The sequence below is a fragment of the Pseudorasbora parva genome, chromosome 1, assembly GCF_024679245.1.
Source record: "Pseudorasbora parva isolate DD20220531a chromosome 1, ASM2467924v1, whole genome shotgun sequence".
NCBI lineage: Eukaryota > Metazoa > Chordata > Actinopteri > Cypriniformes > Gobionidae > Pseudorasbora > Pseudorasbora parva.
This window is the reverse complement of record NC_090172.1, coordinates 67,470,641-67,614,819: the sequence shown is the minus strand read 5'-3', so window position 1 is coordinate 67,614,819 and position 144,179 is coordinate 67,470,641. Positions and strand designations below refer to the sequence as shown.

The following is a 144,179-nucleotide window of genomic DNA, read 5'->3' as shown; positions in this document are numbered from 1 at the left end:
CTGAGGGAGTAGATTGGAAACAGGCCTTACGGAGGGAGCTCCTACAAGACGTCCGCGAGCAAATGACAGCGCTGTCCAAGACGCTCCTGGAGGAGTTGCGGCTAGGCGCATTAAGACAGGAGGTAAAGCCTGCCCCTCGGGAGCGAGCCTATTCAGGTGGAGGCCGAGACCTAGGGAGGCAACTAAGCCGGCCTGCCCACCCTCGATTTGAGTGGGACGAACAAGGACGACCCATTTGCAACCGTTGTGGTGAGCCCGGACACTACAGCCGGCAGTGTGGCTCCCGACGAAGCTCAGAAGGGGGTTTTTAGGTCAACCGGCCACTGTGGGTCGAGTGGTCGGGACCCCTTTAGATGACCCATCTCCAGTAACTGGCTCGAAGGATAGACTGATTGGGCAAAGCCCTGTGGTGGAGGTCCAGGTATGTGGTACTAAGGTACAGTGTCTGGTAGATACTGGATCTCAAGTCACCCTGTTTTCAGAGAGCCTGTCGAAGGAGCTGTTTGGAAGACGAAATATGCAGGAAACCGAGGCCCCTTGGCTGACATTGAAGGGAGCGAACGGGTTAGACATCCCCTACATTGGGTACCTATTGATTGATCTGAAGATCCATGGGATCACCGTGCCCCAGAAGGGGGTAGTCATCGTCCAGGATCATTGTTTGGGGACCCATCGAGCCCTTCTGGGTATGAACGTAATCTCGGAGTGCTGGGAAGAATTATTCCGGGCAAGGCCCGTAAAGTCGATACCACCTGCAGAACAGCGAGAGTGGGAACGCATTGTGGCTGACTGTCGCCGGATACGGGCAGCTAGGGTCCGAAGAGATCGGGAAGATACCGGCCGAGTGGCCTGTCGCTATGCCTTGTCCGTGCCAGCTAGGAGTGAGGCCATTGTGTGGGTAAGAGTCCCCCAACAGAAATATGGGCCAGAAGGTTGGGTATTAGTGGAGCCCCATCTGGATTGTCAACATGTGGAAGTGGCCCGAGGATTGGCAGTAGTCCGTCGAGGACGAGTTCCTGTGAAGGTACGCAACGAGAACCCCTATTCCATACACCTACATAGATATCAACGACTGGCCCGAGTGACGATGGTCGATCCTCATCAAGTAAGGGAAGAAAGAGATGTGAGCTTCCGGCAAGTGTGTCCTACCGTGGTTGAGGTGGCTTTAATTCAAACAGACTCGCCCCGGAAGAAGGCTGGGAAGAGACGCCCGGCCATTTGGTAGGTGAGTCCCTGCGGGGAGAAGAGTTGGAAGAGGCTCAGACACATAAACTGCGAGAACTCCTGGTGAAGTGGCAACATATATTCTCTGCACATGATGAAGATTACGGATGTACCAATGTGGTGAAGCATCGAATTCCCGCTGGGGAAGCCGGGCCTAGTCGCGAGAGATACCGTCCCATACCGCCCACCTTGTATTCTGAGGTACGAACCCCGTTGCAAGGACTGCTTGATCAAGGGATTGTTCGTGAAAGCAGTAGTCCCTGGGCAGCCCCCATAGTCTTGGTGCAGAAGAAGACGGGAGCCTGGAGATTCTGCGTGGACTACCGGAAGTTGAATCAGGTGACTAAGAAGGACGCCTTCCCCTTACCTAGGATCGAGGATTCACTTACCAGTTTAACTCAGTCGGCCTGGTATTCCACGTTAGATCTGGCAAGCGGCTATTGGCAAGTGCAGGTGGAAGAGGCAGACAGAGAGAAGACCGCCTTCACGACCCCCTTCGGGTTATTCGAGTGGGATTGGATGCCCTTCGGCCTTTGCAACGCTCCCGCTACGTTTCAGCGATTGATGCAGCGATGTTTGGGTGGTCAATTGATGGAGTCCACACTGGTATATCTGGATGATGTTATTGTTTATTCCCCAGACTTCGAGTCCCATTTGCACCATCTCGAGAAGGTCTTTCAAGCTATGGAGAAGTATGGGCTGAAGCTCCAACCAGACAAATGTCACCTGTTGCGGAGAGAAGTAAGGTTCCTGGGCCACTGTGTGAGTGCTGCTGGGGTCTCTGTGGACCCGGAGAAGGTTTCAGCGGTACGAGAGTGGAATGTCCCGAAGACCGTGAGGCAAGTCAGATCCTTCTTGGGCTTTGTGGGGTATTATCGACGGTACATTAAAGACTTCTCTAAGATCGCGAAGCCCCTGAACCAACTGTTGTCCGGGACGGGACGCCCTCGAGGCCGCGGATCGTCATCGATTGCTTGGGACTCTGAGTGTGGGAAAGCCTTTCAGTGGCTGGAACAAGAGCTGTTGCAAGCCCCGATCTTGGCCTATGCAGATTTTACCCAACCCTTTGTCCTGTACACAGATGCCAGTAACCTCGGCCTGGGGGCGGTGTTGGCCCAACGACAGGAGGGGGTGGAACGTGTGATCGCCTACGCTAGTCGGAGCCTCCATCCAGCTGAAAGAAACGATGCCAACTATAGTTCCTTTAAGCTGGAGTTGTTGGCCTTGAAATGGGCACTGAGCGAAAAATTTAAGGACTATCTGTGGGGCGCTAAGGTACAGGTAATCACTGACAACAACCCTCTTGTACACTTGCAGACCGCCAAGTTGGGAGCTGTGGAGCAGCGGTGGGTGGCACAGCTGGCCAACTATGAGTACGAGCTCCAGTACCGGCCTGGGAGAGAACATACAAATGCCGATGCTCTGTCCCGACTTCCGGAGGTAGAGAGCCTGAGGCGCCCATCTGAACAGCTACTAGACCAAGAGGAGAGGTATATGGTGGGCATTGTGGAGGCGCCGGGAGGCCAACGAGAGGCGGTGCCGATAAGCTGGGGTTGGGACCCTCGCCGCTGGAGAGAGCGGCAGCAAGAGGACAGCGGGTTGAGAACGCTGAGCCGATGGCTGGAACAGGGCCGAGGACCAACACAGGCGGAAAGACAGGTTCAAGTAGGGATGGGGCGAAAATTACTGGGACAGTGGACTAAGCTCCGATTGAGAGATGGGGTGATGTGTAGGACCATCAGAGACTCGGGACTGGGAGAGGAGATCTGCCAGATTGTGGTACCGGAGGGCCAGGTACAAGCTTTACTGATGGCATATCATGCCCAGTTGGGACATCAAGGGCAAGAGAAGACGGTATCCCTATTGCGCAGGCACTTCTATTGGCCAGGGCTGGAAGCATCCGTAAGTACCTTCATCCAGGCATGTCCTCGTTGTACCTTGTTTAAATCTAGGAAGGAGCTCAGAGCCCCGATGGTCCCGATAAAGGCAAAAGCCCCCCTTCATATTGTGGCCATGGACTTTCTGACGTTGGGTAGACCAACGGATCGTTATCAGAATATCCTCGTAATTACTGATCTATTCACTAAGTACGCCTGGGCCGTTCCAACTCTGGACCAGACTGCCAACACCACTGCCACTGCCTTATGGAGAGCCGTCTTTCAACCGTTTGGGTGCCCTGAGTTTCTGCATTCTGATCAAGGGCCAAATTTCGAGTCCCGAGTGATCAAGGAACTGTGCCAATTATATGGGTGCACGAAAACTCACACCACGTCCTATCACCCCCAGGGGAACGGTGGGTGTGAACGACTCAATCAGACCTTGCTGGGCTTAATGGGCACGCTGGACCAAGAGCATCAGAGTGACTGGGTGAGTGCCTTACCAACCTTAGTCCAGGCGTATAATAATAGTGTACACAGCACTACGGGGTATGCCCCGACTTACCTGATGTTTGGCAGGCATGTGCGGTTACCAACGGACTTGATGTTGGGGACACCCGCGGCTGGGGAGGATGTGAGTCTGACGGAGTGGGTGGGGCGCCACCATCAACGCCTCCACTTCGCCTATGAACAAGTCACCAAGCGAATACAGGGTGCTGCAGAGAAAAATAAGAGGTTGTATGATCGAACGGCCCGAGAGGCCCCCCTGCTCCCAGGAGAACGAGTGTTGGTCCGAGACAACCGGCGGCAAGGGAAAGGAAAGTTGAGCAATCGGTGGGAAGCTATCCCGTATGTGATCCAGGGCCAGCAGCGGCCGGGACAACCGGTATACACGATCCGGCCAGAAGGAAAGGCTGGGCCGGACCGAGTGGTCCATCGAAACATGATTCGTCCCTGTCCAAATTATCCCAGACCCGTGGAAGAGGCCCCAAGGGAGCCTGTGCCTGCAGCCCCGTGGATCGGGGGCTGGGCCGTGGTGCCAAGGGACCCTGAGACTGTGGCCGCGAGGGTGGACCCAGTCTCGCCACCTCGACGGTCCCAACGGGAGAACCGAGGGCGACCCCCTGTACGATATGGCGACTAGGCGGGTGATTCCCGTTCTAGGGACTAGAACGGTTTGGCGGGGGAGGATGTCACGGAGTGACCTTAAAGGGCGGAACTTAAAATGGCGGAAATTGTCCGCCCGGACCATTGCACATGGAACACACGATCAGTTCCGGTAACTCCGGGCAGCGAAAAGAGCGTGTTATTGGGAGCAGGTGTGTGCATGGACGTGGCGATCGATGGATGGGCAAAGTAGAGCAAAGGAGGCATATAAAGAAGGTACTGGGGGAACAGGGGAGGAGAGAGTTGATCCCGGCAAAGGAGAGAGTTGATCCCGGCAAACGAGGGTGGAAGGCGGAAGTTGATTCGGGCCAACGCTGCAGGGTGAGCGCAGTTGATTTGGGCGATCGCGGTGGGTGAGACGGAGCGACCGGTGGATCAGAGGGACGTCCCGAGGCGGATGATACAGACTGGGCGAAGTGAGAACGAAGTATTGGGCTGAAGAAAACATGAGCTAAGTGTTGGAAGCATTCATGATTGAAACCACTGTGTTGATATGTATTGTTACTGCCTTGGAGAAATTGTTTACATTAAGAAGGCATTGGGAATGTATTGAAAAGAGGAAGGAGCATGCTGAAAGATCGTGGTCTTGACGTTTTCATATGGTCATCTTTTGCACTGATCCTTTCTACTACCCAGGACTTGTCTCCCGGCCCAATGTGGTGATCCTGACCCTAATTCACCGTGAGTGTGTGTGGAGTGCAGTGGGTGAGTCTTTCCTTTGATGTGTGTCCACCGAAGAATTATAGTGTTGTGCTGTGCAAACGTTGTCAGCGATCCCTCCCTAGGTCGAAGAGAAAGCCCTGTATCAGAGGAAGCACTAAAACCGACTTCTGCCTGACTACGGATCTGTGAGTTGAAACTAATAACCGCCTGTATACTCACCTGTATGCCCAAAGCTAAGAGCCCAGTGTACCGCCTGTATACTCACCTGTATGCCCAGAGCTAAGAGCCCAGTGTACCGTCTGTATACTAACCTGTATGCCCAAAGCTAAGAGCCCAGTGTACCGCCTGTATACTCACCTGTATGCCCAAAGCTAAGAGCCCAGTGTACCGCCTGTATACTCACCTGTATGCCCAAAGCTAAGAGCCCAGTGTACCGCCTGTATACTCACCTGTATGCCCAAAGCTAAGAGCCCAGTGTACCGCCTGTATACTCACCTGTATGCCCAAAGCTAAGAGCCCAGTGTACCGCCTGTATACTCACCTGTATGCCCAAAGCTAAGAGCCCAGTGTACCGCCTGTATACTCACCTGTATGCCCAAAGCTAAGAGCCCAGTGTACCGCCTGTATACTCACCTGTATGCCCAAAGCTAAGAGCCCAGTGTACCGCCTGTATACTCACCTGTATGCCCAAAGCTAAGAGCCCAGTGTACCGCCTGTATACTCACCTGTATGCCCAGAGCTAAGAGCCCAGTGTACCGCCTGTATACTCACCTGTATGCCCAAAGCTAAGAGCCCAGTGTACCGCCTGTATACTCACCTGTATGCCCAAAGCTAAGAGCCCAGTGTACCGCCTGTATACTCACCTGTATGCCCAGAGCTAAGAGCCCAGTGTACCGCCTGTATACTCACCTGTATGCCCAAAGCTAAGAGCCCAGTGTACCGCCTGTATACTCACCTGTATGCCCAAAGCTAAGAGCCCAGTGTACCGCCTGTACACTCACCTGTAAACCTAGGCGTGAACGACGACAAGAGAGAGAGCTGGGAAGATCTGTCGAAAACCAGGAGCGACTCAAGAAACCAAGGCCCCAGCCCTGGAGGACTGGTGTTCCCCTTTTTTAGTATCCCCCCCCCCTTCCCCTCTTCATAAATCTCTTTTAAAGTTAATAAATATTGGTTTTAAATTAACCGTCCTCATCTGTCTGGTCATTGGGGTGTTTCTGGGACCTCCTCGGGGTGGAAACTAGGGGAGGAGCGGGACTCGCGCCAAGTGGCGGTCCGCTCCGGCCTGTGACAGTAACGCCTCTCACCTCTCTGCTTCGTGGAGGGGGAAAATATTTCAAGTGGACAGCGGATTGCACCGTGGCTTTTGCCCAGCTCAAGGAGAGATTCACTTCTGCTCCTATTCTCCGTCACCCGGACCTGGAGAGGGAGTTCATTGTGGAGGTGTATGCGTCTAACACAGGAGTGGGGGCTGTCCTGTCGCAGCGGTGTGGTAAACCTGCAAAAATGTTTCCATGTGCCTTTTATTCTCGCAAGCTTACCTCCGCAGAACGCAACTATGATGTGGGGGATCGCGAATTGCTGGCAATGAAGACCGCCTTTGAGGAATGGAGGCACTGGCTAGAGGGAGCTCATCAGCCTTTTACGGTACTCACTGATCACAGAAATCTTGAATGTATTAGGTCAGCCAAGTGCCTTAACCCTCGTCAGGCTCGTTGGTCTCTATTTTTTTCCAGATTCGACTTTAAGATCACCTACAGGCCAGGCGCTCAGAATGGCAAAGCGGACGCTCTGTCCTGACAGTTTGACGGTCCTGGTGAGGAATCTAAGCCCGAACCTATTGTTCCCACAACCCTTATCGTGGCCCCTGTGCAATGGGACATCATCACGGAGATTAACGCATCCCTTAATCGTCATCCCGCTCCGCCCGAATGTCCCGCTGATCGGCTTTTTGTTCCACCTGGGCTCCGCCACCGTGTGCTTCAATGGGTTCACTGCACTCCCAGCGCTGGTCACCCAGGTATCGCAGCCACCCTACAATTAGTTTACCAATCACTTTTGGTGGACTTCTATCCAGTCGGACGTCATAAAGTTCATTCATCAATGCTCTGTCTGTAACAGAGAAATCCTCTCATCTCAAACCAGCTGGACTATTACAACCTCTGCCAGTACCACAGCGTCCCTGGTCGCACATCGCAGTGGATTTTGTGACTGATCTCCCTCCGTCCCAGGGGTTCACCACCATCCTCTCCATGGTGGATCGCTTCTCTAAGTCCTGCCGTTTTATACCCCTGACGGGTCTGCCCACGGCCTTACAGACAGCGGAGGCTCTTTTCAACCAGGTGTTCCGGCTCTTTGGTCTGCCCGAGGACATTGTCTCAGACCGTGGGTCTCAGTTTACCTCCCGTGTCTGGAGAGCATTGTGTGGCAAGCTAAATATCAATGTCAGTCTAACGTCTGGTTACCATCCCCAGGCCAACGGGCAGGTCGAACGTCTCAATCAGGACTTGATTCGTTTTCTGAGAACGTACAGCCATCAGAATCAGCCGGACTGGAGTCGCTTTCTGGCCTGGGCGGAGTATGCCCAGAATTCTCTGGTAAAACCTGCCACGGGTCTAAACCCTTTTCAATGTGTCCTAGGGTTCCAGCCTCCCCTCTTCCCGTGGGCTGGTGAGCCATCCGACCTCCCCGCAGTAGATGCATGGCTTCGGCGCAGCGAAGCCACCTGGGATGCTGCGCACGTTCACTTACAGCGGGCCATACGCCGTTTTCAGCACCAGGCAGATCGGAGGAGGCGCGAGGGTCCTCGGTATCGACCCGGTCAGTGGGTGTGGCTCTGGGCATGAGATCTTCGGCTCAAGCTCCCGAGCAAGAAGCTGTCTCCTCGTTTCGTCGGGCCATTCAAGATCCTTCGTCAGATAACACCTGTTTCTTTTCGTTTGGAACTCCCCGCTCATTACAAGATCTCACCCACATTTCATGTGTCCCTTTTCAGACCCGCTGTTGCCCCCAGGAGAGAGAGGAGTCGGGAGGAGGTCGCTCAGGTGCAGACTCCCCCCATTGAGGTGGACGGTTCGGAGGCTTTCCGGGTGCGAGAGATCCTGAACTCCAGGCGTCACGGCGGGGGGTTGCAATACCTCATCGATTGGGAGGGGTACGGCCCAGAGGAACGCTCCTGGGTCAGGTCCCAGGATATCCTGGATCCCACACTAACTGCTGCTTTTCACCGAGATCACCCCGATCGACCAGCGCCAAGACCCCGTGGTAGACCCCGTCGCCGGCCAGGTCCTCTCTTCCGGAGCCGCTCGCAGGGGGGGGGGGGGTTGCTCTGTCACAGAACGCTCAACTGCGCCTCCTCCTGGTTTCACCAGATCCCTCTCTCCTGCGTATTAGGACTGCATGCTCCCATTAAACTCATTATCTCTGTATCATTTTTCAGGCATCATCTATGCCTGTTTGACCTACGTTTCTTGGATTTCCCTTGTCTGCTGTATTAATAAATTACTGCAAATAGATCTGAAAACCTCAGCCTCTTCGTCACACCACCATAAGCTGGTGTGTGGTAAGCGTTCTGGCGCAATATGACTGCCGTCGCATCATCCAGGTGGGTGCTGCACATTGGTGGTGGTTGAGGAGATCCCCCCTTCTATGTAAAGCACTTTGAGTGCCTAGAAAAGCGCTATATAAATGTAACAAATTATTATTATTATTATTTATTATTATTATTATTATTAAATACTAAATACCCATCAATCTTGCTCATTCTGGAGTGCCATGCAGGATCTCACCTCGTGAGGTAAAGATGATCTTGAGAAAGGTGAGGGATCAGCCCAAAACTACACGGGAGGACATTGTTAATGATCTCAAAGCAGTTGGGACCACAGTCAACAAGAAAACCATTGGTAAAACACTATGCCTCCATGGATTGAAATCCTGCAGCACCTGGTCAGATAGGCACATGTACAGGTCCGTGTGAAGTTTCATCCAAATGATTCAGAGAAGGCCTGGGAGAAAGTGCTGTGGTCAGATGAGACCAAAATTGAGGCTTCTCCCACTTGCATTGCGCTCTGAAAACTCTCACTTCCAAATTAATCTCCCAAGATATTTACTTTAAAATCTTTTATATATCATGTATTATATGTAGACTTTGATTTATCTTCTGAATTATTTTTGTATATATTTTTTTCCTTTAAATAAATTGTTTATTGATCTTCAGCAACACATTCTACAATTTTTTTAAATGTTTTATTCCCCAAATGCTGGCACATTCTTAGGGAAGTTTGCAAGTGCGTGTCTAATAATGGAGTGGAACGCAGCACTGACTTCTTCATGTCAGCTCTCACCTTATATGTAAACCAGGTGAGTCTATTAAGTGCCCTCTAGTGCCTCATATTATTACTACACCAAATTTTCCATTCCATTCTTATACATGGATGTGTGTGAGAGAAAAAAACTGTGACCGATATTTCACTGTTACAACTGATTATTTCAAGAATCTCATATGAGAAAATATTCCATGACTCAATATTTATTAGAGCTCGGTGTTCATAACTCAATTGCAAGAAAGACACTAAACTAAAAGCACAGCTCATCAAGAACATCATCAAAGCTCAACTCATGTTTGACTATGATCATATTTCATAATCAGATGGAAACATCAAAAACCAACAAATTAATCGATTAAAGTTTTCACTCCTACCAGGTAGGCCTATTCTTGTGTTCCTTGTGTTGTCTCATGAGGATGAAAGAAAAACATTTCCAGAATGCTTCGCTGCCCTGTGAGGCCATTCCCAAAGCCACCACTACTGGATTACTGTGACTTGGAGTTGGACAAAGACACTACAATTAAAAAGTGAACCTGTCTTTTAAATATAAAGGCTGCAACATACTCCGCAAGAACAGAGAAAAAAGTTCTCGCTCCCAGGGCTGCGAGAAAAAAATGACGTCATGTTGTTCTCGCAGCCCTGGTTTGGGAGTTTCTCACAGCTTGTTCTCGACACATCGCCTGAGCAGAACTTTTTTCTTGCTGGTGTCCGAGAACTATTGTGTGATTGGTCATACATTTAAAGTGGCCATGGTTAATGTGGAGAAACACAGATGATCGGCACCTGGTTTTCTCGTGAAGTATGGAATGTACTGGACAGAACAAACTTTGTTTTTGTTCTTGCCACCTCGAGAAAATGAACAAATTTCTTTGTTCTTGCAGAGTATGTACCAAGCTTAACGATCGAGTTGCCGCTGCAGGAGTCAGATTATATTTAACTTCATGAATGAGCTCTCGGGATTAGAGCTGAGGTAAATGCGACAGCACTAGAAATAGTTTAATTATAATAAATAAGCATTTATTGGGTAGGGTTAGGTGTAAGAAGGGCTTTTAGTAGGTCCTTTAAGGCGGCATATATTTAATAATTTAAATAAAAATAATAATCCGCATTCTGTTAATGTACAGCAATACTGAGGAGCAAATAGTATTTGTCAAAATAAATTATAAATTACATGTAATTACTGTTGCAACTTTACTCATCTCACATGCACAAAAAATAAACACATAAATGCAGTATTACTCTCTCTCTCTCTCTCTCTCTCTCTCTCTCTATATATATATATATATATATATATATATATATATATATAAAAAGCTGTAGTCCATAACCTTTTGTGCTGTAGCAGTTAATAAACAGGACTGCATGCGTCTTGCAGAAGAACATTACAGCCGGAGCGACTTCTCTCTGTTTATGTATCACACAGGGACTGTGCTCCTCCGCAGCAGATCCTACCAGACCGCTCTGAAATAGTCCCAATAAAAACACTTATTATAAGTGTACTGTAACGATTCAGGGTAAGACGAAAACACGTTTTGGAAAATCGATTCATGATGTACAATCTCATAATTTTTGTAAATCTTAAATACAAAATAAGTTTTTACAGCAGCTTTAACATCCATGCAAGAACAGAGACACAAACACAGGCAGATAGTGGATGCAGGCGAGTAGAGACTTAACTGAAGGATAACAGGAATTTCTGTTGCAGGTGAAGGGATCAATGAGGAACAGAGAACTGAGACGGAAGACGGCTGGACGAAGACTTGGATAACTCGCAGGTAAGGAGTCCAGGTATGTATAGACAAGACCAGACACTGGGTGTGTTTACATGCACGTTCTTAAGCCGATTATGCCTATTAGGCCGACAATGAACATGGTCATGTAAACACGGTAACTCGTTTTCTTTTATCGGAGTAAGGTCATAAACGGCATAAGCATAAACCGCTCGGGACAGGGAGTTTTTTGCCTCTTACACCAATTTAGCGCTGCATGTAAACGCATTAACCTGCTTTCTGTCGGCTTATTGAAGTGCGCATGTGTGATAGGTGACAGAGCGAGCTAACATTTTGCATGAAATAAGGACATTATCACAAACGCAGACTCTTAACATGTGTTCTCACCTCATGCAGCAGAAGTAGAAGAGGTTCAGTCAAACGCTGCATCTGGAACTACAAGAGGGATAATATGAGCCGTAAATCTCCCGCTGACATGCTTTATTTAACATCACAACGGACGAAACATTGGAATACTCCAAGTCAGATACAGACATTATTACGCTTGATGTCTGTAGGAAATTGTTCCTGTGTCTTTGTGTGTCTCAGTCTCTGCTCAGCAATCAGTTACAGCTTCAGGATCCTGGGAGAGTGCAAGTCAATGAACCACACGAGTAGAGTCAATATGGTTTATTCAGAATGCAGCTCTCGAAGTACAACAGGAAAACAGTGATATTTATACCATTAATCCACGCCCTAATAGTTGGACGCACCCTACATAGGAAACAGAAAGATAACTCCATATATGTCAATAATATGATAGAAATGAACCAGGAACAGATAGCTCTGCAGTTGATGATAACAGCTGGGTGGGTGTGCGCTCTACATGCACACAGCAAAACAGGAAACAAACATCAGTTCCCCTTTTATGTTATCAGAAGGACAGTTTGCAGAAAACACATACACAGAATATATATGCACATATAATCTTTCAATCCCCTCTTTTAAGCTGAAAGCTTAACGTTTTGAAATTGGTTCATAGTGATGTGGCGGTGTCATGCTAGAGATCGTAGCATATACTCTATTCATCAAACATTGCATTAATGCATGGCCCAAAGATACACACGGCCAATAAAATCAGCAGTATTGGAATCAACATTGTCACAAAGGGTGTTACCCAACCAAACAAAGAATGCATCAGCCCCCAACCCCAATCCTTCTCTTTGGTTTCATCCCCATACATCTTATGTGCCATCTTTCTCAGCTCTTCCACAGCATGGCCCACGGCTCCTTCAGCTTCATCCTCGGCAGGAACAAAGGTGCAGCACTGATCCCCCACCATGGCACAGACGCCCCCCTTATCAGCCAGGAGCATGTCCAATGCCAGGCGGTTTTGCGTGGTCATCAGGCGCAGGGCACCTAATTCTCTTCTTACCCCTGTCATACCATCAGTGGTGTCATTAACAAACTTTGCCAGTCGATAATTTAATATATATTCTAATTTCAATATGTTCAGGTAAAAAAGGGTGTTGGGGCCTGGAGCCATTCTGACGATGGTCAACGCAGCGGGCTGTGGGCAGCCATGCATAGTCTCTTCCTCCAGGCCACTCATACAGAAACGTACAGGAATGATCATAAACAGACTGGTCTAATACGGGCATGGAAATGCTGACAACAGATGACATTATTTGTTGACATACATAACAGGAGTCATTGGTGACATCCCGAGCAGTAGAGTTGGCATATTGCCAAAACAGATTATCAGTCGGCCTTACAGCCAAGGTACAGGTCATTAAGAGAGTAATTACACTCACATAATACAGCTGCATTCTGAAAATATGCATAATATCAATACAACAATAATAACAATGATAGTAATAATGGTTTCAAAGCAAATAAAATCAAAAGGATATTGGTGCTGATGAGTGTTATGTCATGAGCAGCGCTGCGTGTTCAGCTCCTCTGCTATGCAATAACAGACAGTCAGCCAAGCAAAGAATCGTGGTCAGTCCCAGTCAGTCCAGGTCACGCACCGCCCCAGCCTCTCCGTCCCCTGACGCAGTAGTGGTCTTCTTGGAAACCCTACCTAAGTGGCCCCTTGTTCCAGCCTCTCCGCCCCCTGACGCAGTAGTGGTCTTTTTGGAAACCCTACCTAAGTGGCTTGTTAAGGTATCGGACAGCTCCAGTACCTAGACAGACATAGTTACTTCTCTACAATTATTGCCATTGCATTTCCATCAATGCACACGTCCTGGGACACCTGTAACACACAATTATAGTTAGCAGTTTGTCCAGGGATTTTCTTCAGTACTGATAGCGTGGATCCGCTGTGGAAAAGATTCCGTTAGTGCTGCAGTTCGAGTTACCACCACGATTTTTGTTGGGGAGCTATATTTTGTAGCTTCAAAAGAATCCCCCATCTTTAAAAATTGTTTGACCATCACCTCGTCCCCAATTTTGAACGAGTGTGTTGGGTCTAACGGCAGTGGTGCAGAACTCGAATGCAGCTTCCTCCAGTTTTCATGGAGGGCCTCACATAATAACTTATATAGCATATTAGAGCAGGGGCACGTCACATCCAACGCCACATCTTTTAAGACCCTTATGGGGTGCCATTCTCATCTCGGCTAGGACAACGGGCAACAATTTTGGCCAGTCACTGTGGCCTACTGTATGCATTGCTTTTCTTAATTTGTCCTTAATGGTTCTGTTGGCCCTGCCCAAAAGCAGGGCCTTTGACTGAGTCAATGGCGAGTGGTATACCATATCTGGGTATAATTTCCCTCATTAGATGTGTTACAACTGTCTTTGCATCCTCCTTAGCGCACGGGAAAGCCTCAATCCATCTTGAAAACTTATCAATAAATACCAATAAGTATTTATATGGACCTTTTTTAGGTAAATGCGTAAAATCTACTTGCCATTGTTGTAACGGGCTATCCGGTAGCAGTAAAGTCTGATGCTTTGCTACTGGTTTTGTGGTATTACACATCTCCCTAACGTATCTTGTATTCTTGCTTGCTTGCTGCCAAATCTTGTATGCATAAGAATTTAGACATATCCTCATATACCCCTCTTTGGCCGCGGTGTGTGACACCATGAAATTCCCAAATGAGGAACTAAGCGCACGAGGCTGGCACACAAACGCGGCCATTATTATCAATAACAATGCCCATCCCGTTCTTAGCACATCCAATTGTGCAATCAGCAATCCACTGCCGGCAATAATTAATCAAACCAAGGAATGCCATTTACTCATGCTTAGTGGCTGTTCGTTTTGTGTCAACAATTATTTTTATTCGCTCTGGTAAAAAGCAGCTTTTGGCCCTTAGAAAGCACATGGCCTAAATAGTTGACTTCTGATAAGCAGAACTACATCTTTTTTTTTTGACACCTTCAAACCACAGTCAGCTAGTCGCTGCAAAAGGCAGACAGTAGCCTCCCTACAGTCTGCAATGGTTTCACCAGTAACCAGGATCTCATCTTCATACTGCAACATGCATGAATTTTGTGGGCAATTTAAGATCAGACAAGCAGTCCCTGATTACCTGTGTGAAGACTGCTGGTGAATCAACAAACCCTTGTGTCATTCTTATGTGTTGCCCATAAATGATCAGGTAGCCCAAGGTCGTCTGACATTTGATCCCCTGTTTGTGACATGCAAGCAAAATTATGGGGAACTACAGACCCATGAATTGCCATCAAACAACTATTTTTCTGTTGCATAGCTATTGACAGTTATCTTAGAGCCAGAGAAACATAAACTTAAACACAGCTTTGACATTAAATCCCTTCCTAAAAGGTTGAAAGGGGACCCTTCCATAAACACAAAACGATGTCTTAATCGACTGTCAGGGTCATCAGCATTTTATACCACACGTCATATCCCCTTTTCATATAATCATAATCCCAATTTGGATCACCCTGTTTACCATAAATTAGGTCAAATACACTGCGGAGAAACCCAGGTATTTCTGCCATTGTGTACCCTCTGTCCAGCCGGCTAAATTATCCAAATATATACTTTAGGAGTTTCACTTGGTTCTGGCTTTGGATATGTTTGCCCCATTTTCAAAGATTAACTGGCCAGGCACTGACACACACAGTTCAATCAATCTATGTATTTCTTTATACAAAAGTAGTATACATTTTCCCCTAAGTTTCAAGATACAACCAGAACGGGTAGTGAATCAAATTCATCTCTTACCTGTCTGGATGAATCACGTCGGGGTCACCAAAACACTGTAGGAAATTGTTCCTGTGTCTTTGTGTGTCTCAGTCTCTGCTCAGCAATCAGTTACAGCTTCAGGATCCTGGGAGAGTGCAAGTCAATGAACCACACGAGTAGAGTCAATATGGTTTATTCAGAATGCAGCTCTCGAAGTACAACAGGAAAACAGTGATATTTATACCATTAATCCACGCCCTAATAGTTGGACGCACCCTACATAGGAAACAGAAAGATAACTCCATATATGTCAATAATATGATAGAAATGAACCAGGAACAGATAGCTCTGCAGTTGATGATAACAGCTGGGTGGGTGTGCGCTCTACATGCACACAGCAAAACAGGAAACAAACATCAGTTCCCCTTTTATATTATCAGAAGGACAGTTTGCAGAAAACACATACACAGAATATATATGCACATATAATCTTCCAATCCTTCGGCTTATTGAAGTGCGCATGTGTGATAGGTGACAGAGCGAGCTAACATTTTGCATGAAATAAGGACATTATCACAAACGCAGACTCTTAACATGTGTTCTCACCTCATGCAGCAGAAGTAGAAGAGGTTCAGTCAAACGCTGCATCTGGAACTACAAGAGGGATAATATGAGCCGTAAATCTCCCGCTGACATGCTTTATTTAACATAACAACGGACGAAACATTGGAATACTCCAAGTCAGATACAGACATTATTACGCTTGATGTCATTAGAAGGAAATAACCTGGTTTATTAATAAAGTCATGGAAACATGGTTTAATTGTGTTGCCAGTTTACTGGTTTGCATATAAACGGGGAAATATTTGTGCGTAATCAGTTTACTGGTGTGCATGTAAACACACACACTTATGTGAGAGGAGTGAGTGTCTTTATAGTGTCCTTGATGATGAAGTGCAGGTGCAGGTGATTGTGAATTTTACATGCCGCTGAGGGCCAGAGAGGATGATGGGAAATGTAGTGAAGATGTGGTGACTGTGACCTAACAAGGGTAACCATGGGAACTAAGTATTGGCAGGAAAATGGACAAATGGAACACAGGAAGGAAATCAACACCTAAACTAAAAGTCCAACACCTGAAAAGAATCCTGCCGTCTCTTCTCCATAATGCAACCACAAAGGCTATGTTCTCTCTGAAGGTGCCCTCGTGGACGGGATGCAAAGAACACATATTGGCAGGTTCAGGGCAGGGAACTGGGAACTGTCTGAACACCACCATTGCAGAAAGTTTTCTTCACTTCAAGTTCAAGTGGGATCCGCTATCGTCAGGAGGTCGGAGTGGCCGGGCTATTGTCTGACCCCCCACTCGTGTCCAAAGTACACTAGAGTTAGCGAAATCCACTTTGATTCTGAAATTTAACATGTAAACTTTGTTTCTCCCATCACTACTGGAAATAAAGCACTGGCAGATGTGAGCACAAGGAGAAGTTTAATAAAGACACATTAAGGGAACATATGATTGGAGTAACTGGTCCCTTTTCAAGAGCATCATTCAAACGCCAAAGAAAACCACTGACTGCAAAAAGCCTAACTGGTTCAGAAAGCGGTTTGGATCTTGCCCTTTGCCCAGTTAAACCCTGCTAATTTCCAGTTTTATAATAAGGATAATATTGCCCCTCCTGCCTATGTCCAAATAATTGATTCACACACATTTGATAGCCCCATTTGTTTCAAGCCAATGCGTTTATTACACAGTTATGTTATACAATCATTATATACCACCAGAAAATACACTTTATATTCATATTAATAGATTGGTCTATGTGGAAATTTATTTATTTTTTCTTCACCATTTTATCTAAACCTTAACTGATGCAAAATACAGTGTGTTACAGATCCCATCAGGTCATCTGTAATGGATCTGCTTGTTTTACACTCTGTGACCAACAGGCGGTATAGTGAGCAAATTAAGCCTCACGAAATTAACCCTTTTGTGAACAATTTGGCTGAAAAGCTTCATGAGGCTTCATCTCACCACCACTAGTAAATACAGGCAGGTTACACACTCTATACATAACAGACTATACATGACAGAGATCAGACACAGACTGGGGGAAAGGGGGAACTAAATAGCAGACAGAAACAAGATAATTAACAGGACACAGCTGAACAGCACTGAACTAAACCATGGGGACAGAGGAGTGGCGGGAAACTGAACCAAAAAACATGATGAATGAAAACACACTGAAAGTACATGAACAAAACAGCTTCAGACATAATAATTAAGCTACCAACTTATACATTTGAATAAAATCAACATCTTAGGAATATGTGAAAACCGATTATTTATTTAACTGGAAGAACCATCAGTGTATCCCTGAAGCAATTCAACTGAGAAGTGAAAAAAAGAGAAATGATTTTTTTCTGCACCCATTTATGCCATAACCTTATTCGCCTCCTATCGGTTGAAAAAGTTAAGTTTTTGGAAAATCCAATATGAAAATAAACCTGTTAATTCAGTTACAAGACTATTTGAACAAGAAACTTGTTAAAGGTAAAAAGACAAAAAAAAAAGACAAAAAAATATTATTTGATTTGTTTTAGTCTTTAGTCATGTGTTACTATTATTTGTATCAGTCAGATATGTCTAAATTAAATATATTCAGTATATAATGAAATATAATGATCCTCTTGTAAGTGAACTAATCTCCCCTGACTGATCAGTTCTGATTTAACATTTTGTATGTTCATATATTTTATTCTTTGTTAACAGTTACATGTGTGATGACTTGGTTTTAGATGCCAAGTACCCTTTCATTTGCTCTAAAGCCCCCTTGTTTCTCTTCTCTTCTCCAGCTTTCCTCAGATCCTCCAGGTTCTTCACCCATTCATCTTTTCTCTCCTCCTTCAGTCTGGGAATCAGGAACTCCAGATGTTGAAGACTGAAAGCGCTGTCTGCTTTTAATGCGATCTTAGACAGAATCATGGCAGTTTTATAAGCTTCTTGCAGCAGGTTGGACTTTTCATTTTTAATCTTCTCCAGATCACGGATCAGTTTTTCTTCTATTTCTGTTTTGCTCTCAGACACATTCCTGATACGTCCATCCATAACAGTGAGTCCATTCTCCTGTCTCAACTGATCAAGTGACATAATGACATTCTCTGTCTTCGTTACATATTTTTTGTTCTCCCTGATGTGTTCGCTGTAATGACACTTCCCTGTACACACTGTGCAGTGGTTATTTTTCATGACTAAACACCATGAGAGATTAGAAGAGACCCACCAGCAGCCCTCATGACAGTTTTCCTCACAGACAGAGCAAGAGGTTATGTTTCTGTTCCACCACCATTTGTCATCTGTGGGGACTTTTTCTTTGACAACTGTGTTGACTATGAACTTAAATGTTTCACTATTCTCTCTGTTCTGTCTGAGGGCTTCCTGAATCTGATTGAGTACTTTGGTTTTTAGCTCCTTCTCATTGATTTGGTCCCTCAGATTAGAGACACAAGACTCAAGTCGTTTTCGCTCTTTCACAACATCTAATGTCATCTTAACACTTTTCCTGTTGTCTTCATTTAGGAGTGTCAAGAACTCCTTCATGCTTTCCTCTCCTATTTCCCAGACTGATCTGTATGCTTGTTCATACTGCTCTTCTCTTTCCTCTTTCTGTCGGTTGTTGAATAAGAAGCAAACAGGTTTGTTGTTTTCATCTCTTCTACAGGGTATTTCTGCTGTATTAATGGCATTGAGGGCATTTGTTGGAGGTAATCCATCTGAATGTGTAAGTAGAAACACGATGTTGTTCTCTATATCTCTCCCAAACAGAGACAGAACTGAGTGAAAAATGTAAAGCTCTTTTCCAGAGAGACGATTCTGAGTTGCCTTCATCACAAAACACACTGCATCAATATAATGAACCCCATCCTTATGTGAAAATAATCTGCCCAGATACTCAGAAATCTTTCCATCTTTCTCAAATCCTTCAGTGTCTCCGTATCCTGGAGTTTCAATGATGGTCAGAGATGTTGGGTTTTCTTCAACAAACGCCTCATAAACAGTGATCTTTCGTGTCTGGGATTGTGTTTCATCTATAGCTTCTTCATCTTCTTCTGTGATTTGATAAAACTCTTGATCCTCAAACTTCACTCCCAGTAAGTGGTTGATCATGGAGTTTATTAGAGTAGTTTTCCCAGAGCCGGTTTCTCCCACCATCAAAATGACTTTGTTCTGTACATTTCTTTTTTTCTGTCCATATGTCCAACGTCTGACCGTTCTATCATTTCCATCTATATAACTTTTTTCTGTGTTCAGACGGTAAAGCGCTGGTGTACCTGAATTAATGAGCGTGGCATTATGAACTGATCTGAAAAAGAGAGAGCAGATTTAGTAACACTTTGGTTTGATCAGCTATTAACATACAATCCCTGTAGCAGATGGTTTTTAACATAAGACATTTATGAAGGTCAATGTGCTACTCTGCAGTCATTTAGTCGGTCTTCTGCACTTCCATAACTGTCTGGTTTGGCTCAGCTACAAAATCACACATCAGAAGACTACAGAGGACATTATACATCCAGAACTATATACATCCAGAAGTTTAGAAAAAAATCACTTTGTATCCCCATATCCAAGTCAGTTTCTATTTGAACTGCTGCTATCCAGGCGGTACTACAGAGCCTTAAGCACCAAAAAAAAAAATCTTCCTCCATGCTACATCAAGAAGAGTTAGGGCAATCGAACTTGGGTTCGGTCCAGACAATTGAACCAAGTGTGAAAGCACCCTAAAATTCCCCCCTGGTCAATGTGCCATACCAGTAATATTTATTTGACAAAAACTTTCCTTTTATTTAATTCCCAGTATATGCTATTATACTCTGCTGTATATAGCACACCTGTACATTAGTGGTAGTAAGATTCACAGATTTGCATGTTGGTGTTTGTATTGTGATACATCATTTCTGAAGACAGAACCAGACAGACTGACCCAGGTTTGAACCAGTCTAAAACAGGACCTGATAGACTGACTCTAAACTGGTCTAAACTGGTCTAAGGCCTGAGTCAGTTCAAGTGACTTAATTCCGATTTATCCCTCTCATGTGGCACAGATCAGATATTAATGTCTAAGCAGGAAAACAAAGCCCTGCCTCACTCATATGTGGTAATAAATCTGATATAATTTGAATACGTGCATTTGCATCTGCCATGTAAGCAGTCAAATCGGACATTCCCCAGTAAATGCGAGTCGTACTTCATTGAAAAAGGCTGCAACAAGGGCTTTCCTCTTTTTTTTCCGCCTTACAAGAGCAATTTTTTGCTGACCTTTAACTATGATGGTTTTCTTCCTTTTCCAGGTCAGAACATACTGGACTGTTTTGCCAGAGTAAAGTGTAAATGCAAATATCAGATACTGGTCACTTTTAAAAGATGATGTAAGCCGGTCATCAAAAAACGGATATAGTCACCAAATCTGATTTGTGCATCAAGACCTCCATGTAAATATGGCCTATGACAGCACCCATTACTTCCGTCGAGTAAGGTCAAAATCCCAGCGCGGTCATAGAGATCATATTTACATAGATACCGCATTCGACCGATCTTCGCAGGCACAAATTAGGTATCTACAACCCCAAATCAGAAAAAGTTGGGACACTTTGGAAAACGCAAATAAAAAAAGAAAGTAGTGATTTCTAAATTTACTTTGACTTGTATTTCATTGCAGACAATATGAACACAAAATATTTCATGTTTTGTCTGGTCAACTTCATGTCATTTGTAAATATGCATCCTTTCCTGTCATTCAGACCTGCAACACATTTCAAAAAAAGTTGGGACAGGAGCAATTTAGGGTTAGTAATGAGGTAAAAGGGTTAAATAATGATTTGATTTGAAACAGGTGATGTCAACAGGTGATTGAAATTATGATTTGGTACAAAAGCAGCATCCAAGAAAGATCTAATCCTTTAGGAGCAAAGATGGGCCGAGGATCGCCAGTTTGCCAACAAATACGTGAGAAAATTATTGAAATGTTTAAAAACAGTGATCCTCAAAGAAGGATAGGAAGAGATTTGGATATTGCACATTCAACAGTGCCTAACATAATTACAAGATTCAAGGAATCTGGAGGAATTTCAGTGCGTAAAGGACAAGGCCGCAAGCCTAAGCTGAACAACCGTGATCTCCGATCCCTCAGGCGGCACTGCATCAAGAATCGTCATTCATCTATAAGCGATATCACCACATGGGCTCAGGACTACTTTGGCAAACCTTTGTCAAGTACCACAATACGTAGTTACATCCACAAATGCCAGTTAAAACTGTACTGTACCAAAAGGAAGTCTTATGTTAACAGTGTCCAGAAGCGCCGTCGACTTCTCTGGGCTCGGAGGCATCTGGGATGGACCATCACACAGTGGAAATGTGTACTGTGGTCAGAGGAATCAGTATTTCAGGTATTTTTTGGGAGGAATGGACGGCGTGTGCTCCGGACCAAAGAAGAAAAGGATCATCCAGACTGTTACCAGCAACAACTCCAAAAGCCAGGGTCTGTCATGGTATGGGGTTGTGTCAGTGCCCTTGGCAAAGGTAACTTGCACTTCTGTGAAGGCACCATTAATGCTGAAAAGTACATAGAGAGTGATATTGGAGCATAATATGCTGCCTTCAAGAAGATATCTTTTGCAGGGACGTCCAAGCATAATTTAACAAGACAATGCAAAACCACATTCTGCACACATTACAAAGTCCTGGCTGCGGAAGAAGAGGGTGCGGGTACTTGACTGGCCTGCCTGCAGTCCCGACCTGTCAACAAAGACCCCGTACTGTTGCCCACCTTAAGACTTGTTTGCAGGAAGAATAGGACGAAATTACACCTGAAACACTTCATCACTTGGTGTCTTCAGTCCCTAAACGTCTTTTAAGTGTTGTGAAAAGGAATGGCAACATTACAAAGTGGTAAATGCTTTACTGTCCCAACTTTTTTTGAAATGTGTTGCAGGTCTGAATGACAGGAAAGGATGCATATTTACAAATGACATGAAGTTGACCAGACAAAACATGAAATATTTTGTGTTCATATTGTCTGCAATGAAATACAAGTCAAAGTAATTTTAGAAATCACTTCTTTTTTATTTTATTTGCACATTCCATACTGTCCCAACTTTTTCTGATTACATACAAACCCAATTCCAAAAAAGTTGGGACACTGTACAAATTGTAAATAAAAACAAAATGCAATTATGTTGAAGTTTCAAATGTCAATATTTTATTTAGAATACAACATAAAGGACATATCAAATGTTTAAACTGAGAATATGTATCATGTTAAGGGAAAATAAGTTGATTTTAAATTTCATGGCATCAACACATCTTAATAAAGTTGAGAAAAGGCCATGTTTACCCCTGTGTGGCAGCCCCTCTTCTTTTTATATCAGTCTGCAAACGTCTGGGGACTGAGGAGACAAGTTGCTCAAGTTTAGGAATAGGAATGTTGTCCCATTCTTTTCTAATACAGGCTTCTAGTTGCTCAACTGTCTTAGGTCTTCTTTGTCGCATCTTCCTCTTTATGATGCGCCAAATGTTTTCTATGGGTGAAAGATCTGGACTGCAGGCTGGCCATTCAAGTATCTGGATCCTTCTTCTACACAGCCATGATGTTGTAATTGATGCCATATGTGGTCTGGCATTGTCATGTTGGAAAATCCAAGGTCTTCCCTGAAAGAGACAACGTCTGGATGGGAGCAAATGTTGGTGTAGAACTTGAATATACCTTTCAGCATTAATGGTCCCTTTCCAGATGTGTAAGCCACCCATCCCACATGCACTCATGCAACCCCATACCATCAGAGATGCCGCTTCTGAACTGAGCACTGATAATGAAAATCCCTGAAATTCCTCCCATGAAATCCCTCTCCAGAACTTTTTCATTCACTATTCCTGGTTGGTGGAACGATCTTCCATCCTCCATACCCACGACAGAATCGCTCGCTTCATTCAAAAGACAGGAAAAAACTCATCTCTTCCATGAGCACTTAATCATATCATAAAATAAAATCCTCCTCTATTTTTCTCTTTCCCTCCCTATTCTGGTTTTTGCTACTCTGAGTAATTTCCAAATCTTTGTATTTAGGGCAATTTTTGCGTTTCTTCGACTCTTCATGACAGATCGCTTCCTGTACTCCTCAGTTGTAAGTCGCTTTGCATAAAACTGTCTGCCAAATGCATAAATGTAAATGTAAAATGTAAATTATAACAAGCCTATAGAAAACGCATGCGCTTCTGGATCATGGTTAGATATGGCTTCTTTTATGACCTTTTGAGGTTTAGCCGGCAGCGTCGAATGGTACAGTGGATTTTGTTTACCGACAATGTTGTGATCACCATTACAGTATCATTCCTGTATGTGATGCAGAGCCGTCTAAGTGCCCAAAGATCACAGGTATCCATTATGATTTTCCGGCCTTGACCCTTACACACAGAGATTGTTCCAGATTATCTGAATCATTGGATGATATATATATATATAACTTTTTTTTTAATCCTTCTCAAAAAATGTGCATATTGTGATAAAAGTTCATCATTTTCCATAATGTAATGATAAAAATGTAACTTTCATATATTTTAGATTCATTGCACACAAACTGAAATATTTCAGGTCTTTGTTTTAATACTGATGATTTTGGCATATAGCTCATGAAAACCTCATGAAACCGCATAATCTCAAAAAATTAGCATATCATGAAAAGGTTCTCTAAACGAGCTATTCCCCAGGTCAAGCCACTTTTGGGCTACAGAGAAGCAGCACTGGACTGTTTTGCATGTCATTTGAAAATCAAGGTGCCAGAGTCTGGAGGAAGACTGGGGAGAAGGAAATGCCAAAATGCCTGAAGTCCAGTGTCAAGTACCCACAGTCAGTGATGGTCTGGGGTGCCATGTCAGCTGCTGGTGTTGGTCCACTGTGTTTTATCAAGGGCAGGGTCAATGCAGCTTGCTATCAGGAGATTTTGGAGCACTTCATGCTTCCATCTGCTAAAAAGCTTTATGGAGATGAAGATTTGGTTTTTCAGCCCGACCTGGCACCTGCTCACAGTGCCAAAACCACTGGTAAATGGTTTACTGACCATGGTATTTCTGTGCTCAATTGGCCTCCCAACTCTCATGACATGAACCCCATAGAGAATCTGTGGGATATTATGAAGAGAAAGTTGAGAGACGCAAGACCCAACACTCTGGAGGAGCTTAAGGCCGCTTTCGAAGCATCCTGGGCCTCCATAACACCTCAGCAGTACCCAGCCGCATCACATACCTCTGACAATGAAACTCCCGAAATAAGAGCCATAGAGGCCGACTATGGCTCTTATTTAGACTCGGCCGACTCATAAGTGAGCGAAATAGCCTCGACTATCCACTTGCTAAGCGTCTGCTTTGAAGCCGGTTTTCCCTTACTCGGGGACCCAAAGCACACGAACAACTGTTCTGACTTTCGCCACAGGGCAGCTCTGTGGACATATGCATCTAGGACCCTGACCGGACATAGAAGATTTAGCTTCTCTTGGTCTTGACTAGTGAACGGAGGCGGACAGAAAGCCTGCAGCATTACTGGTCCCGGAACATTAGTCGGGACCTTGGGAACATATCCTACCCTCGGGAAGAGAAATGCTTTCACCATTCCTGGTGCAAATTTAAGGCAAAAGGGTGCTACTGACAGAGCCTGTAGGTCTCCTACTCTTTTCAGTGATGAAATCGCTAGAAGAAACACTGTTTTTAGTGTGAGGAACTTTTCTGACACTTCCTCTAATGGCTCGAAGGGAACCAACATAAGGCCTTCTAAAACTATGGCCAGTTCCCAAGTAGGCACCCTCGAGCGTGCCACAGGTCTGAGCCTCAAGGTACAAAGAAGGAAACGCGTGACCCACGGGTGTTTCCCTAATGATGCATTATCTAATGGAATATGATAAGCAGATATCGCTGATACATATACTTTCAGTGTCGACGGGGACAACCCTGCAGAGAATTTTTCTTGTAGGAACTCAAGAACTGAACCAATTGGGCAGTTAACAGGGTCCAAAGCCTGGCCCGTACACCAGGCGACAAAAACTCTCCATTTGAGTGCGTAAAGTCTCCTTGTGGATGGTGCTCTGGAGTGCAACATGGTCTCTATCACCTCAGTAGATAGACCCGTGTTCATGAGCTGGGCCCCCTCAGGGGCCAAGCCCACAGTTTCCACAGTTCCGGACGCGGGTGCAGTACTGACCCCCGGCCTGCGAGAGAAGATCTCTCCTGACTGGGATTTCCCAGGGAGGACCTTCTAGGAGAGACATAATGTCGGCGAGCCATACTCAGCCTGGCCAGAGCGGGGCTACCAATAAAAGCTGAACCCCGTCCCGGCGGACTCTCTACAGCACTCCTGGGAGCAACGCCAGAGGGGGAAAGGCGTACAGACGCAGACTCGGCCACGTCTGTACCAGTGGGGCTGGATGCGTGAGGGCGAAATATGCTGGACAGTGTGTCGTCTCTCGAGGCGCAAACAGATCCACCTGGGCTCGCCCAAAGCGGATCCACAGCTCCTCCACTCCCTCGGGGTGGAGTCTCCATTCTCCCGGCATTAGAGGGAGTCTGCCGCTACATTCAGGACCCCCGGGATGTACATCGCCCTGAGCAAGAGCATCTTGCCTTGGGCCCATGTTAGCATATGATGCGTCAGCTTCCACAACCGACGCGATCTCAAACCCCACGGTGATTTATATACGAGACCACCGAAGTGTTGTCTGACAGAACTAACACATGGCGGCCCCGCAGGTCTGGGAGGAAGTGTTTGAGTGATTGAAACACAGCCATCAGCTCCAGCTGGTTTATTTTCCAGGAGAGCTGACGGTCCCTTCAAAGACCTTGGGCCGAGCGGACAACTCATGACCGCTCCCCAGCCAGTTAGGGAGGCATCCGTCGTTAGCGTTACGCGACGACAAGGAGCCCCCAGAACTGGACCTTGGGACAGGAACCAAGGATCTTTCCACTTCAATAAAGCACGTAGGCAGCGCCGCGTGACCTTGATCAAGCGAAAAGGGTTTCCCCTCGGGGAGAACCCCTTGGTCCTGAGCCACCACTGTAAGGGTCTCATGTACAGCAGGCCAAAAGGTATCACGTTGGACGCTGCTGCCATCAGACCCAACACTCTTTGAAAGTGTTTGACAGTGAGTGACTGTCAAATGTAATTTTGTCTATATGTTCACCGGGGACCGCCGCGCCCTGAAGCACCAATGGTGGCCGGATTGGCAGACCGGCCCCCCCCAATGGCACCGGGAAAGAGCGGGCGCCTCGGCGAGCCGCACTTTCCCGGAGGGGACTGCCATCGGAAGTCCTGAGCTTCTGGCCTTCCTAGACATAATGACAGTCCTCAGGTCTGCCCTACTTCAGGAAGGTCTCGGCTGAGTGCGTTGCCCGGACCCCCGATCTCTCTGTGGGGGGGCCCCGCTCTCTTTTTGTTCTTTTTCATATATATATATATATATATATATATATATATATATATATATATATATATATATATATATATATATATATATATATACAGTCTTGTTCAAAATAATAGCAGTACAATGTGACTAACCAGAATAATCAAGGTTTTTCGTATATTTTTTTATTGCTACGTGGCAAACAAGTTACCAGCAGGTTCAGTAGATTGTCAGAAAACAAACGAGACCCAGCATTCATGATATGCACGCTCTTAAGGCTGTGCAATTGGGCAATTAGTTGAATTAGTTGAAAGGGGTGTGTTCAAAAAAATAGCAGTGTGGCATTCAATCACTGAGGTCATCAATTTTGTGAAGAAACAGGTGTGAATCAGGTGGCCCCTATTTAAGGATGAAGCCAACACTTGTTGAACATGCATTTGAAAGCTGAGGAAAATGGGTCGTTCAAGACATTGTTCAGAAGAACAGCGTACTTTGATTAAAAAGTTGATTAGAGAGGGGAAAACCTATAAAGAGGTGCAAAAAATGATAGGCTGTTCAGCTAAAATGATCTCCAATGCCTTAAAATGGAGAGAAAAACCAGAGAGACGTGGAAGAAAACGGAAGACAACCATCAAAATGGATAGAAGAATAACCAGAATGGCAAAGGCTCAGCCAATGATCACCTCCAGGATGATCAAAGACAGTCTGGAGTTACCTGTAAGTACTGTGACAGTTAGACGACGTCTGTGTGAAGCTAATCTATTTTCAAGAATCCCCCGCAAAGTCCCCCTGTTAAAGAAAGGCATGTGCAGAAGAGGTTACAATTTGCCAAAGAACACATCAACTGGCTTAAAGAGAAATGGAGGAACATTTTGTGGACTGATGAGAGTAAAATTGTTCTTTTTGGGTCCAAGGGCCACAGGCAGTTTGTGAGATGACCCCCAAACTCTGAATTCAAGCCACAGTACACAGTGAAGACAGTGAAGCATGGAGCTGCAAGCATCATGATATGGGCATGTTTCTCCTAGTATGGTGTTGGGCCTATTTATCGCATACCAGGGATCATGGATCAGTTTGCATATGTTAAAATACTTGAAGAGGTCATGTTGCCCTATGCTGAAGAGGACATGCCCTTGAAACAGTTGTTTAAACAAGACAATGACCCAAAACACACTAGTAAACGGGCAAAGTCTTGGTTCCAAACCAACAAAATTAATGTTATGGAGTGGCCAGCCCAATCTCCAGACCTTAATCCAATTGAGAACTTGTGGGGTGATATCAAAAATGCTGTTTCTGAAGCAAAACCAAGAAATGTGAATGAATTGTGGAATGTTGTTAAAGAATCATGGAGTGGAATAACAGCTGAGAGGTGCCACAAGTTGGTTGACTCCATGCCACACAGATGTCAAGCAGTTTTAAAAAACTGTGGTCATACAACTAAATATTAGTTTAGTGATTCACAGGATTGCTAAATCCCAGAAAAAAAAATGTTTGTACAAAATAGTTTTGAGATTGTACAGTCAAAGGTAGACACTGCTATTTTTTGAACACACCCCTTTCAACTAATTGCCCAACTGCACAGCCTTAAGAGCGTGCATATCATGAATGCTGGGTCTCATTTGTTTTCTGACAATCTACTGAACCTACTGGTAACTTGTTTGCCACGTAGCAATAAAAAATATACTAAAAACCTTGATTATTCTGGTTAGTCACATTGTACTGCTATTATTTTGAACAAGACTGTATATATTTTTTTTTTGTTGTTGTTGTTGCTTGGTGTAGGTTTGAGAAGGATGTATTTGGCTGAGGCTGCCCCGCCCGACAGCCCCAGAGGGATATTTTGATTTATTTATTTATTTATTATTATTTTTAATTTTCCACACTCATCATCAATATCCCCCAACAGGTCTGCTTGTTTTATACGCTTGCAGGACAACCACCGTATACAAACAGGCGGCTGCCTGACCTGCTGCCGAATATGCCCCACCCACAAAAGCCGAAGTTGTTGTGACCGGCTTGCTGTGGGCAGCTGTGGGGCTCTCCGCGACGATGCTGACTCGGGGGAGAGATAGCTCGCAAGCGTCTCTTCCCCCCAAGACATCGCCGTTTTCCTCTGAATGATAGATGCAGACCCATAATATACGTGATGCCTCGGCAAATGCGCGATCTGAGCCACAAGACTCAACCCCGTAATCTACACGCTGCCTCGGCAAACGCGTGATCTGAGCCACTAGACTCAACCCCGTAATCTACACGCTGCCTCGGCAAACGCGAGATCCGCGATTGAGTCATAGAATCTATATTGCAGACCCGTGATCTACACGCTGCCTCGGCAAACGCGAGATCCGAGCCACTAGATTCAACCCCGTAATTTCAAACATGCTGTCTGCTCGCCATTATATTGTTCTTTCTCTTTCTTATTTTATTTAATTATTTTTTTATTTTTTGGCGAACTTCTTGACACTTGGCCGGCCAGTCTAAACTTAACCTGGACACAGCGCGAGTTACACCAATAGCTCCTCTTTTTATGAGCGTGTGTGTGTCGTTTTCTGTTGGGATGGGGAGATCATCATCAGCGCTAACAACATCCAGTTCCAAGGAACTGGAGTGCTGCTGCGTTTGTGCCTCAGCGGGAAAGGAAGAAAACCGCAGAGCGTGCTTCCAACTCATGAGCTGAGGCTTGAGATCCAGCGAGTAAGGGCAGAGATGGGGGATCACCCGTCTCTAACCCCCCAACTAGATCCAACTGCGATCCCCAGGACGCGAGCCTTCACTTCGCCTCGGCAACAGCGGGACCCGAGCCCTGAGGACCACTAGCCAAAGCACTCTCCTCGAAGAGTGCCCGGCGTGATCTTAATATGCGCATTGGGAGTCTCTCGCAATGCTCGCAGCCAACCCCCTCGAGAGCTGACTGGGCATGCTCGAGCCCCAAACACATCCCACATAGGTCGTGTGTATCCCCACCCGTGATGTAACGTGGGTAGGGAGAAACACAACGCCTATACTGAATTGCCATATTTCTTTTTTCTTTTGTGAACACACACACAATAAATGGACATACAATTCACACAGAGCGCTTGTGAAGGCACAGAAGCTAATGACTGTTTGGTCCAGGTGTGCTTTATAGCTTCCTGGTCGATGACGTCACCCGCCCATGACGTATCTCCCCGCTATTGGACTGATTGCACGAGTGCTTCATGACGCATCACGCAGAGGCGTTCCCCTAGCGTTTCGACGCAGCTCGAAGTTCCCTCGAGATAGGGAACAGTGATATGCTTCATGCTGATTCTTGAAGTCTTGAGAAAGTCTCATAGCTGCTGGAGTCCAAAATGTTTAGTGAACAATGTAGAATTACAGGATTGCTATGATTAATAATACAAAATGATAGCGTATCAAAAGAATAGATGCTGGCTGACAGCAGTGAAGTAGACGACTATATAATGATTATACTTTTATCATCAAGTAGAAAATACCATCTGATCACATTATATTTGGCTTGTCTTGCCTTAATAAACACAGCTACAACAGCCAGATAAAAACTAATGATAAAAAGTCAAGTCAAGTAAAGCAAATACTGATCACCATAATGGTGACCTCAAACCAAACTATTTGCATTAACATATCAACAACAAACATTCTCAACTTCTGTAGACGTCTGACAGAAATAAAGTCAGTCTGGACCGTAGTGTGAAGCTGGTAATGCTGTTTGTGGAGTTTAATCCTCCTCGGCTGAGACCTTCAGAGATTTAATGTGCTACCATACTTTTCACACTTTTACAGCTTTTTTTCTTTTCTTTTTTCGGCTGTCTGAATTTGGAGCTTGACGTCAAACGAACGTTGGATTCAGACGTCAACCCAACTTTCATTTTTAAGCATATGACATCTGAGTGATGGATTAGTTGGAGTCCAACGTCTTCCTGATGTCGCAATAGCAGATTTGTCTTTTTTTAAATTAACACTAAACACTGAAATTAAAAATGTACTTCAGCCAGAAATGTACTTTTGCTGTTTTCAAAAAAAAAGAAAAGAAAAAAAAGTTCCCCTCCGTCATAGATAATGTTGATTGTGACACTAACCTTTTGGACCATGCATGTTGTTCTTCAGTCTGGTTAGACTCTGAGATGCTCTTTACTCTTTTATAGTTTAACATGGTGCCTGAGTCTCTGTAAGATATAATGTTTCAAAGGGTATAAAAAAATAAATTAATCATGATTATTAAAAAAATGGAGAAAACGTCTCAGGTTACGTATGTAACCCTAGTTCCCTGAGGGAACGAGACGCTGCGTCGAAACGCTGTGAGAACGCCTCTGCGTTAATGCGTCGTGAAGCGCCTGTAGAACCATTCCATCGGGAGATCGATCGTCGCCGACGTGATGACGTCGCCGACGTGATGACGTCATCAACCGGAGACTATAAAAGGTCCGCGAACACAAACAGGAACTAGCTTCTGATAAAGCCTGAAGTAAGTGATCACGGGCACGCCGGGAGTATGGCAGGGCGACGCAGCGTCTCGTTCCCTCAGGGAACTAGGGTTACATACGTAACCTGAGACGTTCCCTTTCGGGGAACTCGAGCTGCGTCGAAACGCTGTGAGAACGCTTATACCCACATCGCCATAGGACCAAGTGTCTCGTATGTGTGAAGCCGAAGCGCACACGGTTACGAGAGTACCTGTGCCCCAACTGTAGATGCCAGGTCTACTTCATAGAACCTGACGAAGGTTAAAGGAGACGACCATCCGGCCGCGTTACAAATATCGTGGAGGGAAGCCCCCGACAAAAGTGCTTTTGAAGCAGCCATACCCCTTGACGTCGTGAAAGGAGGAGGACAGAATGCCTGAAGAGTGATGGGGCCCCGTGGGCTCGTAGGAACCTTGGGGACATAACCCGGCCTGGGATGCAGAAATGCTTTCACCATCCCAGGCGCAAACTCTAAACATGAGGGCCCTACAGACAGGGACTGAATATCTCCTATTCTCTTTAGAGATGAAATAGCCAACAAAAATACCGTCTTGAGGGTAAGGAACTTATCCGAAACCTCCTCCAAGGGTTCGAATGGAGGCTCGGACAAGCCCCGTAAAACAATGGCTAAGTCCCATGCTGGGACCCTCGAGTGCATCACAGGCCTCAACCTTAAAGTGCCACGGAGGAAACGTGTAATCAGAGGGTGTCTTCCCAAAGACACTCCACCGAAAGGGACGTGGAAGGCACCCAAGGCCGCCACGTACACCTTTATTGTGGAGGGGGTCAACCCTGCCGAGAACCTTGCCTGCAGAAACTCCAGCACTGTACCAACCGGGCAGTTAACTGGGTCCCACTGGCGTTCTCTGCACCATGCTGAGAAAAGTTTCCATTTCAGAGCGTACAGTTTCCTCGTGGACGGAGCTCTGGAGTGAAGGATGGTCTCTACGACCTCGGCCGAGAGACCTTCCTCTATGAGCCTAGCCCCCTCAGAGGCCAGGCCCACAGTTTCCACATCTCCGGGCGTGGGTGCAGGAATCTCCCGCCCGCCTGAGAGAGTAGATCCCTCCTGGTCAGAATCTCCATCGGAGAGCCTTCCAGGAGAGATATCAGGTCCGAAAACCATACTCGGGTCGGCCAGTACGGAACCACTAGAAGTACCTGGGCCCCGTCCCGGCGTACCCTCTCCAGAACTCCTGGAAGCAGGACAATCGGGGGGAAGGCGTACAGAGGTAGCCTCGGCCACTCCTGTACCATGGCATCCAGCCCTAGCGGGGCTGGATGGGTCAGAGAAAACCACTGCGGGCAGTGGGAATTCTCCGCCGAAGCAAATAGGTCTCTAGACCCCGGGGATATATACTGCCCTGATTGACAGCAATTTCCCCTGGGCCCACAGGAGGATCCGATGTGCCAATTTGTCCAAAGGACGGGACCTCAGACCCCCCTGGTGATTTATGTAGGTGACCACCGACGTGTTGTCTGTCCTGACTAACACATGGTGGCCCCTGAGGTCGGGCAGGAACTGTTTCAATGCAAGAAACACTGTGAGCATCTCTAGCCGATTTATGTGCCAGTGCCGCTGATGTTCCTGCCATAGACCCTGGGACGAGCGACCACTCATGGTCGCCCCCCAGCCCGTGAGAGAGGCGTCTGTCGTTAGCGTTACGCGACAAACATGAGCCCCCAACACGGGACCCTGAGATAAAAACCCCGGGTTTTTCCACATGACCAGAGCACGTAGGCATCGCCGCGTGACTTTGATCGTGCGGAGCGGATTTCCCCTCGGGGAGAACCCCTTCGTTTTGAGCCACCACTGCAGTGGCCTCATGTACAGTAGGCCAAAAGGTATCACGTTGGACGCTGCTGCCATGAGACCTAACAGTTTCTGGAACTGTTTCACAGTGACGGCCCGGCCTAGCTTCTGTTCTCTGACGGCTGCCAGGACCGATGCTATGCGTGTTGGCGACAATTGCGCCCGCATAATTACCGAATCCCAGTTCACACCTAGAAAAGTGGTTCTCTGAGCCGGAGAAAGCACACTCTTCTTGGCGTTCAGCCTCAACCCCAGCTTCGACATGTGGGCGAGAACAGCATCTCGATGCTGAACCGCCATCTGCTCTGTATTCGCTAGAATCAGCCAGTCGTCGATATAGTTCAGTATGCGGATGCCCTGTAGACGCAGCGGCGCCAGAGCTGCATCCACACACTTGGTGAACGTGCGGGGTGACAGTGCTAGACCGAAGGGAAGTACACGATATTGGTATGCCTCTCCCCCGAAGGCAAACCTCAGGAACTTCCTGTGATGTGGAAGGATGGAGACATGAAAATACGCATCTTTGAGGTCTATGGTGAAGAACCAATCCTCCGATTTGACCTGCGCTACAATCTGTCTGAGTGTAAGCATCTTGAATTTGAGCTTGGCCACCGAGCGATTCAATAGCCGCAGATCTAATATCGGGCGTAAGCCCCCATCCTTCTTCGGCACGATGAAGTAACGGCTGTAAAAGCCAGACTCCCTGCTGGGAGGGGGAACCCTCTCTATAGCCCCTTTTTGCAGGAGTGTCTCTACTTCCTGTGCCATTACCAGAGCCTGCTCCGGGCAGGTGTGCAGGTGAGGGAAGAATGGCAGGACGTTGATGCTTTGCACGAGAGGGCAGGAATCGCTCATCTAATTTCGTTTTCTCTGATTTCGATGGGATTCAGATATTTCAGCCAGCCAGTCATTCCTTATTTTTATATTTAACCTGGCCACAGCTCTCGTGAGAACCTCAACTCACTACGGGTGACTGAAGTGGCGAGTCTTCAGTCGCGATGCTCTCAACGTCCACCTCCTCAGAGCTGGATAGTTGGAGCACCGGTGCCCCGCCCAGGGAGGAAGAGACCGCAGAGCGGGCTTCCAAACCCCGAGACGAGACACTGGACGATACAGGTGAGGGCTGAGATAAGGCTGGGCCCGTCTCAAACCCCTCTGTAAAGTCCATGTGTGAACCCCACGACTGAAGCCACCGCTCTGCCTCGGCAGCAGCGGGACCAGAGCCGCGGGGAACACGAGCCGAGGCACCCTCCTCGAAGAGTGCCCGGCGGGAGCGCAGCGTTCTCAGTGGCATACGCTCACAGTGCTCGCAAGCAGCCCCCTCGAGGGCTGCCTGGGCATGCTGCGCTCCCAAGCAGGCTATACAAAGAGAGTGTGTATCCCCGCTCGTGATGTAGCGTGGGCAGGGATGAACACACCTCTTAAAGCTGCTTTCACTCGCCATTTTACTCTATCTATTTTATTTTCTCTTTGTTTGTTAATATATACTGCAATATTTAACAAAAGGGTGGAAAATCTCTGGATATAGACAGACAAAAACACCAAATAGACAGACAGGTTCACACAGATCGCTTGCTGAAGGCTCAGAAGCTAGTTCCTGTTTGTGTTCGCGGACCTTTTATAGTCTCCGGTTGATGACGTCATCACGTCGGCGACGTCATCACGTCGGCGACGATCGATCTCCCGATGGAATGGTTCTACAGGCGCTTCACGACGCATTAACGCAGAGGCGTTCTCACAGCGTTTCGACGCAGCTCGAGTTTCCCGAAAGGGAACTCCTTTCCCGCGCTCCTCTCTATCCTCTCATAGCAGCCCAATTGGTGCCAGCTTTTACTCCTTTAAGCAGGAACTGGCTGAGGATATGTTAAGACAAGAATGCACTTAAAATAAAATAAAATTAAAAAAAGTCGACAACAGTCAAAATGATCCCCATTCACATAGGACGCTCTATTATTTATGCCTGGCCAGTAGATGGCGATGTCACTTTTTAAAGATGCACTACACACCTATAAACTGAACACATAATACACAGACGTATGGCATCAATATTTTCAAAAAATGTATTAATGTACTGCACTTCGATAGCATTTATTAATTGTTTTTAATGATAATTTCAACATTTACTAATACATTATTAAAATAAAAGTTGTATTTGTCCACTTGTAGTTGTATTTACCCTTTTTTATATTAAATTAAATAAGTATAGGCACATAATGTGTATACGTGGTTATATTTTCACAAAATTCAATTGATTCACTTGCATAAAATAGTCATATATTTTCTTTCATCTTTTCAAACTGTTTTCTTGTAATGAGTGTTTTACTTGACTGCGACTGTATTTGACTAATCAAATGATTTAATACTTAATAGTATATATAATATTATAATTATATATTTTAATGTTAGATATATAAATCAGTGGGGAAAAAACAAATTAATTAAAGTGCCTTTCTCAAAACATTTTGTCTGTTTAACAAATTGTGTTAAACATTAAATAAATATTTGAAGTTAGCAAGTTAACATAAGTTCAACATATAAGAACATATATGACTACAATATAAAAGAGCATGTCATTTTTAAAAATTATACATTAAATTATAAATATTTGAAAGATAAGTGAAAATTGTCCTCACCTGGAGGAGTTTCTCTGTTTGAAGTTGTTGTGTTGATATTCTTTATTGTCTTGTATGGATACACACTGTCAGGTTTATTATATACCCAGCTGGTACTGTTGGGGGCGGAGGCATGCGGAAGTACAGCCACATACTGTCCATACATGCATAACAACATATTTTCCACTTTAAGATGAAAATATTTCAACTCCAATCTAAATTCTAATGATGAAAAAGGCGATTCAAAATCACTGCTTCACAGCTAGTGACACTGAAAATAATGAGTTCACAAATTGTAAAGTGAACACAGCTCACAACATAATTACAAATTTAACACATGTATTAAAATGTCATTTTAGAAAGTAATCAGAATCAGAAAGATGACTTTTTCTTGGTACTGAAGCTCCCAGTGCACATATTCAATACAAATATGACACAAAACATATAGTACAAATGATAAAGAATAAAACATGAAAATAGTATAAGGTCACAGTTAGGTTTAGTCAGAATAAGCATTTACAGATTATGAAAATATTTACAGTATTTTGAACAGTATGAATAAATATAAATATTAGCTGAGTTTAGGAGATATTGGACTAAACAGTGAGTATTACATAAGCCGTGGGGGGTATTTAACTGTTCAAGAGGGAAATGGCCATTGGAAAAAAAATGTTCCTAATATGTAATAAAATGTTATAAGAAATGAGTAAATGTAAAAAGACACACACAGTGTAGGTTGCTATTAAGAAGTGAAAATGTATTCTTTGATTGTCCAAATAGATAATTTATTTACAAGTCATTAACATGTATTAATTGTTAATAGGGTTAAAGTTGATTAGATAACTTTATGTGTTCACTTTGACTTTTGCTCTATAAGGTATGAAAGGGGAATTTGTTGTTCAAATGTTTTCACACAGGCAACTCAACCAGTCTCAGGCTCAATGTCAACACTAAATAACTCCTGCTTAGTGAAGAAAACAAAAGAAAAAACTACAAGTGTGACATTTATTACATTTTTACAAATGTCATATTACATTCTACAGAACAACAGTGGGTGTTTTGTCACCTTTTTTTCTATTGAATCTTTTTTTCTAATGAATCTTTTTTTCTATTCATTATATATTTTCATGTAATTTTGTAAAATGCCAACTCATGTAATTTGTCCAATTTTCTCAAATTTATCTTCTATAAATTGAAAATAAAGTTTGTGAAGTAATAACAAAATTCATGTCAGGCAAAAAGAGTGTTGTTACAACCAACCCCACTGCCGTTCTAACACTACAGAAAACATGGACATAAGTTTAAATTTAGCACACATCTTGATTTAGTTAAAGTGCCCCTATTGTGCTCGGTAAAAAGGCTCCTAATGTTCTGTGGGTCTCCTACAATACGTTTACATGCATTCAAAGTAAAAGAAAAACATTTTAATTTTGATATCCACAGCATCAGCTATTTTCCCTCAGGCTGTCCCAATCAGATGACTGCATCCTTAGAAGGACTTCATTTGATTATTCAAGAACCTGATCCAGCTAATAAAGGTCTTCAGGATTGAGTTGAAGCTGCCGTTTTCATGGAGGTAGAACATGAAATTACTCCTGTCTGTAAATTAATTATCTCATTATAATCTCTCTGTCTACGTTCTGCCAATAATGTGATTAATATGTTTAGTATTTAACTTTGTTAAATACACTAGCGATTTAGTTATTACCACATTGTTGTTTTTACCAATGGAAAATTGACAGAATGGTCATTTGTATCTAGGCAGATGTAAAGTCTCAAGGTTGGGCAAGCCATCCCATTGGTTGGTTAATTGCCATTTTCTCCTTGAGCTTTATGTGGACAAAATGTTTGATGAACAACCTTTAAACTCTAATTTTTCAAACAGACCTTTAGATTAATTCCTGATTATAAAATCTGTTCTGATTAGAGCTTTCTTTGGTGCTAAATGAATAAAAATAAATAGGTTCTATTAAAGGTTATCTTGTTCGAATATATTTTTTTGTTTCGATTTGTTAAAAATATCTTTTTATCACATAATATATTTGTCATAGTATATTCCCTGTGTGTTTGTGGATTTTTATGTAATTTCCTGTCATGTGTTTTGCTTTGTAGTTCTTTGTAGTTTTTCATGTTGATTAAATTCTCAATGTGTTTATCATCTAAGTCCCTCATCAGTGGATGATATCCTAATAATTTAAGATTATATGGGCAAACAAACTTGTTAAGAGCCACAACATCAGGGCTGTGTTTGGACAGCTAGATGCCTTTAAAACACAAAATTGCTTGCTGGGAAATTATTCTAGTCAATATTTATTTTCTTTTAGTTTGTCACACTAATAAAACTGAAGTATAACTGCTTCTATTGAAATGAAAGCTTTAGCATAAGTTCTGCTGGGAAGACTCAATTACTACGTCACTAAATGCCTTCACTCTAATCCAATGATATTCTCATGCTCACGGTATAAAGACTCTGTACTTACACATGTTTGAGTTCGCAGATACTGAAGAGACAATTACCCCCATCCTCCCCACCACCACCAGGATGGCCGTGTCCATACCCTGCCCTCGTCTTCAGGCAGGAATTGCAGATCCGAGACCCTCGGGTTATGCTCTTCGGACGGGGCCTACGCCAAATTACTCTGTACACTATCAGCTTGCTGAGCTGTTAATAAATGCACTATTGTCAATATATTTCGCCCGAGTCTTTCTGGAAGAACTATAAAGAAATCCATTTGCTAAACAACAAAATCCTGTGTTAAATTAACACTCCTCAGAGCCCAACTAAAGCAAATACTGATCACCATAATGGTGACTCTATCCTTCAGTGATTCTGCTTATCAACAACAGGTGTTCATCACTAATGGCTAATCATCGCTCAATTAATCACTTAATTATCTCATTAACTTTAACACATTTAACACTCACATTATTTGTATAAACAGAGCTTTTTCCTCATGAAAACGCAAAACACGCTATGAAGCGCTGTCAAGAGAGTGCCAAACCAACAGGTGGCAGTATAATCCTAACTGTAAAGCCATGTTGGCCAATCAGAAGCCTGGAAAAACATCATTGCTGGTTCCGGTTCTGATGCCAGAATCTCGTTTCACTGTCCACCTGACAACACTGCAACCAGAGTTTGTAAAAATTTTCACCTGACAGGAGTTTTCAAAAAAGATTGGTTTCTGTGTCCGAATACTGCGTTGCGAACGGCCAAACATAGAAAAATCTGTGGTTTTGAAAGTGTGTGTGTTCGTAGGCCTCAGTAAGAACTGCAACACTATTAGAACTCACAACACAAGATCAAATGTTTCACTTGTATAGAAAATTTAGATTTGAGTTAACATTAGTTACTTTAAAAATCTGGAAGAGAAAACATTTTCAGAAATGTAAGTATATAAATAATCTATATAATTTAGTTCACTGTTGTTTGTATGAATTCTTGAAGTCACTGGCATGAAGGTACACTGGCGTGCATAAATCAAACGCAAGAAAAACAACTGACAGCAATGAAAGATCTCCTGTCATACCTGTCATGAAGAAACAGTGTTTACATTATATGTACAGAAACTACCAGGAAAACTGGTTTGTTACGTTTTGCCATTGAACAATACTCTTAACCTTCTCTGTTAAGGTTTACTCAGACTTTTACTCTAGAGCCCTGCGCGGGCCTCAAATCTAGGCCCTAGCCCGGCCCTGGCCCGAGACGCTGAGGCCCTAGCCCGGCCCGTGTCCGACAGCATATCAAAATTCTCGGCCCGAGTCCGACTGGAGCCCGTTTTTTTTTTTTTTTTTTTTTACACATTATTGCAGCCATTAAAATAGTTCTGTTTTGTTTTTAATGTCAAAGTAGTTATATTTCGTTTCGCTTCTTTATTAAGTTAATTTAGAAAAATGTTTAGAGCATTTTTTTGTTTGTTAAACTAAAGTTTTAATTTTTTTAAGTGACGACCAAGCGGCCAGCGGCCGACAGTGAGTTAACCGCATATTTAATCGAATTAGTCTCTCAAATCAACTCTTGACTTGTCTTGCCTATAATAAAATCCATAAAACACTTCAAGCATCACAATGTTAGTTAATTTCGCCAACTATTACCACCAGTAGCCTAAAAGGCATTTTTGACGAGCTGAGGCAGGCTGATTCTGCTCGCGGCTCTCGCAAACGGAGCTAAACAAATAAAATAAAAAAAGAACATGCAGGTTGTCTTATAGCCTACCTTACACCTACGCAAATGAATATAAATCCGATCTTCAATTTCCGTGGTATGCTCATTTAACGGAGTTTACAGCAACGGAAGCGAAAGATTCAGCAGCTCATTTCAAAGATCACATAAGAGAGCGCGACCTAAGCGCACTGGTAAGATCATTTAGTCTCATTAATTTTTATTGAAGATGATTGAGTTTTTGACCATCTTAGACTTATTTTAAGTTTAATTTACGGCCATTTGCGTTGGCTTGCATTAGTCATTTGCGGCGATGTGTGTTGCAGCACCATCATATCTCTGACTCATATATAGCCCATAACACATTGTGACACATAATGACATTTTCATGTTTGAAAGTCTGTAACATAAATGCAGATAGGCCTAATTGTAATAATAAAGAACAACATAATTATCGACTTTGAAATATTAAACCAGTCAATACAGAACTAAATATTCTGTAGCCTTTTGCCGTCAATACCATGGATATGGCATGGGCCGGCTACTGCCGACGTTGTCTTTGCTGTATCAATAGGCAATATATTTATATTTAACATGTAGTATAGGGCTTCCCTGTACATTAATAGCAGCAGACGCCCCGCGGATGACACGCAACAGAAACGCCACGCTCACACCACGCTTGCAGTGTGTCTCCGGCCTTAACTCTAGCAGCTGCGCTGAAGAAACACGCGCTGCTGCTGCTGGCGCGGACTCTGAACCTATGCTCTGAACACTCTGCGAGCCATATCTTGACAGTCGCGTTAGCTATTATGGTCTCGTGTTGTTTCCACCAGTGCAGAACTCATTTTTCCTTTTAATTGATAAAATAAATATAAAACGAAGGAGATGCCTAAAAAAGGCCCGAAGCCCGGCCCGCGTTTTAGGTATGACGTGAAAATTGGCCCGAAGCCCGGCCCTAGGGGCATAAAAAAGTCGGGGCCCGTCGGGCTCGGGCATAAATGCAGGGCTTTATTTTACTCAAACATTTACTCAGATTTTAGTTGGGAATGTTTATTATTATTATTATTATTATTAACTTTCAATGACTTTTCAGATTTATGTATTACATTAATCATATGTCATGTTTCCTCCAAATATTTTTCTTGAGTATCAAGATACATAAAAGGTCAATGAATAACATTCATGAACTGTGTGTGGCACAAACTCTTCTTCTTTCAACAGAATCTCTGCTGGGAGATAATCACTGATTTAATTCTGGCCAAATTAATGATACAGGCAAGGCTTAATTCAGTTCCAGACTAAAATCAAGTTTGAGCTGTTTTAACTGAAAGCATATCTTAAAATATGTCAGTGTCACTGTTGTGTCTCAAGATGCATACCAGTTATGTTTTTTTCTAAGGCATATTTGTAAAAGCTACTAATTAAACCCAGAATCCTGGTTCTTTAATCCAGACCATTCTGTAAGAATCTACATATGTACATGCAGGGGTTATGCATATAACCCTTGTTCCCTTAGAGGGAACGAGCACTGCATCGAAACGACTAATTTGGGGATGCTCCCTAAGCATCAACGCATCTGAAGTATGAATGAAACTAGTCCAATCCTTATTGGTCCTACGTCATGACGTAGATGTGACGGCATACCCGGAAGTTATAAAGGGGAGCCCGGCGCATTGTAGCGTCAATTATCGCAATGAAGCAAAACGCTCTCAGGCGATACGCGGTGTGCCGACGATACGCAGTGCTCATTCCCTCTCAGGGAACAAGGGTTATATACATAACCCGAGACGTTCCCTAAATCAAGGGAACTTCGCACTGCGTCGAAACGATGAATTTGGGGAATGATATTGTGAGCTGGAGACCAGGCAAATTAGGAGTACCCTGCCGCCGGGTGTCGCAGGGAGGTTTAAGCTGTAAAACCTTATGAACGTGTGCTGAGTAGCCCAACCGGCCACTTCACAGATGTCCTGCATAGGGACTCCGGACAGAAGGGCCACCGAGGAGGCCATGCCTCTGATCGAATGGGCTCTCAAGGCAATAGGTGAAGGCAGATTGCGCACCTGGTATGCCAAAGCTATCGCCTGCACAATCCAATTACTAATAGTAGGGGTTGATGCAGGAAACCCTTTCTTGGGTGAGCCAAAACACACTAACAGCTGGTCTGATTTCCTCCACTGAGCTGACCTTTCCAGATAAATCCTTAGGGCCTGAACGGGGCACAAAGGGAACAGTCTCCTTTCTTCCGCCGTCAAATGGGGCGGGGGATGAAACGCCTGAAGAACCAAGGACCTGACCACACTGGACGGGACCTTAGGCACATAGCCTGTTCTAGGGTGCAGTACGGCTTTTACTCCTCCCGGGGCAAACTCCAAGCAGGTTGGCATGATGGCCAAGGCTTGAAGATCTCCCACTCTCCTTAGAGAGGTGATAGCTAGGAGGAACGCCATTTTAAGCATCAGATTCTTAGGTTCTGCTGCATCCAGTGGCTCGAAGGGGGCCTCGGCTAGACCTTCGAGAACCACTGCCAAATCCCATGTAGGAACTCTGGTACGCACTACAGGCCTCATTCTCTGTGCCCCACGGAGGAAACGTGCAACCAAATGGTACCTACCCAAAGGCCCATCACCTAATGGAGCGTGGAAAGCTCCAATAGCTGCCACATACACCTTAAGTGTGGAAGGGGTAAGCCCTGCAGAGAAATGATTTTGGAGGAACTCCAACACTGAAGCCACTGGGCAGTTAATTGGGTCCACCTCACGTTCTCTACACCAAGTGACGAAGACATTCCACTTGATGCTGTACAATCTCCTAGTAGACGGGGCCCTAGAGCTAAGTAGGGTCTCTATAATGTCTGCTGGTAATCCCTCCTCTCGGTACCTGGCCAGACCCAGAGGTTCCATATTTTGGGGCGGGGGTGAAATATTGTGCTCCCTTCCTGCGATAGGAGGTCCCTCCTCAGAGGGACCTGCCACGGGTGATCCACCAGCTGAGCTATTATGTCCGAGAACCATACTCGAGTTGGCCAACGAGGAGCCACCAGAAGGAGACTGACTCCTTGTTGCCGAACTCTCTTCAGGACCCCTGGGAGCAGAGCGATAGGGGGAAATGCGTACAGACGCAGCCTCTGCCATGTCTGTACCATGGCATCCAACCCACCACAGCGGACAGTGGGACGTCTCTCGAGACGCAAACAGATCCACTTCCACTGGGCCTCAGCCTCAGCCCCTGTCTCGACAGTATGTCTGCCCCCTGATTCTGTATCCCTGGGATATACATTGCCCTTAGGGATAACAGTTTCTCTTGCGACCAGCGAATAATGAGATGCGCCAGTTTGCATAGTGGGCGCGATCTCAACCCCCCCTGGCGGTTTATTTATGCCATGACTGCCATATTGTCCGTACGGACCAGAACGTGGTGTCCGCGAAGTTCCGGGAAGAAACTCCTGAGAGCTCTGTTAACCGCCATCATTTCCAGGCAATTTATGTGCCAGGTCGAATGACGTTCCTCAGATCGCCCTTCTACACGGAAGCCTGCTGGTGAGAGCGCCGCCTCTGTTGCCAGGCTCCCGGAGGAGGGGCTCTAGAGACGACGCTCTCTCTTTTTGCACCTGACGGTGCAAGGAGCTGGCTGACGGCTGAGGCTGCCCACTAGTGGCAGCCTTCCCTGATTTTGGATGACGAGGGAGGAACTGTCGAAAGGCTGCCGACTGCTTCCTCGCCTCCTGACGACCGAATTAACGTCGTCGCCGAACAGGCCAGAAGGCGAGATCGGGAGTCTAGGAGAAACGTTTTATCTTTCTCCTTCATCCCCAAAGATTTAACCATAGGTGTCTCTCCACGGTCACCATAGAAGCCATGGAGCGGCCGATGGCACGGGCCGTCTCCTTGGTGACACGGAGAGACAAGTCAGCAGCCTTTCTAAGCTTTACGATGTCCTCCGGAGAGGGACCTTCTCCCTCGTACAGCTCTTTAAGGAGGTCGGCCTGGTATGCCTTCAAGATTGATAACGTGTGCAGGGAGCTACAAACCCCACCCCCCGCCATATAAGCCCTGCCCACCAACGCCGATGTGTCCCTGCACGGCTTGGTGGGAGGTACTGGGGCTTTTAGGGACGATGCCGATTCGGCTGACAGATAGCTCGCGAGAGCATCTTCCACCCCCGGCATCGTCCCGTAGCCGGCCTCGCGCGCACCCACAATATTTGCATAATCTAATACAGGGGGATTGGATATGCACGCGGAGTATGGTCTGTTCCAGGACCTGCACAACTCATTGTGCAGGTCCGGAAAAAACGGCAAGCCCCGGCGAGGTGACTGAGCCCGGCACGAGAGAAACCGTTCGTCCAGCCTGCTTGATGGCTGAACTTCCTGTCTCTCTTGTGGCCAATCGATATTTAATTTGGCCACAGCTCGAGTCAGCACCTCTATTAGTTCCTCTTGGGTGGGTGGATGCGGTGGTGACATATATCCTGCTCTACCCGCCTCAATGTTGATCTCTTCCGGATCCTCGGACCCGGAGAGGATCAACATCGGGTTCTCCACCCCGGGGGAAGAAGCCGCTTCGCGGGCTTCCACACGAGGTGGGAGAACCTCTGAACTGTCAGAGGAAGATTGAGAAAGTGCCTCAGCAGTCTCAATCTCTGCTGACAAGTCCAGCTGTGAGCCCCATGATCTTCGACGAACGGGCCGCCTCGGCGACCGCGGGCCCAGAACCACAGGGCTCACGTGGTTGGCCGGCCTCATCAAAGACCGTCAACCGAGACCTCAGTACCCTGAGCGTCAGCAGCTCGCAATGACTGCAGGCGGCTCCCTCGAGAGCCCCCTGAGCATGCTGAACGCCCAGGCACTGTACAAATAGATAGTTCGTGTCTGCTCCCGAAATGAAGCGGTGACACGGATGCACGCACCTCTTGAACTCAGTACTCGACATAATGTACTACTTCTGAAAATTTTTGATATATATGGGACAGACAACAATAAATAGACAGACAGTCTTTCAAACACACACAGAGCGTTATGCTGAAGAGCGATAACTGATGCTACAATGCACCGGGCTCCCCTTTATAGCTTCCGGGTATGCCGTCACATCTACGTCATGACGCAGGACCAATAAAGATTGGACTAGTTTCATTCATACTTCAGATGCATTGATGCTTAAGGAGCATCCCCAAATTCGTCGTTTCGACGGAGTGTGAAGTTCCCTCGATATAGGGAACTGCTCATAAAGGTGACCACATTTTCTGGGATATTAATGCAGAAGTTTGGGAAAGGGTTCAAAAAACTTTTCTTGCAAATGTATAAAACTCTGTTGATAAACTACACTACTATCAGTCATTTCCCATGATCTCAATTGGTCTTGAACTTTCTATTGCCGAACATCGCCTGAAGCTCACAAAGTATTTATAGTTTTGTGTGACATACTGACAATTTACATTTTTATCAAATGTTCCCAGAAATTGCTGCTCTGCCGGTATCATGCAGATCACGTAACCTTAAAACAACAGCAAAATACTAAGAACAAATAGACTGACAGGAAACACGTGAGAAACAAAGGACAGACATAGAAAGGAGTCTAGCCTTGACAGGAGTATAAATATGAGGAAATACAAAGGCCACATTCCCCTAATCATTCATCACAATGAGTAAAACCAAAGAATATAGTTCTGATGTGTAGAAAATAGCTAAAGCATTGAAAATGTCCATTTCCACCATCAGGGCAATAATTAAAAAGCTCAATCAACAAAAGATGTAATGAATCTGCCCTGAAGATTGTGCATGATCTCAGGCCTCTAGGGTCAAACACCATCTCCTTTGTCTTTTTGACATTCAGAGCTAGGTGATTGTCCTTACACCAATTCTCAAACCTTCAAATCTCTGAATGTCGCGTCTGATGGCAGATAAATAATAACGCAACACAATCCTCCATGGCCTGTTGCAGAAAACTGCTTTCAGTTGTTACCCAGGTAAGCTCAAGATTAGTTTGAGCAAACTGATTTTTTTGGGTTCAAGAAGGTGGACAGGTTTTTATCAGTGTTCATCACCATCGTAAGCCGGTTTTATTTAGAGATCGCAAAAAAGCAGTAAAATGTATTCCCGTTTTTGCCTATTTAAATTCTATTTTCAAACTTATCACATACAGTGAGGGTCAATAACTGTAATTTATTGAAAGCCAGTTATCTTCTGAAAAAAATAACACCTTGCACTTGAGGATAGCACATTCTGTTATAATTCTACAGTCAAAAAAACTAAATATGTGAAAACGCCCCTTTTTAGCTTCAGGTTCTAAAGGGTTAAATAATAATAATAATATAAAAGTTTGTTGGAAAATAATAGTATAATGTTGTGTAAAATGTGCATATAATACTATAGACACTGTCACTTGATTGAGAGATATATTTGTGACGGAATAATTACTTTATATAGTTGTATTTAGCCTGACGTGGCAATACTCAGCTCTAGTCAGAATATGAGTCTGATGCTCCATTGGGCTGTGATTATGGGGCGCGGTTCAACCCAACCAGGAAAAACATCAATTGGACAGACAACCAATCAGAGCAACGAAGTGTACCGAATTAGCTCTTAAGGGAAATATTAATAATTATTCATAACTCATTATGATTAATTATGAATATTTGAATCATTTAAATTGATTAACTTTATGTAGCTACATTAATATTGCAATCAATCAATCAGTTCATTTGTGAACATTTAGTATTGATTATTACTTAATTCTAAGAAAAGGATATTTTTCATGGCTACAAAAAAAATATTCTTCCTTTGTATTTACATAAGCGCTTAGAGCGCATAACCAGATCGATCATTTAAGGGACAATTTGTTTGCAGGCAGGGAGTCAGAACCAAACATATATTGTGCACAAAATTTAATATCTATAAATCACGAACGAGACATGAAGCACATACATACCAAAAACATACATAGCAAGAGTTGAAGTGAAAGTGGTTAGGAGAACCGGGTCAGTACAGATGGATAAAGTCTAAAGAGTCTAAAACCTTGAGAGAAACCATCGGTGACTACAAGCCCCTTTGTCTGAACAAAGGGGTTTACAGCTTTACTCACTACACAGCAATTTGTTTTGCGTACGATACTTGCATATGGCTTGAGCCGTAGAAGACCGTCCAGTTGGAAATCGCAGGAGAAAGTTCGATGGTTTGGTCTGATGGGTTTTACCACGCATGATTCCTTCCGTGGTGAGTGAAGGAACGACGGTGAACTTGCAGAGTTTCTGATGGTCGAAGAAGAAGAAGGTCCACATGAAGTGTTGGGGCCTGCTGGCCCAATAGTCGTGTGTGGGCCTCGGGTTTCTGGTCCCACTTGGAGGGCCTGCATTGGTGGCCTGGCTCAAGGGTCAGCCACGATGACGTGTTGGTTCAGCCAGAGAGAGAAGAGAGAGGGAGGGCATCTGAGCACCTCTCTTTTTAAGGTCTGGGAGTAGTCACACCCTCCTGAGGTAGACTTGACCAATGAGATTGTTGGGATTTCCAAGCGGGAAATTCCTCTGGAGATTTTATGGCTCTTTGTTTCAAGCTTGAATCAATGGGTCTCTGACCATTCACACTCTAATTAATGCAACAAACACACACTGCATTCTCTGAATAAGTGACATACATGGAAGTGTAAGTCGTGAAGTGAGCATTAATTTGATAGGAGACATGACATATATGAGGTTACCTGAACTAGTAAGTTGTTAAGACAAAGACAAAAAGATGCAAAATACCAAATGTAGCAGGGGTATGTTGTTACACCAGATTATAAATCATTTTCATTATTTTCCGTTTTATTTGTTATTAATTTAATATTTGTTTTGGGGGAGGGATTTTATTTTGAAAACTGTGTGCTACTGAGATGTATGTACGTCGGCTGACGTCATGCGTGAGTGCGGGGTTCAAAACGCTGTACAATCGGAAGTTCGTCCTCTTTTCTGCGATGACACTTGAGAGGAGAGGTGCGATTTCATGAGCTCCGCTCATTAAATGTTATATTGCATTATAAGTGTTCATGTCATGTTCATATGATCAAATGTTAGAGAGATTCCTATGTGATGTTATATTTGATAGAGTTTTACGAGTTATCAACTGAGAAAGGTTTATTTGAGTGCTTCTAGCGAGTGGATAGTGCATTGCGTGAAATGACGTCGAAGTGTGTGCGTCACGTGTGAGATGCGTTAGCGGCCAAGTGGCTAACGCATTGATCTTTATTGTTCTATATGTAACCCCTACTGTTCGGACCGGGACTCGAACCCGGGTCCGCCGGCATGAGAGTCGGACGCTCTAACAAGGAGGCTAAAGGCTGCAACCTCTAGCGTCAGTCGCTAGAGCGTCTCTTGAGGTCAGAGGAGTGAGGTTTACTCGCACAGCAACTTCTACTAGCTGGCCTCCGTTACACTCACCCCCCTAAACCTCACTCCCATCCGGGTCACGGCACCAATGTAACCCCTACTGTTCGGACCGGGACTCGAACCCGGGTCCGCCGGCATGAGAGTCGGACGCTCTAACAAGGAGGCTAAAGGCTGCAACCTCTAGCGTCAGTCGCTAGAGCGTCTCTTGAGGTCAGAGGAGTGAGGTTTACTCGCACAGCAACTTCTACTAGCTGGCCTCCGTTACATATATTCATATATGGGTAAATACAAATTGATAAATAATAGAATTATATGTAGAAACAGAGAAATGTATGCATGAGTAAGTCTATTTCAGACTATTCATCTATGTTATACATTATATTCAGTGTTTTGAGGTTAACTATCTGATGTACTTAACATGCATTTTGTGGTTAACAGGCACAGCTAAGAGAAGTTGCCAGATAACAGTGCCTGTCTGTTTGTGTGTTTTATCACACAGGTATGTTAATATGAATTACAGAAACACAGTAATACTGTTTTGTATTATTATATAAGAATGAGAGGGTTGTACATTTATTTTCATGATTATGAATGTGTATTACTCATACTATCGCATATAATGTGTATGTTTGTTGTAAATTGTGTGTTGCTCTTTTCTGCGATGACACTTGAGAGGAGAGGCACAGCTAAGAGAAGTTGCCAGATAACAGTGCCTGTCTGTTTGTGTGTTTTATCACACAGGTGCTGAAAATAAATCGCCTTTTGAGAAACCAGATTTGTGTGGAACAATATTCTTCCTTATATTACATCAAAAATTAAACACAACGCAGAGGAACAACCGCTACACAAACAGAAGAAACATTTTACAAGACAGTTATGTGTTTACATACAATGTCCTGGGGTGCATGTTCATTTATAGATGGTTTTTCTATAATTTGAGGCAAAAGCGTGTGTTTTACAAGCTTTGTGTCTTAAACTCTTTGGGTCTGGAACTTTTCATGTGGCCAAATTCTTTTGGGCCGTAAAACGTCTTATCAGATGGTTTCCAGGGTAATGGAGAATCTTTCTCTGTTGTGTTGGGGGAAGGTAAGTCACTACAGAAGCGACGCATAGCGTTAGTTGTCAGATGTCAACAGAGCACAACTGCACTGTGTTGCCATGTCCAAGTTTTTAGTCCGTGGGTTGTTTTCTATGTCCGCGGATTAAAGAGTCTAAGCGACTATTATGTGGTATATAGACCTATGAGTGCGAATTTTAGCAGCAACCTTACCAAAATAACACATTTACCCTCCAAATGCCATTTTTTTTCCGGAGAACCCCCTGAGAAGCTATTGTTTTGGGCTAGTAATTGGCGGGTTTTGTTGTAAAAACTTTGCAACCCTGCCTGCACGCACGCTGGAATAAACAATCTTTTTGTTGTAAAAAAAAAAAAAGATTTTAATGATACACAGAGTACTTACCCAACACGATCATCATTTTTGAGAGAGATTGTGAAGGTGATGCAGATACAAACAAGCTCTCCATTTAAGATTTGAACAAATATAATCCAAGCTGATGACGTGGATCATAAACGTTACTGTTTATCATCTGTCCATCATCGTCTAAAGCCCGCCCTGATAATTTCATTGGTCAGTTTCTGTTCAGGCATAATCACTCCTCTATGGATCAAGTCCAGACCAAACGGCCCGAGCTCAGATGTTGTGGGCGGGGCTGAGTTTGGCTGGCATCCAGGCTAATTGCATCCTGTTAATGTACAACAATACTGAGGTGAAAATAGTATGTATCTATCAAAAAGTATAAATCACATCTAATTACTATTAACACATATTGAAAAGAACTCCTATTTTTACATGGTGTAAATAGAATATATCACTATTTTCACTTTTATGTTGGTTTGGTTGTTTTTCCTTATAAAGGTCCAGCAATTTTATTTTTTTATTTTTTTTGTCAAGTTTTTTTTGCCAGGTTTTTTTTTTATTTTATGATACGATGTCATTACATTGTCTTGACGCCATGATCGTGGTTTCGAGAAACGATGCATCTGCCCTGTTCGGGGAACACAAGAACACGCAGTAATCTTACATATTTTTTAATCCAATCTGCAAATTAGTTTGAAGAACCAAGTTAGCCAGAGATTGTCACAATCCTCTGTCCTGGACTCCATTCCCCAGAATCTTCTCTGCCTCACACCTGTGTGCACTCTGTCATCAGCTTTCCCGCTCTCCCTGGATTCCCTAGCCCTTTTCGTTTGCAGTCCCTTTATATTGTTCACACTTCTCTGCACTCCTTGCTCATTCTCATTTGTTACCAGTGTTGCTGTTTGCTTTTTTTCCTACGTTTATATCAAAACCCATCTTTATTAGAAGTCTGCCTCCTGTTTCCTTCCCGCACAGCCTGAATTGTAACAGAGATTAGTGATAGGCAGACTGAGTAATGAAACAGTTGAAGCAAATGTGCCGAAGCTTCTGTGTCACTATATCTATTCTAACTATCTGTCACTGACTTTGTGATTGGTCGATAGGTGGAGGGCGGAGCTTCAGGCCAAAACATCAACATCAGTTGAGGGCTGCAACAACAACTTTTAAATGACAATATATTGGCTGGACTACTGTTGTCAGGGATATACAGGTCCTTCTCAAAAAAATAGCATATTGTGATAAAGTTCATTATTTTCCATAATGTAATGATAAAAATTAAACTTTCATATATTTTAGATTCATTCACCAACTGATATATTTCAGGTCTTTTATTGTTTTAATACTGATGATTTTGGCATACAGCTCATGAAAACCCAAAATTCCAATCTCAAAAAATTAGCATATCATGAAAACGTTCTCTAAACGAGCTATTAACCTAATCATCTGAATCAACTAATTAACTCTAAACACCTGCAAAAGATTCCTGAGAAAAACTCCCAGCCTGGTTCATTACTCAAAACCGCAATCATGGGTCAGACTGCCGACCTGACTGCTGTCCAGAAGGCCATCATTGACACCCTCAAGCGAGAGGGGAAGACACAGAAAGACATTTCTGAACGAATAGGCTGAGTGCTGTATCAAGGCACCTCAGTGGGAAGTCTGTGGGAAGGAAAAAGTGTGGCAAAAAACGCTGCACAACGAGAAGAGGTGACCGGACCCTGAGGAAGATTGTGGAGAAGGACCGATTCCAGACCTTGGGGGACCTGCGGAAGCAGTGGACTGATGTAAACTTTGTTTCTCCCATCACTACTGGAAATAAAGCACTGGCAGATGTGAGCACAAGGAGTAGTTCCTCTCCAATATGATTGCCGTCGCATCATCCAGTTAGATGCTGCACACTGGTGGTGGTTGAGGAGATTCCCCATTCCATGTAAAGCGCTTTGAGTGCCTAGAATAGCGCTATATAAATGTAATGAATTATTATTATTATTATTATTATTAGTTTAATAAAGACACATTAAGGGAACATATGATTGGAGTAACTGGTCCCTTTTCAAGAGCATCATTCAAACACCAAAGAAAACCACTGACTGCAATGAAAGATCTCTACCTATCATAAGGGACACTTTTTTTTTTATGTTTTATTTGTATAGAAACTACTGCAAAATACTGGTTTCTATTTCAGTGCTAAGAACAATATTTCACAGGTTTTTTTTTCTTTTTCTTTACAGTTTAGTAAAACACTTTTTTCTTTTACCTTTTTTCTTTTATAGTGTGGACATACTCAAAATGACACCATTAAAGCAACAAGCTGGGTTATTTTGTCAACCCAAATGCTGTGCTTACTGTGAGTGCAGTTCTTTACTCATGGTAAAATGTTTTAGGTAGCTACTGTCACGGGTGTGTGTAACAGGGCTCTCAAGTTTTGAGTTCAGAGAGAGATTTCGGCCGTGGCGGCAGCAACGGGGTTTGGCTGGGTACGGGGGTCTGATATGAAAAATGACACAAATTCGTACAAATAAAAAAATATGCATTTAATTAGTGTGTGTGAGTGTGTGTGAGAGAGAGACAGAGAGAGAGAGAGGGAGAGACAGAGGGAGAGGGAGAGAGAGGGAGAGAGAGAGAGAGAGAGAGAGAGAGAGAGAGAGAGAGAGAGAGAGAGAGAGAGAATGGTTAGTGTTGTTTATTGGTGTTGGTAGCAGGTTTTTGAGGCCTTCAGCTCAGGGTTTGGTGGCACCTTAACATGAGCACGGTCACGCTGACGTCAGCTGTGGTTTACAACCGAGATTATTTTACTCTGAAATAATCTTAGACAAACTGCCTATGATTATTGTTTGCTATATCAGTATGGTTGTATTTTTTCCTCTCTTTATGACAGATTTTATGCAGACTTTATGCATTTTTGGATTGCATTTTCAATTCCACATTGAATTTTGCTACATTCATTGCGGGATATATAATTTTAAATGGGAGTTTAAATGCAATTTAGAAAAATAACATTTAAATGATCATTTTGCTACAATTTTTGCTTGAACATGTTAAACACATCTAATTATTTCTGTAATACATTTTAATTTTAATTTTGCAACTTATATAAAGTATTACAATATACAATATATGTTTAAATTATATGTTAAAACTAGTGTAGAAAATAGCAAATGTAAATTATATTATTCAATTTGAATTATTATTTTGTTCCAAATGTTGCACACATGGTATGGAAAATGTAAATTTAAATACCTGAAATGCATTGCCATTTTACATATTGCATTGCAAATTTTATATCGCTACACTTCAGCTTCCATAAATAGGGGTGAGCACGAATATATTCGATCTGTAATTAATATTTGACAAATAAAAATAATATTGAAATTTTACTATCTTGCTTCGCTGGCCGTAAATGCAGTGAATCCATTATTAATCCCTCTAAATCTCGCAGTTATAACTAAATCCACTGGGTGGTGCTGTGGAGCGGGTTAATAACTCGACTGTATTTGATCATAATGTCGTCTGCCTCGTGATGTTTGGAATTACTTAAATGAAAATAATCTTATAAAATGGAGTTACTTTTAATAAATTAGTTAATGAAAGTGAGTAAAAAAAAAATCACATCCAAACACCAGTCGATGAGGACTTTGTGTCTCTGCATCTGTCATCGTTGCTTCTAGTTGCCAACTAACGGTACTTCAGCGAGAATTTGATTCAATGAGCGAGGCTGTGGCGTGAATCACAGAATGTGACGTTGGAATCAGAACGTAAACGTTCTTGGGTGGAGGGAATATCTATATCTTACCCAGATAAAGCAAATCTATTTTATGATTGGCTGTTCGGTCTCTATTTTTATTAGATGAACTGGTGCGTGGCAGGGCCGTCAGAACTCTATGGGGAACTCGCTTGATTCCTCTAATAGCGCGCAACTTAGTGTGTGTTACCCTGGCGATTTCTCTGCGTGAGAAATACAAGGTGTGGCGTGTGAGCGTGTTGAAATGCGTGTGTCCCACGCCCAAAGTGAGAGAGCTCTGGTGTAAGCAGGAAGACAAGCTTATGAACTGTCTTTATAAACGATTATAAACAAAGTTTAATGATCAAGGAATCTCAGGTGAGTAAATACTAGTGATGTTATGTTCTGTGCCAAGGCTTCGGAGCGTGTTGAGAAATCCCGAAAGCTTTCAGTGAAGCGTCATTGATGATGTCCGAAGACTCGCTTAAAGCCTAAAGGCGGGCATACACGGTGCGATTTTTGCTGTCGTACGAACTCGCAGACGATTTTTTTTTCTCGGGAGAAATCGCGTGGACATCGTGGATGCTCGTATGGTCGCGGCTCGCACCGTGTGAGAGGAAATACGAGACGAGCCGAGCACGTTAAGAGCACCTCCCGACCTTACGATAATTTTTAAACATGTTTAAAAAGTTCGGGGAGTCGGCCCGATTTTTACCAGCTGTCCCCTATTGCCAAATCATGCACAAGCACGTCACATACGCTCAATCTATAGCCTATGACTAGCTCAGTGGCTGCCACATACTGCGTTCACACACACACACACACACACACACACACACACACACACACACACACACACACACACACACACACACACACTTTCTCTCTCTCCCGTGCACTCTTCTCTCTCCCTCTGGTTGTTTGGGTTAAAAGGAATGGCTACTGTTCTCTGCTTTTCAACAAATCATTTTCACACCTTTTTTCTTTATTTTTTGTATCTAAAGCCATAGCAGCAACATTGAAAGCTCCGGTGTCTGAAAACTCGTGTGATCGCGGTCGGCTCGCGGTGCAAACAGTCGTGCCGTGTACCAGCTGATTTGATGCGATGGTCAAATTAAATGACTCGTAGCGTCTGCAATATCTCACGACCTTCCGAGTGTCCGAATTCGCACAGTGTACGCCCGCCTTAACTGGTTCAGAAAGCGGTTTGGATCTGGCCCTTTGCCCAGTTAAACCCTGCTAATTTCCAGTTTTATAATAAGGATAATATTGCCCCTCCTGCCTATGTCCAAATAATTGATGTACACACATTTGATAGCCCCATTTGTTTCCAGCCAATGCGTTTATTACACAGTTATGTTATACAATCATTATATACCACCAGAAAATACACTTTATATTCATATTAATAGATTGGTTTATGTGGAAATTTATTTATTTATTCTTCACCATTTAATCTAAACCTTAACTGATGCAAAATACAGTGTGTTACAGATCCCATCAGGTCATCTGTAATGGATCTGCTTGTTTTACACTCTGACCAACAAAATCTGACCACGAAATTAACCCTTTTGTGAACAATTTGGCTGAAAAGCTTCATGAGGCTTCATTTCACCACCACTAGTAAATACAGGCAGGTTACACACTCTATACATAACAGACTATACATGACAGAGATCAGACACAGACTGGGGGAAAGGGGGAACTAAATAGCAGACAGAAACAAGATAATTAACAGGACACAGCTGAACAGCACTGAACTAAACCATGGGGACAGAGGAGTGGCGGGAAACTGAACCAAAAAACATGATGAATGAAAACACACTGAAAGTACATGAACAAAACAGCTTCAGACATAATAATTAAGCTACCAACTTATACATTTGAATAAAATCAACATCTTAGGAATATGTGAACAAAACCGATTATTTATTTAACTGGAAGAACCATCAGTGTATCCCTGAAGCAATTCAACTGAGAAGTGAAAAAAAGAGAAAGGATTTTTTTCTGCACCCATTTATGCCATAAACTTATTTGCCTCCTATAGGTTGAAATTGTTACGTTTTTGGAAAATCCAATCTGAAAATAAACCTGTTAATTCAGTTACAAGACTATTTGAACAAGAAAATTGTTAAAGGTAAAAAATAAAAATAAATTAAAAAAATCGCACAATTATTTGAATTGTTTTAGTCTTTAGTCATTTGTGTTACTATTATTTATATCAGTCCAATATGTGACCAGTCACAGAAAGTAGGGACACAAGTCGGTTCTGGGGCATTTTGAGTTATTCACAGATTCTGAAAGTGTAGTCTCCAAGCTTTCCAATGATGTGTAACACATGGAAATCTGATAATATTTGGAGAAGTTGTGTCCATCTGAATATAGGCCTTTAGAAAAGTGTAAACGAGAGAAAACTGCCTCTGAAGTTTAGTTCTCACCTGTTCTCACCTGCTGGGAGTGACAATAGGGCTCATTTACATCTCATTTAGATAAGCCACACACCCTGTAAAGCTGCATGGTTGCTAGTAACGACAGACGCAACGGGAAAAATCGGACACATTCACACCAGTCAATTCAAGCAATTGAAGCATTATTCAGATTAATAGCAGATGTTAAAGGGATCCCATGGTGTTGAGACTTGTATGGCTTAATATAACATAAATGATGTCTCTTACTGAATTATGTAGTAGAAAACCCATGAAAGATCTACGTTATTTAAAAAATCGATTTTATATTTGGACCATGGGCGGCGCCATTTTGTTTGCGTTCTAGGTTGATGACGTAGAATGGTTGAACTCCTCAATCAGCTGGCATTACCCGTAGCTATTTTTACCACAACGCAACTCGAAAATTGTTTCAGAGTTAAACAAAACCAATGAATTGCTTTGTAATTGTACTTAAAACACACTCAAACATACATGTGCACACAAACTCACCTACACAAGTGACAAACAGATCGGCGGGCGGGCACACACACCTGACAGACTGCGTGGTCTCAATCGAGATGTTGGGCTGCTCAGTCTCCACGACAGGGGCTGAATCTGAAATCGACCCCCTATACCCTGAAATAGGGCATTATTTGAAGGGACGGCCATTTGTAGTGTTGTCCGACATCATGGACATGTTCGAGTGCAGTCATTCAGTCTCACGTTCATCGCAATAACGAGTGTACAGCCGATTTACAAACAGCTGTCCGACTTCACGCACTCGTCTTCATTCACTCCTTCAAGTTGTATTAGTGAACAACAGTAATCAATGTTATTGTGTCTTAAAGGTGAAAGTTTAAAGATTGAGGTTAATTCACTGAGCTTGTGCTCAAACTTTAATGCACAAACCAATCCCATTTATCATCACCAAAACATCCTGCCTCTCTTCCTTACGTTACCCTATCCCATCGTCCTACCTAGATATAGTTCCCTCTGCTGGTCACATTAGGCATTACAGTTAATCTACTGCATATCAACAGTCTATCTATGATATCAACACAGGGATTGAGGGTTATGTATGCGCGCACGCAACGCGCGTGTGTGTGTGTGTGTTTGCGCCGATCTGTTGGGGTGTGTGTGTGTGTGTTCGCGCCGATCTGTTGGGGTGTGTGTGTGTGTGTGTGTGTTCGCGCCGATCTGTTGGGGAGTGTGTGTGTGTGTTCGCGCCGATCTGTTGGGGTGTGTGTGTGTGTGTGTGTTCGCGCCGATCTGTTGGGGTGTGTGTGAGTCTGTGTGAGAGAGAGAGTTTGTGTGCACATGTATGTTTGAGTGCGTGAAGTCGGACAGCTGTGTGTAAATCGGCTGTACACTCGTTATTGCGGTGAACGTGAGTCTGAATGACTGCACTCAAACATGTCCACTATGATGTCGGACAACACTACAAATGGCCGTCCCTTCAAATAATGCCCTATTTCAGGGTATAGGGGGTCGATTTCAGATTCAGCCCCTGTCGTGGAGACTGAGCAGCCCAACATCTCGATTGAGACAGAGCAGTCAGGTGTGTGTGTGCGCGCCCGCCGATCTGTTTGTGACTTGTGTAGGTGAGTTTGTGTGCACATGTATGCTTGAGTGTGTTTCAAGTACAATTACAAAGCAATTCATTGGTTTTGTTTAACTCTGAAACAATTTTCGAGTTGCGTTGTGGTAAAATAGCTACGGGTAATGCCAGCTGATTGAGGAGTTCAACCAATCTACGTCATCAACCTAGAACGCAAACAAAATGGCGCCGCCCATGGTCCAAATATAAAATCGATTTTTTAAATAATGTAGATCTTTCATGGGTTTTCTACTACATAATTAAGTAAGAGACATCATTTATGTTATATTAAGCCATACAAGTCTCAACACCATGGGATCCCTTTAACATTACCATCTAAAAGGCCATTATAGTGATGGCGGTTTTTGGCAAGTGATACGATGCTAACGATTACAATTAAAACTGAGCTAGCTAATAACAATAGGTAGATATGGGAAGGTCTAAACATGGACTAAACATGAGATAACGTGTAGGCTACGTGTTCTTAGAATGAAACTCACCCCATAAGAAACAGTATTCTTGCAGATCTCGATGCCTCCAATGAAATAAGTCGCTCGGGCACACTTTCTCTTTGTCGGGGTCTTCTTTGTGGATGTAACCATCTCTGAAGTTTGCGCTGTGCGTCTGTTTGCCTCTAAATGTCCAATAATTTGCATGTCCTGCCACTCTTTTTCCGCAGCTAAAGAATCCAGCCGTATGTTGTACATAATGTCTGGAGAAAGCTTATGTCTACAGGACTGTCTCCCATGCAGAGAGTTCTCTTTTCTCCTCGTGTAGCATTTACAGTCAAAGTTACGGATTTTCCCCATTTCTCTGTCTTTATGACCATCAAGTGAGAGCTTGTTCATAAGCATCCGGCTTGTCGAAGAAGTACTTCGAAACATTTTCGGTGTAACGGCCACGGTTCAGCTCGTCTGCGATCATCTTTGCGGCGTCCATCTTCATTGAATGTTGATATCAGCTAGAGCCGGCCAGAGCGCTGCATAATAAGTAGCCACGCTTCCCTCGGAGGGCGGGGACAATAACAAAAGAAACAAAAGCCGGCTTATCCCGTATGGAAATACACACAGACAATGACACGCCCCTACTGCGTGCTAGAATCTCTGAAAACAAGCCGATTTCAACCTCAAAATGTACGCTTTTAAATACACCAATACTGCTTTCTCAAAAACGGAGAGGCTTCTTCGTGATCTCAACTAACAGATTCTGCAAAAAACGAAAATCACAAAATGTGAAAAAAAATATGCTTCTTCCGCATTTTGCGCAGAAGTTGTGCTGCCGACTTGTGTCCCTGGTTTCCGTAACGGTAGTGTTGTAGTACTCGAGATCGGTCTTGGTCTCGAGACCACTTTTTAAAGGTCTTGGTCTCGTCTCGGTATCGACCGCATTTTTACTCGGTCTCGTCTCGGTCTCGGGCGAAGATGACTCGGGATTTTGTCTCAAGACCGGTCAAGACCACAGCTGAAGGCATATAAAGAGCAGAGAACTCCACCCTGCGCGCACTCTCTCTGTCTTCAAAATAAGCAGATAAGCTCTCTCTGATACTTCACATATTAATCTAAATCAAAAGTTCAGAAAACCGAATCCATGTTGAACGTTGCGCGTTCGGACAACTGTTTTGAAGTACCGCTCGGTGTGAATTGCGCTCAAAAAACGTTTGACCAGCTAAACAGCTGACATAAATCATACATTAAATAAACAGGAAACAATTTCTATCCAGTTATGAAGTGTTTTCTGTGTGACAAACCTTCCGCGATGTTCTAACAGCCGTGATTCACACACAACGGGTCTGCTAATGTCCGATTCACGACCAAATGACTCATTTGAACCGAATCATTTTAATGACGGTAATAAGAACTGATCTGTTCAACAATGAACTGAACGAATCAGTTTAATCATTTACTCAAAACACCTCAGAAATGAGAACACAAGTGTGCTTACCCAATTTAGCAAGAGTGGAGAGTAAGATTTATTAGTTTTAACTATCCACAGTATTTCAGCTTATGTATGTTGAATGTGTAGTAAAATAAATAGTCTAAAATCATTTAGTTTAGACTGGAGTGAGGTGAAAACAGAACAAAGTTGTTTGTTAGCTAGCTGATCATTTTATTAAATTGTATATGGCAGAAAATGTGGCTATTTGTTAACTGTTAATGCTATTTCTAATATTTATAGCTATTTCTAATATATATTGTTTGGTATATGATTATATACCAAAACAATTCAATCTGTTGGAACAAAAGAAACATCAAGATAAGAGATCATACATAATAGGAGATATAAACATAAGATAATAAAAAATGATTGTTTCGTTGAATTTTTAAAAAAAAATGGTGTGTGTGTGTGTGTGTGTGTGTGTGTGTGTGTGTGTGTGTGTGTGTGTGTGGCCACCACCAAAGACCATTTTTGACCCAGGAAAAACCCTGCACATGTGAGATATATGTTAAATCAAACTGTAGTTAATCAAAAAATGCAAGTACAGGGTTTCTTTTCCTTGTTGTTGCACAATAAAGCTGCACAATAACATTTTCAATTTGTAAATGAAAAATATGTACATATATAAAATAATTTGCTTAAGCAGCATACTAATGCATATCTGTATGATACATATTCCACCTCCTGTTATTCACATTCATTTAAGACATAATGGACTGTGTCTGAGATTAATACCTCATCCAGATTAGCATTCTTAGGGAATTTGAGTTTTAAAATGGGCACGAGCGCTTTTCACAAAACAAAACACAAAACTCTGTTAGTGTCAGTTTGGTGTTTGTGTCCACCATAGACTGTAAACAATATGGACACGTCGTCTTCAGTGCCTTCCATTGACGAAAAGTTAAGTGTTATTTGCTTATATATAGGAAAAAGATTAATTCCCACAAAGCTGCAATGCCTGATTATTTGATCAAAACTTCTCTCATGGTACACTTACACACCCACACATACGAGAGAAGTGCCAATCATATGCATATTCCACATTTTATCATAAGTGTGGGGTCATGCATTGGTCTCGGTCTTGACTCGGTCTCGGCCTGTCTTGGTCTTGGTCTTGACTCGGTCTCGGCCCTTCAAAGTCTTGGTCTTGTCTTGGTCTCGGCCCTTCAAAGTCTTGGTCTTGTCTTGGTCTCGGCCCTTCAAAGTCTTGGTCTCGGTTTAGGTGGTCTTGACTACAACACTACGTAACGGGTCACATATGTCTAGATTAAATATATTCAGTATATAATGAAATATAATGATCCTCTTGTAAGTGAACTAATCTCCCCTGACAGAACAATATCAGTTCTGATTTAACATTTTGTATGTTCATATCTTTTATTCTTTGTTAACAGTTACATGTGTGATGACATGGTTTTCGGTGCCAAGTACCCTTTCATATGCTCTACAGCCCCCTTGTTTCTCTTCTCTTCTCCAGCTTTCCTCAGATCCTCCAGGTTCTTCACCCATTCATCTTTTCCCTCCTCCTTCAGTCTGGGAATCAGGAACTCCAGATGTTGAAGAGTGAAAGCGCTGTCGGCTTTTAATGCGATCTTAGACAGAATCATGGCAGTCTCATAAGCTTCTTGCAGCAGGTTGGACTTTTCATTTTTAATCTTCTGCAGATCACTGATCAGTTTTTCTTCTATTTCTGTTTTGCTCTCAGACACATTCCTGATCCTTCCATCCATACCAGTGAGTCCATTCTCCTGTCTCAACTGATCAAATGACATAATGACATTCTCTGTCTTCGTTACATATTTTTTGTTCTCCCTGATGTGTTCGCTGTAATGACACTTCCCTGTACACACTGTGCAGTGGTTATTTTTCATGACTAAACACCATGAGAGATTAGAAGAGACCCACCAGCAGCCCTCATGACAGTTTTCCTCACAGACAGAGCAAGAGGTTATGTTTCTGTTCCACCACCATTTGTCATCTGTGGGGACTTTTTCTTTGACAACTTTGTTGACTCTGAACTTAAATGTTTCACTATTCTCTCTGTTCTGTCTGAGGGCTTCCTGAATCTGATTGAGTTCTTTGGTTTTTAGCTCCTTCTCATTGATTTGGTCCCTCAGGTTAGAGACACAGGACTCAAGTCGTTTTCGCTCTTTCAGAACATCTAATGTCATCTTAACACTTTTTCTGTTGTCTTCTTTTTGGAGTGTCAAGAACTCCTTCATGCTTTCCTCTCCCATTTCCCAGACTGATCTGTATGCTTGCTCATACTGCTCTTCTCTTTCCTCTTTCTGTCGGTTGTTGAATAAGAAGTAAACAGGTTTGTTGTTTTCATCTCTTCTACAGGGTATTTCTGCTGTATTAATGGCATTGAGGGCATTTGTTGGAGGTAATCCATCTGAATGTGTAAGTAGAAACACGATGTTGTTCTCTATATCTCTTCCAAACAGAGACAGAACTGAGTGAAATATGTAAAGCTCTTTTCCAGAGAGACGATTCTGAGTTGCCTTCATCACAAAACACACTGCATCAATATAATGAACCCCATCCTTATGTGAAAATAATCTGCCCAGATACTCAGAAATCTTTCCATCTTTCTCAAATCCTTCAGTGTCTCCGTATCCTGGAGTGTCAATGATGGTCAGAGATGTTGGGTTTTCTTCAACAAACGCCTCATAAACAGTGATCTTACGTGTCTGGGATTGGGATTGATCTTCATTTTGTTCTTCATCTTCTGTGATTTGATAAAAATCTTGATCCTCATATGTCAATCCCAGTAAGTGGTTGATCATGGAGTTTATTAGAGTAGTTTTCCCGGAGCCGGTTTCTCCCACCATCAGTATGACTTTGTTCTGTACATTTCTTTTTTTCTGTCCATATGTCCATCGTCTGACCTTTCTATCATTTCCATCTATATAACTTTTTTCTGTGTTCAGACGGTAAAGCGCTGGTGTACCTGAATTAATGAGCGTGGCATTATGAACTGATCTGAAAAAGAGAGAACAGATTTATAACACTTTGGTTTGATCAGCTATTAACATACAATCCCTGTGGCAGATGGTTTTTAACATAAGACATTTATGAAGGTCAGTGTGCTACTCTGCAGTCATTTAGTCGGTCTTCTGCACTTCCATAACTGTCTGATTTGGCTCAGCTACAAAATCACACATCAGAAGACTAAAGTGGACGTTATACATCCAGAAGTTTAGAAAATCACTCTGGATCTCTCATATCCAAGTCAGTTTCTATTTGAACTGTTGCTATCCAGCTCGTACTACAGAGCCTTAAGCACCAAACAAATGTTCTTCCTTAAGGCTACATCAAGAAGAGTTAGGGTGCTTTCACACCAGCACTTTTGGTGTGCACCCGGATTCGATTAACGTCAGAGTTTGGTTGGTTTGGATGATGTAAACGCGGTCTTCAAAACTCGAGTGCGCACCCATGAACCGTACCCGGTTGTCTGGGGTACGGTTCGCTGCTGATGTGAATGCAATCATACTAAATCACGGAAGTGAATCACTATTAATTATGTATGATTTGATAAAAAACATTGTTTTATGTGTGTTTCACTCATTTACCTGATGAGCGTCATTGACATACTGCTAGTAGAGAGCTGTAGATCTCATTTCTGCTCTTCTTCAGCGTTCTTTAGAGCATTTGCAGTACATTCGCGGCAGAGTGCTATTATGTACGGAAGCTTTAGTAACAAAACCAACGGTTCAAAAACACAACTATAAAAATGATGGGAGCAATGCTATGCATTCTGCCACCTTCATGCTTATTACTAAGCAACCGGTTAAACAGCTGATGCTTTGATGACGCAAATGAACCCCGGTTCGGACCCAAATAATATATTATGAACACAGTCTAGCGGAGACAGGGGTAGGGGGGAGCATTCAAACTCAGGTTTGGTCCAGTCAATTGAACCAAGTGTGAAAGATTCCCAGATTCCCCTAAAATTTCCCACTGGGCAATGACAAATATGTATGTGCAATACTAATAATATTTATTTGACAAAAACCTTCCTCTTTTCTTCCATTCCCAGTATATGGTTTAATGCTCTGCTGTATATATCACACCTATACATTAGTGGTAGTAAGATTCACAGATTTGCATGTTGGTGTTTGTATTGTGATACATCATTTCTGAAGACAGAACCTGACAGACTGACCCAGGTTTGAACCAGTCTAAAACTGGACCTGATAGACTGACTCAGGTCTTAACCTAGTCAGTTCAAGTGACTTAATTCCGATTTATCCCTCTCATGTGGCACAGATCAGATATTAATGTTTAAGCAGGAAAAAAAACCTGCCTCACTCATGTGTGGTAATAAATCTGATATGAATCAGATATGTGCATTTGCATCTGCCTTGTAAGCAGTCAAATCGAACATTCCCCAGTAAATGCGAGTCGTACGTACGTCATTGGAAAAGGCTGCAACAAGGGCTCTCCTCGTTTTTCTCCGCCTTACAAGATCATTGTTTTGCTGGGAAGGAAGGAGGCGGGAACTGGCGAACCTTTAACAACTTTTATTAACTAACCAAAAGGAAAGTAAACCGCGGGCAGCCCCTCATGGACGACTGCCTGCACACACGTCTTCCACTGTCTTTGCTCCTCCCTTTATACTCCCGTCACTCCGCCATGGTGAGACAGGCCGGGGGGCACTCCCGAGACTGCGCTCTACTCGGGGGGCCCGATCACGGCGACCGCGGCACCTGGGGTAAGGACAGAGAGGCGAGAGAAACGGAGCCAGGAGCACGAGGAGCAACAGAATGAGAGAGGGGAGAGAGGAAAAAAAGAAAAGGTCGGGTCGGAAAAAATCTGGTCGGTTTCCCTGACACACTGCTTCTCGGTCCTCACCAGCCGAGAGGCACTTCCTCACGGTGCCATGCGATGGTGCTGGACGCCCGGTGGACGGCCCGATCCTCCTACGCCCCCTGGCGGCCGGCGGTGGCTCCTCCAATTGAGGGCAGTCGGCAGCGGCCCCGTTCTCCCTGCTCCTCCCCATCATGGCGGACGGCAGGAGGCTCCGGCCCATGGCGAACACCGGCGACTCCTCTGCTCCCTCCAGGACGGCCGCCACCCCACCTTGACCCAGGGGCACGGCAGCGAGCTCTCCATCCCACCGGTCTTCACTCGCTCCAGCACCACCGCCTCGGGCAGCCCTCGCAGTCCTTCTCCATCCGCGCTGCCCGAACTCCTCAGCACCATGATCCCCCTCAGCAGCGAGGGCTCTTCGACAGCATGTCCCTCCTTCTTCCCGGGCTTCGGCACCAATGTAACGGAATTCCTAGATGGGAAGGAAGGAGGCGGGACCCAGCGAACGTTCAACAACTTTTATTAACTAACCAAAACGAAAGTAAACCGCGGGCAGCCCCTCACGGACGACTGCCCCCACACACATAACAAAACATAAACAAAACTCAACATAAAGTCCAGGCCTGGTCCTCTCTCGTCTTCCACTGTCTTTGCTCATCCCTTTATACTCCCGTCACTCTGCCATGGTGAGACGAGACCGGTGTGTTGCGCAAATGGCGCTCATTAGCACTCACCACCGGCCCGCTCTCACGGCCCCTCGCCTTGCTGCTTGCCACAGCTGACCTTTAAAGACGGTGTTTTCCTTCCTTTTCCATTTTAGAACATCTTAGGCTGTATCACCAGTTTATAGTGTAAATGCAAATATCAGATACTGGTCACTTTTAAAAGATGATGTAAGCGGGTCATCAAAAAATGGATATAGTCACCAAATCGGATTTGTGCATCAAGACTTGCAGTGTAAATGTGGCCTACGACAGAACCTGATAGACCGATCCAGGTCTGAACCAGTCTGCACCCATTACTTACATTTACATTTACATTTAATCATTTAGCAGACGCTTTTATCCAAAGCGACTTACAAAAAAGGGGAGAGTAATAGAAGCAACGGAACAGACAAGGCCAAAAACCTGTAAGAGCTGTAAGAAATCTCAATTAATTAGCACAATACACAATTTTTTTTTTTTTTTTTTTTTTTTTTTTTTTTTTTTTTTTTTAAAGACAGACATCTACAACAAAAACTCACGTCCGCACAGTGCCGAACACTGGATTTTGATAGCTAAGATAGCTACAACCCATTAGGACTAAGGCTGTTGCCCCAGCTGTTGTCGTTAATGCAGATTCAGTGGCCCAATGGGTTGGTTTTGTATTCTAGCTAAACGCGCAGCAATAGCCATCTACAACAAAAACTCACGTACGCAATATACAGAACACTGGATTCTGATAGTTATGATTACTATGTAACATACCCGCCTGAAGGCGCAAATCCGGATGAGAGACGTAGATATGATCCCGGAGTGTACGCTTTTGGTCGTTGCTGTGGTGATCAGTAAGTGCTATTCTGTATTGGTCAAGTGCAAATGGAAAAGATGTGTCTTAAGATGTTTTTTAAGAATGGCTACAGACTCGGCAGCACGAATTGAGATCGGCAGGTCATTCCACCAAGTAGGAACGGTCCAGGAAAATGTCCGTGAGAGCGATTTCATGCCTCTTTGGGATGGAACCACGAGGCGCCGCTCGTTCGCAGAACGCAAGCTTCTGGAGGGTGTGTAAGTCTGAGCAAGTGAATTTAGGTATATTGGTGCCGAGCCAGAGGTTGTTTTGTAGGCGATAACTAGTGCCTTGAATTTGATGCGAGCAGCCATTGGCAACCAGTGCAGTTTGATGAAGAGAGGCGTAACATGCGCTCTCTTCGGCTCATTAAAGACCACTCTCGCCGCTGCATTCTGGATCAGCTGCAAGGGTTTGATAGTGCATGCTGGAAGCCCAGCCAGAAGAGCATTACAATAATCCAGTCTGGAGAGAACAAGAGCTTGAACCAGGAGTTGTGCAGCCTGTTCTGATAGGAAGGGTCTAATCTTTCTAATGTTGTATAAAGCAAATCTGCAGGACCGGGCTGTTGCAGTAATGTGGTCAGTGAAGTTTAACTGGTCATCAATCACAACTCCAAGGTTTCTTGCTGTCCTTGATGGAGTTATGGTCGATGAACCAAGCTGAATGGAGAAATTTTGATGAAGTGCTGGGTTGGTTGAGAAAACAAGTAATTCTGTCTTTGCAAGATTGAGTTTAAGATGATGCTCTTTCATCCAGTCAGAAATGTCTGTCAGACAGGCAGCGATACGAACACTGACTGTAGGATCATCTGGTTGAAATGAGAAGTAGAGTTGAGTGTCATCCGCATAGCAGTGATAGGAGAAGCCGTGTTTCTGAATGACAGAACCTAATGATGACATGTAGATGGAGAAGAGAAGTGGTCCAAGGACTGAGCCCTGGGGAACCCCAGTAGCTAGATTATAAGACTTAGACACTTCACCTCTCCATGACACCCTGTAGGACCTACCAGAGAGGTAAGACCTGAACCACTGGAGAGCAGATCCTGAGATCCCCGTCCTCTTAAGTGTTGACAGGAGGATCTGGTGGTTAACTGTGTCAAAAGCAGCAGACAGATCCAGCAGAATGAGCACTGAGGATTTGGAAGCTGCTTTTGCCAGTCTCAGTGCCTCAGTTACCGAGAGCAAGGCCGTCTCAGTCGAATGGCCGCTTTTGAAGCCGGATTGGTTGTTGTCTAGGAGGTTGTCCTGTTCAAGAAACCTAGAGAGTTGATTGAACACAACTCGCTCAAGGGTCTTTGCAATGAAAGGCAGAAGGGATACCGGTCGGTAGTTTTCTAAAAGTGCTGGATTCAGAGAGGGTTTCTTAAGCAGTGGGGTTACCCGAGCCTGCTTAAATGCTGTGGGAAAGGTTCCCGTGTGAAGAGAAGTGTTGACAATGTGAGTGAGTGCAGGAGTGATTGAAGAAGAAATAGCCTGAAGGAGGTGAGTGGGAATAGGATCAAGTGGACAGGTAGTAGGGTGATTGGAAAGGATGAGTTTAGAAATATCTGCCTTGGAGAGCGGAGAGAAGGATGGAAGCGTGTTCGTGTTAGTTGTTGAGATGTGCGTGTCAGTTAGTGATGAGGAGAACTGTTTGCTAATGAGAGCTGTTTTGTTGGTGAAAAATGATGCAAAGTCATCAGCTGTAAGAGTTGATGAAGGAGGGGGAGGAGGTGGACAAAGGAGAGAGGAGAATGTTTTAAAGAGTTGGCGAGAGTCAGAGCAATTGTTGATTTTGTTGTGGTAGTATGTTGTTTTAGCAGTGGAGACATTTGTAGAGAAAGAAGAGAGAAGAGACTGATAAAAGGCAAGGTCAGTATTGTTTTTAGATTTATGCCATTTCCTCTCTGCCGCCCTGAGTCCAGAGCGATGTTCACGGAGAACTTCAGACAGCCAGGGGGCAGATGGGGTGGGGCGGGCTGGTCTGGATGAAAGGGGGCAAAAACTGTCTAAGGAGGATGTTAGAGTGGAGCAAAGAGTGTCAGTAGCACTGTTAGTGTCCAGTGCTGAGAACTGAGCAGGTGGAGGGAGTGAAGATGAAACCATAGTGGATAGGCGAGAGGGAGAGAGTGAGCGTAGATTACGCCGAAAGGTAATCTGTGTAGGAGTATGTTTTGTATCAGGAGTCAGTATGAGGTTAAGAGTGATGAGAAAGTGGTCTGAGGTGTGTAATGGAGTAACTAAAGTGTTGTCTGTGGAGCAGTTGCGTGTGTAGACCAGGTCTAATTGGTTACCTGATCTGTGAGTAGCCGTAGTAGATACTAACTTAAGGTCAAATGAAGTCAGTAGAGTGCTGAAGTCTGCAGCTAGGTGTTTATCAAGATGGATGTTGAAGTCGCCAAGCAGAATCAGTGGAGTGCCATCCTCAGGGAAGCTAGAAAGTAACACATCCAACTCCTCCACAAAGTTACCGAGGTGACCTGGAGGACGATAGACCACTACCACATGGATTTTAACAGGGTGAGTAATAGTGATTGAGTGCGATTCAAATGAATTGGCCGGTAGAGACGGTAATGGATCAAATTTCCAATCATTTGAGATAAGCAAACCAGTACCCCCACCCCTCCCAATAGGCCGAGGAGTGTGTGAAAAAGTATAATTGCTTGAGAGTGCTGCAGGAGTGGCAGTGTCCTCTGGTTTGATCCAGGTCTCAGTTAGGGCCATGAGGCTAAGCTGAGAATGAGTCCCAATAGATGAAATAAAGTCTGCTTTGTTTACAGCCGACTGGCAATTCCAGAGACCAATTGGAATAAAGAGTAAAGTAGCAGAGGATGTTAGGATATAGGGCAAATTATTAGGATTACGGCGTCTCGTGCGTACGGAGCGTGATTTACGAGTGCTAGTAGTTATAGTTGAGATTTGAAAGCACATGGTGAAAAGGCCAGGTAGGAATTAGAGCCGAACACAAATAATGAAAAGGAAGATGATACTCAAGTGCCTTGCCGGGGTCCTTGCTCGGGAGGAGTTGCACTGGGAAGAGTTGAAGTCTTTACACTCGTCGGTCTTCACACAAGGAGGGCTTCACACTGCCGCTTCCGCTTCCGCGGACTATCACGCTATTTATACTCACTTGAGTATCGTTATTGAAAGCAGCTGGGAACGCCCCCAACAAACTCGCTTCCAACGTGGCAATGACCAAACAAATGCTAACTCAACAAATGCTAACTCCCACACACACCCAGAGAATATACCAAAACTAATAATACACACCTCAGCACTACACAGACACACTTATCCAACAACAAATGAACAAACAATCAAATGAGAAAAGTTACAAACACTTACAGAGTAGTTGTCTATCAGTCAATTGAATTGCTTCTCTCTAGCCAAAATGTTTCAAACACACAAGGCTTTTAATACCTCGCTGGCCACGCCCCCAACAAACTCGCTTCCAACGTGGCAATGACCAAACAAATGCTAACTCAACAAATGCTAACTCCCACACACACCCAGAGAATATACCAAAACTAATAATACACACCTCAGCACTACACAGACACACTTATCCAACAACAAATGAACAAACAATCAAATGAGAAAAGTTACAAACACTTACAGAGTAGTTGTCTATCAGTCAATTGAATTGCTTCTCTCTACTTCTGTCAAAGAAGGTCAAAATACCGGCTTGATCATATATTTACACAGACGCCTCATTCGACCAATCTTCGCAGGCACGAATAAGGGATCTATAAATATATTTCTATGATCATGCTGGGATTTTGACCTTACTCAGCGGAAGTAATGGCACTGGGGAACACTAGATGAGATTCGTCTGATATGAGGTAAAAAAATAACAAATACTGTTGTGTTTCTCACAGAAACCGATTGTTTTGTGTCTTAAGACATTGATGCGTCGCCACGAGCCAAAGGGTTTAATATGGCTACATATGTCTGTTTGTTTTTTTACTCTCATAGAAATACACCCCATTGACATGCGTTATACGAGCAACGGTTGAGTTAAAAATCTACATTTGTGTTCTACTGAAGAAACAAACACACCTACATCTCAGATGCCCTGGGGGTCAGCAGATAAACATCACATTCTCATTTTTGGGTTAACTATCCCTTTAAATCTCAGATCTCAGCAGAGGAGGATTGAACAACTCCACAAACAGCATTACCTTAGCACTAGAAGCTCTTATTGAGAATTAACAGAGATGTTGCTATTTGGTTGAAAATGTTTCGGACTCTTGACTAGTCCAGTAAATGTCCAGCAGTTTCTAATCTGATGGATTGTGCGCCTTTTAAGATGCACACAGACATTGAAGAATCAGCGTCTCAATAACTTATGCTTCATGCTGATTCTTGAAGTCTTGAGAAAGTCTCATAGCTGCTGGAGTTCAAAATGTTTAGTTAACAATGTAGAATTACAGGTTTGCTATAATTAATAATACAAAATGATAGCATATCAAAAGAATAGATGCTGGCTGACAGCAGTGAAACAGTGACTATATGATGATTATACTTTTATCATCAAGTAGACAATACCATCTGATCACATTTTATTTGGCTTGTCTTGCCTTAATAAACACAGCTACAACAGCCAGAGAAAAACTAATGATACAAAGTCAAGTCAATAAAGCAAATTCTGATCACCATAATGGTGACCTCAAACCAAACTATTTGCATTAACATATCGACAACAAAAATTCTCAACTTCTGTAGACGTCTGACAGTAATAAAGTCAGTCTGGACAGTAGTGTGAAGCTGGTAATGCTGTTTGTGGAGTTGTTTAATCTTCCTCTGCTGAGACCTTCAGAGATTTAATGTGCTACCATACTTTTCACACTTTTACAGGTTTTTTTTTCTTTTCTTTTTTTCGTCTGTCTGAATTTGGAGCTTGATGTCAAACGAACGTTGGATTTAGACGTCAACCCAACTTTCATTTTTAAGCATATGACATCTGAGTGATGGATTAGTTGGAGTCCAACGTCTTCCTGATGTCGCAATAGCAGATTTGTCTTGTTTTAAATTAACACTAAACACTGAAATTAAAAATGTACTTCAGCCAGAAATGTACTTTTGCTGTTTTCAAAAATAAAAAAATAAAAAAATAAAAAAGTTCCCCCCCGTCATAGATAATGTTGATTATGACACTAACCTTTTGGACCATGCATGTTGTTCTTCAGTCTGGTTAGACTCTGAGATGCTCTTTACTCTTTTATAGTTTAACATGGTGCCTGTGTCTCTGTAAGATATAATGTTCAAAGGGTATAAAATAATAAAGGAATCATGATTATTAAAATAATGAAAAAAAACTCCTTTCCCGCGCTCCTCTCTATCCTCTCATAGCAGCCCAATTGGTGCCAGCTTTTACTCCTTTAAGCAGGAACTGGCTGAGGATATGTTAAGACAAGAATGCACTAAAAATGAAAAGGGAAAAAAAAAGTCGACAACAGTCAAAATGATCCCCGTTCACATAGGACGCTCTATTATTTATGCCTGGCCAGTAGATGGCGATGTCACATTTTAAAGATGCACTACACACCTATAAACTGAACACATAATACACACACGCATGGCATCAATATTTTCAAAAAATGTATTAATGTACTGCACTTCGATAGCATTTATTAATTGTTTTTAATGATAATTTCAACATGTACTAATACATTATTAAAATAAAAGTTGTATTTGTCCACTTGTAGTTGTATTTACCCTTTTTATATTAAATTAAATATGTATAGGCACATAATGTGTATATGCGGTTATGTTTTCACAAAATTCAATTGATTCACTTGCATAAAGTAGTCATGTATTTTCTGTTTTCTGGCAATGAGTGTTTTACTTGACTGTGACTTCATTTGACTAATCAAATGATTTATTACTTAATAGTATATATAATATTATAATTATATATTTTAAAGTTAGATATATAAATCAGTGGGGAAAAAACTTAAATTAATTAAAGTGCCTTTCACAAAACATGTTGTCTGTTTAACAGATTGTGTTAAACATTAAATAAATATTTGAAGTTAGCAAGTTAACATAAGTTCAACATATAAGAACATATATGACTACAATATAAAAGAGCATGTCATTTTTAAAAAGTATACTTTCAATTATAAATATTTGAAAAATAAGTGAAAATTGTCCTCACCTGGAGGAGTTTCTCTGCTTGAAGTTGTTGTGTTGATATTCTTTAATGTCTTGTATGGAAACACACTGTCAGGTTTATTATATACCCAGCTGGTACTGTTGGGGGCGGAGGCATGCGGAAGTACAGCCACATACTGTCCATACATGCATAACAACATATTTTCCACTTTAAGATGAAAATATTTCAACTCCAATCTAAGTAATAATGATGAAAAAGGCGATTCAAATCCACTGCTTCACAGCCAGTGACACTGAAAATAATGAAGAATAAAACATGAAAATAGTATATGGTCACAGTTAGGTTTAGTCAGAATAAGCATTTACAGATTATGAAAATATTTACAGTATTTTGAACACTATGAATAAATATAAATATTAGCTGAGTTTAGGAGATATTGGACTAAACAGTGAGTATTACATAAGCCGTGGGGGTATTTAACTGTTCAAGAGAGAAATGGCCATTGGAAAAAAACTGTTCCTAATATGTAATAAAATGTTATAAGAAATGAGTAAATGTAAAAAGAGAAATACAGGACACACACAGTGTAGGTTGCTATTAAGAAGTGAAAATGTATTCTTTGATTGTCCAAATAGATAATTTATTTACAAGTCAGTAACATGTATTAATTGTTAATAGGGTTAAAGTTGATTAGATAACTTTGTGTTCACTTTGACTTTTGCTCTATAAGGTATGAGAGGGGAATTTGTTGTTCAAGTGTTTTCACACAGGCAACTCAACCAGTCTCAGGCTCAATGTCAACACTAAATAACTCCTGCTTAGTGAAGAAAACAAAAGAAAAAACTACAAGTGTGACATTTATTACATTTTTACAAATGTCATATTACATTCTACAGAAAGTCAGTGGGTGTTTTGTCACCTTTTTTCAATTGAATCTTTTTTTCTAATGAATCTTTTTTCCTGTTTATTATATATTTTCATGTAATTTTGTAAAATGCCAACTCATGTAATTTGTCTAATTTTCTCAAATTTATCTTCTATAAATTGAAAAAAAAAGTTTGTGAAGTAATAACAAAATTCATGTCAGGCAAAAAGAGTGTTGTTACAACCAACCCCACTGCCGTTCTAACACTACAGAAAACATGGACATAAGTTTAAATTTAGCACACATCTTGATTTAGTTAAAGTGCCGCTATTGTGCTCGGTAAAAAGGCTCCTTATGTTCTGTGGGTCTCCTACAATACGTTTACATGCATTCAAAGTAAAAGAAAAACATTTTAATTTTGATATCCACAGCATCAGCTATTTTCCCTCAGGCTGTCCCAATCAGATGACTGCATCCTTAGAAGGACTTCATTTGATTATTCAAGAACCTGATCCAGCTAATAAAGGTCTTCAGGATTGAGTTGAAGCTGCCGTTTTCATGGAGGTAGAACAATCTCCTGTCTGTAAATGAATTACCTCATTATAATCTCTCTGTCTACGTTCTGCCAATAATGTGATTAATATGTTTAGTATTTAACTTTGTTAAATACACTATCGATTTAGTTATTACCACATTGTTGTTTTTACCAATGGAAAATTGACAGAATGGTCATTTGTATCTAGGCAGATGTAAAGTCTCAAGGTTGGGCAAGCCATCCCATTGGTTAGTTAATTGCCATTTTCTCCTTGAGCTTTATGTGGACAAAATGTTTGATGAACAACGGTTAAACTCACATTTTTCAAACAGACGTTCTTTAGATGAATTCCCGATAGTAAAATCTGTTCTGATTAGAGCTTTCTTTGGTGTTAAATGAATACAAATAAATAGGTTCTATTAAAGGTTATCTTGTTCGAATATCCTTTTTTGTTTCTATTTGTTAAAAATCACTTTTTCATCATACATAATATATTTTTTATAGTATATTCCCTATGTGTTTGTGGATTTTTATGTAATTTCCTGTCATGTGTTTTGCTTTGTAGTTCTTTGTAGTTTTTCATGTTGATTAAGTTCTCAATGTGTTTATCATCTAAGTCCCTCATCAGTGGATGATATCCTAATAATTTAAGATTATATGGGCAAACAAATTTGTTAAGAGCCACAACATCAGGGCTGTGTTTGGACAGCTAGATGACTTTAAAACACAACATTGCTTGCTGGGAAGTTATTAATTATATAAACCTGTGTTAAATTAACACTCCTCAGAGCCCAACTAAAGCAAATACTGATCACCATAATGGTGACTCTGTCCTTCAGCGATTCTGCTTGTCAACAGCAGGTGTTCATCACTAATGGCTAATCATCGCTCAATTAATCACTTAATTATCTCATTAACTTTAACACATTTAACACTCACATTATTTGTATAAACAGAGCTTTTTCCTCATGAAAACGCAAAACACGCTATGAAGCGCTGTCAAGAGAGTGCCAAACCAACAGGTGGCAATATAATCCTAACTGTAAAGCCATGTTGGCCAATCAGAAGCCTGGAAAAACATCATTGCTGGTTCCGGTTCTGATGCCAGAATCTCGTTTCACTGTCCACCTGACAACACTGCAACCAGAGTTTCTAAAAATGTTCACCTGACAGGAGTTTTCAAAAAAAGATTGGTTTCAGTGTCCGAATACTGCGTTGCAAACGGCCAAACATAGAAAAATCAGTGGTTTTAAAAGTGTGTGTGTTCGTAGGCCTCAGTAAGAACTGCAACACTATTAGAACTCACAGCACAAGATCAAATGTTTCACTTTTATAGAAAATGTAGATTTGAGTTAACATTAGTTACTTTAAAAATCTGGAAGAGAAAACATTTTATGAAATGTAAGTATATAAATAATCCATATAATTTAGTTCACTGTTGTTTGTATGAATTCTTGAAGTCACTGGCATGAAGGGCGTGCATAAATCAAATGCAAGAAAAACAACTGACAGCAATGAAAGATCTCCTGTCATACCTGTCATTAAGAAACAGTGTTTACATTATATGTACAGAAACTACCAGGAAAACTGGTTTGTTACTTTTTGCCATTGAAGGAATGTTTTTATTAGGGGTTCGAGTCTGAAAGGCTGAAACCCTATTGTTATTGTTATTGTTAATTTTCCCATGATGCATCATTTTCCATCTAAAACTGATCGGAGAGACCAAACCGTAAGTTGTAGAGACTTGAAACTTTCAGGGCTGGTCGACCTGACGGGGGCACTACAGCGAGCAAAAGTATGAAACGGCTCATAACTCCTTAACCGTTAGGCGTGGGCTCAAGTGTCTTATATCGTTGGAATCCTTGGCTTGGGACGGACAAAATGCATGCTTTGGATTGGCTCGCCCTTCAGGCACCAATTTCGAGATTTTTTTTTTTTTTTTGAAAAACCTACTTTTGTAAACTTCTGCCACATCTTTTCCCTGACTGGAATCAAAACACTGTCCAAATGTTCTTTGGAGCGAGACTATTAATAATTATGAAAAAAAATCTATTTTACGATTCATGGTTGCTAAGGTGAACCAAAATGTTCATAGTGTCGAGGGCCAATTTTACAAAAAATTATTATAACTTGTGAATGGAAAGAGATAAATTTGGGTTACATGTCTAGAAGCTCAAACTTTGGTCACTTTAAAAAAAAAATTGCGATGATTGTCCTCTTGGTGGCGCTGTAAGAGGAAAAAATGTCATAAAAATGGCTATAACCACTCCCAACCATTAATCTGATAATAAGTGGCATGCAGTCCCTTTGTCCAGTGTGCCAAATGTGCCATGAGAACATTGGTGTATCTCAAAAAACATAGTTTGCATCATCAGCACAATGCCTTGAAGTAGACTAAGAAGTTTCAAGCCAGTGTTTTTCACGGAAGTCCCCTCCTTATACTCCTGAATCCTTGCCAAGTCCAACAATCACAAACATAGCAGGTTTTGCCTTATGGTTTGTGTAACAGTGTAATTTAGCACTTACAAAACTTTTGCGATTGTCTTCAAAACTGCTAGTCCAAATGAGAGAAAACCACCACAGGAAATTGGATAACATAGATCAATAGCTAAACAATAATGTCCAAATGTCCATGGGTTATTTTTATTCTCATAAATATACTGTAGCTATCTATAATGGGGTGGCCAATCCTGCTCGTGGAGGGCCACAACTCCGCAGAGTTTAGCTCCAACCCCAATTAAACACACCTCTACCAGCTAATCAAGGTCTTAACACACCTGTCTGGAAGTTTCTAGTATGTCTATTGAGGCAAGCTGTAGCTAAAGTTCAGGACAGTGACACGCCTGGTCTAGAACTTCAAAATTAAATTAGATATTTATAACAGATTTGACACATATGCATGGACACACTCTGAGGAACCAAGACTGCTAAAAAACATTAAAAATTCTACATTTTCTTTTTTCATCTATGATCCAAGTTCATTTCTTTATTTGGATCCCCATCAGCCAGTACCTAGGCAGTGGTTACTCTTCCTGACGTCCCAACAAGTAAAAAATACAAAACTACATTAAATCTACTACAATAAAAAGTCAATGAAACATACAAACCCAAAATTCATTCCAAATATCAAAATCAACAATTTACTAATGTGCCATTAAATGTTCCTTTAAAGATTAAAAAAAAAAACTTTTTTTACTTAAAATTTGTAATAACTGATAGTAAATCATTCCATATTTCCTATCATCTATATGTTGCAGTATGTTATTTTACAGTAGTTTTACTCTAGTAAAGTATTAACAGCACTTTGATGCATGCCTGGTGTTGAAATTCTGACTAGTACTACTATATAAAAGTTGACATTACAGGACATTAGGAACTCTAGACAGAAATATGTTGGTAACACTTTACAATAAGGTTGTCTTAATTAACATTAGTTAATGCATGAGTTAACATGAACTAACCATGAACAACAGCTCTGTTTAGCATTAGTTCATCTTTGTTAAAGTTAGTTAATAAAAATACAGCTGTTCATGGTTTGTTCATGTTAGTTCACAGTGCATTAACTAATGTTAACAAGATTTGAATAATGGATTAGTAAATGTTGAAATTAACATTAACTTAAATAAATGCTTTAAAAGTGCTGTTCATTATGGGTCCATGTTAACTAATGCAGTTAACAAATGTTAACTAATGAACCTTATTGTAAAGTGTTACCAATATTTCTAATAAAACAAAGCAGAGAGACAATCTTTCACCAGTGGCCATCCTGAAGTTATGTGCATTATTATATTAGCCCTTCTATTACAGTTTTAAAGTAAGTCGTGAGGCTATTATAATTGAAGTGGGGAGGTTATTATAATAAAGCCATGTTTTTGCCTTATGGATTACCAATTGTATAATTACACAAATAACAAAGTTATACTATGGATTTGAAGCAAAACAATCATATGGTCCTAGATGTCTAAGAATTTTGAAAGAAATCAACCACTAGTTAGCTCTAACGAGTTTTACAGCTCTATAATCACGTGGTGTTTGACATATCCACACAAAATGCTTATAATTTGATAGATCTCCTCATGTTGAACAACTTTGCCTCAATAACCACTGCTGTTAAATTTTAAGATTGTTAACCTACTTTTGCAAACTAGTCCTAGGTTTTTTGCCCGATCGGAACCAAACCACTGCGGAATGCTTCTCTGGACTCTCCTGATCAATAGTTATCAAAACATTTTTAAACTTTACCCTTTGAGTCGCTATATTAGTGTCATTTATAGAATGGGTCTGATAAATACTGCTTGCAGCTTTAATTATTATTAATATTATTATTATTATTATTATTATTATTATTATTATTATTAACTTTCAATGACTTTTCAGATTTATCTATTACATTAAACATATGTCATGTTTCCTCCAAATATATATGTTTTTCTTGAGTATCAAGATACATAAAGGTCAATGAATAACTCATGAATTGTGTGTGACACAAACTTATCTCAAAGCATATTGTTCCGTGTTCTCCCCACGGAAAGGGTAACCCAGCGTGCAAAGGATACTACTCGGTCTTCCACATTTATTTGTTTATTTTTTCATAAATGGTGACCAGGTAATAAACCTGAAATAATAAGAAATACAATATTTCAATTTCATGTGCATACTACAGACAATGACAACAAACAACAATAAATAACATTAATCAAAATACAAATATATAATATTACTAATATATTATAATGATAATCATCATCTCATAATTTATGTACATGCTTCATACTTAAAACATTTTTCACCATATTCAAGTCCTACCAAACGCCTGTGCAAGATGCATGCAGTCTTTTCTGCAAGCAGGAAACCACAGCTGGAAACTACAGCTCCCAGAATGCCCCGCAGCAAACCAGGAAGTACAGCGTTATGTTAGATACCGGTCCGCGATTCATACTTAATCAAACATTTATAAAGCTAAAGAAAGTACACAAATGGACACATATTTTACAGCAATGGTATAATTCTAAATGTTAGCTTCATATATGTTAACCGAACTGCTCAGATCTACCGGAGCATAGCGTTATATTTATAGTTCTATACTGCTTAGATCTACCAGGAGCACAACATAAACGTGCAGCGGACCTTACCACTGTACAACAACATAACATGGCAACAGCAGACAACATGAAGCTTACATTATAAGCAAACAAGAAACATTTGAAATTAAGAGAGCTTACCAAGTGGCTGCACACCAGGTTGAAAGTCATTCACTAATTAAATGAATCTCACGCTTGCTTTTCACGTAGTAACCACCGGTCACATGCACTCACAGCACACTCCTCTCTTAAAGAGACACTAGACTATTAGACTGCTAAACCACAGACGTTTCTCCATATGTGTCACTTGCAGTATTTGTAGCTCTGGTTTAAAGAAAATGACAACACTTCACAAATGACAAAATTGCACAAAAAACACAACACCTCCCACTTAAGTTCCTGATCATATGATCCAGTGAACTTAAGAAAACCCCTATTAGTGACAGTTTCTGTATTTTTATTTTTTTTTCACATTTAGTTTTGCACGATGTCTATGTGTAAGTGTCTGATGATGGTGCAACTTAGTCCAATGTCCAAGTCAATCACATCCCTTTGGCAGGTGTACTGCCGGGGTATGCGAGGTATGGGATGTGTGTGCTCTTACTTCATGTATGTGCAATTTGATTGGCATGGTGGCAGCGCTAGGCTTGCACCGACCAGCCAACAGGGATACTAATGGTAACAGGGGTTAGGCCAAGGGGATAAGTGTCAAGGTGGGTGGGGTAAATGAGTTTCAACCTCCACCGGGAGAAGGACCACCAATCTTCTCACATCTCTTCTGATAACTGTTTTGGGCAGTGAAGAACTCCTCTTCTTCCGGCCACCCGCAAGGGAAACAGGAAGGCCGGCACATGTTGCGATGTCAGCATCCCTAACAATCCCTTTGCTGTCGGGATAAACTGTCAGAATCCGGCCCAGACGAAACTGACCTCTCAAAACATTTGGGTCAGCAATCCAGACGAGGTCGCCGACTTTGACGTTCCTCTCAGTCCGGTGCCACTTGTGTCGAATGAACAGATTAGGGCCAGCTAGGTCCCTCCACTTTGCCCAAAACCGATCCACTCCGATTTGAACAGCCCTTAGACGACGCCAGGGATGGGTCTCTAGATCAAGCCCACTGGTGTCTCCTCCAAGCGATGTTCGACCCAGTATGAGGGAGTTAGGTGTTAAGTACTCGACTGAGTCCTCCTGTTCTTGAGCCCTAGCATCGATTGGACGTTTGTTTGTCAGGTTGGCTGCCTGATAGAACAGAGTTTGGAGCTCTCCCCAAGTGAGAGACCCTGTATCTCTTCCGAGGCTCATGAGCGCCCGCTTCAAAAGCTTTACAGCAGCCTCCGCAGCTCCATTCCTGTGGGGTGCATCTGCAGGATGAAAATCCCACATCCATTCAGTCCCGTTCTTAGCGGCAACATCTTCTATGGCCATAGCCTGCAGGCAAGCCAGATGTTTATGCAGCTCATGCAGAGCTGGCTCTGTCGGACCATAGTTTCCTTGGATGCCCCCTCAGAGCAACAAAGCGGGAGTATGCTTGAAGGAAGCTTTCTGCAGACTGGTCATCGGTGAGGTCTGCATGGACGGCTCTTGAGGCCATACAACAGAAAACAATACCCCAGACCTTCTTGCTTGTCCTTCTTTTAACAGCATCTTTCACCTCGAAGGGGCCAAAAAGGTCGAGGGTTGTATACTCGAATGGATTTGCTCTTTTGGTGTGCTCTTGAGGGAGATCACTCATTACTTGCTGGCACATCTTGGCTCTATGCTTTCTGCAGGTGACACAGTTGTTCAACTCTTTTTTAACTGTTCTACGTCCCTGCATAATCCATGCTTTCCCTCTTGTCCGCAGGAGGGTGGAAGCGACACCTTCATGGTTTTCTTCATGTGCTTCCCTAACTAGAAGGGTTGCAAGCCATGACTGGCATGGGATTAGTGGTACAGCCACTTTATCCTCATCCCAGCAGTGGATTCTCCCCCCGCAGAGCAAGAGTCCTGTCATGGATAGTTTCTTCCTGCTTCCTGAAATGACTCTCTTATGAGCATCACTCCTCGTTGCTTGGCAGGTGAGGCCAGGCCTATGGGGTCATAGAACCCTGCAATCTGACTCAACAGCATACGTCGGGTGAGAGGGTAGGGGGTGCTGCCTCTGATTTCATGCTCTTGTAGATCTAGGCCAGTCCTCATCTTTCCTCGCCTACTTGAGAAGTTCACCGACGTCAGCACTCGGAGTTTGTCAGATTTGGGTTCATATCCCAATCCTAATGCCTTATTATCCTCATCCCGCATCTGGTTGGGGAGTATCAGGGTCTTAGGCTCTGTTGCAGTGATGTTGCTGGGGTCAGTTAGTTTTTCACTCCTCCCACTTTGGCCTGTCAAGACCCAGGGCTTGATGGAGAAGCCTCCTGCCTTTAAAATCTTTTCCACTCCTTCAGTCAACCTAATCAGAGTTTGGAGGTCATCATGCGACGTCAAGATGTCGTCCACATAGCAGTCTTCTGTCAGGATCCGTTGCTCTTCAACCATCGATGTGAACTGGGGAGGTTTGCTGTCTCTCTCATGGCAACCTGAGCGATGCATCCGGCGGGCTTGTTGACTCTAACAACTGCAAACACACCGATTTCATCTTCAGGGTTATCCCTCCAGAGGAATCGATGGAGGTGGACTCCCTCATCCTTCAGCCACACAGAATTATACATTTTCTTAACATCGCCAAGAGCAGCATGCAATCTGCTCCTGAATCTCAGCAGGACACCCCGGATTGGGTTGAGGACATCAGGGCCTTTATGCAGGAGGTTGTTTAGACTCAACCCTTTAAACTCTTGGCTACTGTTCCAGACTATCCTCACTGGCGTTGAGCTAGAATGAGGATTCGGAGCCACCAGATGGCTGATGTACCAGATTGGGCCATTCCATCTCTTAATCTCTTCCTTTGTGAGTTCAATGGCTGCTCCTCTTGATACCATCTCGTGGATCTGCTCTCCATATGCCGCTTTCCACACAGGTTCTCTTGCCAGCCGAGCCTCTGTGTTCTTGAAAGTTGCTTCCACTGCTCTGTGATTATCTGGCAGAATCGCTGGGCTTATTTTCCATGGGTAGGCCACATCCCAGTGTGGGGAGTCACTGTGCTTGTCCGCTAGCACATAAGAGAGACAGTCCTTTATCTTTTCTAAGTCCCTCTCTTCACCAAGGGTCATCTCTTTGCCTCCTGGAGGGCACTTGCTGCACTTGCAGCTCCCACATTTCAGGTCACACGGTGCTCCAATACTATCCCACTTAAATCATTCAAACACCTCCTTATTTGTAGCAGTGGTGCTGCTGAGGGTCACTCCTTGCATCCTTATTTGGTCCTCACTCAGGTCTTTGGTATCCATAAGGACCTCCTTGTACACCCTTGAGCATGTTCTCATAGACCTCGCAAAGTGAGTTTCAGACTGGTGTAGCATTAGGTCGACCACCTCGAAGAGATCAGGGTGAGTACCACCAACGGTTTTGCCCAATGGGCCATCCCATAGGACTAGATCTCCCTCCGACTTGAACGGCTGTGGAACTAGACGACCTTCCCTGTGGCTGATCAAAAGATCAATTTTCTCAGGGCGAACCAGCTCTTCTGCAGCAACATCAGGAAATATCTTTAGCAGTTGTCGTGGAGTGACAGGCTGATTTATCTCAGCGATACTCTCTAGGCCGTAGCAGAGCAGTTTGTGTTCCACTACCGTCCCCTTGGTGGTCTTCACTCTTAATCGCAGGGAGTACCTCTTGGTTGTGACTGTTGTTGTCATCCCTCCGATCCCATGGACAATTAACTTAATGCTCTCACCAATCAATCCAAGGCGCTGGGCAGCGCTGTTTGTTATATAGTTGGTGTTAGAGGCAAGATCAATAAGAGTTCAAATGAGTTAGTTGTCACTTCCAGTAACATCATTATAACTGGGGACTCTTTCAGTCCACCTCCAACTGTGCAGAACGTGGCTGAGGCTTTGTTGGAGAATGCCTTCCTGAATTCTGCTCTTAGTTCCGGAATGACTTTCACCAGGAGCTCTTCTTGCTTGCCAGTCAGCCCGAGGCCTTTCCTCTCCACTCTTTTGGTACCTTGCATCTCGCTTCCAGCATCTTTCTCTTGAGCAATGGACTTAGGGCAGAGCAAATAGTGGTGAGGCTCTTCTTTGCGGCAGTCCATTTTACTGCAGAGGAACTTCGGGTTGCAACGGCCATTCTTTAAGTGGAAACACACGCACCGATTGCATGTCCCATGGGTCTTTAAATAGACCTTTCTCCTCTGGAGATCCATCTCCCTGAAGGCTTTGCAGGCAAACAGCCTGCCAGCATGTGTCTCATTAGCACAGGCAGTGCACAGGCCTAAGCGAAGGGTCGGCCGAGACTCCCTTTGACCTGAGGTCGCTTTGGAGAATGCTTTCTTGACTCCTCTTTCAGGCTTGTCTGCCGGGCCTTTCTCCAGCTGATCCAGCTCCTCCAGGATTACCTCCTGCTTTTTCAGGAAGCGCAGTAAGCATTCAAAGTGGTTATTTGGAGCGAAACCATTCACAGGCTCAGTCTTGTGTGCAATCCATTTTTCCTTCAGAGAGCTTGGTAGCTTGCTTTCAAGGGACTGTGCTACCCAACGGTTCTTTATAACCTCCTCTTCTCCCAGGATCACAAGGTTACTAACGGCTCGCTCCACTGCTTGGATCAGCTCAATTGCTTTCCTAGGGTTGTCTCCCTTTACGGGGGATAGGCCCTGAACCTCCTCCGATATCTTCAGGACGATTTTTGCCTTGTTCCCGAAGCGGTTGTCGAGACGTCTGAACATTTCATCTGCCGAAGCACAGCTGGATAGAACCAAGTCTTTCTTTACCCTATCACCGAGACTTGCCAGTAGATGGAACCTTGTAACACCAGCTGTCCTCTGTGGGTTTCCCAGCTGTTCCAGCTCTCCCCACTCAGCCTTCCATCGATAGTAGTCGGTCATGTCTCCCGAGAACGTGGGCAGGCGTGTTCTTTCAAGACTGATCTGTGGTCTGAAGCCGTAGGCCCCAGGATGCAAGCCAGAAATGTTTTGTGGGGGTGCATATAAAAACGCAGATGCTCCAGTACTGGGTATAGGTGTTTTACTGAGGATTTGGGGCTGCGTGTCAGCTCTAGTGGGTCCCTCGTGGAATCACTATCTTCATCAGCACTCGCTTCCTCAACCTCTTCTACTCCACCAACCTCTTTGGTCCGCTTCAAGTTTTGCCAGTTCCGCACCCAGTCATGCAGTCTGTTGACCAGCTTGTATAATTGCTGCTTGTATACTGCTGTTTTGGCTTCAGTGACAAGACCTTCCCATTCAAGCACTTTCTGCTCAAACATTTTGATTCTCTCCAAAAGGCCCTCTCTCAGGACTTGAAAGTCTATCTCCAGCAACTCCTTCACATCAGCGTTCTCCACTTCAGCACATTTCTCCTCTGCCCCATCGGCGTACAATTTAAGGTCAACATAGGCAAATTTGGACCATAACGTCTCTTTAGCGAGCCGGAGCGTTTCTGTATAGGTGGCAAGGCACTTCGCCATTTTTTCCTCCACATGAGCCGCTTCTATTCCTGCTTTTTCTTCCTCGCTATCCACTTCTCCTAAAGCATCAATATATTCAAGACCAGTGTCGTGCACCCTTCCAAAGTCCACACCAAGTATTCTGATCTCATCAATAAGCACCCCTTTTTCAAGGAGGTCAACAGTGAGGGACAGCTTTTTGGCTCTCTTGCTGAAGGAGCTCTGTGCTGTTGAGCGCTTTCCTTTTAGGACCACTAACTCTGCCAAATCCATTTTCCTTTTCTTGCACTGACCAAGGCACTATTCCACAGAGGGGTCTATTCGGCCTATTCCTCTTCGCTTGGTGCTCCTTCACTGGTCAATGCTTAAATAGTGGTGGCAGATTTAGCTTGACGTGCTCGTTGGTTTATTACGGTTCCGTGTTCTCCCCACGGAAAGGGTAACCCAGCGTGCAAAGGATACTACTCGGTCTTCCACATTTATATGTTTATTTTTTCATAAATGGTGACCAGGTAATAAACCTGAAATAATAAGAAATACAATATTTCAATTTCATATGCATACTACAGACAATGACAACAAACAACAATAAATAACATTAATCAAAATACAAATATATCATATTACTAATATATTATAATGATAATCATCATCTCATAATTTATGTACATGCTTCATACTTAAAACATTTTTCACCATATTCAAGTCCTACCAAACGCCTGTGCAAGATGCATGCAGTCTTTTCTGCAAGCAGGAAACCACAGCTGGAAACTACAGCTCCCAGAATGCCCCGCAGCAAACCAGGAAGTACAGCGTTATGTTAGATACCGGTCCGCGATTCATACTTAATCAAACATTTATAAAGCTAAAGAAAGTACACAAATGGACACATATTTTACAGCAATGGTATAATTCTAAATGTTAGCTTCATATATGTTAACCGAACTGCTCAGATCTACCAGGAGCACAACATAAACGTGCAGCGGACCTTACCACTGTACAACAACATAACATGGCAACAGCAGACAACATGAAGCTTACATTATAAGCAAACAAGAAACATTTGAAATTAAGAGAGCTTACCAAGTGGCTGCACACCAGGTTGAAAGTCATTCACCAATTAAATGAATCTCACGCTTGCTTTTCACGTAGTAACCACCGGTCACATGCACTCACAGCACACTCCTCTCTTAAAGAGACACTACACTATTAGACTGCTAAACCACAGACATTTCTCCATATGTGTCACTTGCAGTATTTGTAGCTCTGGTTTAAAGAAAATGACAACACTTCACAAATGACAAAATTGCACAAAAAACACAGCACATATCTTAAAATATGTCAGTGCCATTGTTGTGTCTCAACATGCATACCAGTTTTGGTATAACACCTAATTAAACCAAGGCTTAATCCTAGTTGTTTAATCCAGACCATTGTGTAAGAAGCTACATATGTACATGCAGAATTCAACAGGTCACACAAACAGGTTTAAAGGTGAATTCAGTATTAAGGGGAAATTGAATTTGACAAGTTGTTTAATCTAATTTTGCACAGTATCTGCCAATGGGGTAAAACAAAATTAATCTTGTTTCCGTTTGCATTAAGATAATTTTTAACACACTGGCATTTCCCATGATCTCAATCACTTGTTGTTGATCTTTCTATTGCCGAACATCGCCTGAAGCTCACAAAGTATTTATAGTTTTGTGTGACATACTGACAATTTACATTTTTATCAAATGTTCCCAGAGATTGCTGCTCTGCCGGTATCATGCAGATCACGTAACCTTAAAACAACAGCAAAATAACGTAACCTTAAAACAACAGCAAAATACTAAGAACAAATAGACTGACAGGAAACACTTGAGAAACAAAGGACAGACATAGAAAGGAGTCTAGCCTTGACAGGAGTATGAATATGAGGAAACACAAAGGCCACATTCCCCTAATCATTCATCACAATGAGTAAAACCAAAGAATAGAGTTCTGATGTGTAGAAAATAGCTAAAGCATTGAAAATCTCCATTTCCACCATCAGGGCAATAATTAAATAGCTCAATCAACTAAAGATGTAATGAATCTGCCCTGAAGATTGAGCATGATCTCAGGCCTCTAGGGTCAGACGCCATCTCCTTTGTCTTATTGACATTCAGAGCTAGGTGTGTCACAGACACGCCAGGCTCCAACGCCACCCACTCACAACACACCCTCTCCTGAGTTCGGATCACGCACACCTGCTACTCATCATCACCCCAATCACCAACAGCACAAACGACACACACACACTCTCAGTCACTGGGTGCGTTTACATGCGCGTTCTTAAGCCGATTATGCCCAATAAGCTGACAATGTGCATGGTCATGTAAACACGGTAACCCGTTTTCTTTTATCGGAGTAATGTCATAAACGGCGTAAGCATAAACCGGTCGGAACAGGTCTTTTTTTGCCTCTTACCTCGATTTCGCGCTGCATGTAAATGCATTAACCTGCTTTCGGTCGGCCTATTGAAGTGCGCATGTGTGATAGGTGACACAAACGCAAATTTACAGCAGATTTAAACGCATCCAGACAGAGTGAGCTAGTGTTTTACATGAAATAAGGAGATATATCACAAACGCAGACTCGTTTAAGACCCAGAAAACTGTAAAGAGGTGTTCTCTTTTCTCATGCAGCAGAAGTAGCCTAGAAGAGGTTCAATCAAAACTTTTCATAACTGCATAAGGGATAATATAATCTCCTGCTGACACGGTGCACGCTTTATTTAACATCACAACTGACGTAACATTTGAAAAACTCATAGTCAGATATTTTTGACGGCACTACAAGGAAATAACCCGGTTTATAAATAGTCATGTAAACGCGGTTTACATGTGTTGTCCGTTTACTGGTTTGCATGTAAACGGGGAAACCTGGTTATTTCAATAAGCTGATTTTTGGAGTTATCAGCTTACTGTTGTGTATGTAAACGCACCCACTGTCCGGTCTTGTCTAAGAGAAGGTACTAGGGCTAAGATATCAAGTGATCTCCAACGGCTCTCTACACCTACACCCCGTTACACTCTCTGGTGCTCAATAAACTGCTAACTAACATCTTTGTCTCCTGCAGTCTCTGTACCGGTGACAAGGTGATTGTCCTTACACCAATTCTCAAACCTTCCAATCTCTGAATGTCGTGTCTGATGGCAGATAAATAATAACGCAACACAATCCTCCGTGTCCTGTTGCAGAAAACTGCTTTCAGCTGTTACCCAGGTAAGCTCAAGATTAGTTTGAGCAAACTCTGATTTTTTGGGCTCAAGAAGGTGGACTGGTTTTTATCAGTGTTCATCACCATGGTAACTGACACTACAGGCTAACCTGGAGGCGGTTTTATTCTGGGTTAGAGATCGCAAATCCAAACTGAAACCAGCTTTGTGCAACAGGCAACAAGGATCCATTCTTCGTACGTCGCTAACTCATTTAGCTGGATTTGATTGTTGACGATTTGACATGATCTCGGATTGTTTGGTTCTTCGACGCTCATCCTGGACTTGCTGTCATAGCAACAGATCCATAAACTTAAATCTGCTCAAGAGCTTATTTCATATAAACAGGATTAGATCGCATCTTGAGGTGATACTTAAAATATATCCCAGCTACAGGTACTTTATTTACAAGAGTTCTTTACTGAACCAGGGGCAAGAATCATTTTAAATAATAATAATAATAATAGTATAAAAGTTTTTGGAAAATAATAGTATAATGTTGTGTAAAATGTGCATATAATACTATAGACATTGTCACTTGATTGAGATATATTTGTGACGGAATAATTACTTTATATAGTTGTATTTAGCCTGACGTGGTCGTACTCAATTCTAGTCAGAATATGAGTCTGATGCTCCATTGGGCTGTGATTATGGGGCGCGGTTCAACCCAACCAGGAAAAACATCAATTGGACAGACCGACAACCAATCAGAGTAACGAAACGACGCATCGCGTTAGTTGTCAAATGTCAACAGAGCTCAACGTGTTGCCAAGTCCAAGTTTTTTTCCATGGGTTGTTTTCTATGTCCGCGGTTTGAAGCGACTGTTATATGATATATAGACCCGTGAGTGGGAATTTTAGCAGGCAACCTTGCCAAACCCTTTTTACAACTGATCAATCAAGATGGCCAAATGATTTCCTGCTCAAAGGGCCTTGCTATAGATTTTGGAAGAGAGTGAAGCTTTTAATAATGTAGAGATAGGGTGGCGAACGTCAGTCCTGGAGATCCACAGTCCAGCGTAGTTTTTCTTCAACCCAAATCAAACACACCTGATCAAGCTACTCAAGGCCTGAAGGGTTACTAGAAAGCACAGGCAGGTGAGTTTTATCAGGGCTGGAACTAAACTCTTCAGGACCGAGGCTCTCCAGGACCGGAGTTCGCCTCCCCTGCTGTAGAGGAAGAGCTTTCAGAGTGTCAGGATCACATTTCTGAACACTCAGAGTCTGACAGTGAGTTTGAAGAAGAGGAGGAGATTGAGCATTAGCTCGTTCCAAAACGAAGAAGAGCTTTCACCTTTCACTCTGCCTTCACTCTGTCCTCCTCCTGTCTGGGCCTGCTGTTAGTATGTGTGTGTGTGTGTGTGTGTGTGTGTGTGTGTGTGTGTGTGTGTGTGTGTGTGTGTGTGTGTCCTGAATGGGTAAAATTGGTAAAATTTCTAATGAAGATCAAATAACCAAAATCAAAATCAATAGCTTCATTTGTAAAATTGTAAAATTATTTCCACTAATATATTGACTATAATGATTTCCTTTTTTTAAATTACATTTTATTAAAAAACAAAGAAAAAGTGAGTAACACTTTAATACCTAAATGTGATCTAACAAAAGTAAAGGGCAAATGTTAACCATGTGGTCTTTATATAGCTTGTAATTGGGATGAAGTAAACATCTGTTGAGTATTTTAGCATACAATTATTTGATTGTATTGAATTAAATAACAACAAATGCAGCGTGTCCACTTTTTTCTTACTTTCTATTTTGTGCATCGCAACAATATTTTGCTGCACATCAAAACTATATTCTTTGGTTTTATATATTCTCATTGTGATGTGTGATTAAGGGAATTTGAACTTTTTCTTCCCTCATATTAATAGTCTTCTGAAACGGGAAGCCATGGCTGGATGTTTTCATTCTGGTGTGCTTAAAACTGTAAATATGAATGGGAATATACTTCAGACATCTTTAGAGATTTTACTCATAATAATGTCTTGGGGTACCAATATTTGTGGCCAATGCACATTAGAGAGTAACATTTATTCCATAATGATACAGTTCCTCAATCCACCACGTTTATTAAGTGGCTTTGTTATTAATTTGATATTATTGATTATAGCAGCCCTGTGGATCTACAGCAATTTGAGCTCCTGCATAATTTAGACACACAGACATTGAGTATAAGTAACTAAACATTTCATCCTGCAATGCATGATAATGGATTCATTTCTGGATTAGATCAGTGGATCAGATCACTACACAATTATATCATCATCAATACATCATCTCATGATCATCTTTCTCACCGCTTTTTCCTATAATAAAAAGATGCTTTACTGCTAAAAAACGAACAGTTGAATGAAATGTAATGAAATATGACTAGAACAATAACACTCATTCATTTCTCCTGTTTCACGTCAGAGATGTAAATATTGTTCATACTGACCATTTAAATGTGGCGTGACATAAACAAATGATTTATGAGGATGTGCTTACATGGAAATATGTTAATGTTTAATAAGCAAACATCTCTACAATAAGACTAATTCTTAAAAATGAAAACTCTCTCAAACCCCAAAACTTCAACATGGTGTGTGTCCCATTGGGTAATCAGAAGTTCTACACACTCGTTGCCCATTTTAACACAAATACAAGGAAAATGTCACATAAGAAGACAAATTATGAAGAGCAAAGATCGCACGTGTGGATGGACAGGCATACATGTCAAGATGAAGAGATGTAACACGAGTTACAGTCCAGCAATATCAGTAAAGCAGCTGATTAATTATTAAAGTTAAAATATACATTTTGAATGTCCATATTTATTTGATTAAGGTCCATATATAATAATACTGTCTGACACTGATGCAATATGCAAATATAGAGAAAGAAAGAACAAACACAAATAAGGAGGAAGTAAATATGAAAATGAGTTTTCGAGAAATAACCAAATGATGTGATGCGCTGAATGAAGGATGAGAGCAGATATAATAATCACGTAGTTTAAAGCTGCAGACAGAAACATCAGACTCAGGACAGAAACACACAACCTCTAAAGTAAGAACAACTCACATGATCATTCTTCACACACAATTAGACTCTGAGATGATCATATTGTCTGAATGATTGTGAATTGAGTTATATATGCTTATTATGTTTTAATGTAAGATGAATATGAGATTTTTCAATGTGTTTCTTCCTCAGAAATGGAGCAAACTCTATATTTGGTTCTTCTTCTCATTGGTGAGTGTGTCTGTAGTTTTATTTCTGGTTTATAGTTTCATCAGGTTTGACCCTGTTATGAAAAGCATTAAATCAAACCCTCTCTTTCACAGCTCTCTGCTCCGTATCTGAATGTGTTCAGCGTCAGTATCACTTTATAAACGAGAAGAAGACCTGGACTGAAGCTCAGAGATACTGCAGAGAGAATTACACAGATCTGGCCACCGCTGACAACATGAACGACATGATCGAGCTGAAGAAGAGTGTGACTGGAGGTGTTGAGTATGTCTGGATTGGGCTGCAGAGGACGACGAGTGTTAATAAATGGCAGTGGTCTTCAGGTGATCCTGAGCTCTATCTGAACTGGGGATCTGGACAACCTGACGGCAGCGATTGTGGATATATGTCAAATGGATTGTTTTATAATTATCTCTGTAGTACTTCTCTTCCGTTCATCTGCAACAACAGTGAGTGCAACTATTTAAAATTACCTTTTATAGATTCAACATTTACCAAATACAACCGCTCCAGAATGTTTTCTACTAACACTTTATTATTAACTTATATATTACAAGTAGGGAAGGCAATTTCTGAAAGGCCACACTGTAAAATCCAACAGTTGATCCAACAACACAACAGTCAAGTTAAGACAAAAAAACAATCTGTTCACACACACACACACACACACACACACACACACACACACACACACACACACACACACACACACACACACACACACTCACACACACACACACACACACACACACACAGTCACACACACTCACACACACACACACACACACACACTCACACACAGTCACACACACACACACACACACACACACACACACACACACACACACACACACACTCACACACACACACACACACACACTCACACACAGTCACACACACACACACACACACACACACACACACACACACACACACGTCTTGTTTACTCAGAAAATCTGGTAATAATTGGGAAAAATGGTAGTTAATAGTGGTAATGTTGAACTGCACTTATGAAGCATTTATTTATTTTTGTTAATGTTAATTTCAACATTTACTAATACATTATTAAAATCATATTAACATTAGTTAATGCACCGTGAACTAACATGAACAAACCATGAACAGCTGTATTTTTATTAACTAACGTTAACAAAGATAAACAAATACAGAAACAAATGAACTGCTCATTGTTAGTTCATGTTAGTTAATACATTAACTGATGTTAACTAATGATCTTTATTCTAAAGGGTTTCCAAAAACGGTAACACTTTAGAATACTGTTTCTTACTTAATTCATAACTAATAAAGAGTTACTGCAGTACTAATGAATAATTCTTCATTAACACTCAAATCACTAATATTAACTACTAAGGAATGAGTGTTAACTAATCAATATGTAATAGCATTTTTTAATTGTGTTAAGTATCAATTAGTTAATCAGTAACTATTCAATTCAGTTATGCCTCCTTAAGAACTACTATTAAGTAACTACTAATTCAGCTTCACAAGGAATAACTATTAAGTAACTACTAATTAACAGTGATGCACAGTATCAGATCGAGGACCTTTCTTCTTCTTTAGTACTAATGTTGTTCGATAAATGTACTACTGTTATGTGTACTATATGTAAATATTCATTTACATTCACTCGCAAATGTGCCGATTAATGTTTCTGTCTGTGTGTGTCCCCACGCTATAATGTTGCAGTTCTGGCAGCATTAAATCAGAGAAAACTATTCTAGTGAAAGAGTACACAGATTCATGAGTGCACATGCAGAGTGCACAAAATGTGAGCGCACACGCAATTTCTGTGAGTCCAGTTTTGTGTGAGAGATTCCGCTTGTAAGCAGAGATTCGTTGCTTGTGTAAGGGTGGATCGCCTACAGTGGTTCTGACTGCAGGGTTGCCGAACGACTAAAGAAACGTTATCAGCGTGATGGTAGAAAACTGCACATTTCTTGTCTATAACCACCCACTGCAACTTATACCAACGACGGAAATAAGCGCAGTTACAATAGCAAAATATGTGGGAGAGCGTTGCTTTAATGTGACTATATTGTATTGCAATAAGGAGCACTTCAAAGTCAATACCAAATCAAAACTAGTTAGCAAATCATTTCTAATTGAAATAATTTAATGACAAAATCCGGTTATGGTTACACATAAAATAGTTAAAAAATAGATGAATGAGATGATAAAACTTATACCATTAATCGTACCCAGCATGTTTAGAATGTTACCTGAGAGATAGGGAGAGATAGAGAGAGATAGAAAGATAGAAAGAGAGAGAAAAGAGAGAGCAAAGAGAAGAGCCAAACCGAGAACAGGACAGCGTCAGAGGAAAGAGACCCCCAGAGAGAAGAGAAAAGCCCCCGAGCAACAGTTACAATCTTCTTTTATCCATCCCTTGACCATGTGACTGAAACCCTGAGACATTCAAACTGACCAATCAGACCAGACTTCCCCCACTGTACTACAGGTGTGGCACCATTTGGCCTACAGGCCCTCAACATCTCTTTGTCTTTAGGAATCCCAAACAGCCCCACTGATAAGAGAGAGGGGGGTGGAAAACAGTAAAACAAATGTCTTTGTTCAATGAAAAATATCAAATATCTTTGATTATTTTGGATTCTTTCACTTGTAAACTTGATGTGCTCTGGCGGTACAATATTAATACTACATTAATGAGGATGTTGATGATTTCTTTTCTTTTTTTATGTAAGTATTGTCTGCAACGGAACCCCATCCCCAATCTAAGTGCCTTGCCAACATGGCTCAGGCATTTTATGTTTATGTGATACCAAATGATTTCTGTATTTAAGGCAATGACTGAGGGGAAAATGAGAATACAGGGAACCTATGAGAAAAAAGAAAAAAGAATTACCAAATAGTTCTCAAGGAGTTACTTAGAACCTGGAACAGTATTCTAAAGTGAAAACATAAGGAACCCAATCATAATTAATGAATTATTTATGCTCCACCGCTGCTCTTATTCACATCCAAACCATAAATCAGTGTAAGAATAATGAACAAACTGACTCATGAATCTGTTTCTGTTCTTAAAGTGAGCACAGGACTCGTCTTAGTCGATCAGATGAAGAACTGGAGAGACGCTCAGAGTTACTGCAGACAGAATCACACTGATCTGGTCAGTGTGAGGAACCAGAATGAGAGTCAACAGATTCAGATGTTCATCAGTAGTTATCAGTTATCTGGATCATGGGTCTGGATCGGTCTGTTCAGAGACTCATGGCAGTGGTCAGATCAGAGTGACTCCTCATTCAGATACTGGGATTCTCCTGAACCTAATAATTATGGAGGTAATGAAAACTGTGTAGTGATCAAACCGAAGGATCAGGGACACTGGAATGATGGCTCTTGCAGCAAACAATTTCCTTTTGTGTGTTATGAAGGTGAGCAGATCCTCTCAAACACACACAATCCATCCATCACCTCCAGATATCTTAAAGTTCACGCTACATGTCTGACATGACAGATTCCTCCACAGTAGGGTTGGGTATCATTTGGGTTTTTTTAAGATACCGGTGCCTAAATTATGCCTGAACCGATACTTTTAATTTTAAAAAAGAGCCACAAAACGATGGTGGATGACATTAAAGAATGAATTTTTATTGATTTAAAAAAAATCTTTAAATTTAACAATTTATTAAAAGATTAAAGTATACTTATATAAATATAAATAGATACAAAACACAAATTACTTAACAAATTCACAGTTAGCTAAGCCACCTAAACCAACTACAATAGGCCTAATTTAACGCTAAATAAGTTACAGCACTAATAACAGTCAAATAGCAGGTATTCTTGGTCTGCTACAATCCAGTTCAGCATTATTTTGCTTTAATAAGACCATATTCTCTGGCTAAGTATTTTAGAACCCATTGCCTTATTGTTTCCAAGGCGATGTGTCATGCTTCTCACGTGACACACACCAGACACAATAACGCTGTATGACAGCTCAGCTGTGGCGGTTTTATGTTTATGTTTATTTTTTATTCAAAATATTCACAAACTTGTTATCTATGTCATGAACAATCTGGTATTTTGATTTTCAAATATATGTAAGTGAATGTGTTTTGTCATAATGATCATAGTAACGTAATGTGCATCTGATTTGAATAAAACACATATATAACTGTCAGAAAGGATTGTTATTGCAGCTTCCATAGACATCAGCGTGTTTTTTGCTATTACTTATGTAATTTTAATGTCTGAAACCTAAATAAGCATTATGTGGTTAAAAACACTGAATGATATGTGACGAGTGCTGAGCGCGTCTGTTTCTGGCTCAGCGCCAGCCAAAGCACGAGAGCACATTTAAACTTAAGTAGGCGGCACCGAAATACCGAAATGAGGACCCGAAATCTGTGTTCTGATTCGGTCCGGTATACCGGTTATATAGCTACTGATGCCATAAAAGCACCAGGTTTTGGTACCCAACCCTACTGCACAGTCTTTGTTCTGCCTGTTCATTCTCTCTCTAGTTTTAGCTTGTCCAGTTTTTGGCAGGGCTGGACTGGAGCTAATATTCGGCCCTGGCAAACCCAGCCCATCCGGCCCATGAGTTTCCCGTGAATGTATTTGCTGGGTTTAGGGCCTTAAATTCGAGCAAATGAATACAGCTAAGACAGGGACAAATAATGATGGATATTATCGAGTTTACTGCCAATGCAGATAACAAACTTAATATTGCACCTTTGTCACAAAGAAATGCACTTAACAGTAAAGCACTGATTTTGAGCTAGGATGCAGTAAAGTAAATGTACTGCTTTTAAATGATGTCAGCTGCTTGTAAATGGTCACATTTTGGGATTGAACTACACCTTTAAAATCAATCATATTTTTCAAGAGTAAACACCTAATTTATGAAAGACAATGATATGTATCTTTCATGAGGTTCTCATTGATATAACATTTAGTAAAATGTCATTAGATCTTGTCACGTCTAAACACGAAGTAAAACTGGTGCGAGGACTCAGGTGCAGAGAAAGATAATTTATTACAAAATAAACATAAACTCAAAACAAAACCCACAAGGGGGAAAAACACAATCATAAAACATAAACCAAAGACTCAAACCAAAGGAATCACGGGGAACTGGGAGACGTAGACGAGACATACACAAGGATCCAACACAGACTGACAAACACAAGGAGATTATAAAGGGAACAAACAAGGCAGATAATGAGGGAGAACAGGTGGGGCAAATAAACCAATAATCAGATAACAAGAAGGGCGGGGTTGACAGTAGCACATGCAAGACATGACAAAACCCACATGTGCACACAAGACAGGACAGGCATGTGACATTACCCCCTCCTTAAGGAGCGGCTACCAGACGCTCCACTAGGGACGGGCGGGACAGACCAGGGCGGGGCGGGAGGGACAGACCAGGGCGGGGCGGGAGGGACAGACCAGGGCGGGGCGGGAGGGACAGACCAGGGCGTGACGGGAGGGACAGACCAGGGGGGCACGGGAGGGACAGACCAGGGGGGCACCGGAGGGACAGACCAGGGGGGCACCGGAGGGACAGACCAGGGGGGCACGGGAGGGACAGACCAGGGGGGCACGGGAGGGACAGACCAGGGGGGCACGGGAGGGACTGACCAGGGGGGCACGGGAGGGACAGGGGAAACAGACAAGGAAGGAACAGACAAGGGAGGGGTCAACAAGGGACACATGAGGAAAACAAAAAGTTCAGGCACCCAGGGCGGCGCGGGCATGGCAGGGCGCCTCGGCGGCGCGGGGAGAGCAGGACGCCTCGGCGGCGCGGGGAGAGCAGGACGCCTCGGCGGCGCGGGGAGAGCAGGACGCCTCGGCGGCGCGGGGAGAGCAGGACGCCTCGGCGGCGCGGGGAGAGCAGGACGCCTCGGCGGCGCGGGGAGAGCAGGACGCCTCGGCGGCGCGGGGAGAGCTGGACGCCTGGGAGGCGCGGTGAGAGCTGGACGCCTGGGAGGCGCGGTGAGAGCTGGACGCCTGGGAGGCGCGGTGAGAGCTGGACGCCTGGGAGGCGCGGTGAGAGCTGGACGCCTGGGAGGCGCGGTGAGAGCTGGACGCCTGGGAGGCGCGGTGAGAGCAGGACGCCTGGGAGGCGCGGTGAGAGCAGGACGCCTGGGAGGCGCGGTGAGAGCAGGACGCCTGGGAGGCATCTCCGGCCCAGCGGCGTCACCCAGGGACCACCGGAACACAGTCCACCGGCATAGGGACCACCGGAACACGATCCACCGGTACAGGGACCACCGGAACACGATCCACCGGCACTGGGACCACCGGAATACGATCCGCCAGTATAGGGACCACCGGAACACGATCCGCCGGCATCGGGACCACCGGAACACGATCCGCCGGCAGCGGGACCACCGGAACACGATCCGCCGGCAGCGGGACCACCGGAACACGATCCGCCGGCAGCGGGACCACCGGAACACGATCCACCGGCAGCGGGACCACCGGAACACGATCCACCGGCAGCGGGACCACCGAAACACGATCCACCGGCAGCGGGACCACCGGAACACGATCCACCGGCAGCGGGACCACCGGAACACGATCCACCGGCAACGGGACCACCGGAACACGATCCACCGGCAACGGGACCACCGGAACACGATCCACCGGTAACGGGACCACCGGAACACGATCCACCGACACAGGGACCACCGGAACACGATCCACCAGCAACGGGACCACCGGAACAGGGTGCGCTAGAACTGGGGCCACCGGAACTGGGACCACTGGAGTGGGGGCAGAGGAAGCCTTTCTCCTCCTACGCCTCGGGGCCACTGGAGCAGGGACCACCGATCTTGGGACTGCCAGGGCAGGGGCCATCTCCCTGGCAGCTCTCTCCTGCTGGCAGGCGATAGCTTCCACCATTGCCTCAAATGTGCCTCCGTCATATGCCCTTCTGAGCCACCACTCCATGGGCTCATCTAGGGCATGATTAAAAAGGTCCTTGAGTGCAGAGTCACTGAGCCTCAGCCCCTTGGCTGTCTCCAGGAACTTCTTTGCAAAATTCCTAATCTCCATTCCCTCCTGGTGAAGTAGGTGGAGGACTCGAAACCGTAGAATCCGCTCATAGTAAGAACAGGTGGTGAGCGATTCCGGGATCGAGTCCTCTCTCTGCTGAGTCCTCAACATGGTTGGATCCTTCTGTCACGTCTAAACACGAAGTAAAACTGGTGCGAGGACTCAGGTGCAGAGAAAGATAATTTATTACAAAATAAACATAAACTCAAAACAAAACCCACAAGGGGGAAAAACACATAATCATAAAACATAAACCAAAGACTCAAACCAAAGGAATCACGGGGAACTGGGAGACGTAGACGAGACATACACAAGGATCCAACACAGACTGACAAACACAAGGAGATTATAAAGGGAACAAACAAGGCAGATAATGAGGGAGAACAGGTGGGGCAAATAAACCAATAATCAGATAACAAGAAGGGCGGGGTTGACAGTAGCACATGCAAGACATGACAAAACCCACATGTGCACACAAGACAGGACAGGCATGTGACAGATCTATTAAAAATTTCATAAAACAATTAAAGTGAAAAAAACGTTGTCCTTAATTTGTGGGATTCAGGCTTTAAAGCTGTTTTGTTGAATTATAATGACATTTTAACTGAGTTTAACTGTAGGCCAGTTTCATTTTACTGTAAGATCATAGCAGTCACAAGTAAAACCGTGCTCCTCCTCATTGCCATGGGTATATGGGCTCTAAAACATATAAACCATATATAATAAACTATTGAATTTGTAATAAAAAATATGTAAACACATGTAGAAAATACAAAAACAGCCTATAGCTATTAAAGTTATTTATATTCCGCAATATTAATGTAATAATAGCAGCATTTTTAATAAAACGTTTCTTCCAAAACACCTTCACTGTTAGTAGCTGCAAGGTGAATTGTGGTTGTGCTAAAGTGACATGTTTGTAGTGTGTGTATTGCTGTTTTCCACTTTACCTCTTCATGCATTTAAATACTCGCGCCTGTTTACAGCTGATTCGCCACAGAACCTGTAATGTTCGCATTTTACACGAAAAAATGGGAATCACACTTTATAAAACAAAATTCTGAGTCAAAGTGCCGTATATCACTGTATAGAGCAGAAATGCAGCATGCGTATACGTTCGTCAGCGGCTGGGTTGTGCGTATATTCGCCTTTTGCAGTTCCATGCGCCATGTGCTCAAATAAAAATAAAAAATAGAAAAAAGCGCCTAATATGTATCAGCCTCAAAGTGCGTCGGCCCACCGGGAAAATGGCTGGTATGCCAGATTACCAGTCAAGTCCAGCCCTGGTTTTTGGTTTTGGTACACTTTATGGTAAGGGAACATAATGATCATAAATTCTAGCAATAATTCATGAATAAAAGTCTTTCATTCATGACTTCACGGATGAACAACACCTTAATTAAAACATTAACTAAGGTGAGTAAATCATCATACATTATGGTTTATTACACATGATCATGATGCTTTCTATGTTCACAAAAAAAGAATAAAGCTATGGTTATGGTACATGGATCATTATGAATTCAGTCATGAATAAAACATTAATTCATGTCATTTCACAATTATGCCATCATTAATAACACATCATCATTGTTTCAAAGGACCATGTCACTGCTTTAGTTGAGGGGCCACAAACATGATGAAGTCATGAGAAGCTAATGCTTAGTTAATGATGACTGTGTGAGTGTGTGTGTGTGTGTGTGTGTGTGTGTGCGTGTGTGTGCGTGCGTGCGTGTGTGCGTGCGCGTGTGTGTGTGTGTGTGTGTGTGTTGTGATGATGAAGTCATGAGAAGCTAATGCTTAGTTAATGATGACTAACGTTACTGTATTATAATGTCAGCAGAATTCCTGTGCTGTGTGCTGAGCCTGGGGCCAGTTCTGGGCTCTGACCATTGACCTGCAGACTACTATGAAGAAGACATGAACATGCCTAACTCAGAGATCATGATTAATAAAAAACTTTAGTTAATCACATTAACTGATATACTGGTCTGGCCTGTGCTTTCATTAGGTAACGTGGATTTTTGTATATTCCTTTAAAAAATCATGAGTTCACACTTACAATATCCACATTAAACAGAGTAAAGGTTATGCGTGTTTGGCGTGCTGTCTGTGTTACATGTATGCCTGTTTTGTCTTTCTTGATTAAGATTATATCACTCTGTTTCTCCCCAGTTTGATGATCAGTTATGTCTTTCACCTGCACCTCCTTATCTGCCCTGTATATAAGCTTTTAGTTCTTCCCCAGTGATTGTTGGTTATCGTTCATGTGTTACGTGTAAAGGCTTCAATATACTCCGCAAGAACAAAAAAAAAAGTTCTCACTCCCAGGGCTCCAAAATTATGACATTTTGTTCTAGCATTTCTAGTTTGGGAGTTCTCGCAATATCATCCAACTGCGGCCACAAATGGGCGTTATCGTGCTAGTGGGAGTTTCCGTTTTCGCAGACTGGAACGCTCACTTCTTCTTCACCTCTTTTGCTGAACTGCTAGTTAACATGTTCAACATTTGCCGCTAGTTAATTTTTCTCAAACAGAAAATCAGAAATTCAAAATAAGAGATTAAAATAAGATCTAGCATCTTGCAACATGACATCATGACTAGAGGTCGACGGATAGTGGATTTGTGGATTTTACCGATACCATTAGCTAGGGTGGACCACGCTTGCCGATAACCGATTAATCGACCGATAGTTTTTAAAAAGATTCTAGATTAAAATAATAATGAAAACAATAATAATAATAATAATAATAATAAATAACAAATAAAAAAAAACACAAAACAATGCTAAACTTTATTACAAGAAATAAAAAAACAGTACTGAACCATGAAAATGTTCGAAATTGCATATTTAAATATGAATATATTAAAATTACAAGTTCTAACAGAAAAACATCTACAGTAAATAACTAAAACATTAAATATTACAAATAAATGTTTCTTTAGCTATAACCTAGAAACATGTAAGTGAATGTCAGGTAACAGACTGCAAGTCCCATTTGTTAACAAGGATTTATTAGCTTATTTACAGTATTGTTCAAAATAATAGCAGTACAATGTGACTAACCAGAATAATCAAGGTTTTTAGTATATTTTTTATTGCTACGTGGCAAACAAGTTACCAGTAGGTTCAGTAGATTGTCAGAAAACAAACAAGACCCAGCATTCATGATATGCACGCTCTTAAGGCTGTGCAATTGGGCAATTAGTTGAAAGGGGTGTGTTCAAAAAAATAGCAGTGTCTACCTTTGACTGTACAAACTCAAAACTATTTTGTACAAACATTTTTTTTTCTGGGATTTAGCAATCCTGTGAATCACTAAACTAATATTTAGTTGTATGACCACAGTTTTTTAAAACTGCTTGACATCTGTGTGGCATGGAGTCAACCAACTTGTGGCACCTCTCAGCTGTTATTCCACTCCATGATTCTTTAACAACATTCCACAATTCATTCACATTTCTTGGTTTTGCTTCAGAAACAGCATTTTTGATATCACCCCACAAGTTCTCAATTGGATTAAGGTCTGGAGATTGGGCTGGCCACTCCATAACATTAATTTTGTTGGTTTGGAACCAAGACTTTGCCCGTTTACTAGTGTGTTTTGGGTCATTGTCTTGTTGAAACAACCGTTTCAAGGGCATGTCCTCTTCAGCATAGGGCAACATGACCTCTTCAAGTATTTTAACATATGTAAACTGATCCATGATCCCTGGTATGCGATAAATAGGCCCAACACCATAGTAGGAGAAACATGCCCATATCATGATGCTTGCACCTCCATGCTTCACTGTCTTCACTGTGTACTGTGGCTTGAATTCAGAGTTTGGGGGTCGTCTCACAAACTGCCTGTGGCCCTTGGACCCAAAAAGAACAATTTTACTCTCATCAGTCCACAAAATGTTCCTCCATTTCTCTTTAGGCCAGTTGATGTGTTCTTTGGCAAATTGTAACCTCTTCTGCACATGCCTTTTTTTTAACAGAGGGACTTTGCGGGGGATTCTTGAAAATAGATTAGCTTCACACAGACGTCTTCTAACTGTCACAGTACTTACAGGTAACTCCAGACTGTCTTTGATCATCCTGGAGGTGATCATTGGCTGAGCCTTTGCCATTCTGGTTATTCTTCTATCCATTTTGATGGTTGTCTTCCGTTTTCTTCCACGTCTCTCTGGTTTTGCTCTCCATTTTAAGGCATTGGAGATCATTTTAGCTGAACAGCCTATCATTTTTTGCACCTCTTTATAGGTTTTCCCCTCTCTAATCAACTTTTTAATCAAAGTACGCTGTTCTTCTGAACAATGTCTTGAACGACCCATTTTCCTCAGCTTTCAGATGCATGTTCAACAAGTGTTGGCTTCATCCTTAAATAGGGGCCACCTGATTCACACCTGTTTCTTCACAAAATTGATGACCTCAGTGATTGAATGCCACACTGCTATTTTTTTGAACACACCCCTTTCAACTAATTGCCCAATTGCACAGACTTAAGAGCGTGCATATCATGAATGCTGGGTCTCATTTGTTTTCTGAGAATCTACTGAACCTACTGGTAACTTGTTTGCCACGTAGCAATAAAAAAAATACGAAAAACCTTGATTATTCTGGTTAGTCAGCTAGCTTACATGAATGATATGCAATATACATTTGCACCGTGTAATAATTGTTGAGCAATACAATTGTATCTTAATCATTCATGTTAGCTCATAGTGCATAAGAAAGGTTAACAGATACAAATAACAATGAATAATACTTCTACAGCATTTATTAACGTTACTTAATGATACAAATGGAATATTGGATATAATGTATTATAATGGATTATTGTATTGTATTAAGTGTTATTTCATATAAATCCATACAGTTTGCTTTTTTTAGAACATTTGACGGTTTTCTTATCAAAATAACAAAATATGTTTTGAAATCGAATGTGTTTCTGATGTGTTTATATTTCTGTCGGATGCCTGACCATCAGTCTGGTTTCTTACATCACTAGTTGTTACATCGCTTAAACTGCTTGAGGTAAATGTTACTGCTAATGTTAGCGTCCTCTCAGCCTTGACGACAAAGCAAAGTACATCCATACTGCTGTTCTTTCGCTGCTAAAGCATCTAGTCACCAAACAATTACTTTATAATGATTTGGCAACATGTACTGAAGTGTTCTGTATTCATACCGTTTCCCTTTCCGTGTTTTAAACGCGCGTCAGATGTGTCAGCGCTCTGTGTAGGGTGTGCTGTGAAGCGCGCGGCCTCACGTGTCCTCACGTGTTAATGTAAACAGTGATAGTTTTTTATTTGGCCTCTAGAGGCCGCTCTCGCGCTATATAATGCCAGCAGACCCTTCTCAGAGCTCTCGTAGGCTACTGTGTAAAGACAGCAGCCTTCTCAGCCGCTCCCGCAATAGACGCAAACCGGAAAAACTATCGGTATTGATTTTTGACGATAACCGATTGTTCCACCAATCAGCTATCAAATCCGATGAATCGGTTGACCTCTAATCATGATTTTGCGTAAACATACACATACAAGTGGCGTGTTATCTGTACCCATTTTGAGCTATCCGCATGTATGTCTATGCTTAAACAAACCATTGTGTGCGTGTGTGTTTCCGCGTGTATGTCTATGCCGAAAGAACCATTATGTGTGTGTGTCCACAATGTAAATGGATTCATAAACGTACTAAATGATGTTCCCTTTCAGTCGGTCACGTTCGACGTACGTCAGAACTGAACCGACGAATGGGATCTTACTTTAGAGACCAATCCTACTTCGAGCATCTAACAACGAGCCAATGAAATTTGGCATGCGTTCACGCATTCCACGCTCCGCCCCGCAGCGCGGGTATAAATAGGAAGTGGAATGGTAGATCAGCGCTTTCTACTTCGGAGCCGAGCAGTGCTTACTGTTTCCTACGAAGAGTGTCTGACTACGAGTCAAAGAGTGTTGAGTGAGAGAGTCTGCCAGTGCGGGTGATACGGCGCGTCAGTGAGAGACCGTCTGATCAGTGATCAAGCGATCTAAAGGAGCTTGTTGGTTCGCTGAGCGTTTCCCATACAAACTGTTGGTTCGCTGAGCGTTTCCCATACAAACTGTTGGTTCGCTGGGCGTTACACACACACAAATACACATCACTGAGAGCTCACACAGGCTTGCAGAACGAACTGTGTGGAGCCGCGGTCATCTCCCTGAGTGCTTCAGCACACTAAAAGAGCAGCTTTCCATTCACAAAAGAGCAACACGGTTTGACCCTGCGTCTTTTTCAAGATGTCATTCAAACCGTGTATTCCTGGTATGCAACTGTTTCCTGTCCTCTTTGACGGCCACGAGCGCATGTGAGATTGCGATCGTGGGTGATTCATGTTCTGTTAAAAGAACATGGTCACGTCGGCGCGTTGTTCGTCTCCCCCTTCTCATAAAGGGCTCGAGTGTTCAGCACGCCGTGTGCCGTCGAGTGGGCGGCTGACAGCGGTGGTTGTCACAACAACCGGCGCGCGTCAGTCGGCGCTCTAGATGCGCAGTCGAGACTATGAAACCTCAGATGGGGTCGAGTCCCTTCGCCTATCCCCCGATCTAGTTCATTTCTAGTCTTACTGGAAAAGGGCTACTTTGGCTGATAAGCGCTGGTGGCCTAAGGATTACAGTGGGGATTCCCCGCCGGGTAAATCCCCTCGGGCCCCCACTCCTCTATCGCATCAAAAGCATGCTGAGACTCTGTTCGTGGGTGGTACGGATTCTCTCATGAGAACACGACCACGTCAGGGCATTGTTCGCCTTGCCTTCTTCATAGAGGCTTGAGCGCTCAGTGCGCTGTGTGCCGTTCTGACGGCCACGTTCACTGTCTCGCATGCCTGCTGGTAGTTGAAGGTGGAATCGCTGATCCTAAAGAGAAAAGGGCTTAGCGTTTCATTTTTGGCTCTGGCAGAGGACAGATGTCAATTGCTGCATCGGAGAGAGGGAAATATGGAGGGTCAAAAGGGCCAAAAATGAGACAAAAAAAAAAAAAAAAAAAGTTTCATTGTTTTCCCTCTCTCACTGCCCTCTGCCCTGCACGCATGAGGGTAGTCCCAGCCCAGGGGTTGTGCAGGAACTGCGTGCGGTGTTGGACCTCGCCCTATGGGCGATGAAAATCACTGCACGCTCCCTGGGTCAGGCGATGTCCACACTAGTGGTCCAGGAATAGGGCTAACCTGGCAGATATGCGCAAGAAAAGCCTGTCTGTCGGGCTGGCCTCCTCGGCGGCACCATCGAGAACTTTGCCCAGCAGTTCTTGGTGGCCCAAGAGCAGACGGAGGCGTTGCACCAGGGGGCCGACGACCAGCATCCCCTCCTGCGTCCGCCTCCACCCTGCTAGAGCCGAGCAGCAGCCTCCACTGGAGGAGCAGGGTGCCGGACGCGAGGGACGCCCAACCCGTCCAGGGCCCGCTAACCGGCAGGCAAGCGCAAGGGGACGCGGCCCTGAGACGGGCCGGCTAGGGAGAACAGGAGCTGCTCGGGGGAGACGATGTTCGCATCCCTCCCCCACCCCCCCGGAGGAGGACCGGGGGGCCCTGACTGGTTTCGGTTCTGCCACTGGCTCTCCGGAGTCCAGCGGTACCCACATTTTAAGAGCAGTTTCCTCTCTCTCTGGGCCTCAAGTTACTCCTTACTCATGAAGACCCCATGATTTTATATCATGGGGTCTTCAGCCCGTGGTCCAACACTTCGTTTCTCCGGGCCTGGGTGCCCCTAGAACAAGTGTCCAGGCATGCTGTGCTATTCACAGATGCCTCCGCCACCGGCTGGGGGGCCACGTACAACGGGCATGCAGTTGCTGGTCTGTGGACGGGGCCGCAATTGCATTGGCATATCAATTGCCTCGAGTTCTGGCAGTACACTTGGCACTCCGCCGCCTCAAGGGGCCGCTGCGTGGCAAGCATGTACTGGTCCGTACGGACAGCACCACGGCCGTTGCGTACATCAACCGTCAGGGTGGTCTACGCTCCCGTCGTTTGCTCCAACTCGCCCGCCACCTCCTCCTGTGGAGTCAGAAGCAGCTGAGGTCGCTTCGGGCCATTCATGTCCCTGGTGTGCTGAACCAGACAGCCGACGAGCTCTCTCGTCAGCCGACACCTCCGGGAGAGTGGCGACTCCACCCCCAGGCGGTCCAGCTGATATGGGACCAGTTCGGAGCCGCACAGGTCGACCTGTTTGCCTCTCTGGACTCGACCCATTGCCAGTGGTACTATTCCCTGACCGGGGGTACCCTCGGCACAGATGCACTGGCGCACAGCTGGCCCCGGGACCTACGCAAGTATGCGTTTCCCCCAGTGAGCCTTCTTGCACAGACTCTGTCTAAGGTCAGGGAGGACGAGGAGCAGGTCTTGTTAGTTGCGCCGTATTGGCCCAACCGGACCTGGTTCCCGGAACTCACACTCCTCGCGACAGCCCCTCCTTGGCCGATTCCCCTGAGGAAGGACCTTCTGCCTCAGGGACGGGGCACGCTATGGCACCCGCGTCCAGACCTCTGGAATCTTCATGTCTGGTCCCTGGACGGGACGCGGAGGTTCTAGATGGACTACCACAAGCTGTCGTAGACACCATCGCTTCAGCTAGAGCCCCCTCTACAAGGCGCCTCTATGCTCTGAAGTGGAACCTGTTCGTTGAGTGGTGCGCTTCCCGCCGGGAAGACCCCCGAAGGTGTTCGATCAGTGTCGTGCTTTCCTTCCTGCAAGATGGGTTGGAGAGAAGGCTGTCTCCCTCCACCCTCAAGGTATATGCTGCAGCAATAGCAGCGTACCATGATGTAGTAGAAGGTAAGTCCGTGGGGAAGCACGACCTAATCGTCAGGTTCCTCAGAGGTGCGAGGAGACTAAATCCTCCTCGTCCATCCTCGATACCCTCTTGGGACTTAGCTCTAGTGCTCAGAGCACTTCAGAGCCCTCCCTTCGAGCCTTTGGCGTCTTGTGAGCTTAAGATCTTGTCAATGAAGACAGTGTTCCTGACGGCATTGGCCTCGATCAAGAGGGTAGGGGACCTGCATGCACTTTCGGTCAACGAATCGTGCCTAGAGTTCGGGCCAGGTAACTCTCACGTTGTCCTGAGATCCCGGCCCGGATATGTGCCCAAGGTTCCTACCACTCCCTTCCGGGATCAGGTGGTGAACCTGCAAGCGCTGCCTTCGGAGGAGGCAGACCCAGCCCTGGCTTTGCTGTGTCCGGTCCGCGCCCTTCGCGCTTACGTTGACCGGACCCAAAGCCTTCGGACCTCAGAGCAACTCTTCGTCTGTTACGGAGGCCAGCAGAAGGGAAAGGCTGTCTCCAAGCAGAGGTTAGCCCACTGGATAGTGGATGCTATAGTCTTGGCCTACCAGTCCCAAGACGTGCCTTGCCCGTTCGGTGTAAGAGCACACTCCACTCGGAGCGTTGCTTCTTCCTGGGCGCTGGCTCAAGGCGCCTCGCTGACAGACATATGTAGAGCTGCGGGCTGGGCGACACCTAACACGTTTGCTAGATTCTATAGCTTACATGTAGAGCCGGTATCTTCCCGCATCCTCGCCCCCAGTGGCCAGGAGCGTTAAGTGCCCGTTCTAAGTGTCGGCTTGCGAAACGCCACTCCCGCCCTCTGGGCCGGATACGTGCGTCTAATGTCTCCAGTTGTGTTCCCCGGGAAACCGGCTAACCCTGTCGAGCTCCTCCGTCACCCCTCCGGTGTCAGACGTTGCGGACCGTCTGACGCCAGGCCTGCACCCGTATGCTTGTGAAACGTGGCTGTAGGCTGGGTTCCATATGTAGCGGTTCCCTCACGGCAACCCCATATGTGTATTCTTCCACGGTACCAGCTACCCTTCGGGCTAGCCCCGTGTCTTTCCCTCAACAGAGCCCGCTCTGTCGTCTCTGGGCGTGTTCTTTCCCCCCTTCAATCAGGCTGGAACCACCCCAGAGACTGCCATATGTTGCACTACCCTGCCAGGTTAGTCCTTATGTGTACTCTGCCACCTCTCCTTCCCTGAAGGACATGGCCCCGCAGCGTACCCTCTCTCTCAAGAACGAGGTAGGCACGCTTTCCCAGCGTTATCCAATAGTCATTCTGAGTGGGTCTTGCAGAAACAGCAGTGACTGTACTCCCTGCTTGGAGCCCTGACTTCCGTACCATACTAGACGGTGCAGTGCGCTCAAGCAGGACGCTGGAAGGGCCAGCATCCTGGCGTTTTCCATAGGGATCCCATTCGTCGGTTCGGTTCTGACGTACGTCGAACGTGACCGACTGAAAGGGAACGTCTCGGTTACGTATGTAACCCTCGTTCCCTGAAGGAGGGAACGGAGACGTACGTCCCGTCGCCAGATGCTGTGCTTCCGCTGGGAGTCCGGTCACCTTTCGGCTCCTCAGCAGAAAAAGCGCTGATCTACCATTCCACTTCCTATTTATACCCGCGCTGCGGGGCGGAGCGTGGAATGCGTGATCGCATGCCAAATTTCATTGGCTCGTTGTTAGATGCTCGAAGTAGGATTGGTCTCTAAAGTAAGATCCCATTCGTCGGTTCAGTTCTGACGTACGTCTCCGTTCCCTCCTTCAGGGAACGAGGGTTACATACGTAACCGAGACGTTTTTTTGAAAATGTAAAAACGCAGAATGTGTCTTGTGATCGGTAGGTTTAGGGATCAGGGTTGGGTGTAGGCAATCGTTTTTGTGATTGACATGGCCAAATTAAATGTTTAGAATCGGTTGCAGGGCATTTCCGTTGAACTGGTTTGGGGGGGGGGAAATCATGCATATGACATCATACCCATGTGCCTTGAGAAACTCATCACGATTGGTTGATAAGACTCTACCAGGAACGTCCAATAGGCATTCTTGTTTCATGACGAGAACGCCCAAGCTGCAGCTGGACTCTTCTCAGTTCTCGCAGCTTGTTCTCGACACATCGCCAGAGCAGAACTTTTTCTTGCTGGTGTCTGAGAACTATTGTGTGATTGGTCAGACATTTAAAGTGGGCAGGGTTAATGCAGAGAAACGCAGATGATCGGCACCTGCTTTTCTCTTGAAGTATAAATGTAACTGGCCAGAACAAACTTTGTTCTTGTTCTTGCCACCTCGAGAAAACAAACTAATTTATTTGTTCTTGCAGAGTAAGTTCCAAGTATGAAACAAAGAGTGTTCCGGAGTTTAATGATTAAAATACCCGTTCCCTGTTCTCCTTTGTCTCCGTGCTCCACTGTATCAGTCTGGGTGAGGGCTCCGAGCTCTGAATTTTGGCCTGAACTCAGAGTAGCCTATTAATTCGGTTAATTATCTGAATGTGCTCCTCGTGATAAATAAAATAAATATAACAATTTCAAGTAGTCCAGTCAACCAATGTTTTTTGTGAACATAGAAAACATCATGATCATGTGTAATAAACCATAATGTATGATGATTTACTCACCTTAGTTAATGTTTTAATTAAGGTGACGTTCAGTCATGAAGTCATGAAGGAAAGACTTTGAATTCCTGTTAGTTCCTGATGATTCATGAGATATTAATGCATAAATCATGGATGAATTCATGATAATTAATGTACCCTTACCATAAAGCGTTACTGTGGTTTGTTTTGTGTCCAGATACTGGACTGATTCTGATCAAAGAGAACCGGACGTGGTCTGAAGCTCTGAGATACTGCAGACAGCATCATGTGGATCTGGTCTCGGTTCATTCAGTGAAGATACAGCGTCGTGTGATGAATGTGGTAAAAGAGGCGTCTACTGAGGAGGTGTGGTTGGGGTTACGTCACTCCCGCATTTTGGGCATCTGGTACTGGGTGAGCGGAGACACTGTGTGCTATCAGAACTGGGCTCCAGGGAACGGCAGCGACTGTGAGAATACAGGGAGATCTGGAGCAGTTCAGTCTGGAGGAGTCTGGATCAGCCGTCCTGAGACCGACAAACTCAACTTCATCTGCAGCAGATATCAAAAGTGAAGCATTTATTTTTTTGTTCTTTTATGACTGGCATATATACTTTTAACTGGCAAACACATTTTTGTACTGTTTAGAAATTAATTTCTGTAATGTAAGAGTATAAAATACTAATGTGTATTAAAACATGTGTATTATGTTTTAAAGACCCCATGATATAAAAACGAGTTTTCATATGTGGCTTTTAGAAACACTTAAAAAAAACTTATTTTTAACACACACACAACAACAACTGCAAGTCTTTATGAAAGGGTTGAATCATTATCACATGGATATTTTGGTTGCATTGTTCCCTTTTTACTAATTTTGCTAGAAGGTATTACCAAAAAAACTAAAACAAACTGTTGACCCTTTTATAATCTCCAACAAAATAATCCCAATAATGAAAGTTCATGAATAGGTTCACTGGACTCAACACAACAGTCCAGATGGAAAAATCAAGTTTCCTCACTGCAAAAAATAAAGTCTGCCTATAGGGGGAGAAAAATAATCTTCTTTTTGTTTGGGACGGAAACAAGAAACAAGATTTCAATCAGAAACAAGATTATTTTTCTCACCCCATTGGCAGATAATTTTGCCTGTTTTAAGCAAAAACTCACTTCATTTAGATTTGATTTTCAACAAAACAGGAAAAAATATCTTCTGTCATTTTACTGATCTAGTAAATGCATCTTGACTTAAGAATATATAGATATTTGGACTACTTATTTAGTAGAAAAAAAAAACTAAATAAGAAGAGCATTTTTTGCAATGCCCCAAACTAAGAAAAAACTAATCCTAAAACGTGTATTCCAGAGTAAAGCGTGCACCAATTAAATAGCTCAAAAGTCTAAAACACCCTGACTGATTGATTTTCACAGATCATTTTTGGATGGATGCTCTGGAGTTAGCAAACACACACACACACCGCTTCAAAATGGCCGCCCTTCTTTCCTATGGGCTGCCCCATTATAATAAAAGTCCTTTGAAACCAACAAATGTCCCCCATAATTCCCCCTCAAACTAAATCATACATGCACACATGCAGTTAAAAATATAATGGGTTTATGGGATCTTGGTATTCTGGTGGTGTGTCTTCTTTCTTTTCATTGCTGTATTTTGAACTAATCATATCTTTACAAATTACATGTTTAGAGAATTATTGTTATCATCTACATGTGTCTCAATTAAATTATATATTTTAGGTAATCTGTAAGAATAAACCATGAGTATAAAGCTTTCTTTTCCAACAGCTTTCTTGTGTTGTGATGTTTATTTAAAAAAAAAATAATTATAACAGAAAATGATTTAAACTTTAATTGTTTTCTAGTCAAGTCAAGTCAACTTTATTTACATAGCACTTTTTACAATACTGATTGTTTCAAAGCAGCTTCACATTATTATTACAACATAATTTGGAAAATATTACAACATAATTTGATTTGGCTGTTCAGCCGCTCTGGAGAAAACGGTGATGTTATCAGCTAATTTCAATTTCCATATAGTGTTCCATATGTGGGCAGATCAGTATTATAGCTGAAATTTTAGTGTCCCCAAATGAGCAAGCCAAAAGCTAAAGGCATCTGTGGCAAGGAAACAAAACTCATTCAGGGCCAGAATGGAGAAAAAAACCTTGGGAGAAACCAAACTCCCAAAAAACCTTGGGAGAAACTGGCAGTCGGCATTCCAGTTCTTCTCTGGCCTATTAACAAACAGTGTATGATTATAATTCTGGCAACTTTACAGATCAGAAGTCATATTAGATCAATAAATATTCATAAGAATATTCAAAAGATTGAAGTCGTCACGCCAGAGACGGGATTATTGAGGATGTCGTGCCGATGCAGCATTTACAGGGGGAGTTTAATTGACCCACTTTCTGCTGACACTTCAGGGATGAGTTGGTCATGTCCAGGCACAGGTCCACCATCTGATCTGGATACAGCTCGGATCCGCTGACTGCAGTAAACCTCAGGATAAACAGAGAGACCAATATTATATGATGTAACGAGTACATCAGGTGTTATGGGAAGTGTTCCCGGTTCCGGCTGAACTAGAAAGCCAACACATGAGAGTTTACAGCTGAATACTCAGAATTACTCAGACAGTTATTAATATAGAGATGTATAGGCTAACACATACAAATAAAAAAAAAATATATATTTTAAATATTTTTCTTCATGTATAAAAATAATATGTGAATGTAGTATAAAGACTTATACCTAACCAACTAAATTGAAGGCACAAGTGTGGTCATGTTTTATTTAAAATCTGAGGCTGTTGTGTCCAAAAAGTCTCGGTTACGTACGTAACCCTCGTCCCTGAAGAAGGGAACGGAGACGTACGTTGGAACTGAACCGACGAATTGGGATCTGACTTCAGAGACCTATCCACTTCGAGTGTATAAAAATGAGCCAATCGGAGATTGGCATGTGATCCGCACATTCCACACTTCGCCCGCAGCGCGGGTATAAATAGGAAGTGGAATGGCAGATCAATGCTTTTTTCAGCCGAGGAGCCGAATATGTGACTTGAAAGAACACGCCCACAGACGACAGAGGGAAAGACATGGGGCTAGCCGTCAGGGTAGCTGGTACCGTGGAGGAATACACATATGGGGTTGCCGTGAGGGAACCGTTACATATGGAACCCAGCCTACAACCACGTTCCACAAGCATACGGGTGCAGGCCTAGCGTCAGACGGTCCGCAAAGTCTGACACCGCATGGGGTGACGGAGGAGCTCGACAGGGTTAGCCGGTTTCCTGGGAAACACAACTGGAGACAATAGACGCACGTATCTGGCCCAGAGGGCAGGAGTGACGTTGCAAGCCGACACTTAGAATGGGCACTTAGCGGTCCTGGCCACCAGGGGCGAGGATACGGGAAGATACCAGCTCTACATGGAGGCTATAAAATCTAGCGAACGTGTTAGGCATAGGCGTCGCTAGGCCCTTTTTAGGGGGGCTTCAGCCCCCCTAAACTTATGCCTCAGCCCCCCTAAAAAATATGTGATTAACCTTTAAAACATATGAAACTGGCGGCAGGCTTCGGCTTCGTCCCGTTTTTTAGTCTGTCTCTCCAATCCGCAGCGGCTCTGAGCAGAGCGCAGCACACGTCAGAAGCAGAGGTGTGTGTGTGTGTGTGTGTAAATCTGAGCGTCATTGGTCTGTCACCGCTCGTCAATGTCAAAATATTTGATAAAACCAATCAAATCAGAGTAGGCGGGCTTTATGGTCACACCGAAACTGCTGAGGCTGAGCGCAAATTTTAGCAGAGCAACTCGACGTCAAGTAAGATAAATGCAGCTAAATTAAACATTCATGTTTGACAGCTTCTGCTTTAATTCAGAAATGTTAATCAAAAAAAAAAAAAATATTTAGGCAAACGAATAAACTTGTTGTGTCTAATTTTTAGACATTTTTAACTGGAAATATGCCAATGTGATTCATAATGTAGGCCTTAACGGACAGAAAATATTAACAAAGCCATTTTCATCAGATTAGGCGTAAGTTTAATAATGAATGTGTATATATTGTAAATTAATATAATTCTATTTGTAACATTCAGTAAATTAAAAAAAACATCAGCTTTTCAGCCTGTATTGGGCATAAGATTAGTAGCCTAATGAATGTTCATACGATTTTAATAAACTTAAAACTTTGATAAACAGTAAATTAACGTGTCTAAGAAAATTATTCATGAAACATAAATATCAGTATGTTAATATGTAAACCATATGTTCACTTTATTCACTGACGAAAACGGAAAAAAAACAAAGCTCAGTGTTATGAAGAGACAGGGCAAGATAAAAACAGAGAAAACGAGAGATGTGGAGATAAGAAAGACAAATAATTTACTGCCCAGTGACATGGTTTTCAAGCTATTGTTATCAAATTTTTTGGCCTTCAGAACATCATAAAATGCTCATATGTAGATCATAGAAATCAAAATTTTCTCGGGGGACCATGTTAGAACCCCCTAACATTTGGGATCTTGGTTAAACCTGCCTACATTATTAGGTATGATAATTGCATGTACAGTATGGCCATGCATTAAGGTATTAATATTTGCTTTATAAGTAATGATAAACAGCCAATATCTTCTGGGTATGCGTGTTTGTAAGCTATTAGTTAATAGCGCAATTTGGACCCTAAACTAAATAGTGTTACCATTTTTTCTACAGACCTACCCTCACTGGGGGCTGAGCCCCCCTAAAATAAAAATCCTAGAAACGCCCCTGGTGTTAGGTGTCGCCCAGCCTGCAGCTCTAAAAAAGTCTGTCAGCGAGGCGCCTTGAGCCAGCGCCCAGGAGGATGCTACACTCCCTGACTTTGCACAGTGTCTGTGCAAGAAGGCTCACTGGGGGAAACGCATACTTGCGTAGGTCCCGGGGCCAGCTGTACCCCAGTGCATCTGTGCCGAGGATACCCCCGGTCAGGGAATAGTACCACTGGCAATGGGTCGAGTCCGAAGAGGCAAACAGGTCTACCTGTGCGGCTCCGAACTGGTCCCATATCAGCTGGACCACATGGGGGTGGAGTCGCCACTCTCCCGAAGGTGCTGGCTCCCGAGAGAGCTCATCGGCTGTCTGGTTGAGCGCACCAGAGACATGAATGGCCCGAAGCGACCTCAGCTGCTTCTGACTCCACAGGAGCAGGTGACGGGCGAGTTGGAACATGCGACGGAAGTGTAGACCACCCTGACGGTTGATGTACGCAACGGCCGCTGTACTGCTAGCAACTTGTGGCAATTGATATGCCAATGCAATTGCGGTTCCGTCCACAGACCCGCAACTGCATGCCCATTGTACGTGGCCCCCCAGCCCGTGGATGAGGCATCCGTGAACAGCACAGCTCTGCCACGCCCACCTCGGGACTCAGCCATGAAGCCAGTCTTGGAGCGGTCTCATATGAAGCAATCCGAGCGGCGTCACCGCGGTCTTCGTAAGACGTGAGGTGACAGGGACAGCCCGAAGGGCAGGACCTTGTACTGGTATGCCCTTCCCTCGAACGCAAAGCGTAGGAACAGTCTGTGTCGAGGGAGAATAGAGACATGAAGTACGCGTCCTTTCTGGGTCCCAAAACTATCCGTTCACCCAAAAGTCCCATGCACCTATTAAAAAGATTATAATATAATATAATTAGTTGAATAATCCATCAAAAACACTTAATAGCAAACAAAGAATAAATTAAATGGATAATATTAATAGTTCCTTTTTTGAGCACGGTTACTTACATATACAGGCAATGTGTTAGAAATTAGAAGAGTAATTATTAGACACTTACCTGTGTTTCGGTATCCTTAGCGGCACTGGATCAGCTTGGGACTGTGAGATTTGGCAATGGGTCATCAGCGTGGTTTTCCAGAGGGCCACTAAGGGTGTACTCACTCTAGCCAGTTTGAACCGGGCCCGAGTGCGTTTGACTACCAAAGAGCGGTTCGTTTGACTAGTGTGAGTGCTCCGAACCGTGCCCGGGCTCGGCTCGATTAGCCGGCCCTGGCCCGCTTGGAAGAGGTGGGCCAGAGCACGGATCAGTTGGACTCGAGCGCGGTTCGCATGCAGTGTGAGCGCTAACCGTGCTGGAGTCCGTAATCAAAGCTGCAAATTCCTTGCTGCACTTCAGCTGGTACCTTGCAAACCTCATAATACGAGCAGCACGATTACGTGAACATTTTCGCGCCACTAAGGCGACACATCTGTTTAACAACAGGCTGTGAGAGGGCTGTGGACCAAACGACACAAAATGATCCGCAAAGAAAACAAAGCGATGGACTCCATTGTGTTCAGAGAGCGCCGCTCTTCCTGTTTATCCCGAAACCGTCACACCATAATGACGTAAGCGTGCTCCGGCACGAATGCTGAAACCCGAAACCGTCGCAGCATAATGACGTAAGCGTGCTCCGGCACGAATGCTGAAACCCTCCTATGTGAGTGCAGGCCAGCAGGGCCTTAACAGCTTTTCTTTTTCCACTCATTCTCTTAAACATAGAGCATATATCCCCTAACTCTACTCCCCTACCAATGGTGGAACAGAACTCTACAGTTACTCTTTTTAGCATATTTAATTATCCCACGTGTCACTGCTCTTTTCCTTTGATATTCCATAACATTCTCTTGTGACAGATTCTTCTTCAATATTCCAAATGCCTTGTTTCTTTCTTTTACTGCTCTACTACATTCCTCATTCCACCAAGGAACTACTTTCTTCCTAATATTTGTTGTTCTTTTTGGAATGCTCAAAATTACTGCAATTAAAATGTGTTCAGTAATTTGCTTTGTGGATTCCTCTATGTCTCCTTCTAACATAATCAATTTACTGACTTCTCACAGTATGCCCTAGCCTGACGTGGTCATACTCAGCTCTAGTCAGAATATGAGTCTGAAACTGCTCCCTTGGGCTGTGATTATGGGGCGTGTTTCAACTGAAACAGAAAATACATCAATTGGACAGACCAACAACCAATCAGAGCAACGAAGCGACGCATTTTCAAATGTCAACACAGTTCAACTGCACTGTGTTGCCAATGCCAAGTCCACGTTTTTTCCGTGGGTTGTTTTCTATGTCCGCGAGATAAGGCGACTATTATGTGATATATAGACCCATGAGTGCAAATTTTAGCAGGCAACCTTGCCAAAATAACACATTTTACCCCCCAAACGCCATTGTTTCCCTGGAGAACCCCCCGAGAAGCTATTGTTTAGGGCTAGTAGTTGGCGGGTTTTGTTGTAAAAACTTGGCAACCCTGTCTGCACGCGTGCTGGAATTAACGATCTTTGCCGGTGTTGTAAAAAAAAAAAATTTTTTAATGATACACAGAGTACTTACCCAACATGATCATCATTTCAGAGAGAAATTGTGAAGGTAAATGCAGATACAAACAAGCTCTCCGTTTAGGATTTGAACAAATATAATCCAAGCCCCTTTGATTACGTGATGATTACGTTACTGTTTATCATCTGTCCGTCATCGTCTAAAGCCCGCCCTGATGATTTCATTGGTCTGAACAGTTTCTGTTCGGGGATAATCACTCCTCTATGGAGTGAGGCCAGACCGAGTCACCCGACCTAAAAATGTTGTGGGCGGGGCTAAGTTCGGCTGGCATCCAGGCTAAGTATGCCCTAAAATTTTCCCAGTCTTCTTTCTCAAAACACCACCTGTTTATTGTACTTTCTTCTTGTATACATTTACATTTTGCATTTACATTTACATTTATGCATTTGGCAGACGCTTTTATCCAAAGCGACTTACATTGCATTCAAGGTACACATTTTACATTTTTTTGCCAATTCTTGCCGATTCTTTTGCCAATCCTATACATACATTTGTATTTATTATAGTGAGAACTGGGAAGTGGTCACTTCCTATAGTAGTATCACACTTGACATACCAATCACATATTTTAACTAAATTATCTGACACCAAAGTGAAATCCAAATATGACGTATTACCCCTATTCACATCTATTATTGTACCCTGGCCATTATTAATGCAGACCAATGATCTTTCTTCCATCATTTCCAAAACTATGTTCCCATTGATGACTGTATGTTTGCTACCCCATAAAATCTCCAGACCATATTTCTTTCATGTATACTTTTCCTGCCATTTAATTTAATATGTTAATATCTAATAAGTTTTTGCATGGATTATAAAAAAATAATCAACCTAATATTTTCATCTTTCCTTGTACTATAGATCTTAACTATTACACACTCCATGTCTTCTGGGCAGGGAACGTCCCTACAGGCCAACCCATCCTTAAGAAAAGTGATACACCCTCCACCATTTTGATTATTAGGCCTATCATACCTTATAGAACTAAATCCTGGTATTACAAAATCTAACTGTGCTTTTAGCCAAGTCTCTTGTACACATACTACATCTGGAACAACATCTAATTCATGAATGTATTTTTTAAATTCTTGACCATTAGCTATCAAGCTTCTGGCGTTCCACTGTAATATGTGTAGTACCATGATTATATTAACCCTCAACTTGTGTGTTTTCTCCATTTTCAGTAATTGTTAACAATGCATGTATCTGATGCAGAACATCTGATGCAGAAACCTCCCCAAGTCAGTCCAACTGGAATATATAAATTATAGTATGAGAGAGTACATACCTAAGCCTCTAAGAGGCTATACATGTCAAAGAATGGGGCACACGGCACAGCAGCGCAAAAGAAAAGATAGACTGTGCAAGATGTGGAGGTCAACATGAGTACGGCAAATGTGAAAAAGATGCAAAGGTTAAATGCTGTAATTGTGGAGGAGAGCATAGTGCTACGTTTGGAGGATGTGAAGTACAGAGAGAAGCCAGATAAACCCAGAAGGTTAGGTACTTGGATAAAGTATCATATGCAGAAGCATTAAAGAAAGTAAGAGAAACAGGACCAAATGACAGAAAGTCCAGTGGATTGGTACAAAGAAGCATTACAGCAGATAAACAGGCAAGTTCAGTGTCCAGGACATACACAGAAAGGTTGTGAACACAAATGTAAAGTTGATGATGATACTTTAATAGTGAGGAAGGTAAACGTTGTGGGTTTCATTTGTTATACTATTAATGTTGCATCACAGTTTAAAAAGAAATGTGACAGAATTAAGGCTATAGTTGAAGCAGCAGGAAAATTCCTTGACATGAGAGATGTCAAAGCAGTGTATTACCACAGATAACGTTTCTTTTAATAATCCATCTTGCTTAGTTTTTAGCCGTGTAGCCTCAACTGCTTCGCCTCCCTGAATCTCATTTTTGACATCTTCCATTGACATACTTAATGGAACTCCTGAGATAACTCCTCTCACCTTTGCCATTGCTCCTGGAATGTGAGCCTTCATCCCTTCCCCTTAAAGTGATGACATACTTAGCATATTTTCTTGTTGTTGCTTGCTCATTGCATGTATTAGTACGCTTTTGTTGTTCATAAACCTTGCAAATTTAATTTTACCAATCTCTTTCTCAATTGCCCTGGTAAGTTTGATTGGATGATAGTGCCCACCATCCTGGTTAAACTCGATTATAACTTTCCAGTTATTTACTTGTGTTCCCTTTCGAAAGGGAACTCGAGCTGCGTCAGCTGACGCTATGGGGAACGCCTCCAGCGTGACCGGTGTCTGAGCTACTATCAAACCACAGCAATCCTATTGACCGGCGACAGCCTATGATGTCATCAAGGTGCGACCAGGAAGTATATAAGGGCGCCTTGCAAACATGACACCAGCATCTTCGTCTTCAGGGACTGTTTTTTGTCTGAATGCTTCAAATCAAAGGTAATCCAGATTCATTTATTTTCTGCCTGGGATTAAGAGCATGCACAGTCAAGCTCTTGTGGAGTCATTTGTTCGATTGTGTGTAATGTGAGCGAAGTTTTCAATCCGAGATCGCTCCGTTCTCGTCTAGCGCTCTTCCTGAGGGAAGAGCGTTTTTGCATCTGAGATTAGTGATGTGATCCCCGCTCACGCTGAGGCTGAGCGCGGATGCACGTCACATTCCCTCGGATGGGGTCGCCGATCGCCGCGAGGGGATGTTTCCCTCCGGCGATCTATCGACTGACGAGACTAATCACGAATGCTCGTAGGGATGGCTGGTGAGAAGGGAAATTAATTTCTCAGCCATCCTGACTGTGTATGCTGAGCCGATGGCTGTTATGAGCGCGCTGCATGCAGGCTGCGGCCGTCATGTGGGCGCATTAAAGGAGAGATCGCTCGTTTAAACGGAACGATCGATTTCTCCCCGGCCATAAAACCGTCGGCTCAGTTGAGCTTTTCCATTCCTTCCTGATCTCCTGACTGAGATCGTGAGGGTATGGAAGAACCCATATTCAGTGTATTCACGGACATCAGCGGGTGTTAAATGCTGATGTTTGGAGGATGGGTGTTCTAGCTCCAACCCTGCCATCTGAGCTTCTTTCAACTTGGTTCAAGAAGTTTAGATGGCGGGGCATACACGGCAGCGGGTCAGCCTGGTGCTACTTTTACGCCGTGTCGGTGTTGCAAGTATACTGGGAAGACCTGCTGAGGGATCTCAAACAGGGAAAATACCCTGACCCGCGGCGCAGCTGTGCGCCATATCAGCGATAGCAGGGCCTGAGGGCCAGTGTCACAGAAGCGCGGGTGGTGGTGTCCGAGGACCCGCACACCGCTGAGATCCGGGTCCCAGGCAGGCGGGAGGCGTCACGGTATACGGACCAGTGACGGGGCCTGAGTGCCAACATCGCCTCTCATGCTCCCCGCGGTTAAGGGCGGGGCGCAAAGAGGCGGACTCCCACATAAGAGGAATAGTATCACAACGCTGTTGGCGTGAATGAAATATCCCTCCCTTAGGTGGGTGAGTTAAGAATTACATCTCATTTACTGCTCTTCTTCATTTTCTCCCCAGGCGCTTCTTACATCCGGCCCTGAGGGGGGCCATGACGATGATACTCTAGACCCCGCCTAGCTGGGCTGTGAGAAGCGCACCCTCAGGCGGTTGCGCTCCCAAGCATGCATACTGTGAGTAAAACTTATGTGTGGATATCGTCGCGCAGGAGGCGAGCTGGTAAGTCCCCCTTGCGAGGGAAACATTTATTATTTATGTTGTGTGAGACTTCATGCTCCCCGCCAAGGGTTTGGGGATCACGGTATCGATGGAGGACACCATAGGGCCCTGTAGTTCCCCTGTCCGGTGGCTAGAACGATTTTCTAGATGCCGTTATGTGGTATGTCTAGAGCTAGCTTTGCTAGGAGAGTATAGCCGCCATTGTATGTACAGCTGTGCGAACAGTTTGTTTGCCTTCTCTCTGTGTGATGAAGCAGTATTGAGGCAACCGCTCATTCTTGTAGGAATGTGCTGTTGTTTTAGGCGAGTGTGCTCTCCTAGTCAAACAGGAAGCTCTTAGCCACCTCAGGGTAAAGCGGTCAACGTTGCCCCTCGTGGAATTTCATAGACGGGAGGGTGAGTTTAGGCTTACGCACGAACTACAGATTTAAGTCTAGCCTCGCAGGGCTTAGACGGAGTATTATTGAGGTTTTTTCGCTTCCCCGAGCCGCGTATAATACTCTTATGTAGGCTGGCCCTCTCCGGGCCACTGCATCGGTTGGCCTAGGCTTTTGCGGGATGGGGGGCATTTCTTTCCAAAGAAGGAAAGTAATTATCGCCCGAGGCCCTCGGTTTGAATATTGCAGGGCATTTTCTTTCGCATCCCTAGTCAGCCTCCTCTTACATTAGAGTCGTCCGGCCAAGGCCCGCCCCCTTCTCTGCGTTTTGGGGTTTTTAGTAATGCAGGTTGGTGTGAAGCAGAATGAACAGCGACTTAGCCAGTGGTCGTGGGGCGGGGTTTGGCGTCCCACGCTTGTACGCAGGTGGGCTATTTTTGCGAAAACCCCGCTTTCCAGAGCTTGTTGTGGCTGCCACCTTCTGGCGGCCCCTGGCCCCATCCTGGAGGATGTTGGGCCGGTGGGTAGCATATTTGTGAATATTTTTTTTTTTGCCCTCTGCTCTGTGTCTTCTGCTCCACCTTTTAGGGCTCGGGTTGAGCTGCACTCGCAACCTGCGTGCTTCGTAATGGTTCGGTCGGATGCTCCCCTGGAAGCCGAAGCATTGCCATGGCTGACGCCCTAGCGTGAACGGTAGGCCGCTGCATGAAGGAAGAGCGGCCGCCCTGACGCAGGTGACGTAAGTTGTACTCCCCTCGCTTTGAGGGTCTAGGTACTTTCTGCTGAGTACACTGCTTTTGGCAATGTGTTTAGGCTATGTCTGTAGGCACTGCCGGGTGGGACTGCGTCATCGCATGGAGGACCCCGTGAGCCTCCGGGATGAAGCCAGCCCCGGGAGGGGCATGGGCTACCAGCTGGCTGTGAGCAGCCAGCTTGGGCAGTCCTGGCAGTGGACTCTGAGCAGGAGGCCTCAGCAGGCCTCCTTGCGGGTGAGTCGCGACATCGGGCCAATGTGCGCCTGGGAGGAATATCCCTGACGATGTCGGCTTCAGCAGTACCTCGTCAACAAGCAGGACCATCATGGCCTCCCTGGGGTGATTCCCCAGGTGGTAACTGGATGTCTAGGTCTTCGTCAGCCAAGCAGACAGCCACTGTCAGCCCGACTTGGAGCGGCCAGCATTCATCCGACCTGCCAGCGAGCATTCGTCGCTGGCATGGCTACAAGCCCAGTTAGTAGGCCTCCCTAGGCCTCCCTGAGGGCCTGCTGGGGTGCAGCAGGCCTTGCCGGGCTTCCCTTGAGGGGGTATTCCCGTGCTTCAGGTGTTAGACGGCAGGTAGTAGGCCTCACCAGGCCTCCCTGAGGGCCTGCTGTGGTAGCAGTAAGCCTCGTCTGGCTTCCCCCAAGGGGTCGTTCCTGGGCTTCAGTCACTGGATGATAGGTAGTAGGCCTCGCGGGGCCTCCCTGAGGGCCTGCTGGGATGCAGCAGGCCTTATCTGGCTTCCCCTGAGGGGGTACTCCAGGGAACTAGCGCTGGATAACAGTTCCTGGGCTCCAGGCACCAGATGGCAGGTAGCAGGCCTCACCAGGCCTCCCGGAGGGCCTGCTGGGTTGCAGCAGGCCTCATCTGGCTTCCCCTGAGGGGGTGGTCCAGGGCCTCGGCCACTGGGTGACAGGGATTAGGCCTCGCTAGGCCTCCCGGAGGGTGAGCCCCGGTTCCCGGTTCCTATGACAGTGAGCATGGTTGCTAGCCAGGGCGGCTAGCATGATCTGCTATCAGGTAGCAGGCCTCACCAGGCCTCCCTGAGGTCGTTCCCTGGTCTCAGTGCCGGCTACGAGTAGCCTGGCAAGTAGTAGGCCCAGCGGGGCCTCCCAGGGGGAATGAGTTCCTTGGACGGAGACACATAACTGGCTCAAGCTGACAGCTAGTGGTTCCTGCCATCAGGCTTCGGTCCTAGCCGGCAGCACCTGATGGCGGGCGCATACTCTAGCACGACGAGTTTACACTGCTGCTATGCGGTCCTTACAGGACAGGGACTTGCATAGGTTGCCTACAGCATGGTACCTACCAGGCAGGCTTAAGAGCTCCCCTCTTAGGAGGGTTGTCTGTGAGCTTACGGCCGCCTGGGCCTGGTCAGTTGGTCGTAGGCCCCTCGGGGCCTCCCTGTGAGATCAGCCTGTAGGCCTTCTCAGGCCTCCTGAGCACCCCTGTAATGTATGTGCTCGGTAGATCCTAGGATCGAGCAGCTGACTCCCCTCGCTAGCAAGGGTGGGAAAGCACTACGCTGAGCGCTGTTCTCCAGGATAGCCCGTCTCTGAGTTCCGGCCTGAGGCGGACACTGCCAGTTCGCAGTCCCTCAGCTTGATGCCTCTCCAGAGGCGAGTTTCCAGAGGCTCTGTTGTTAACAGACTGGGCTGGCAGACGGAAGCGTCCCGCATAGTGACGCCAGGTCAAGCCTCCCTGGTGGCATTCGGTGAAGTTCTTCCCGAATAGTGACTGGCTGGGGCGCCCTCGGGTCCCCTAGCCACATTCCCTTAAAGGAACCCCTTCTGTCGAACAGGTTGGTTCCAGGCCTTTGAGCGGCCGGGGTAGGGTACATGAAGGTGCCCCAAGGCCACAGCTCGGGCTATGACCGTAGGGAATGCTGTCACTGACAGCCTAATGTGACCAGAGGGGGAGTGGTTCAGGCATTTCAGTTGAATTTGCTTGTCCTGACAGTTGTCACTGCCAGTAGGCATGCACTCCCCTCGGCATGGCGGCGTGGGTATATCGTTCCCCATAGCGTCAGCTGACGCAGCTCGAGTTCCCTTTCGAAAGGGAACGTCCCTGGTTACGAATGTAACCTTAGTTCCCTGAGAACAGGGAACGAGACGCTGCGTCACTTTTGCCATGCCTCGGGGCCTGCCTGCGAACAGTCCCTTCAGACGAAGAAGCTGGTGTCATGTTTGCAAGGCGCCCTTATATACTTCCTGGTCGCACCTTGATGACATCATAGGCTGTCGCCGGTCAATAGGATTGCTGTGGTTTGATAGTAGCTCAGACACCGGTCACGCTGGAGGCGTTCCCCATAGCGTCAGCTGACGCAGCGTCTCGTTCCCTGTTCTCAGGGAACTAAGGTTACATTCGTAACCAGGGACGTTTTCTCTGTACTCTCAGGTTTCTGGGCGGCAGTGGCTCAGTGGTTCTTGTAGGTTGTCTACAAACTGAAAGGTTGGTGGTTCGATCCCCGGTTCCACCTGACCAAGTGTCGAGGTGTCCTTGAGCAAAACACCTAACCCCAGCTGCTCCCGACGAGCTGGATGGCGCCTTACATGGCTGACATCGCCGTCGGTGTGTGAATATGGGTGAATGTGAGGCAAGATGTAAAGCGCTTTGGATGGCCATAGGGTCTGTTAAAAGCGCTATATAAATGCAGTCCATTTACCATTTTCTCTTTCTCATGTTGATTAGCTCAGTTTTTTGCTGAGGTTTCTCTCAATTCTCTGACCAACCTTTCCCTCTATTTCTATCTCTCATCGCCCTTTTCAGTCTTGTAGATTTTAAAATTATCCAATTCATTTCATCCCCATCTGAACTATTTGACATGATGTTACATTCACTGTATATAGTTTATGCAGACCCGTCAAAAGAAAGTTTTACTCTCACAAACAAACTACCGTCTCCTCGCTTGAAGTCTGGTCAATGCTCTTACTGGCTTCGACGTCGGCCCCCTTCAATTCCGCAAAGTGATTTCTACACTTTTCTTTCTTCACCTGCATTAACTTAACTTATTTTACAAAGCACACTATCACAAAATGGCCTTGTTTGCATTAACATGACGCATAACAATTGGCCTGTGACGCACTTGATTTTAACATCACATTTGATTAACTCAGATTGGTTTTATGACAAAATCTTTATGTCTTCGTAACATATACATTTCAATATGCATTCAACATCTGTTTGTTATCGATCATATTTCTCACTATAAATCATGAATTGAACACATATGAACAATTACAGAGCAACAACAGAGGAACAAACACTCTCCGGAGTTTCTTTAAATTAAAGTGTGAAAGATCCCAACGGATAATCACCCAGAAAGTAACCTTTTCTCTATTTAATCATTTTAAGATAGATGTGCTCTGAATCAACAACTGTTTTCTTTCTCCTCTCGATCTCAAATGGCTGCTTGCTTCCTTTGTCTATTACTATATTAATCGCGGAGAAAACGACCTCTAGTGGGGAATAGTAGGTACTACCTTTTTCTTTTTTCAAATTAAGAGTCCTTTAACCACCTTCTTTTTTTTAAAAGGGTTACATAAAAAAAAATAAAAAAAAATAAAAAAACTCAATCAGATTCAGCAAAGAGAGACTGACCAAACCAAAAAAGGGAATGTATCTACATTTTAAACCTGTCATCGACAATTCAACCATACCAGTCGGTTCTGGCATATCCTTCTCAGGTCAAATCTCCCCTTTAACCCCTGTTCACAGATGAACCCAACATACCTGTGACACGCTTCTGGTTGCAGAAACACCTCAAATCTGTTTTCCAACAGTCAGGCGTCCCAGCAAATAACTTCTCGAATCACTCTTTCCCCATTGGGGCAGTAACCTCAGCAGCTCAAAAAGGCCTCTCCCCAACAGCAGATCCAAGCTCTCGGAAGATGGCCCTCAAATGCTTTTCAAAACCATATCAGGACTAACCGGTTCCACAGCAAAAGCCCACTAAACCCTCATCGATTAAAACCCTCTGGGTCATCCACCGGGGGCTTTTTCTCTCAGTTCAGCGAGCATTTTTCTCCCAGCGGACCCAGTGAGAAATCTCTTTTTTCTCACTTTTTCTGTGCTTTTTCTTTCCTTTTTTTAAGCCTTTCAATAAGAAGTGGAAAGTTCCCAGCAATATAGTGTAAAGTGGCAGTGAGAAGTGGAACGTTTTTCTTGCAGTGAGGAAGTGGAAAGTTTTCACAAATCTCTCAGTCAAGCTCTTGTGTTTTCTCTTTCCTGTTTTCTCTTCAGGCAATGTCCCACATATAAGGCCACACACTGCTCCCATTAAGAAACGGTTCCATCCCTCCTGACTTTTTGTTCCAAATTACAGTTGCTCCCCGTTCATTATGCAACAGGGCCCATCCACCTGGCGCCACAAGCCACTCTCACGGGACCGCCTAGGGGGTTTTGAGCCAGACAGCTGTCCTATGCTCTTTAGCCTTTTGGGGGGTACTCTGGGCTCCGGACAAATTCCGAGCTTGTAGCCCTCCTGCTGGACAGCACGCAAAAGACGCATTTAAATTTACTCTCTATAAATTATATGTAAGTGTGAACTCATCAAATTATGTTTTATTAACAAGGTTCGGAAGGAGCATGTTCATATAATTGACACAAGTGGAGAGCACTCAGCTAATCAACAATACGATGTTTATAAAGGCAGCAGTCTTACCTCCTTTATTGACAGTTCATCAGCATCCCTCCACCACCCCTTCTCCACACGTTTAGTTCTAACCACTTACATACACAGGGGGTACTCTGCATTCGGGCTAAATTCAGAGCTCAAAATTCAGAGCCCCCCTGGACAATACGCCAAATACACATTTAGATCTTCTATCCATAAATTATATGTAAGTGTGAACTTGTTAAAGGACATTTTGTTCACTTCAGGTTCACTTTGTGTCCCAACACGCACTTGAATTTTTCAGACCGCCCGCTCCCATCCAAAGTACACCAAAGTTACCGACCAACATTCTTTCACAGGGAAATGTAATCCTGTGCTGCAAGAAAACAGATCGGGTGCCACAGGATTGCAGACCAGTCTATGCAAATCCTGTCGTCATCATTTGCCCGAAAGAAAATCCTGTCGTCATCATTTGCCCTCCATTGCCCGAAAGAAAAGGTGCATTTCAAATCACTTTCGAATTGCAGCAGCTTTCGTCGTGCCATGGTGACGCAATCAGCCTTGGAATGCAGCCTTTGCAGGGTCCAGACTTACAGTCTTTAAATGCGTCCTTCCAAGGCATTTTCTCTCTCATTCCCTTTGTTTCTCACGGTTGCCGCTCTCTTTGCTTCTTAGGAGCAATTCTTTTTTTCCACTGTAGTTTACAATCTTAGCGTTCCTTGTTTGCTTTTCAGTAACTGGTAGTGTATTCATTTATTAGTTCACATTTTGGTTATGTATATAGTCTTTTGAGCGAAGCAGTGGCCAGGAGGATTCACCCATTTTAGTTTAATTAGGCAGGCATTATTGGTTTTCCTAGCTGCCCTGCCAGTTTAATATTGTTGATGTTTTTTTCTTTACTTATGACAGTGTTTTTTTAACAGTTTATGCAAATCATTATGTATTGTGCTCTTGAAGTTGTATTTTTGCTATTGAAGGAATGTAAGGCGTTTTGGCATCTTGAACATAGCATCACACTAATGACTCACTTATATGTTCGATGTGTACCCACTATTTGTTTTTATTCAGTTTAACAAGCAATCTTTTGTGGATATGGCTGATGATACTCTTTTTATAGTGCAGGCTGATGCAGAACTTCAGTCTTCTTCAAGCTGACTTCAAGACCGAAGATCTGAGCAGTTTTTGCAAAACAAGACGTGATTCGCTGCATAGCCACCACTGTGTGAGCAAGGAGGGTGGCATCATCAGCAAACAGCAGCTCCCAGATCAGTAGCTCCATGGTCTTTGTGTGAGCCTGCAGACGCATCAGGTTGAACACACTCCCGTCAAGACAAAAGCGGATGTATATGCCATCAGCATCGTCGAGGTCCTCTGTGGTTTGCAGGATCATCATGTTGAACAAAAGGGTGAACAGTGTCGGTGCAAGAACACAGCCTTGTTTCACGCTGTTTGCAATAGGAAAGGGCTGCGATAGGTCATTACTGTATCTGACTTGTCCAAACTGATCTTCATGAAGCTGGATGATCACGGTCAGGAAATTTGGTAGGCAGCCTAGTTTTCCCTGAATTTTCCCTGAAGTCCCTGCCTGCTCATGGTGTCGAATGCTTTTGGCAGGTCCATGAAGGTGATGTACAACCCTTTGTTCCCAGCACTTCTCCTGTATCTACCTCAGGAGGAACACCATGTCTGTGGTTCCCCGATTGACTCTGAAGCCCCAATGTGCCTCCGGAAGGTGATCTTCTGCTATCGCGGGTACCGTTCGATTCAGCAATACCCTTGTGAGGATTTTGCCGGCAACGGAAAGAAGTGTTAAGCCGTGATAATTTGATCAGTCTGACTTCTCCGCTTTGGTCTTGTACAGAGTGATGATGACTGCATCACGGAGATCATGAGGAAGTTTTCCCTGCTCCCAGCAGCAGACGAGAAATTCATGGAGTTTGGTGTGCAGTGCAGGGCCCCCGTTTTTCCATACCTCAGGAGGGATGGCATCAACTCATGCAGCTTTTCCACTCTTCAGCTGTTTAATGGCTTTCTCAGTCTCTTGAAATATTGGTGCCACATCCAGTTCAGTTTTCACTGGTTGTGTAGGATGCAGTCAATCGCTGGTTCTTGGACTGAGCAACTAGCATTGAAATGGGTATGAAAGTGTTCAGACCAGTGGTTCAGGATAGAGCGCTTTTCGGTGAGTAGTTTTTTCCTGTCTGCACTCTGCAGGGGGCTCAGGGTTTGGTACGAGGGACCATATACTGCTTTTAGAGCTTCATAGAATCCTCTGTAGTCACCAGTATCAGCACAAAACTGAGTCTTTACTGCAAGATTTGTCCACCACTCATTTTGAATCTCTCAAAGCTTGCGCTGGAGGATGCTGGATTCCAGACAGAAGGCAGTTTTTTTGGGACAGGACAGTTAGGCCAGGTGGGCCTTGTGTGCTAATCTCTTCCTTGACAACAGCTCCTGGACTTCGAAGTTGTTCTCATCGAACCAGTCTCTGTTTTTCTTTATGGCGTATCCAAGGGTATTTTCAGATGTTTGCAGAACAGCAATTTTGATGCAGTCCCACAGCACTTCTGGAGCTAGAGGCTGGTCAGCAAGGCAGATGGGTTCCTCTAGCCTAGACTGTAGGCTCTCCTGGAAAACTGCTCGGACTGCGGCAGACTGAAGGCTGCAGACCTTGCACTTCTTCCTCGCTGGGCCACCTTTTCTTGGTTTAGGTTTAAAGGGGAAAATAATATTGCAGCAGACAAGGCGGTGGTCTGTGCAACACTTGGCACTGGGCATTACCCTGGTGTGAAGGACATCCTTTAGGTTGCGCTGGCGCACTAGGATGTAGTCCATGAGATGCCAGTGTTTTGACCAGGGTGCATCCAGGTTGTCTGCCACAAAGCAAAAAATGTTCAGGAATGGTTTGAGGAGCACAACAACGAGGTGTTGACTCTGCCTCCAAAAAAAGTTTTGGTAGCAAAAGGGGGACCAACACAATATAAGGAATGTGGTCATAATGTTAGGTCTGATTGGTGTATATTTCCCTAACCCCAAAACACTACTATTTTCTATATATCATCATTAATACTCATGATAATTTTTCTCACTGTTTTTTATCAATAAATCATAATTGTGCTTCATAATCTTTAAGTTACAGCCAAATAAAAACTAATGTTGAGAAGTGTAACGTTTACTGTTGCAAAAAAAAAAACACAAAAACGGAATAACAATGAATAAGACTGAATGAAACATAAGGAAATATGACTAGAACAATAACAATCATTGTTTCTCCTTCTGTTTCATGTCAGAGATGTAAATATTGTTCATCCTGAACGTCTAAATGTGGCATGACATAAACAAATGAGTGATATGGATGTATTTACATGGAAATATGTTAATGTTTAATAAACAAACAAATAGCAGGAGTATGAAACATAAGAACATAGGAATTACATAACATAACATAAGAATTTCCACAATAAGACACATATATTTTAAAAAAGAAAATTTGCTCAAGCCCCAAACTCTCTCAATAGTAGAACTCACACCTTCATCTCACACACACTTCTTTCTCTTTGCCTGAGCTTCAAACAGAGGGTTTGTAAAGGCTCAGTGAGCAGTATCACCTGTCTTCACTAATGAACTCAACCCTCAGTTCAAACAGCAACAGATAAAAAGTGTCCCAAAAACAGATAACCACAAACATTAGTCCAAACATCCACACTTTCAGTCTTGGCCACTAGAGAGTATGTGCATGAACATGATGTGTGTCAATTAGAGATTCTACACACTGTTACAGTCGTTTAGCCCACTCGAACACTTACAAATATAAAATACAAATACATCAAATACAAGGGAAAATGTCACGTAAGTAGACAAATTATGGAGTGTAAAGATCGCAAGTGTGGGTGGACAGGCACACATGTCAAGATGAAGGGATGTAACACGAGTTATGCAGTCCAGCAATATCAGTAAAGCAGCTGATTAATTATTATAAGTGAAAATATACATTGTGAATGTTCATAATTGTTTGATTAAGGGACCGAAGTCAGTGTACTGACTGACAATGAAGCAATATGCAAATATAGAAAAAGAAAGGACAAACACAAATAAGGAGGAAGTAAATATGAAAATTTGTTTTCGAGAAATAAGCAAATGATGTGATGCGCTGAATGAGGGATGAGAGCAGATATAATAATCACGTAGTTTAAAGCTGCAGACAGAAACATCAGACTCAGGACAGAAACACACAACCTCTAAAGTAAGAACAACTCACATGATCATTCTTCACACACAATTAGACTCTGAGATGATCGTTATATGTATCTGCTTATGAATATGTTTTACTCTAAGGTGAATTTAATTTTGTGTTTTTTCCTCAGAAATGGAGCAAACTCTATATTTGGTTCTTCTTCTCATTGGTGAGTGTGTCTGTAGTTTTATTTCTGGTTTATAGTTTCATCAGGTTTGACCCTGTTATGAAAAGCATTAAATCAAACCCTCTCTTTCACAGCTCTCTGCTCCGTATCTGAATGTGTTCAGCGTCAGTATCGCTTTATAAACGAGAGGAAGACCTGGACTGAAGCTCAGAGATACTGCAGAGAGAATTACACAGATCTGGCCACCGCTGACAACATGAACGACATGATCGAGCTGAACAAGAGTGTGACTGGTGGAGGTGTCTGGATTGGGCTGCAGAGGACGAGTGTTAATAAATGGCAGTGGTCTTCAGGTGATCCTGAGCTCTATCTGAACTGGGGATCTGGACAAACCAACGGCAGCGATTGTGGATATATGTCAAATGGAAAGTGTTATAATTGTTCCTGTAGTACTCTTCTTCCGTTCATCTGCAACAACAGTGAGTATTTAAAATGATAACAACCGTTCATTTAGGGATGCACCATGTACCACATACAACCGCTCCAGAATGTTTTTTCTACTATCACTTTATTATTAACTTATATATTAAAGGTAGTTTAGGCAATCTCGGCGAGGCCACACTGTAAAATCCAACAGTTGATTCAACAACACAATTTTTTATCTTAACTTAATTGTTAATCTTTTCATACACCATTTCTTGTTTACTCAGAAAATCCAATTTCAGATTCATTGATTGGCTTGAGTGCCATTTTATCGAATGTCCTCCACTGCTGCAGTTATTGTTATCTGTTTGCATTCACTTATTTCCCAAAGTCATCTTAAATGTTGAATTGTCAATACAACTAAAACATTAGAGAGAACATCACATAAGCGGACTTTATAAATTGATGATAATTTATGCATTTTCCTAAAATGTTTTAGTTTGAAGTCACCATTATGGAGATCAGTGTTCCCTTTGGTTGGGCTCTTGAACTTCATTTATTTTATTGTAGTTGTAATTTTCTTCCTATTGATGAAACAATAAATCACAGTTATTTAATTTAAAGAAAGGGAAATAATAAATAGGTTACTTTTAAAAGGTGACTAACTTCTCATTAAATAATCTGTTTTAATGTTGAGTGATAATCTTTTAAAATTGTATTGCTACCAATCTCTCATCGTGTGACAATGTGGTATATATATTTATATTGTTCTAATAATTCTAACATAATTGAATATTAAACACAATCAAGTCTCCCCCGTTCTCATCTTGCTCAAAAATACATACAATTACAATTTTACATTTACAACATTTACTCTCTCTTGATTTAGCCGAATGCAAAGCATTCTGGGAACTAACAAGCCCCTCCCAGTATCAGTTAATGCAACACAAATCATTCATGTAATGTCAACTCAAACGGATTAAGTAAACATAATTTTGACTTATATTTAAGTAGATTGAACACAATCAAATTAAGTTAGGGCAAAATATATAACTATTGTGTTGCTTTAGCTCATTTTAATTAAGCAATTTAAATAAGCAGTAAAAAAACATTTTTACTACACAATTTTACTGAAAACAGAAAACAATATAATTATGCTTACCCCATTGGCAGATTATTTTGCTCATTTTAAGCACAGAAATCATGTAATTTAGCTTTTTTTCAAAACGAAGACAATAACTTGATTATCTATTAAATGCTTCTCGATGGAAACAAAACAAAAATACTGAGAAAGAAAAGTTTTTTTGTTTTGCTTTTTGCAGTGGGAAGTTTTATGTTGTTTTTTAAGTTTTATATTTATGTCTCCATTATTAAGATTCATATGCTGATCCGTTGTGTGTGTGTGTGTGTGTGTGTGTGTGTGTGTGTGTGTGTGTGTGTGTGTGTGTGTGTGTGTGTGTGTGTGTGTGTGTGTTTTAAACTTTGTCAGATAATGAAAGCACTGCAGGATTTACTGTAATGTAAAATTAATAGAACATTAACTATATAACAAGTTAATAATGCTGGATGAGACCAGTGAAACCGCCATTACATGATTATAGTGTCAGCATCAAAACTTGTGATTACCTAGATATCATAATTTCTTCTGTCATAACAAATCTGCTTCATAAAGACAAAGTTAGCAAAAAAGGGTCAATAATCACTTAATTATCTCATTAACTCCAAAAGTCTCTGAATGAAACATGTTTCTGATGCTCCACCGCTGCTCTTATTCACATCCAAACCATAAATCAGTGTAAGAATAATGAACAAACTGACTCATGAATCTGTTTCTGTTCTTAAAGTGAGCACAGGACTCGTCTTAGTCAATCAGATGAAGAACTGGAGAGACGCTCAGAGTTACTGCAGACAGAATCACATTGATCTGGTCAGTGTGAGGAACCAGAATGAGAGTCAACAGATTCAGAAGTTCATCAGTGATCGTCAGTTATCTGGATCATGGGTCTGGATCGGTCTGTTCAGAGACTCATGGCAGTGGTCAGATCAGAGTGACTCCTCATTCAGATACTGGAGGTCTGATCAACCTAATAATAATGGAGGTAATGAAAACTGTGCTGTGATTAGACCGAAGGATCAGGGACAATGGCATGACTTCTCTTGCAACAACCAATTTCCTTTTGTGTGTCATGAAGGTGAGCAGATCCTCTCAAACACACACAATCCATCCATCACCTCCAGATATCTTAAAGTTCACGCTACATGTCTGACATGACAGATTCCTCCACAGTGTGTGTTCTTCATGTTGTTTTTGATCAGTCTCTCTCTAGTTTTTGCTTGTGGTTTGTTCTGTGTCCAGATAAACTGATTCTGATCAAAGAGAACCGGACGTGGCCTGAAGCTCTGAGATACTGCAGACAGCATCATGTGGATCTGGTCTCGGTTCATTCAGTGAAGATACAGCGTCGTGTGATGAATGTGGTTAAAGAGGCGTCTACTGCGGAGGTGTGGTTGGGTTTACGTCACTCCCGCATTTTGGGCATCTGGTACTGGGTGAGCGGAGACACTGTGTGCTATCAGAACTGGGCTTCAGGGAACGGCAGCGACTGTGAGAATACAGGGAGATCTGGAGCAGTTCAGTCTGGAGGAGTCTGGATCAGCCTTCCTGAGACCGACAAACTCAACTTCATCTGCAGCAGATATCAAGAGTGAAGGATTTATTTGTGTGTTCTTTCATCTTTTTTTAACTGGCAAACACTTCTATGTACCGTTTTCAGATATCAGATAATGCACTTGTATTCAGGCGTGGATTAACGCACAGGCTACAGTCTAGGGCCCCGGATTGGCCAGGCTTCTTTTTTTTTTTTAAGTATTTACTTCAGCGAGAAAAAAAGACCCTCATTGGCCCATCATTTTATTTATTTTTTAATTTAAAAAAAAGGCTGGCGATTGGATATATGTGGTGTGGGTCTGTGCATCTGTCCAATCAGCTGCTGGCCAAATCATGTCAATCCTATTCATTTGTTTCACTGCTATTGCTAGATGGGCAAGATGGCTAAATCTCCACACAAAAAAAAGTACTATGATAGTGGAGCAAATTACAAAGTAAAATAAAAAAATCCCTAAATTGACAGGAGACTTCAAGTCTGCCGAATCTACAGTCAAAGACGAGATCCACAGCAGGAGCACTGCCAGCTAGCATCGCTTTTTAAGGCTCGTTGTATTTTTTTTTTATTTTTTTATTTCTGCTATATGCGGGTTTAAAAAGAGCTCGCGGGCTGCCGTGTCCTCGGGTGTAGATCTTCTCTCGCTGAAGTGAGTTACAGTGTGTGCAGCATCAGTTGTGCACTCAGTTATTAATGGCATTTTAATACAGAATAACAGATCTACACCCGAGGACAGGGCCGCCTGCGAGCTGCTTTTAAACCCGCCTATAGCAGAATGTGTGTAGTGATGTCGTCACTGAGGATGCGTCACTTGTCTGTTGCCTGGTTACCAGTTTCTCTGTAGCTGACTAAGTGCACTATTTGAGTGACGTAAACACAGATTAATAATTCTTAAACTCAAACCAATACTTTGACAATTTTCTATCTGGTTTCCGACTGCATTAGAGCACAGAGATAGTGCTCATAAAGATTATAAATTATAATCTATTATTAACCTGTATATGCTGCCACTGAGCCAAATGATGAAAAAGAAGAAAATGGCTTACCACAGCTATGCTGACGACAATCAGATATAATGCCTGTGCAAATGCAGTTTAAGGGTGCGTTCACACTTGTAGTTCGGTTAGTTTGGTTCGTTTGGTCCGGACCAAAAAACAAAAACAAAACATAATAGTCCTGGTCCGCTTAGCGTTCACACAGGCATTTTTAACACCGACCCTAAAGTTACCGAACCAAAGGCACAGGGAGACGCTCACAACCTGATTGGTCGGTTTATATGAAGTAGGAGCTCGCTTACCGAACATTCAAAACAATGCTGTGTGCGGATTACACGCGCGGGCATTTTATGCGTGTACATATGGCATTATTTTTTACCAGAGAACTCATGAAGAGGTCATGAAATGTTCAAAACAACGCTGTGTGCTGGATTAAATGCGATCATTTTATGCGTGTTCATATGGCATTATTTTTTTTTACCAGAGAACTCATGAAGAGCTTATGAAATGTTCAGAACAACGCTGTGCCGGATTAAACGCGATCATTTTATGCGTGTAACACATGTGGCATTATTTTTACCCGCTGAGAACTCATGAAGAGCTCATGAAATGTTCAAAACATTCAAAACAGCATCAGGATTTCCTTTGTTGTGCAGAAAAGAGATGGGCGTCTCTTATGCAAAAGAGACGGCCATTCTGTCGTCTGCACCTGCTAATAATGGGCAACACAGGAACTTTGATGAGAAGAGCCAGGTTTGCTTTTTGTGTGTTTTTTCTAGCATTTTCGAAACATGCTCATCTGACCAAATATTGATGAGGCTCTTCCTCGTTGCTCCACGTTTGCCCTCTAACGTTAACGTTACTCATTTTGGATACACCGATCTTTCCGCGTCGTCAAATCAGCTGACTATGCGTCGCATCTTGTGACATTACGTCCGGTTTTTGGTCCGTTTACATGTCTTTGGTCCGTGTTGCGTTCATATATCAGTCGAACCGCACCAGAGTTCGTTTGGAAGCGGACCAAGACCCATCTTTTTAGCGGTCTCGGTCCGCTTGTTTGGTGCGCACCAGGGTTCAGATGGCAGTGTTCACATATGTTCAAATGAACCGCACTAACCAAGCAACCGCACCAGGGTTCGTTTTAATCCAACCAAACATGACAAGTGTGAATGCACCCTAAGTTAACAACTGGATGTGCCAAAACTATTGTAAACTGAAGGATGTTTTATTTTTATTTTTTAATTATTCTTGTTTTTCATTTTTAATTCTTACACGTTATTCTTATTTCTCATGCATAAGTTATCAATATTGTAATTAACTTCTATGTAAAGCACTTTGAATTGTCATTGGGTATGAAAATGTGCTATACAAATTAATGTGCCTTGCCATACATAAACAGACAAGTTGATGTCAAATGTTATAAATAAAAAAATATAAAGAGATAAAATAAAACAAATATTACTGCCTGAGTTCAATAAAGAAAACACATTGACATGAAAATGATCAGTAGTAACACAAAAAAACACATTTCCACTTAAAACAATAGTATGACCATAAAATCAAAACCACACACACACACACACACACACACACACACACAAAAGCTTCTTATGCACATACAGAAAGCCAAAACAAAAGGTTTCAATAATAAAATAATGCACAAAATAAATCAGGTAAAAATAAATAAAATAAAAACAACTTAATATATGTTTAGTTATACACAGTTCAGAAAATCTACATTTAAATTAATTTAATATATCAGGATTCAAACAAATGATTCATGACCAAACAGTCCAAAACAAATTATGCAAAGTAATAATGAAAACAAACCAAACAAAGAATCTTAATCGAGAACACAATTCAAACCATGTAAAGCAGCGAGTATGAAAGTATAATAACTGGAGCAGCAGAGTCAAACAACCTGTGACAAAACAGCGGTGCCATCACTGCACTGACTGCAATCCTCCTCAAATTCATACAACTGATAAAAAAAATGATGCTGTTCCTTTTAACCGGGAAAATTGAAATGCGTGCGATACACACTAATCTTCTTCTATAGCTTGCTCAGTAAATTAAATTGAGAGTATAACTAATGCAGATATGCTATTTTAAATACTGTAGTCTATAACATGAAGTTATGGCTGACATTCTCACAACACAAACTCAGACTCTTACTCGCACCATACACACCCACCCCGATCCCATCCCCCCCTCCATCCGTCTGCCTCCTTCCCTCAATTCCTCCCTTACCCAAACCAAACAAAAAATCCCATCACGTGACCACGTGTGCTGTGTTATGTTATGTTGTGTTTCTTTTATGTACGTATGATATGCTTTGCAAAATCTGCATTTATTTTCTTCGGAGAGCGCGTGGCAGCGCCGCAATTGGCTGCAGCCCGGAGGCTTACTCCAAACGTATTTTCGTTGCTGTGTACTTGTACATTTGTAATGACAATAAACTTCTATTCTATTCTATTCTATTCTATTCATATATAGCCTACATTTTAAAATAATAAACGCTCAAATATCCATTTCATAAGCATGCGTGTTTATTTTCCATGCGTGTGTGTGTGTGTGTGTGTGTGTGTGTGTGTGTGTGTGTGTGTGAAACAACACACTAGCCTGTAAAACATTTAAATGATTATAAGTAAATAATGGTAATCTTAAGAATATAAAAACATTTAATATACGTTTGAAAAAGATTTATTTCATAACCTATTTCCCCACAAACTGTGCAAAGATGTGTCATGCCGGTCTGCGCTTTGAGATGAATGTGGGACACGAGATAGAGAGAGACATCTTCTCGAATATCTTCGTCTTCATGTTTTCTCCTCATGCTGCAAAGCAACACTTGTTGTAAAACGTCTGAAGAGCGAGTTTTATCTTCCACAGGGTCAAGATATTTAGGCTATGTTTGATGATGCACTGCTAGAGAAAACAAAAGTAAACCCGCTGCGTGTGAACTGAGCTATTCAAATAAACTTGACAAGGACACAAAGCGAGAACAAGACTAGAGACGGACGCGAATATCAAACAAGGACTCCGTGCCACATACTAAGACAGACCGGATAAATACACAGGGAGAGACAAACACTAATGGGGAATTAACTGAGTGCAATAATTACTGACCAGAGACAGCTGAGGGCAATGATTGGACAGAGACCGCGGGAAATGTAGTTCAAGAAGAGACAGACACCGTGGGGAAGGAGGACATCTAGTGGATACCCAGGGAACAACCCAGACACCGTGACACCTATAGTAAATGATATATTTGTATACAAATTTTAAAAAAACTATGATTTCAACGTCCATCACAATAAAGTGAACAATAAGAAAAACATATGAAGGCTGCATGTAAACCTCTGGGTTTTTTTGGGGGGGGGTCCGCATTGATCTTAGACTCGCGGTAGGTGTCACGTGACCACGGTATTGTGGTAAAAAGATAACCGTCCCAGCCCTGTTCACAGTAGTCATTCATAGATCACAAACTACAAAAACAATACAGAAGTGTTACTTCCTGACCAAGTGTTACATTCTAAAATGTCGACCACAATCCTTTAAAACCCGTCACACCTGCACCTGAAGGGCACAAACGCCCGCACAGCAGCCAGCTGATGACAAACGGGAAGATCCCAAAACCACATCTGAGATGCAAACTAGATTACCACATCAAACCGGTGCTCACTCGAAACGCAGAACCAAGCCAAGGCATACGAACAAACAGACGAGAACCCACCACAGGTGTGCTCCAACCTAAAGGTGGACGCAACTTAATGACGTCCTGGCATTTACTCCAACACAGGCAAATGTGCTTCCAGCTCATTGTAAGAACTGGTTTTACTTCAAAGACAAAAGCTGAGATCCATGCCCTGCAATAAAGCAATAAAACTCATTAATCTAGAGAGATGTCACTGAAAGAGTGTGACTGCCCTGTCCTTCTCCCCTTCTCCCCTTTCTCTGATTCAGTCACAGAATGCAAATATACCACAGATGATGTATTTTGTGAATCTATTGTTTTATTCCTTTCATGTTTGGTGTCTTTTTAAAGGTCTCAGTGTGATTGGTAAATTGGTCTCAATTTCACTATATTCACTAGTAGGATGAGAAAGATTGAAATGTTTGAGAATTCTGGGCTTCTCTGAAAAGTCTTACACGCAGAAGTCCTTCGACCAGGCCGTTAGATTCCGTCCTTGGGCTAACGGATGGACCTTACATCATCATGCCGCACTGGCATAAATCATGTTAGTTGAGTTTCATATGCTGAGTCTAAACGTCAGCGTAGATATTAACTTAATCCTCACAATATGGTTTCATAATTATCTTTAAATATCTGACTGTCACCACAGTGCTTATGTTCCTCTGTAGTATCACATGGTGAAAACACACTTCTGATCAGGCTGCTTTATGAAGATGTAAATATTAAAGAAGTGACGAGTTCACACTTACATAAAATTAAATAGTGTTAAAGTTATGTGTATTTGCCAGGCTCTGAAACACAGAGTCCTCCCCTCATCCCAGGTTTGGGAGAGGAATAGTTAGGACTGAGGAGATGGGGTGGTGGAGGGATGCTGGAAAACGTCTCGGTTACGTATGTAACCCTCGTTCCCTGAAGGAGGGAACGGAGACGTACGTCAGAACTGAACCGACGAATGGGATCTTACTTTAGAGACCAATCCTACTTCGAGCATCTAACAACGAGCCAATGAAATTTGGCATGCGATCACGCATTCCACGCTCCGCCCCGCAGCGCGGGTATAAATAGGAAGTGGAATGGTAGATCAGCGCTTTTCCTACTGAGGAGCCGAAAGGTGACCGGACTCCCAGCGGAAGCACAGCATCTGGCGACGGGACGTACGTCTCCGTTCCCTCCTTCAGGGAACGAGGGTTACATACGTAACCGAGACGTTCCCTTTCAGTCGGTCACGTTCGACGTACGTCAGAACTGAACCGACGAATGGGATCCCTATGGAAAACGCCAGGATGCTGGCCCTTCCAGCGTCCTGCTTGAGCGCACTGCACCGTCTAGTATGGTACGGAAGTCAGGGCTCCAAGCAGGGAGTACAGTCACTGCTGTTTCTGCAAGACCCACTCAGAATGACTATTGGATAACGCTGGGAAAGCGTGCCTACCTCGTACTTGAGAGAGAGGGTACGCTGCGGGGCCACGTCCTTCAGGGAAGGAGAGGTGGCAGAATACACATAAGGACTAACCTGGCAGGGTAGTGCAACATATGGCAGTCTCTGGGGTGGTTCCAGCCTGATTGAAGGGGGGAAAGAACACGCCCAGAGACGACAGAGCGGGCTCTGTCGAGGGAAAGACACGGGGCTAGCCCGAAGGGTAGCTGATACCGTGGAAGAATACACATATGGGGTTGCCGTGAGGGAACCGCTACATATGGAACCCAGCCTACAGCCACGTTTCACAAGCATACGGGTGCAGGCCTGGCGTCAGACGGTCCGCAACGTCTGACACCGGAGGGGTGACGGAGGAGCTCGACAGGGTTAGCCGGTTTCCCGGGGAACACAACTGGAGACAATAGACGCACGTATCCGGCCCAGAGGGCGGGAGTGGCGTTTCGCAAGCCGACACTTAGAACGGGCACTTAGCGCTCCTGGCCACTGGGGGCGAGGATGCGGGAAGATACCGGCTCTACACGTAAGCTATAGAATCTAGCAAACGTGTTAGGTGTCGCCCAGCCCGCAGCTCTACATATGTCTGTCAGCGAGGCGCCTTGCGCCAGCGCCCAGGAAGAAGCAACACTCCGAGTGGAGTGAGCTCTTACACCGAACGGGCAAGGCACGTCTTGGGACTGGTAGGCCAAGACTATAGCATCCACTATCCAGTGGGCTAACCTCTGCTTGGAGACAGCCTTTCCCTTCTGCTGGCCTCCGTAACAGACGAAGAGTTGCTCTGAGGTCCGAAGGCTTTGGGTCCGGTCAACGTAAGCGCGAAGAGCGCGGACCGGACACAGCAAAGCCAGGGCTGGGTCTGCCTCCTCCGAAGGCAGCGCTTGCAGGTTCACCACCTGATCCCGGAAGGGAGTGGTAGGAACCTTGGGCACATATCCGGGCCGGGGTCTCAGGACGACGTGAGAGTTACCTGGCCCGAACTCTAGGCACGATTCGTTGACCGAAAGTGCATGCAGGTCCCCTACCCTCTTGATCGAGGCCAATGCCGTCAGGAGCACTGTCTTCATTGACAAGATCTTAAGCTCACAAGACGCCAAAGGCTCGAAGGGAGGGCTCTGAAGTGCTCTGAGCACTAGAGCTAAGTCCCAAGAGGGTATCGAGGATGGACGAGGAGGATTTAGTCTCCTCGCACCTCTGAGGAACCTGACGATTAGGTCGTGCTTCCCCACGGACTTACCTTCTACTACATCATGGTACGCTGCTATTGCTGCAGCATATACCTTGAGGGTGGAGGGAGACAGCCTTCTCTCCAACCCATCTTGCAGGAAGGAAAGCACGACACTGATCGAACACCTTCGGGGGTCTTCCCGGCGGGAAGCGCACCACTCAACGAACAGGTTCCACTTCAGAGCATAGAGGCGCCTCGTAGAGGGGGCTCTAGCTGAAGCGATGGTATCTACGACAGCTTGTGGTAGTCCATCTAGAACCTCCGCGTCCCGTCCAGGGACCAGACATGAAGATTCCAGAGGTCTGGACGCGGGTGCCATAGCGTGCCCCGTCCCTGAGAAAGAAGGTCCTTCCTCAGGGGAATCGGCCAAGGAGGGGCTGTCGCGAGGAGTGTGAGTTCTGGGAACCAGGTCCGGTTGGGCCAATACGGCGCAACTAACAAGACCTGCTCCTCGTCCTCCCTGACCTTGCACAGAGTCTGTGCAAGAAGGCTCACTGGGGGAAACGCATACTTGCGTAGGTCCCGGGGCCAGCTGTGCGCCAGTGCATCTGTGCCGAGGGTACCCCCGGTCAGGGAATAGTACCACTGGCAATGGGTCGAGTCCGGAGAGGCAAACAGGTCGACCTGTGCGGCTCCGAACTGGTCCCATATCAGCTGGACCGCCTGGGGGTGGAGTCGCCACTCTCCCGGAGGTGTCGGCTGACGAGAGAGCTCGTCGGCTGTCTGGTTCAGCACACCAGGGACATGAATGGCCCGAAGCGACCTCAGCTGCTTCTGACTCCACAGGAGGAGGTGGCGGGCGAGTTGGAGCAGACGACGGGAGCGTAGACCACCCTGACGGTTGATGTACGCAACGGCCGTGGTGCTGTCCGTACGGACCAGTACATGCTTGCCACGCAGCGGCCCCTTGAGGCGGCGGAGTGCCAGATGTACTGCCAGTAACTCGAGGCAATTGATATGCCAATGCAATTGCGGCCCCGTCCACAGACCAGCAACTGCATGCCCGTTGTACGTGGCCCCCCAGCCCGTGGTGGAGGCATCCGTGAATAGCACAGCATGCCTGGACACTTGTTCTAGGGGCACCCCGGCCCGGAGAAACGAAGTGCTGGACCACGGGCTGAAGGTTTGGCGGCAGTAAGGAGTCACTGGGACCCGGTACTGACCGCTCTGCCACGCCCACCTCGGGACTCGGCCATTGAGCCAGCGTTGAAGCGGTCTCATATGAAGCAATCCGAGCGGCGTGACCGCGGCTGCAGATGCCATATGCCCCAGGAGCCTCTGAAAGAATTTCAGTGGGACCGCTGTCCTGCTCTTGAACATATTCAAGCAGTTCAACACCGACTGGACTCGCTCCTCGGTGAGGCGCGCCGTCCGGTTGACCGAGTCCAGCTCCATACCGAGATAAGAGATCCTCTGTGTGGGACAGAGTTTGCTCTTCTCTCGGTTGACCCGAAGGCCCAACTGGCTGAGGTGACTGAGCACCAGGTCCCTGTGTTCGCACAACTGGTCCTTCGACTGGGCTAGGATCAGCCAATCGTCGAGGTAGTTGAGAATCCGAACGCCGCGTTCTCTGAGTGGAACAATGGCTGCCTCCGCGACCTTCGTAAAGACGCGGGGCGACAGGGACAGCCCGAAGGGCAGGACCTTGTACTGATATGCTTTCCCCTCGAACGCAAAGCGTAGGAACGGTCTGTGTCGAGGGAGAATAGACACATGGAAGTACGCGTCCTTCAGGTCGATCGCTGCAAACCAATCCTGGGGACGGATGCATTGGAAAATGCGTTTCTGCGTCAACATCCTGAACGGGAGCTTGTGCAGGGCCCGATTCAGAACTCGCAGGTCCAGGATTGGCCGTAACCCACCCCCTTTCTTGGGCACAATGAAGTAGGGGCTGTAAAACCCCGTCTTCATATCGGCTGGAGGAACCGGCTCGATCGCGTCCTTCGCCAGTAGGACCTCGATCTCTGACCGCAAGACTTGAGCATCGCTGCTTCGCACGGAGGTGAAGAGGATGCCCTTGTACTTGGGTGGCCGGCGTGCGAACTGAATCGCGTAGCCGAGTCTGATGGTACGGATGAGCCAGCGAGACGGCCTGGGGAGACCTAGCCAGGCCCCCAGAGACCGTACAAGCGGGACCAACGGCACCACAGACGTGCCCGGGGTGGGGCAGCGAAGCGGAGTACTCTGGCCCGACTCGGGAGGCCCGGAGGCGGCCCGTAGTGTTGCCTGAGCACTCCTGGTTTGGACAGAGAGTGGGTGAGAAGGCCCGGGGGCGTCCTCGGAGCCCACTCTGCTGTCCACTGCCCGGAGGCAGGGAAGTGAAGCACTCAGCCCCGACCCGGAAGGCCCGTGGGCGGCCCGGAGTGTTGACTGAGTGCTCACAAGAGAGGCAGTGTGTGGGTGAGAAGGCCCGGGGGCGTCCTCGAGGCCCACACAGCTGCCCCCTGGCGACGGGAGGGTAGGAAAGGAGTGACAAGGCCCGTGGGCGTCGCACACTGCCAACCTGACCCTCTTGGGGCCCAGAGAGAGAGGAAATTGCTCTTTTGGTGAAAATGTGGGTACCGCTGGACTCCGGAGAGCCAGCGGCAGAGATGTTGTGACCAGTGTTGCCCCCCCGGTCCTCCTCCGGGGGGGTGGGAGGGATGCGGACATCATCTCCCTCAGAGCAGCTCCTCTTCTCCCTGGGCTGCCCGTCTCAGGGCCGCTTCCCCTTACGCTTGCCGGCAGGTTTGGCGGGCCCTTGGACGGGTTGGGCGGCCCCCTTGCGTCCGGCGCCCTGCTTCGCGGGTGGAGGCTGCTGCTTGGGCTTGGCAGGGGCGGAGGCGGACGCTGGAGGACGCCCTCGGCGACGAGCAGACTGGGGGGCTGCCCCGGGCGGCTGGGTGGAGGCAGCAGCGGGCCGCCGGGGCAGGATGTTTTTGATGGCCTCCGTCTGCTTCTTGGCCACCGAGAACTGCTGGGCAAAGTCCTCGATGGCGTCGCCGAAGAGGCCGGCCTGACAGACAGGGGCGTTTAGAAACCGAACCTTGTCCGAGTCCCGCATGTCTGTCAGGTTCAGCCACAGGTGGCGTTCCTGGACCACCAAGGTGGACATCGCCCGACCCAGGGAGCGGGCCGTGACTTTCGTCGCCCGGAGGGCGAGGTCCGTCGCGGCTCGCAGTTCCTGCATAACTGCCTGGTCGGAACCACCCTCGTGCAGTTCCATGAGCGCTTTGGCCTGGTGGACCTGCAGGAGCGCCATGGCATGCAAAGCTGATGCAGCTTCTCCGCAGGCTGTGTAAGCCTTGCCCGTCAAGCCGGACGAGAACTTACACGCCCGGGAGGGGAGACGCGGGGCGTGCCTCCAGTCCGCAGCGGTCTTAGGACACAGGTGCATCGCAACCGACCGCTCGACTGGAGGGATCCCCTCGTAGCCCTTAGTTGCACCACCATCGAGAGTGGTGAGGATGGAGGAGTCAGTCGATCGCTGGCGTACGCTATACGGCGCTACCCAGGACTTCGTGAGCTCCTGATGCACTTCCGGGAAGAAAGGCACCGGGGCGGGACGCTGAGAACCAGCGCGACCCGTCCCGAGAAACCAATCATCCAGCCGCGAAGGTTCGGGACGTGGTGGAGGGTTCCACTCAAGCCCGACACTTGCGGCGGCCCGGGCAAGCATAGCCGTAAGTTCCGGGTCAGACTCGGGCAACGCTGTCACACCCGAAGGGGGCAACGCAGCCGAGTCTTCATCCTCGGAACCCATTAGCTCATCCCCCGATGCAGCAACCGACATCTGGTCCTCCGCCGGAGCCCCAAAAGAGACGACTGGCGCTCCACGTGGGAGGTCAGCGCGCCCTTCCGGAAGCTCCACCGGTACAGTGGAGGGGGGAGGGGCCCGAGGAGCCGTGAGACCCGTCGGGTTTACCCTGACCGACACCCTCAGGTCCCCACCAAGGTCATCAGCCAAAGTAGTAGCCCTCTGCTTTGCAGCTGGAGGACCACTAGATCGGGGGATGGACGATGGTGTTCCACCTCTTCTGAGGTACTGGAGACGGGACCGCAACACTGCAATGGACATATTCCCGCAATGGGAACATGTCTCATCCACGAACGCAGCCTCAGCGTGCTGTG

General features: G+C 44.0%; 4 protein-coding genes across 5 annotated transcripts; 2 read left to right on the top strand and 2 right to left on the bottom strand.

Annotated features, from left to right (window-relative positions):
• Window positions 1-17,897: 17,897 nt before the first annotated feature.
• On the bottom strand, window positions 17,898-30,733 carry LOC137088513 (uncharacterized). Its single transcript, XM_067452118.1, has 2 exons — window positions 30,658-30,733; window positions 17,898-19,497 (listed from the first exon to the last, which is right to left on the bottom strand). Exons 1-2 carry the CDS (start codon window positions 30,729-30,731, stop codon window positions 17,907-17,909), a joined length of 1,665 nt encoding a protein of 554 aa, XP_067308219.1. The 5' UTR covers window positions 30,732-30,733; the 3' UTR covers window positions 17,898-17,906.
• Window positions 30,734-60,335: 29,602 nt separating this feature from the next.
• LOC137088471 (uncharacterized) lies at window positions 60,336-78,187 on the bottom strand. Of its 2 annotated transcripts, XM_067452115.1 has the most exons (3): window positions 71,582-71,682; window positions 70,583-70,669; window positions 60,336-62,062 (listed from the first exon to the last, which is right to left on the bottom strand). In XM_067452115.1, the coding sequence occupies exons 2-3, from the start codon at window positions 70,654-70,656 to the stop codon at window positions 60,472-60,474; spliced, it is 1,665 nt and encodes a 554-aa protein (XP_067308216.1). In that variant the 5' UTR covers window positions 70,657-70,669; window positions 71,582-71,682; the 3' UTR covers window positions 60,336-60,471. The 2 variants fall into 2 exon arrangements, with proteins under 2 accessions (XP_067308216.1, XP_067308217.1); XM_067452116.1 differs by lacking the exons at window positions 70,583-70,669; window positions 71,582-71,682 and adding an exon at window positions 78,162-78,187.
• An 11,801-nt stretch (window positions 78,188-89,988) lies between these two features.
• LOC137075032 (C-type mannose receptor 2-like) lies at window positions 89,989-109,005 on the top strand. Its single transcript, XM_067443230.1, has 4 exons — window positions 89,989-90,025; window positions 90,118-90,471; window positions 93,088-93,342; window positions 108,650-109,005. Exons 1-4 carry the CDS (start codon window positions 89,989-89,991, stop codon window positions 109,003-109,005), a joined length of 1,002 nt encoding a protein of 333 aa, XP_067299331.1.
• A 20,795-nt stretch (window positions 109,006-129,800) lies between these two features.
• On the top strand, window positions 129,801-132,990 carry LOC137088455 (C-type mannose receptor 2-like). Its single transcript, XM_067452114.1, has 3 exons — window positions 129,801-130,110; window positions 131,899-132,246; window positions 132,411-132,990. The coding sequence occupies exons 1-3, from the start codon at window positions 129,888-129,890 to the stop codon at window positions 132,761-132,763; spliced, it is 924 nt and encodes a 307-aa protein (XP_067308215.1). The 5' UTR covers window positions 129,801-129,887; the 3' UTR covers window positions 132,764-132,990.
• Window positions 132,991-144,179: the final 11,189 nt, after the last annotated feature.

Excerpts from the sequence above, each read along its gene's own strand:
- LOC137088513 (XM_067452118.1), bottom strand. The coding sequence starts at position 30,731 with ATGTTAAACTATAAAAGAGTAAAGAGCATCTCAGAGTCTAACCAGACT. Across the intron at positions 19,498-30,657 it reads CAACATGCATGGTCCAAAAG|ATCAGTTCATAATGCCACGC; the intron begins GTTAGTGTCACA and ends TCTCTTTTTCAG.
- LOC137088471 (XM_067452115.1), bottom strand. The coding sequence starts at position 70,656 with ATGTTAAACTATAAAAGAGTAAAGAGCATCTCAGAGTCTAACCAGACT. Across the intron at positions 62,063-70,582 it reads CAACATGCATGGTCCAAAAG|ATCAGTTCATAATGCCACGC; the intron begins GTTAGTGTCATA and ends TCTCTTTTTCAG.
- LOC137075032 (XM_067443230.1), top strand. The coding sequence starts at position 89,989 with ATGGAGCAAACTCTATATTTGGTTCTTCTTCTCATTG. Across the intron at positions 90,026-90,117 it reads TTTGGTTCTTCTTCTCATTG|CTCTCTGCTCCGTATCTGAA; the intron begins GTGAGTGTGTCT and ends TCTCTTTCACAG. Across the intron at positions 90,472-93,087 it reads TCCGTTCATCTGCAACAACA|TGAGCACAGGACTCGTCTTA; the intron begins GTGAGTGCAACT and ends CTGTTCTTAAAG.
- LOC137088455 (XM_067452114.1), top strand. The coding sequence starts at position 129,888 with ATGAACGACATGATCGAGCTGAACAAGAGTGTGACTGGTGGAGGTGTC. Across the intron at positions 130,111-131,898 it reads TCCGTTCATCTGCAACAACA|TGAGCACAGGACTCGTCTTA; the intron begins GTGAGTATTTAA and ends CTGTTCTTAAAG. Across the intron at positions 132,247-132,410 it reads TCCTTTTGTGTGTCATGAAG|ATAAACTGATTCTGATCAAA; the intron begins GTGAGCAGATCC and ends TTCTGTGTCCAG.